Source organism: Meriones unguiculatus, chromosome 11 (assembly GCF_030254825.1).
Source record: "Meriones unguiculatus strain TT.TT164.6M chromosome 11, Bangor_MerUng_6.1, whole genome shotgun sequence".
Classification (NCBI taxonomy): domain Eukaryota; kingdom Metazoa; phylum Chordata; class Mammalia; order Rodentia; family Muridae; genus Meriones; species Meriones unguiculatus.
The window spans coordinates 74,718,076-74,861,717 of record NC_083359.1 but is presented as its reverse complement, the minus strand read 5'-3'; the positions used below and the strand labels follow the sequence as shown (position 1 = coordinate 74,861,717).

The 143,642-nt window shown below is 44.2% G+C and overlaps 1 protein-coding gene across 1 annotated transcript; it reads left to right on the top strand.

Moving 5' to 3' along the window:
• The first annotated feature begins 23,823 nt into the window (after positions 1–23,823).
• On the top strand, positions 23,824–141,256 carry Lamc1 (laminin subunit gamma 1). Its single transcript, XM_021632861.2, has 28 exons — positions 23,824–24,639; positions 98,118–98,422; positions 102,771–102,901; positions 105,580–105,746; positions 108,939–109,127; positions 109,883–110,000; positions 110,768–110,866; positions 110,955–111,091; positions 111,476–111,598; positions 111,687–111,876; positions 112,269–112,381; positions 114,070–114,291; positions 114,406–114,594; positions 117,885–118,130; positions 118,556–118,709; positions 119,171–119,313; positions 120,779–120,957; positions 121,750–121,906; positions 126,235–126,440; positions 127,135–127,214; positions 129,501–129,638; positions 130,450–130,594; positions 131,467–131,616; positions 131,793–131,907; positions 132,967–133,166; positions 134,057–134,215; positions 136,624–136,723; positions 138,463–141,256. The coding sequence occupies exons 1-28, from the start codon at positions 24,228–24,230 to the stop codon at positions 138,717–138,719; spliced, it is 4,824 nt and encodes a 1,607-aa protein (XP_021488536.1). The 5' UTR covers positions 23,824–24,227; the 3' UTR covers positions 138,720–141,256.
• Positions 141,257–143,642: the final 2,386 nt, after the last annotated feature.

Below are 143,642 nucleotides of genomic sequence, written 5' to 3'. Positions count from 1 at the left end.
ATGGCTCAGCAGTTAAGAGCCCCCACTGCACTTACAGAGGACTAGAGTTCAGTTCCCAGCACCCTCGATAAGAGGCTGACAGCCACCTGTAACTCCAGCTCTCATTTGAGCAAGACTAGAGTGTCATTACCGGTTGAGGCTTCCTTTTATGGTGGTCAGGAGAGGCTGGTTATTAGGGATGTTTCGGTGGTTGTCTATTCTGGTCATAGATTAGATTATGCATTCATTTTTCCTACTTCCCATGTTCCTTCTCATAATGCATCTGACTTTAACCATATGTATGCATAGGCAAAAGCTGGTAAATAGGGGAATTCTCCCTAAAAGATTACCAGAAAACACCGTTTTTGACTTGCACTCAAAACAAGTTCAGGCCAGTTTGGCCCTTCTATTCTTCATACTCAGGCATATCAGGAATACACTTGAATAGAAACTGTCCAAATTTAATTATTTTCAGGGGCAAGGAAATCTATGCTATTGTTTAAAGATGAGAGTACGTTTAGCCTGATGCTGGTTGGGAGGGAGATCAAGGGATTTGGGAGTTTTCTGGGTGCCCTGTTTGAAGGGAGGTGTGTGTGTACATAGGTGGAGAACTAGGCCACAAATGTGTTTATTAGAAGCGATGGAAGCAAATAACCAAGCAAAAACATCTCCTTGCCTGCCTCCATATAGGTTGAGACTTGGCTCTTGGAACTTCCTTTCCTCCATTCTCCAATAATCTTAAATAATAACCAATGGAAGCCTGGGGGTGTAGTTTGGTTGGCAGAGTGCTTGACTGGCATTCATCAGGCACCAGGTTTCATCTCAGTGTATAAACTGGGCATGTTTGTGGACACCTGAGTGATCGTTGGCACAGCGTGTTCAAACAGTGTAGGCTATATGAGTCTCTGTCTCAAAACATTTTAAAAAATGTATATAGTTCAGAGAAACCCTGTCTTGAAAAACAAAAAATGTATATATATATATATATATATATTAATGTTGATGTAAATATTTGTTTGTTGTTGATTCAGAAATCAATATGGACTGTGCAGTCTTTCTTAAATATTTTCCTGTGATTAATAATTGGATTGACACCTTTTTTCATTTGTTTGAGTTTTCACTGTATTTGTTCTTTTTCTCTTCAGGTGCTCCAGCAGATCACTAAACGTTTGGGCAATAATCTTTCCAAAGGCTGGCTCATAATCAATGTGTCTGTGGTTGGCTGATTTCCGGCATCCTCCTGACGGAGCAATGATTTCCACTTTTATCTTTCTGTAAATCTTTGTCCCCAAACCACGCTCTCTGCAGCAGCTTCAATACTGTAACAAAATGTCTTGAGGAGGGGTAATTTACAAACAACAGGAGCTTGTGGTTCACAGCCCTGAAGGCTGACACAAACTACCTGTAGATGGAATGTTGATGGAAGCTTGTTTTCTGTCTCATAGCCAATGTCTCCTGGCAACACCTCATGTTCTTTTAGAAGATGATCACATCATCTCTCAAAGACCAACTCCACCCTTAATATTATTGCACTGAGGTTTCAATGTGTGAACTTTAAGGGAAGATGAGTATTCAAACCATAGCACTCACTATCCTTCTACTGCAGTCTGGCTGATCGCTCTCTACAGCTGGTCACAGCTGTTATGACAGAACATTACTTCTTCGTTCATTGCGAAAGATCCTTGTTTTCTGCATCCCTTATGTATTGTGTGTGTATGTTTTCAACAGGATAGAGAACATAATCCAGAGAGTGCAAATCCAAAGGAAGTTTTAGGCCTACACACCATTGCAAGACTAAGCCTCCAGGACCTCTCCCAGAGGTTCAGGGTGGAATGTGTGTGTTTGTGTGTGTGTGTGGGTGTGTATACATACACACACCTACATATGCAGAGCTAGCACTAATTTCCATAACCTATCATGCTGATCATCTAGAATAACTAGCATTTGTTATCACCTACCCCATTTCACATACTGCGTTTCTATCACCTCATTTGTCCCACAGGCTCTAGGTTTTTTCCTAGAGATGAGCAGAAACCTCCCTTCACTTTTGAAGTGTCTGAATTTTTATGGTCTGGTCTGCATTGAGGCGGTTCCCATTAAGTTTTTAGCACCAAAGTGAGATGGTAGAAGACACAGCAGAGAATGTCTTGGGTTCTGGACACACTCTTTCCTGGCCCAGTGTATGCTACTCATAAGCAATCATCTCTATGAGAACACTACTCTCTTACTTGTACACAATGCTACGGCAAGAGAATGCCTAAGGTCCCAGTATAAGTCTCAGGATAACTCTCTCTCTTTAAACATATTAATGGGTTCATCAATGGAATTATTTTTCCTTTTGTCTACTGAGACTTCAAGCCCAGCAGAGGCCAGAACTGAAGAGGAAAAACAAACAATCGAACAAACACAAAAAAACAAAAACAAACAAAAAACAGACAAAGAATTTGTGAGTGAGTCACTGAGCATAGCGATAAGTGCCATTTTCACTCTTTTGGTTTCTAGATATTATGGCAATGGGAGAGATCACGTCAAGTCTCTCAGCTTGGTGATAACGTTACCTCACCATCTGCTCCACTATCCTATAAGGTCAGCCTGCGCTGAGGGGCAAAAATGGGAGGGGCGATAAGCATATCTTAACACCAGTTCATTGTTCTTTTGAATAAAATGAATTATCTGCACGGAGCATTGTGGGTGTGGATATCGGGGTGGGGAGCAGGACATCCAGTAAACGCAGAGATAGTACTGTTGACCGGAATGTGCTAAGTGGTCAAGAGAACTCTAGTTATTCTGACTATGACTTACCCTCATCCTCACCACAATGGAAAAATGTTCCTTGTCAGCGCCATGAGCAGGAGCCCTTTCAGAGTCTCAGGGCCAACCTGTACAGCACTGAGCACCGATGGCCTGAGCTATTTTCAATCTGTTCTTTTTGATTATATAATAGCAGAAAAAATTTTAGCTACTCACAAAATAAAAACAACATTTCTCCTCTGCCCTTCCTTGCAGTTTGACCTTACAACTAAATGGCTGTCTCCTTCTCAGAGCTATCTTATGTTTGCTACTGCTCAGTACTTGTCCCAATTAGTTCATATTTAGGCTGAAAATATGGTGGCTTGAGCAATAAGAAAGGAACAAATATAAAGTGTAGTTCTCTCCTATTGAAATAGCAGCAGGCAAGGGATATGGTACCTGTCTGTCATCCCAGCAAATGGGCTATGGGCAATAAGCATTTTTTAGTTTATACCTTTAAAGAAAAGTAACTGGATTTTTTCTTCCCCTTTCTGACTTCAGTTCACTAAAATGGGAACCTGGGTGTGAGAGCTGGAGCAACCACCTTGAACTACAAAATAGAATCTTAGCATTGTAAAAAATGGCAGAAAACAAGAAAAATCCCTGGCTCCTTGGTCCTCAAGAAATGCTCTATTATCCTCTGTTTCCTACTGGAATTCATTCATTCACTGATTGACTCATATTTTGAAAAAGGTCTTACATGCCCTAGGCGAGTCTCAATCTTGCTGTGTAACCGAAGCTGATGTTAAATTCCATCTGCCACGTCCTAATGCTGGGACGGCAGACGGTACCGTGTCCCTTGTCTGCTGACATTTTAATAGGAGAGAACTACACTTTATCCCTGTTCCTTTTGTAGTGCTCAAAGCCACCATATTCTCAGCCGAAACCATGACCTAGCTGGGACAGGTACTGAGCAGTAGCAAACACAAGGCAGCTCTGAGAAGGAGACAGCCATTTTGTTGTGCACACATACACTCTCCATCATGATTCTTGTAGCTGACTTCTACCTGACCTCAGGAAACAGCCATTAGCATACTGAGGAAGGACTGACTGACAGCTAAGATGTGTCAGTCTTTTACAAGCTCTCTGCTTGGGTGGGGTAGAGAGCTGAATGATCTGGTTTTTACCCACCCTCAAGCTTCATTCATTCATTCATTCATTCATTCATCTTGTGTGATACAGAGCATGTATGGAGGGCAGAGAACAAACACGTGGGGCCCTGTGATCAAACTCAGGCCATCAGACTCTGGGCAAGTGCTTTTGACCTGCTGAACTATCATGCCAGCATTCGATGGGCACACAAACACCCTCGTATTCTGAATCTAGCCTGAGAAGTCGCTATCACATTGGTAGCTTGCCCAAACCTGCTGGTTGCTAATGTCCACAGTGCACATTCCCCCGGGTTCCTGACCATACTTATGGTCATGCCCATACATCTCTGATGTTAGGCTTGGGGTGCCAGTGGATCCAGAGGGAGTGGGGACCTATATTGCTGAACAAAGTTCTCTCCAGCAGGAAGGGGACTGATTTCCAGAGCCGCTTCTGGTGCAGCTAATGCCGTGGCTGTGCAGAATCTATCCAAGACCGTAAGTCGGTTAGGGCTTTTCCTCCTCGATCTAGCTAGACTCTGGGTCTCATGAGGCTGTGTATGTGGGGTGAGGGAGGGGAACCAGCATGTGGCTAATGAGAGGGCGCTGGCCTTGTGTTTAAGGACCTACTAGAAACCAAACTCTGAGTTGCTGAGTCACTGAGTGATGGAATGCGGCTGGCTGCTCCCAATTCCAGGCCACTATCTTGGATTACGAAGCCGAAGGAGAAGGAAAAACCCCACCCAGTTTGTGCTGAGTGACTTGGCTAGCTAATCTTTGCATGTCTACAGTCAAACAGTCTTTATCAGGAGTCAATATCAAATTAAGAGCTATTTATCGAAAAGAGAATAGCTATTTGTTGGAGAGAGAATGTCTTTGCGATAAAATCGGGTCCTTGATAGGGTTTGCTGGCTTAGGCCTGCCACTAGCTGTAGAGAATTCTAAATTAGCCAGGCAGATAGCATCATTGTGTGTTCTGGGTCCCAAGGACTAGGGACTGTCACTGCAATGGAAGCCTCTGCCAGCCTCCTCCCATCATAGGTTTTAACACCAGTGGCTTTATACACATATTAGCTACCAAATATGTTCTGTCTTTTCAAAGCAGTTTCCTGGCACATAGAGACATCCCAAGGTAGGGAGTGTCTTGGTATGTCTCAGTCACTGGAAGCCTTCTGACACAGCAGAATTATACACAAAGATGAGTGTAGCTCTGGTGTTTTCAGCTTGTTACCATAAGAAACGAGCAACCATCAAACACAGGGGAGCTTGTGGAAGCCTCGTCTTACGATTTGACCCAGGAAAGGAACGGCAGCCTTGCTTATACCTGTAATCCCAGCTGACGCAGGAGAATCTTCAGTCTTGAGGCCAGAGTGGATAGCAAGAACCTGTCTCAAACAAAGGGGGAGGGAAGGGAACAGAGAGACAGAGACAAAGAGAGAGTTGGTAACATGATAGACTATCAAGAGCTGTTTATCTCCAGCCAAGTCAATCTCAAGTTCAATAAAGATATGACAAGAATTGCTCGTTTTTTTGGCGAGAGTTCCTTCCTTAGCTGCTTGTATCAATCACTTTCAAATATTTTTATTTTAAATTCTCTGTGTGTGCGAACGCAAGTACCCGCAGAGGCCAGGAGCGCTGGATTCCCCCCAAAGCTAGGGTTACTGGCAGCTGTAAGCTGCCTGAAGTGGACGCGGGGACTCCAACTGCAGTCTTCCGGAAGAACAGTACAGGCTCTCGACTACCGCATCCTCTCTCCAGCCCCCGGGTCACGTTTTCTCTTTTTACATGAAGCACCGTTGGAGTCTATTACGAAGAGATTTCTAACGCAGACTGCAGCCAGGAGGTTAAGACGCGAAGAGAAGTTGAGAGGAAGAGACACCTGTGTGTAGGTGGGCCCTTCTGGTCGCTGCAGTCGCAGCAGCAGCGAGCAGCTTTCAGCTCCTCCCTAGAGTGTGGCTGCCGCTCCCATTTTACAGACTGAACAAGTCACATCAAGTGCCTAAGGAGCCTGCCCAAGTCACACATCAGTACTGAAATGTAAGCGGTGAAGGTCCGGACCGACTCTCTTTATCACTTCTTTGTGATGGATAAAATATTAAGATGAGAACCACGCCTTCCCTTCCACAGCTTGCATGGAGGGAAAGCTGTAGAAATTGACAAAAAAGAGCCAGTCAAAGTCCTGGATGTCTTTGTGGAGAAGCTGGGCCCCATAACTTCCCCAGTATTTCGGATGGCTCCCCGCCCTCAGGGCGTGCGAGGCCAGCTGCATCCCCAGCCATCAGGCAAACTGATTTTCCCGCCCTCGTTTTATTTTTATTTTTCCTTCTGGTATTTCCCTTGGCCGTTTATGAAATTGCTCTTCTTTACGCTGCCCCTTTGACTTTGATTTCATTGTTTGTCTTCCTCTTAAAGCAGGGAATTCCTTGAAGGGAGCGATCATATTCCTTTTCCTTTTTTTTTATTTTAGCAATAACATTTAGCATTTTTTTAAAGCCATACTTTAATTTATTACATATACAGTATTCTGCCTGCATGTGTGCTTGAGAACTAGAAGAGGGCGCCAGTTCTCACTGTAGATGGTTATGAGCCACCATGTGGTTGCTGGGAATTGAACTCAGGACCTTTGGAAGAACAGCCGGTGTTCTTAACCTCTGAGCCATCTCTCCAGCCCAACATTTAGCATTTTTACAATAGGGGATTGCTAACCGCAAAGAGAGCAAATTAATTCTAGTCAAAAGAAATAGCACTAATTATTCAAACTCAGTATTTACCAATACCCTCCCCCCTAAGGGCACAACTTTGTTTTAGAGCTTTTAATTGAGTAGTCCAAATGATATTCTTCTAAGAGTTAAACATTATTTTTCTTGTTTCACAATCAAGGGCCTCGGTGTCAAAAGGTCAAGTGACTTAGCAAAAGCTATTAAGACAGTCACTGGTGGAAAAGGAAAAAAAAAACAATCTAGGAGTGTCTCCTCTTACAGAACAGTTCCCTACAAGTTGAATCAAATCACAGATATTTAAAAAATTTTAAGTTGTATTTGATGACGAGAGAGGCAGATGCGAATGCAAAACGGTGAACTTTTTTTGCGTTATTTTGAAAAATCCTGAAGATCTCCCAGAACCTTCTTTCTGGGCTATCTTTGTTTTCGGGTCGTTATTTCAGCAAATAAGGGCTGCATCCTCCCAGGAGAGTTGCAGGGCGGAGGCGAGATAAGCCGCACACCAATTAACTTGTTTTGGCCTCAGTAAGGAAACGTGGCCGCTCCAGATGTTTCCACGGCCTGAGCACATCGGATCCAGTGGGCAGGAGAAACTGGGCCGAGACTCAAAGAAGGGGGCTTTCTTTTAGCCGGCCACAAAGTCCTCGCTTCCGCTCAGGACGGCTTCCTTTTTTGAGAAGGAATATTATTACCAATCCGTTACAGATTAGTTCTTGCTAGCGAAGATCCAGGAACTTGGATTTCTAAGTGTGGAAACGGTTATTTTCTCCCTTGTGTCTGCCCCAGAGACAGTCCTTGTCCCTCTGACCTTGTTCATGACGTCACTGACAGAGCTGAAAACCTCAAGCTCGTTCTAGAAGCTCCCGCTCCCTCACCTTCCTGTGTCTGTTCATGTTCATTCTCGCTCCTCGGTGGAGACACTCAGGAATCCGGTCCTGGCCTGTGTAATGGACCTGCGTCAGCGTCAGCCCGCTGCCTCTCTGCTCTTTTCCGGAGGCGACAGATCCCTGGGTGTCTTTTCTGCCTCCGCTCTCTATTTCTGGCCATTTTCCTCACCGGTTTAACAGTTATTTTCCTAAAAACAACCTAAGGCTTATCTTTGCCTGTAGATCAGAATAGAAGCTCCTCTCCTGACTTGTTAAAGGCCCTCCCCACTTTGTTGTTGTCGTCTCGTTTGTTTTATTTTTTGAGACGGGTAGCCTTGGCTGGCCTGGAGCTCAGTATGCAGACCAGGCTGACCTTGAACTCACGATGTCTTCCTCACTCCGCTTCCTCGAGTGCTGAGACTACAGGCGTGTGCTGCCATTCCTGGGTGTTTTGTGTGTTTATTAGCAAAAAAAAAAAATAATTATCCTTAATAATGGATTTCATTAAGACATTTTATGTTCCGTAGTCACCCCCTCTAAATCCCGCTAATCTCTTTTTCTTTCTTCCTAGTCCTCCTCCTCTTTCATGTCTTTTTTCCCCCATGCTCCTGCTCACAGGAGTATGGGTCAGAGGTTATTTACAGGAGTATAGCTATTTTGCCTTTGGCGATACCGTTTGAAGACAGTCTCTCCCTTCCCTAGCCACCACTGGTTACCTACAGATCCTCAGGGAGGGGCAGGGTCTCACAAATCTTCCCTTGTTACCATTGAACATCTGTGTGTCCTCAGAGCAGGGAGGTTTCTGTTGCTGCTGTTTTCCACAGTCAAACTTAAGTATTTATTTCAAGGGCTTTTTCATGTAGTCTAGACTGGTCTTGCACTTGCTGTGTGGTCAGTGATGGCCTTGAACTCTTGATCCTCTTGTCTTCACCTTCTCAGTACTGGGATTCCCAGGGTGAATCGCCACACCTAGTTTGTGGGGTGCTGCTGACTGAGCCCAGGGCTTTGTGCATTCTTATTGCCTTCACAGCTTCAGCTCCACGGCTTTGGAGGCCTCAGACCCACAGAGATCCACTTGCCTCTGCTTTCTGAGTGCTGGAGCTAAAGGTCTAGGAATTGTTTTTGGAATGGGGCCTTGCTAGGAGCTCAGGCTGACCTGGAACTTACTATGTACCACAGGCTGGCTTCAAACTTGTGCCTCAGCCTCCCCAGTGCCCGGTTTGTAATCTTACTATTTTTATTCTACTTCCTTGAAAATTCTCTCCTGTAACTGCTGATTTCTGTTTGCTATTCCTCAGACGCTTGCAATCTCACTAGATTTTTATTTCCTGGTGTCTTTTCCTTTGATGTTCCTCTAGGGAGTTTTGCCTCTGTCTTCTCCAATGGATAACTTCTAAGGTGCCTCAAATCCCAGCACAGATATGGCTGCTTGCTGAAGGAAGCCCCCATGGAATTAACCACTCCAACGGTGTCAGCTAACTCTCTCTGGTGGTTTGAATGAAGAATATCCTCCTGTCTTGCCTAGTTTTATGTAAACTTGACACAGCTAGAGTAATCTGAAAGGAGGAAACCTCCAATGAGAAAAAGCCTCCATATGATCTGGTGATCTGGCTGTAAAGCATTTTTTCTTTCTTTTTTTAATTTTGAGACAGGGTTTCTCTAGGTAGCCTTGGCTATCCTGGACTCACTTTGTAGACCGCTGGACTTGAACTCACAGAGACCTGCCTGCCTCTGCCTCCCAGAGTGCTGGGATTACAAGTGTGCATCACCGTGCTGGCTAGGCATTTTCTTAATTAGTGATCAATGAGGGAGAGCCCAGCCCATGGTGGGTGTTGCCATCCCTGAAATGGTGATCCTGGGTTCCATAAAATCAAATTAAAAAAAAAAGCATCAAAAAGCAGGCTTGAGTTTTTGTTCTGACTTTCTTCGATGATGAACTGTGAAGTGCAAGCGTAAGATGAATAAAACCTGTCCTCCCCAAATTGCTTTGGACATGGTGTTAAGATAGCCCAGAGCTCTGGCACTTGAACACTCAGTTCCACATTGGTAGAGCTGTTTAGGGGTGGAGGTGGTTCAGCCTTGCTGGAGGAGATGCATCACTTGGGGTGAGCTTTGAGATTATACACCCTTTCCCACTTCCTGTTCGATTTCTCTGCTTGGTACTAGCCGTTGAGGGTAAGAGCTGCCGGCTTCCCGGTCACGAGGTCATGCTTTCCTCTTGCTGTTCTTCCCAACCGTGATGACTCTCATTCCTCTGGAACTGCAAGCCCAAGTAAATTAAACTGCCTTTGCCATGGTCGCAGTACCGGAGAAGAAATCAATTCTCTCTCTCTGCCTCTCTGCCTATCTCTCTGTAGGACTCCCTGTCTCTGTCTCTCTCTGTTTCTCTTTCTTTCTCTCTGTCTCTGTCTCTGTCTCAGTGTGTCTCTGTCTCTCTGTCTGTCTGTCTCTCTCTCACTCAGATTATCCTCAAACTCAAGGTTTTCTTGCCTCAGGCCCCTAAACACTTAGGTTTAGATGTTGAGTTGTTTCTTGGTGCCTCCTGTTTCTCAGTCAGATGGAGCCATGTGACTTCTGGTCAAAGAGCTAATCTCAACCCCCTTGAGTCAGTACATGGCCCAACTCTGTCTTCTGTTGGCAACCAGGAATGACTTGTGATGAAATGGCCTGGACATTCCACATTTCTGGAATGGCTTTGAAAAGTTCTCTGAACCTGCACTAGACAAACTTGTCTTGCTTACATCCTTTTGGGGTTTACTTGCTACTGTGGCATGACCTTAGTGAGACTAGCCCCACTTCTTACCTATCTTGACTTAGCCTCTTGTTAGGTTGAATTCTAATGTATTAATTGTCTCGAATATGGTGAAATTTCAAGTTCAGACACTGTGCTGTTTTGCATCTAACACAATGTTATGCTCAAACTGAACTTGTTAAACTTGGACTTAAACTTAACTGCCAGCTGTTCCTCTTCCAGCATTTCCTACTTCAATTACTGTCACCCATTAGCCCCTCCTAGAAATACTTACCTTATTGTTCTCTTCCTCAAGCCAAGAAGCACTTAAGAGGTACTTGGACCTCCTGGGTATATCTTGAGTTTCTCATGCTTCTTTCATTTGGATTCTCTCCCCTTAAAATTTTGTGGGTTTTTGTTTTGTTTTGTTTTTGAGGCTGGAAAGATGGCTCAATGGTAATGAGCACTGATTGCTCTTACAGAGGACCCAGGTTCCAATCTCAGTGTCCACATGGCAGCTCACAACTGTCTGTAACTTTAGCTTCATGGGATCTGACACCTTCTTATGGCCTCTTTGGAAACCAGGCATGCATATGGTGCACAAGAGAATACAGGAAGGCAAAACACCCATACACATACCAAAAAAAAACTTTTTAAAAAATCTGTGCAGTAATGGGTATTGAACCGGGGCCTTGCGCATGCTAGGCAGCCACTGAGCTCCATTCCATCCCTCTCTTTTTATAATAAAAAATTTTACACGTATTTATTTTGTATGTATGTACACATTTGTATGCATGTATGTGTGCACATGCATGTATGAGTGTGTGTTTTAAAGTATCATGGTGCTTGTGTGGATTCAGAAGACAGCATTGAGGGGTCAGGTCTCTGCTACAGAATATTTGATCTCATTGTGAACCCCAAGATTGTGAACTGTAAAAACCTGTTTGTTTATTGTTTGGTGTGGCTCAGCCTTAACACACATCTTTAATCCAAGAGCTTTCTGTATATAGACTTTTATTTTTTGTTTGTTTGTTTGTTTGCTTTGTATTGTTTTTTGAGACAGGGTTTCTCTGTGTGGCCCTGGCTGTCCTGGAACTCACTCTGTAGACCAGGCTGGCTCAAACTCACAAAGATCCGCCTGCCTCTGCCTCCTGAGTGCTGGGAGGCAGGTGTGCACCACCACCGTTCTGCTCCAGTGTATTTTATTGGAGTTACTTACAGGAATGTGGATGAGGGGTTACTTACAGGAGCATAAATGACTCAAAGACAGCCGTATCACCAGAGCCCACACCATCACGGTGACAGAAGCTGGACCCTGGAGCACACTGCACAGTCTGCAGGCAGCTCAACAGGTTGGATAATGACCTTTCTAGGTGACTCAGTTGGTCTACACTTCTTCCAGGCAGCTCAGCTGGTTTCTGCTTCTTCCAGGCAGCTGATCTGCTCCAAGAGTCTTCTTTGCAGCTCAGCACTCTCTTCTGTCTGAGAGGGACTCTCAGCTCTTACAGCTTACTCTGGCAGAGAGAGACGGCTAAGGAATCTGGTCCGTTTCAGGGACTTCTTAAAGGTATTTTGCTTTGTTTCACCATCCTGCTTACGGAGTTTCCAGCAGGATGCAATGCTTCAATCTCTGAGGAAACTGTTACATACCACCTCAACAGTAGTACAGGGCCTTAGCCACTGAGCCTCCTCCCTAGCCCAGCCATTTTCAGCCTTTCTGTTTTGAGATGGGACCTGATGTCTTCCTGCCTCAGTGTCTTGGGTAGGTGGTATTCAGGCATGTGCCACCATTTCCAGTTATTCAGTTTTCTTGACTGAACTGTAAATTCAATTGAATTGTATAGAATCGAAAGCATGAGTTTTGTTTTTGAAATATTGCATCTTCTAAAAATCTTAACTTCCAGGTGCCTAGCGTTTATTATATTCTACATACAGAGAGTACCAGCAATGGTGATCTCTCTCTCTCTCTCTCTCTTTCTCTCTCTCTTTCTATCTGTCTATCTATCTATCTATTGGCAAGGTCTCATTTTGTAGCTGGTCAGGAAATCACCATGTAGCCCAAGCTGGTTTGCAATGTGCAAGGCCTCTTACTTGAGCCTCCTGAGAGGCACCACACGAGATCAAGGGGGAGCGAGCCTCTTGAGAGTGAAAGATGGATGGTAGACAGGTTCTGTGCTGGTCTGAATGGCTCCTGGCTTTTTCTCTGGGTGGGGATGCAGTTAGTCAACAGTCTTCGTCTTTAATTTCAGATAGTCTGGATTCAGAGGCCTACCCTATGAGCAGATTTTGGGAAGCCCCTGACTTTACACTTTCCCTGTCATTGGCCTTTGACCTGCTGGGCACGGGCTAAGAGGAAGTCTTGCTTGGGCAGTCATCCCAGGACAGTGGGAAAAACATTGTGTCTTCGGAGCCTCAGAGTGGCAGTGTGAATCACCCCACAGGTGAGGCTGAACGTGGTGCCTTTATAACCGATGTCTTCAAGGGAATTTCCAAAATGAAAAACAACCCATCCAGTGCAACTGAAATCAATGGTCCTGTCCCAAGGACTTTATACTCAAAATGCATGAACTTTTCTTAGTTCATACCTCCATGAATATGTTCAAATGCTATTCATGCTGAGCAAAGAAAACCTGTTTGTTTGTTTGTTTGTTTGTTTTTTGAGACAGAGTTTCTCTGTGTAGCCTTTGCTGTCCTGGACTATAAAGCAGATTCGATTTATAGACCAGGCTGACCTTGAACTCAGCAAAATCCACCTGCTTCTGTCTCCCAGAATGCTGGGATTACAGATGTCTGCTACTACATCGGCTGAAAAGCTGTTTTTAAAATTACTAAAATTACTAGTTATCCAAGACCTTAGAGCCTTCAGAGTTGAGACATACCTCAAGCTATAGGTACACAAGGTTTTGGCATTTTGAGATTTACTGAGTTACTAAAGAGCTACTTTTATTAGTGTGTATTTGCTTATTTACTGAGTTATTAAAGAGCTACTTATAAATACACAGTACTTATATCTACACAGTAATAAAAGTACATGCACACACACACACACATTTTTGAGACAGGGTCTCCTTACGCATCCAGGGCTGACCTCATGATCCTTCCTCAGTTTCCCAAGTGAGCCTCCACACTGGTTTAATGGTGTATGTTGAAGACTGACTATTAGGCTGTGAGGCACTTCAGATACTGAGATGAATTACCCATCTTTTATGTTTCGCAGCTGATTAAGAAGAAAAAGCAAGTTAATCTTCAACACGTGTGCAGCGTCACAGTTTCTGAGATGTACTGGTTTACTTTGTGTCGCTGTAAAGGTGGACAATAGCGTGTGTGTGTGAGTGTGTGTGTGTGTGTTTTAAATTTAAATGGTCATGTTAATCTGTTTAGTCTGTTATAACAAAACCATAGACCCAGGTAACTTAAACTACAGAAATGTATCTTTTCTCAGCTCTAAGCCTCATCTACCCACTCAAAACAAACAACCAGAGCAACCCAACCAAAACCCAAACAAAAAAACCACAGCACTCCACAGTTCTACAGGTTAGAGGCTAAGACCTAGATGCTGGGCCATTTGACCCTGGTGAGGAACCTCCTGCTTCCTCACATGGTAGATGCAGAGGAAACCAGATCTCAGGTTCTCTTTTTATAGCAACATTAATCCCATCAGCCTAGAACCTGCTCCCAGGTGCTGGCTTAAAACTTTGTCTCCAAAAGTCACCTTGAGGGGTGGATACGCAAGAGGGTGGGCCACGAAAATCCAGCCAGTCATCAGCAATAATTTAAAGGGTTTGGTTTGATTGCTCGTTTTGTTTTACTGAAGCACTTCTGGCTTTTAAATTTATTACTATTATTATTATTACTAATTATGCACACACAGGCACACTTACCTGTGGAGCTCAGAGGACAACTTTGCGGAATGTTTTTTTTCTCTCCACCTTCACATGGGCTCCAGGGATGAACTCAGGTGATCAGGCTTGTGTTTCACCCGCTAAGCCATCTTGTCAGGCCTGACCTCTGGCTTAAACATTTTAAAACGTACGTTGATGATTTCATACATGTACATAATGCTTTTGGTCATCTTCACCCACCTCATTATCCCTTCACCTTATTCCCACTTGAATTCCCAGCAAGCCTGCTTCTACTCTTTATTGTGTCTTCACTTTTTGTTTGATTTTTGCTTTTGTGTGTGTGAGACCCACTGAGTTTAATTAGTATTACTTACACGAGTGTGGGGGGAGATAATTCACCGGAGCATGGGGCAATTTACCAGTGGCTGCACTCTGGAAAATATTACTTCCTCTCCTCCAGCAACCATTAACTGCCAATGGTGCCTCCGGGACGGTTGGACCCTCATAAGCCCCTTCCCCATCCATACACATGGCTTTTGGGAGTTGCCAGGGTGCCAATTCCCAGAGAGCAAGATGTGTAATGTTCCCTCTCCACGACATTGCACTGGCTTCATTTCCCAAACTTCAACCACTTGCTTTGACCTTGCTCCCCGTTCAGGAGCTTTTGACTTTGTGATTGGCCGATATGATCTTTTGGAGGTGGTCACTTCCTTTTCTACTTCAGGTTTCAAAGTCTGTAAAATTCCTTCTGCCCACTGGCCTCGCGGAGCAATTATGCATTCCTGCCCTACAGGCGGCGTCATTAACTGCGGTAAAGCTTTATAGATGTCTCGGAGGTCCTTTCTGTTTGTCTCTCTGACAGTGTGGTCCAGAATAAGAGGTCAGTGTCCACCTAAGCACACATGTTCAAGGAGAAATGGATCCTTTCCCCTTTGTGTGGAAGCGACACCACATATTTCTTGTCTGTGCAGCATATGAAGTGCTTGAATATACATCATTAAAGTCTAACATTTAAAAATCCAGGTTGTGGCCACAAGAGAAATAATATATGTACATAATTTAAGGCCAATTGAACTTTAACTTTTCCCTCCACTGATCTTATCTATATGGGCATTTCTTTTTTAGGATACAAACTAAGTCTATAGCTGTATTTTTAGGTAATGATATTTATGGATGTTACCATACACAGATTATTTCTATTGCGCCTAAAATTATGTTTTAGATTTTTTTTAAATTTAAAGTAGATTTGTGATCTTATCAATGTGCAAATCATCCATTCAGAGTAAATAATGTCATCATCTCTGACAGAACTGTCCAACCTATGTAAAGATTCTTCTGTGTCTATAGTGTGGCCAGCCTCATCTGGGAACTGGTATTTGACCTCAGTATAGGTTTATTTATTTATTTCTTGATTGATTGATTGTGCATTAGTGTGAGGGTGTCATATCCCTTAGAACTGGAGTTGCAGACTGTTGTGGGCTGCCTTGTGGGTGTTGGGGAATTGAACCCGGGTCCTTTGGAAGAGCAGACAGTGCTCCTAACCTCTGAGCCATCTCTCCAGCCCCCAGCCTTGGTATAGGTTGGAGGCAGCACTGCGTTATGATGGACACCATGGCCGTGTGGGCAAGCTGTCCATGTCAGCTTCAGCTCTGCCACTCACTGGCTTTGTGATCTCCTAGTGTCCCTCTCTTCTTATCTATACAATGAGATAATGGTGAAAAGGCACTCATCCTAGGGTTGTTAGGGTGATGAAATAGATCACATATTCTGAGCACTAAAAATGCCATTGCTAAGTAGAAAGCTTCAGCTAACCATTTGTTCATGTTGTGTTGTGAGTAGAAGCCTTAGAGGCCAGGGTCAGATATCCTGACTTTGAATCCAAGCTCAGTAACCTTGGATAGTTTCCTTCATATCATATGGCTCTAAGTTCTTCCCTTGAAAGATAGGACTAGTCCACAAGGTACAAACCCATTGAAACCGTAGGGCAAAATGCTTAGATGAGCCCCAGTCTGCAGTAAGAACGGAGAAAACACTAAGGCTGTGCGCATGCCTCCTGAGCACCAAATGAAATGTGAAATGACATACACAGTATCAAGTGAAAACCGCCATCTCGTGTTTCACAGCGAGGAGGATAACTTAGGGTCACGTATATTTAGCAGTAATGTGACTCCCAACATCTATCTTGCTTATTATGAAAACATCTTTCTTTTTGTGGGTCTCTATGTCAGTGTAATCCCAGAAAGCCTAGGGGTTATCATCTGTCTCAGGAGGTCAGCTCTGGTGACTGGCCGTTGCTGCTCCAGTGGTAGACACTGTGGTCCAGTGGCTCAGACCTGAGTCACCTGCCACCTCTCCATGACCTAAGTCAGAGGAGCAAGGCCTTACTTACCCACTTTTTTTTTTTTTTTTTGGTTTTTTGAGAAAAGGTTTCTCTGTGTGTAGCACTTGGCTGTCCTAGAACAGCAAGGTAGACCAGACTGGCCTTGATCTCAGAGAGATCTGCCTGTCTCTGACTCCCAATTTCTGGGATTAAAGGTGTGTGCCACCACTGCCCAGCTACAAATAGTGTTTTCAAAATAGGCCTGTGTAGGTGTCACTGATGAAGTCTTCAAACATTTAAAAATTAAATGGCACTTAAAGTAATTCTTCCAGAAAACTAATGGCAAGAACATCTCCAAGTAGTGCATAAAATAGAGAGGAAAGACTACACAACTCTTTTTACACAACCAGCATTATCCTGATAACCAGACAAAGATACAAGAGAGAAAATTATAAACCAATCTCCTGATGAACACAGATCCAAAGTTTCTCTGTAAATAGTAAATAATTGCATACCAAATTTAAGAACACATCAAAAAAATGTCATTCATGATGATTGAGTTGGCTTCATTCCAGAGATTCAGGGATTATTCAAAATAAGTCAATAAATGTTGATTTATCACACAGATGGATTCAGTGACAGAAACCATGTGCTTATCTCAATAGATACAGACAAGGCTTCTGACTAAATCCAAAGTCCTTTAATGATCAAAATCTTTAGAGGGAGGGTGTGGAAAGATGGCCCAGCTGCTGACAGTCTGTGATGCTCATGTGGAGTATCTGAGTTTGGCTTCTAGCACCCATATCAAATTGGGATCTGAGCCCTCTTCTGACCTCCCCAGGCCAGGCCCCTGCAGTGACATGCACATGCCTTACCTCCATGTACATAATTAAAAATATTTCAAAAAGCAAAACATGAGAGAGATGAGGATTGGGAGACCATGTCTCAAGATAACAAAGACCGTATAGGACCAATTTATAGCCAACATCATAGTAAATGGGAGAAAATCCAACTCATTTCTACTAAATCAGGATACGTTAAGAGTGTCTACTTCCTCCACTCTTATTCAGTATAGGGCTTGAAGTCTTAACTAGGGCTTGTCTTATTGACAAGAGAAGTAAATAAAAAGGAGACATATAATAAGCAAAGAAGATGTTAAGATGTCATCCTTATTGCGGATGATACAGTTTTATTCATAAAATACCCACCAGAAAATTCATATAAACATCTTCAGAAAAGTGGCGGGAACCAAAATTAACACAAAATCAATAACCTTCTTATATAGCAGTGACAAACATGTTAAGAAAGAAATCATGGAAGCAATCCATTCACAATTGCTTGAAAAATATTTGAGTAAACCTAACCAAGGAAGTGAAAGGCCTTTATAGTGAAATTTTAAAACACTGAAGAACACACTGGAAGATGATGAATCCCTCCATACTACAGAAGACTAGAATTATAATGTGATCTTGGTTATACTATCAAAAGCAATCTACAGATTTGATGCAATTTCTAAACAAACCTCTGTCTCTCTCTCCTCTGTCTCTCTGTCTCTGTCTGTCTGTCTGTCTGTCTGTCTCTCTCTCTCTCTCTCTCTCTTTTTTTCCTCTGAGACAGGGTTTCTGTGTGTAGCCCTGGCTGTCTGTCCTTTCTAGACCAGGCTGGCTTTCAACCTCACAGAGATCTGCTTGCCTCTGCCTCCCCGAGCGCTGGGATTACAAGCCACAGTGCCTGGTTTTCATTGAACTTTCAATGTTACTCTTCACAGAAATAGAAAAATAAAACCTTTAATACTCATATGGGAGCACAAAGGACCCCAGGAAGCAACCGTGAGTGTAAGAACTCAGTTGTGGGTATTGACATAGCCCATTTCAAGCTATTCTAAAGCCACAGCGAAAAAGCCAGCATGGCGCTGCCACAGAGCCAGACAGGTAGGACAACTGAACACGATGGAGGGCACAGATGCTGCCTGATTGTTTGACAGATGTGCCAAATACATGCATTGGAGAAAAGGGCTGTAGAGTGAGATCTGGTTAAAAACAAAACAAACAGGAAAAAAGCAGGGGCCTGCCGAGACGGCTCTGCAGTGGTTAAGAGCTCTGCTGTTCTTGTAGAGGAATTTGTTTCCCAGGACCCACACGGTGGCTCACAACTGTCTGTAACTCTAATTTTAGGTGGTCCAATGCCCTCTTTCTGGCCTCCATGGACACCAGGCACACAAATGTGAATGGACATATATGGAGACAAAATATCCACATGCATGAAATAAAAATAATATGTTCATATATTCTTGGGTATGTTTGTCTACAGGATGGTTTGGTTTGGCAGATGAAGGCACTTGTCGCTAAGACTGCCAACTTGAGTTTGACCCCTGGAACTCATATAAAGGTGGATGATGAGAACTGAGTCCACACAAAGCCCTCAAACTTGAACACGTACATGACCACACACACGTGCACATACTAACAATAAATAGTATAAAATTAAGCATTAATGTGCAAGTACATCTGTGATGTGTTCATTTGGAGCCCTTTGGCTACAAACACAGGGTTGGTCTAGCTGGGCCACATAGCTAATTTCACTGATTTCCAGAGTGACTGGATTGGTTTACCTTGCCACCATCAGTAATAAGGGTTCTCTTTGTGTACGTCTTGCCACACCAATTTTTAAAAATTTGTTTTATTGATTGATTGATTGATTATGTCTATGAGTGCTCCTCTGCATGCCAGAACAGGGCATCAGATCTCAGTATAGATGGTTGTGAGCCACCATGTAAGTTGCTGGGAATTGAACTCAGGACCTCTGGTAGAGCAGATAGTGCTCTTAACCACTGAGCCATCTCACCAGCCCCAATGTTTGCTAAGTATTGTTTGCAGTAGCTGAGTTATGGAACCAACCTAGGTGTCCATCGACAGAGAAATGGATGAGGAAAATTTTTTTCAGCCATAAGAAACAAATTTATAAATCTGTTTAAAGGAAAATACATGCAACTGGAGCTAATCATATTAGGCAAATGAAGCCAGCCTTAGGAACACAAATATGGAAGTTTCTCTCACTTGTGGTTCCTAGATTTCATTTTGACATGTAAAATCATGTATGTCCTTTTTCACATGGGTTCAAACTCAGGTTGCCGTGCTTTCTCAGCAAGTGCTTTTACCCAGCGATCAACCTTGCTGGCCCTCCTTTGGGGTTTGTTTGTTTGTTTGGTTTGTTTTGTTTTTCTTTGAAACAGGGTCTCATATATCCCAGGCTGGCCTTTGAACTCCTGAGGTAGCCAAAGATGATTCTGGATTTCTGATCCTTCTGATTCTCTCTTCCAAGTTTTGAGAGCATAGGTGCGCACCCTCGCATCTTATAGTTCTTTGGAAGCAGGGGTCAGGCTAGCTCACACAGGTCTGGAAAACACTCCATAGCCCAGGCTGGTTTCAACTCAAGAGTGGTCTTTCCTACAGGCATGCGCTGCCACACCTGGCTCATCTTGTTAGTAATAATAGACCCTCAAAGCTAACCGCATGTTTAAGGCCCAGGTTGTCACCATGAAACCTCGCTATCTGCATTTTTTTAATTATGGGATGCAATTCACATCAGGTTAGTAGACTAATAAATCTTCAGAGAGGTAAGGCTCTCTTTCTCCTTGGTGGTAGTTTTTGGGTTGAGGTGAAGATGGGGTTTGTTATAAGTTCTGTATTTGCTTTTTTTTTAAAATGTATATATTGCATTTATATATTGTAATAAAAGTTGTTTTGACTCTTGTGTTGTCATGTTCTTTTTTTCCTTCTTTGTGAAGCTATAATCACAATTTAAGATAGCCTGAATTTGGTTCATAGGGCAGGATGGGATTGACAAAACCCTCATGTAAGAGGACTCTTGTCCTTCTCGATCTGAGACACACAAGACCTCTTATTATGCTCAGATATGTACCTAGGACACGGGCAGAATATCTAAGCTTAAACCAAAACATCACGTGCAGTTACTGTAACTCTGAAGAGAGAAATTCTAATTCATTTTTAGTATCACTTTAATTCCCTCCTATTTTTTTTTTTTTTTTGAGACAGGGTTTCTCTGTGTAGCCTTGGCTGTTCTGGACTCGCTTGTAGACCAGGCTGGCCTCGAACTTACAGAGATCCACTTGCCTCTGCCTCCCTGAGTGCTGGGATTAAAGGCGTCCCACCACTGCCCGGCATTTCCTTCTAATTTTAAGCTCTTAACTGGTAACCTGAAAAACCTTAGCTGTGTTAGACAGCGCTTCATTTACCCCCACTCCTCTCAGAGCGTCTGCGCACAGAGCCAGAAGGCGACTTTTGTCCTTATTTTGCTTCCTACTTGGGATCAGAAGTTACTTAATCTTAGGGCCTAGTTTGTTCAACGTTACAGAGGCAATGACATCCTGTGTTTCAGAGAAAATTTGAAAAAGTAGAAATAGTATACACACACAGGCTAACATCACCACATTATTAATTAATAACAGTTGGTATTTTGGGTAACATTTCTAAACATAAAGGACAAAGCAGATAGTACAATGTACGTATGTCTGGTGACAAATACATTTGGAGATGAGATCAGAAGGACTGAAAAAACGGGAGAGTAAACATGTCGGAAATCATGAAGGATTAGCAACCTAACAAAGGCGCGATCTTGAAAGGCCAACAGGAACTTTAAACTTCTTTCTAATTGGATAACATGATCTCTAGACCCTTAGGTAGTGGACATCTGTTGATTTTTTTTTTCCTGCCTTGAAGCCGACTCACTACTGGCACCAGCAACCTTTCCTTTGGGTGGCTTCACCCTGCGGGTTGATGGCCAGGTACTGTTTGTTGTTCACTGGGTAGGGATGGACACGCTTACAGATTCACAGGTGACCAAGCCAGCGAGCATCCTAACTTGAAAGTCATTCCTATATATCCAGGCAGGACAAGTCTCTTCAGCTTTGGAGATTTAACTGGGAGATGCAGGCTCTTTGGGGGAGGGGTATCTTGCCTGTAGAGCCTCATACCTTGATCCCACCTGCCTTGCTGCATAGAGGCACTGGGGACTGCGCATTAAGAGAACCTTTTCAGGAACCTGAACTCAGCTTTTTCTTCATGTTTTTCTCATACATAACATGCCTGTTTAAGACAGAAGGAGGAGGAGGAGAAAAGAAAGAAATAAAGAAAGAACAGAACAATGTAATTTACAGTAAATCTTATATACTTTTTTTTTTTTGAGGGGGCAGGTCAGGATGTCATGTCCTGGAACCAAAGATTCTCTTGCCTTAGACTATAGTGGATGTTGGGGTAACATTCCAGTGAGGTGTCATAATATTTATTTATTTATTTAGTTAGTTAAATAGCAAGTACTTCAAATAGTTTTTTATCATCCACCATCCAGTGTTCAGATTTCCCAAACTGTCTCCCCTCCTGTCCTCCCGAGAATTCAAGGTTCCTTTACACATGACAGATGAGGTTCTTGTGCTGAAATAACAGGGTAAATAAGCATAAATTACACCTTAAAGTTGACTTTGTACCCTAGAAGCCGAAAGTGAGCAACGAGAAGGACACACAGTAGTTAGTTTGGCACTGAACGGAGGGATCATCCCCTCCAGGAAGCATGAAAAGACTGATTTTCCTTCAGCCATCTAAAACAGCAGCTCTCAACCTTCCTAATGCCGCCACCCTTTAAAACAGTTCCTCACGCTGTGGTGACCCCCAACCAGGAAATTATCGTCAGTGCTACTTCATAACCGTAATTTTAATACCATTTTGAAAGTATTGTATTAAATATCTGTGTTTTCCAACGGTCTTAGGCAACCCCTGTGAAAAAGGGTCATTTGACTCCCTAAGGAGTCACAAAGGGTTGAAAAACCTCTGATTTGAACTGTTACTATAGCTCCCAATCTTCTTTCCCCAAAGAGTTACAGGAGTAGAGAGGTGAAGACCTTTACCACACATAATCTCCACCATCTCATCAAGTAAGTCAGGCGGATGTATTCCCAAGTACGCTCGGTGTTACAGGCTCCCAGGACGGTAGCTCCTACTGAGGCCCTAACACTGACCCTAACTACCAATACCCATCGTTTACTTATTTCATTGTTTCATATGCCCACTACCCCATGTTTAAAATATTTTACTTTGTGTGTGTGTGTGTGTGTGTGTGTGTTTGTATGTGGGCACACAAGTGTCATGGTGCGGGTGTGGAAGTCAGTATGTGGTCCCTGGCGATTGAAGGCACGTCATCAGGCTTGGTGACAGGTACCTTTACTGGCTGAGTATCCCTATCTTAAAAAAAACTGCTGAGTTCAAAATCATGTTTATTGTTATCACTGTATCACTAAGGTCCGAAAAGTTTTTTAACATGAGCGCTGACTTTGTGGGTTTGCTTTGCATCTTGGGTTAGCATTTAGAGCAGTGTGCCATCATGCCTGGCTGTCACTGGTTCGTTTTTACAGCAACTTCCCTTCCCTTGCCTGCTTGTCCTATCAGCACTGTAGGTAGTTCTGATCTGGGACTAAAACTCATGATCTTTTGGCTCGGGCTCTGCAAACTGAGTCATTCTGGCACTGACAATATTCCGTGACTCAGCAGGTCCGAAGAGGAGGTTGTCAGAATCCAGATAGATAATTTCGAATCTTTTAAAGGCAAGCTAGGAAACACAAACAACACAGTGGAAGAATTTCAAAGCGGGTCTGCGTATCCAGGGGAAAAATGTCATTCCATTCCCAGGCTTCTCACTTCCTTCCTTGCCCCGGGAAACGAGTTACACTTTAATTTAGAGCAAGGAAATCACAAAGTTGACTCTGAAGCTGACATCGGGCCCTGTATTCCGCAGGGACCCAGCCCCCTGGTCACCCCCGGATCTCTGCTCTCAGCGTGGGTAAGCGTTTGGCCCGCGCTGCAGCAGGCATGCCCGGGACGGCTGGCGAAGGCGAGGTCACGCAGGCCGCCGCCTCACTGAGGGGTCGCTCAGGGCTCAGCGCCTGGGCTAGGCTACTGCTGGGCTGTACCGTAAGGACAGACACCTGGGTGGGCCACGGCCCAAGTCCTCGTGAAGTCAAAAGCCAGATACCCAGCCACCTCACCGTCCGGCGTTGCCCTTTGAGAACCCCCTCTTAGTCCCCGACACCCTCCAAGGCAACATCCTCTTAGGACGAAGAGCCGAACAACAGACCGCTACAGGGTGCGGGATCTCCACCGCGGCCCCTGCCCTCCCAGAATGCACCGCCCCGCGCCCCACACCCCACGCCCCGCCCTCCTCCCTTCGCTCACGCTCCCTCCCCACCCACCTTGGGCCCCTCCCTCTTATTCCCTCGCCCTGCCCACCTCTAGTCACGCCCAGCCAGAAGCATTGCCCCCTGGCCTCCTCCATCTCGCGCCCCCTCCCTTTGGCTCCCGGGCCCGCCCACCTCGCGCCCCGCCCTCCTGGCCAGCCCCGCCCACCTCGCCCCTCCTTCTCGCTCCCGCCCCGCCCACCTCTCTTCTCGGGCCCACCGCCCTCCCGGGCCGGAGAGCCAGTGGTTGCCCCAGCCGCCGCCGGGAGTCGTTGGGAAGTACACACAGGGCGGGGAGAGCCCCGGGCCCGCGTGAGCTGCCGAGGAGGCCGGTCTTGGGTTTTCTCCTCCGCCAGATCCCACCCCACGCGGCAGACCCCACCCCCTGCTCCTTCCTCCTGGGGCGCGCTCTCGGGCGCGCGCTCGGAAGTCGGGGGTCGGCGCCCAGTGCAGGCTGCGCACCGGGAGGCTGCGGAGGCAGCGCGCTCTCCGCCCGAGGACGCCCACCCGTCGGCTCTGCGCCCGGCCCTCGCCGCCAGCCCGGTCCCCGGCCCGGCCTCGGCCCGCAGCGGAGGCTCGGCCTCGAGGCACGCCGCCAGGCGAGTGCAGCGCGGCGCCCCAGCCTTGCGAGGGCCCGCGCGCGGCGGGATGACGGGCGGCGGGCGGGCCGCGCCGGCCCTACGGTCCAGGGGGCGGCTGTGGCCTCTGCTGGTCGTGCTGGCGGCCGCGGCGGGCTGTGTCCGGGCGGCCATGGACGAGTGCGCGGACGAGGGCGGCCGGCCGCAGCGCTGCATGCCGGAGTTCGTGAATGCCGCCTTCAACGTGACCGTGGTGGCCACCAACACGTGCGGGACGCCGCCCGAGGAGTACTGCGTGCAGACCGGGGTGACCGGGGTCACCAAGTCCTGTCACCTGTGCGACGCCGGCCAGCTCCACCTGCAGCACGGGGCTGCCTTCCTGACCGACTACAACAACCAGGCCGACACCACCTGGTGGCAAAGCCAGACCATGCTGGCCGGGGTGCAGTACCCCAACTCCATCAACCTCACGCTGCACCTGGGTAAGCGGTGACAGCCCTGTCCCCCACTGCTTCTCGCTCACGGCTCAGCTCCGGGGCCGCCTCCGTGGAGCCGCCGGTCCGGCCCGAGGGGCCTGCGCTGACGGTCTGTTCTCCAGCGTGGGCCACACACAGAAATTCCTTTCTCCAACTTCTAAAATCCATCTCCCTTTGAACATCCGGTGAGGGCCACCATGTCCCACGCTAGCATCTCTCTCTCTCTCTCTTTTTTTTTTTTTTTACTCTTTCTAACCCAACCGGATTCTTGTTCCGTTGATTATTTTCTATTTCGGCAGTTAGGATTTTGGCCCAACAACCCCACTCTTCTTCCCCCCTAATGAAATACCCATCCTGGCAGGACTATCACATCGCGTGCTTGCTTTAGATAGAATCTTCAAGGTCTACCTTTAGACACCTGTCTTTAAAATGTTTCGTTGTCTCTCTCCAGGGTGGAGAATGATTGCTCTTAGTTCTGATCAGGGAATTTGTCGGGAACAAATGCTTTCTGCTGCCGGTAATTAAAGCAGGAATTCACTTTTAAAGTTACTGTTCTTTAGAGCTGATCAGCCTTCATTAAGAGCTGTTTCGCTGCTAATCCTGGTGGAGAGGAAACAGAAAGGTAATGAAGACCCTCGCTGTAATTGCCGGCCAGTTTTGTTACGGTGTAAAAAGGCTCAAAGGCTCTCCTCGAAGTCTTCCCTGTTGCTTTGATCCAGAGCAAATGTGGAAGCGTGCATCGTTTTAGAATTCAGGAAAGGGCTGTATAGTAGGAAACTCTGTGGCAGAACCGTGGATGGGAAAGGCCGAGGTTATCTGAATGGATCAAAATTCCTGCTTGATTTAGGAAAGTTTCCCTTCACTTTTGAGACAGACGAGCGAGCAGAAAATTTCGTCGCTGTGATCAGTAGTGCAATATAAGTGTGAGAAACTGATTGTCAGTGTGTAGGGTTCCCTTCCCATTGTACCAGTAGCTGGTACTAAAGCAGACTGCCCCACGCTTCTACAGGGCTAAGAACATCTGGAAAGGGACGTTTTGTAGGCAAATAATCCTCAGGTCATGGTTTTGTACTTTTTCTTGTCATTGCTCTCCAGCACACCAAACATTATATTAAGTATCAGGGAATTTTTTTTTTTCAGAGAAAGAATGTGACTTACAGCAAGTGTCTTTGAAAAGTGTAAATTACTGTGTGTGTGTGTGTGTGTGTGTGTGTGTAAGAAGCTTTAGAAAAGCAGTGTTTAGTGCCTTTGCAGTAAACACCTTTGTATTTGTAGATGAGTCACCAGGCAAATGGAAACTTTTTGAAAACAAGTTCATAAAAAAAACTGGTGAGGCCTGTGCTTTTCAGTAATTAAACAAATGAATGAGTTCAGCATTGAAAAGGCGTTGGAACTATATAGAAGTGTGGAAGTAGTGTCTTGGGACAGGTGCCTTTCTCAAGGCAGAGGGAGACAGTGGGGCTCACTAAGATCTCATGGGAGTTCTCTTTTAAGTACCTTAAGAGTTTTTAGGTTGCCCAAAATTGTTTTATAGTTTATGACCAGTTATTTTTAACTTATTTTTTGGCATTCAATTCTGAATCCCCTTGAAGTCTTGCTTAATCCATTTTCAGATTAAAAAAAAGCCAAGGCCTTGATGTCTCCCAAGTGCCTGAGATGCAGTTGAAAAGTGCTGAACAATAGCCTGTCAATCTTGGCTTTCCTTTTTCTCCAGGCATAAGGGAGCTGAGGTTTTTTTGTTGTTTGTTTGTTTTTTCCAGGTGATTACAGAGGGAGATAGAGAGTAAGTATTCAATCCGAGTTAAGTTCTCTGTATCGGAGACATGTGCTAGGTTAAGAGAGGGCGGTGAGGTTGCTGCTGTTGGGAGGCAGATATGTTGACTCTGGGCCATGTTGTTACTAACAGGGTCAAAGAGCTCTTCCATCTCTTCAGGATAGCAATATGACATTTTCTGTGAGCTTCGACTTTCTGAAAAAAAAAAAAAAAAAAAAAAAAAAAAAGTGAAAAATTCTTCAGTTGGCTGCTAAATGACATTCATAGAACAGGGCCTCACTCTGGCTGTCCTGGAATTCACTATGTAGGCAGGCTGGCCTGGAACGCACAGAGACCCTCCTGCTTCTGCCAGGATTAAAATCACGAGCAGCCACGCCCAGCAGATTTACTCTTAAGAAAAAGATTTAAAATATTTTCTAAGCAGTGTAGTTATTGTAAAAATAGCAGTCTAGTTATTGTAAGGATGCGCTTTTTGTGTCATAGTTGGACAGTTTATGAAAGCGAGACTGGACTTAGTACACTTGTTTTGTGTTGGAAATGGTATGGAGGAAATTTGCAGTAGAGTTGGTGGGGAGAGGAGAGTTTGGTAGGGATCGATGCATCTGGTTTCTGCCCCACATCCTTTTTATTTTTTTCTTTTTCTCTTTAATGGCTGTGTATATATGCATGCATGGATGTGTGCTCAATGATTTCGGGCAAGTAGGCAGGGAATGACTTTTCAGAGTGTTTGGATATTCAGCGCATTCATTCAGCGCATTCACTCCTTGACTCCAGTTACTTACTCTGTGGGCTGTAGCTAACTAATTATTTCCCATGGAGTCAAGTACCATGACTGTTTTGTGCATCCATTAAATCTCCCGTCCAGTTCAGATTTCACATACCCTTCAACAAGCGATGCATACTGTGCCTTGCCCCTACGGAGCATGTGAAACTCAAGTGAGTGCTGTGAAAGAATAGGCCCGGCCACCACTTCGCTGGCCTGCCTTCTGATGTTGAACCTTACTGCAGACCTTAAAAATAAGTCAAGTCTAGGGTTGGGTGTGTTGGAGCACTCTGGGAGGCTGACATAGGCAGATCTCTGAGCGTTCAAGGACAACCTGGTTTACATAGCAAGTTCCAAACCAGCCAGCATAACATAGTGAGACCCTGTCTCAAAAGTTAGAGAAACAAAAAATCATCAAGTCAGGCCACACACTTAAGTAGTAACAGAAAATATACATGTTTTGGCAATGATCATGAGTCACTTTTTTTTATTATGAGAATGAAAAACACAAGGAGATATATTCAAATAATAAACATAGCAACAAGTCAGTTTGCCTTTAGTTGCTAAGCTCCTCACCCAGGAGACCACTGATGACAGGTGTTTTTTTTTATGTAATCCTTCAGAAATGTTCATATCCCAGATTGCATGATCAGTTTAACCAGGACCTTTTTGGGGAGCTGAATTTTAAATTTGACAGGTACAAATTAGGTCCTTGTAACCAGGACCCATCACTTGATGTGAAAACAATCCAGGAGAACAAGCATGGATTCTGACAGGTGCCATTTTCAACTTCCATGTGCAGTAACATAGTGGGGTTCAGGGCACAGCGCATCTCTGTATATGAAGAGCTAAAGTTGCTTTGGGAACCACGACTGTATTTTCTGCCCGTTGTGGAGAGAAGTCTCAGTCAGGCACAGGTTCCGTAAAAGTCCTGGTTTTTTGCTTTTAGCTTTCAAATCTACTTTCCTGAATAATCTGTCTAGGTTACTTAGTTGCTGTTTAAAAGTTTAGCTCTTACGTCTGATAATAATGTTAAATTTTAGCAGTATCTAGGGACTTGTTGAAAGTAATACTGTAGCTGAGGATTTGATTTTCTTAAGCAGCCCCTTTAATTAATTCAATAATTATTGTGAATGGAAACTTGGTAGAGAGGGCTTTGATCTTTCAAAAAGGTAGCCCTTTCTCATTCTTAAAACGATTAGGTTAAGAAACTATTTATATAAGCAACTCAGTCAAAGTTTATGGAACTTCCAAAGTAGCTTTGCAACTCAGTTCCCAAGCACTTCATCAGCTTCAGGGATGGATGGTGCTTATATGAAGCACTTTAATCTTTATGAAATATCTTGTGGTGGGTAAATCAGAATCAACGCACAAAGCGATTTGGTCCTTCTCTGACTGCATATTACAATTTAATGCGAAACAAACAGCAAATCTGCCTTTTCTCCTGGGGAAATCTTTGTAAATGTGGGCTCTGACTGTGTTGAGGAGTAGTTCAGGGCGGTGACTGCACTGTGGTGTTTGTGCGCCCTGAGGGGACACTATTTTAGTTTGTCTCACGAAGGCCTGATTTACATTTTGCAGGTTTCGACTTGAGAAGGTAAGGAGCTGCTCTTTAATGGCCAGTGGTTGCTGAGCGCTTTTTTTTTTTTTTTTTTTTTTATAAAAGTTGCTGTTGGCTACATCCCTGTTCTACAGTTCATTGCTTTTCTGCAAATTCCTTCTCCCTCTTTCGTAGAGCACCCAGGAGAAAACATACACATCAGAGGAAATGTTACAGCTCTGGGGCATCCCTCTCCATCAGTTTATCCTAAGTCACAGTGGTGTGGGAGGAGTAACATTGGGTTATTTCAATTCTGAATCCTTTTAGGAAGTTGGGTATGCTCTTTATCATGGAACCCCTCTCTGTGTGCATACATTCTCATATTAATGGCAGCTATTCTGCAAACATTTTTTAAATTCCTAAGAGATGCATACCACAGAGCAGCCTGATAGAAAGGTGTGGAAGATTGAAGGCCCATTCCTAAGAGTTTATATGCTTCTAAGTGGAATTTAAAGGTGTAGTGCTTTTACCATGTAATAGCAAAGCACTTTTTTTTGAGATTTATTTATTTATATACATTTATTTATTATATATACAGTGTTCTGTCTGCATGTACACCTGCACACCAGAAGAGGGCACCAGATCTCATTATAGATGGTTGAGTCACCATGTGGTTGCTGGGAGTTGAACTCAGGAACTCTGGAAGAAAAGCCAGTGCTCTTAACCTCTGAGCCATCTCTCCAGCCCAGCCAAGGGTTTTTTTATAATAGTATATTACAGTTTTTAAAGCCTCCAGCTTGTCAGTGGTTAGACTTCTCCATGGAGGCAACCATGATGACCCTGTAGGTGTGACCCTAGAAGTCCTGGCGCAGGTAAGTCTTGGACTCCTTAGTCCAGTAGATTGGTCTCGGCAGCTCATTCTTTCTTTGGCAAGTCTCTCAAGAGAGTGTCTGGTTTATCCCTTTAAAGTAAAAGCTCACATACAGATTGATTCAGAAATGCCAGACTCCTTTGGTTTTCTTCCCTGATTTTCCTTAGGCCATTGTTCCTTTTTTACTTACATTCCCAAATTCTTATCATTTCACGACACTTACTGTTCCCAAAGGGAAATCTCGTAACCTCAAGCCTTCATTTACCATTTGCAAAAACAAAGTTGTGTTTCAGGTTAGCTCTTTCTTTAGGAAAGACCTGGATATCGATTAATATGGGATGAATGGATGGAGCTATGTTTAAAACTAAATTTACTTCTGTTTTGCCCAACTCAAAGGAAGCCATTGAATTTCACCTGACTATTGCCACATCTTGACAAATTCATGGTCTTTCAGCCTTCCATTTTGCTCCTTACACAGACGTCTCTCAGTTTACAATGGGGTTATGCCCTTAACAAAACCACTGCAACTTGAAAGTATTATGACTTGAAATGCATGGAGCGCAAGCAGCGTAATGGGGATGGCACCTGGCAACAGCACCCTGTTGGAGTAGTTGTGGTTGATGAGCTAGTGCAGAGCTGTGGTTCTTTCTTCCCTCCCGGTATTGGTCAAGAGGACTGCAGTAGGTATAGCCCAGCAAGACGTCAAAATCCAAAGTCTGGTGTCCATCAGTGACCCTTCACTGTAAGCTCTGAAATCCAAGGTAGCCCATTAGAAGCTGGGAACTATCAGTATTTGCATTGCTGAATTTCAGAATGGCCAGTAAATATAATTTTTTTCTTTCTTTTTTTCTTTTTCTTTTCTTTTTGTTTTTTGTGATAGGGTTTTTTTTTACATAGCCCTGGCTGTCCTGGAACTCACTTTGTAGTTTCAGGCTGGCCTCAAACTCAAGAGATCCACCTGCCTCTGCCTCCCAAGTGCTGGGATTAAAGGCGCGTGCCACCATTGCCAGCCGACCAATAGATTGAATTATCTTATCTAGAATTTCTTTGTGAGAATTTTCTCAGTGGTTTCTCAAGTTCCTGGTAAGATGTCCAAAGCCTTTGTTCTGTCGGGGCAGGCACTGGAGCCTCTGACCATTTTCAGCAACTGGGTTTACTTTTCTAACACTTCTGTGCAGAAAGAGAGTGGAGTACTTCTCCCAGGTGTCAGCAACTCAAGCAGGCAGGAGTCTCCCTAGGTTTCTCTTTTTCTTCCCAATATCTGTTCCCACTTCTTGGCATGGGCTATGCCTTCTGTTAAATCACTCTGTCCCCATTTGTATCTATCATCATATACCAACCTCTTTGCTTACTTGCCAGTTTCGCCTCTAGGCCACATTGAAAGTCCTTGTGATTTTGTTTTGTTTTCCTTGGGTCTGGCTGTGTTGTTTAGGCTGTTCAGAAATGCCCGGCCTTAACCTGTCTTCCTGTCTCAGCCTCCGAGGTAGCTGAGCTCCCAAGTGTGTGCCGCTTCTCCCAGATAGTCATGGTCTTGAGGGCAGGTCTGGCACCCAGGCACCATTTAGTTAAGTAAAATTAGCCCTGGTTAATTGCCTGCTGTGCCTGAGCACCACGGAAACCTGATGATTCCTTAGGACCTTGTCCTGGCCTCCTGCTTATCTGAGGTCGAGATGACCAAATCTGTGTCCTTAGATATGTTGGTAAGGAAACTATAGGCCTCTTACTTAAATCTGTCTCAGCCCTGCCATCTAGTTTTGTATGAACAGTAAGCCCTGAGTAGCTTATACTCTTTAAATTGGTTACAAAAAAAAAAAAAAAAAAATCAAAGGAATAATAATATTTTGTGACTTGAAAATTACACTAAATTCAAATTGTAGTATACGTACGTTTTACTGGAACAAAATTAAGCTCATGTAATAACATTGTTTGTGGCTGTTTTTATGCTACAAAGGCAGAATTGAGTAATTGGGACAGACTAATGTTCCTGCTTGTAGAATCTGAAGTTTTCACTGTCTGGCCCTTACTCCAGTTTTGGTGACTTCTGTTTATGTTACAATGAGTCTTAATGGAGAAATGTGAGTACAGAGAGGGTCTGCTTAACTGTTTGGATGGAAACTGGAGCTTTTGTGTCTTCATGTTAGCGGTGTGTCCAGCAGACTCTTCAATAGGTGTTGGTGGTGGGAGCATCGATGGCTGAATCACACATATCGTAGAGGATTGCACATTAATTTACATACTTCAGAGCAGTACTGTTGAGCTCCTGTGTGTTTTATCACTGCCATCTCTATTTTTCCAAGATGAAATGTGGCACACAGTAATTTTCTTTCTTTCTCTCTTCGTTTCGTTTTTTTTTTTTTTTTTCCCTTTGAGACAGGGTTTCTCTGTATGACCTTGGCTATCCTGGACTCACTTTGTAGACCAGGCTGGTCTCAACTGAGAGATCCGCCTGCCTCTGCCTCCCTGAGTGCAGGGATCAAAGGCCTGCTCCACCACTGCCCAGCTCATAATTTTATTTCTATAACTTTAAAAATACTAAGGTGCGGAGCTGATGGAGGTGATACAGAATTGAAAGAACTGTGTTATTTTGTCTTGCTTTTTGAGGCAGGCTCTCATCTGTAGCCTAGGCTGATGCGAACGAACTGTGTAGTCTGGGCTGGCCTGGAACTACAGATGTGAACTGCTATACCCACCTCCATGTCTGTCTTTTTTTTTTTTTTTTAAGTAAAAATTAAGATTATAATGTGACTGGGAGTCAGCCTCCATAAGAATTCTTCAATATTTTGATTTTATGTTAAGAGTATTTTGCTTGCATGTGTGTATCTTGTTACATGTGTACAGGAACCTACGGAGGTCAGAAGGTGGCGCTGGATCCCCTGGACCCAGGGTTGCCGACAGTAATGGGCTGCACGTGGGTGCTGGGAACCATGCTTGTTTTCTCCGGAAGAACGGCGAGTGCTGTTGACTCCTGAGCCACCCCCCCAGATCCAGTCAATGTACATTTTAATGAAAAAACTGGTCACAAAATTTCACCCACAAAGGTCTGTTTTTGAAATTGTTAACTTTTTTCTTTTTTCTAGAAATGGTCACAAACAAGTTTTATCTAAAAGTATCTATGCACCTGTCTATTGTTGAAAAAGCTTCCTGTAGTGGGTGCTCAGTGTGTGGTTTCTGACATCCTCGGGCCCTACCTGCTGCAGGGTGTGGCTGACATATTCTGCCCTCTACCCTGAGTTCCCCAGCCCGTGGCTGGGCTTCCCCTCTCCCAGAGGCTCTTTGCTAGATAATTCAGACATTTTGGTCCCCTTCTCTCTCTCTCTCTGTCTCTCCTCCTCTCTGCACATGCTTTGCTGTCTCTCTCCTCTCCCCTGCATTTATATACTGTAACTTTGTCTTGCAATTAACTCATTCCAGTGTTCCAGTCAATCAGATCATCGAAGGGAAAGAGTATGCTGAACAGTGTCACTTGCTTTGCGCATATGGCATTGGTTTTAGTTTATTTAGTTGGTAACGGATGAGCATGATGGGACATGAAATGACACAGATGAAGATGCGCAGGCTGGGCCTTTGGTGTGAGAGCGAACAACTGCAGAGCAGCCTGTAGTCCTGTGTTGGGGCGGGCAGGCAGATGAAGAGTCATCTAGTATCTGCTTCGAGCGAACAGGAAGTGGAGCAAAACCTGGCTTTGCCTGTGTCTCATCTTTAGCTGGACTTGATAGGTGGCCCCACTACTGTTTTCTGGGGCTTAGAGGGAAGTGTCTTTAGAGCAGAGCCGTTTGTTTATTTTCAATGTTCAAAATTGCTGAGACTTGAACATAAGGGATGAGCCTGTCCATCTTAAACGGTCAGTTTCGGAGTCAGGTTTCAGGATGGCTGTGCCCCAGGGTCCTGTCTTGGTGGCTAGCCTTGAGATTTGTAAGCAGGCCCTTCTGGGACTTGCAGGCTCCTTTCTTGTAAGATGATAAAGTTAGATACTTGTTCATTTGGGCTTAAAACTGACAGCTTGCTTAATAGAGGCCTCCAGAAAGCTTATTGAAGTCCCATCGGCATCTCTTCTCGTGCAGTCTTCCAGGGGCCAGCCTAAAATAACTGGGCCCAGTCAGTCTGGTGCCCTCTGCAGCTACATATTCATGAAATAAAATAAAGCCACTATCTCTTTCTTGGACAATGCTCACTCAGATCTCCTGTGGGAGGAGCACGTCTGGCAAGGCCGGGAGGTGAACTAGGGATGTGTTTTGTTTTCTTGTAAAACTTCAGGGCTTACAGTCCCTCAGCTTCTTCTATTCTTTGTCTTCCAGCTGTGGAGTGCCTTCCTGTTGTACTGAAGGCAACACACTGAATTATTGTTTTATTTCTTGGATTTTTAATCTCATCTATTTTTTGTTTGTTTGTTTTGAAAAATAGGTGGAAAACTTGATTCAAAATAGGTCTTCTTCATGTTTCTCATGCCCTCCCTCCCTCTTTTCCTTCCTTCTTGAGACAGGATCTTGCTATGTAGTCCAGGCTAGCCTCGAACTCATTATGTAGTTCAGCCTGGCCTTGACCTTAAAGCAATCTTCTGCCCCAAGTTTCCAACTGCTGAACTTACAGATGTGCTTTTAACTAGTTATAGCACATAATGTATAGGTAATTTGTTTATGAAATTAGTTTTGGCTTAACAAAGGCAAGCATAGGATTTGGGAGAGCTAAGAGGTATTTTGTTTTCTTCGTCTGAAAGTTGCTGGCATTAATAGTTACTAACCCATATCTCTTGAGAGAACAAGTGAGCTAGGTGATTCAAGTTGACTTCCGGCCTCTATCAGCTGAAGTTCAGGGAGCTGTCTGAAGGCCAGTCTGAGTGTGCAGGGGAGGGCTCCTCTTGGTTCTCGTCACTCGAAGCAGGCCGTGGTTTGGGTTGATGCACCAGGTTGATAGAGAATTGTAAGCGTGTGGTTGTTAAGTCCCAGGTTTAGAGGCTTCAAGGACATGTGTCTGCTCTGGTCACTGTGTTAAGGATTTATTTAATTATTTTATTTTAAATAATGTGCTTTCTGATTCCCAGGGTGAAAACAAATCTTCTGTGAATGCTCTCTGCTGTGAAGACTTCTTCATTCCTCTAATCTGTACTAGGGAGGGACTTGTCTGGAGTCTTTATTAGATGTAATAAATTCAAGCTTGAATTGTGTGGCTTCCTGGGAGAAGTGTGGGAAGCTTTCTGACACATGTCTAGTTATGTGAAGAGTTTTTACCCCACTAAAAATAACTTGAGCTTGTTGCATTGGGATTCTATTTGTTGAACAAAGACCTTATTTAAATGGCAGCCAGGGAGAAAGATTTTCATTTAAGGATATTATAATATGTAATGGATATTGAAGACTCTTGCTGTACCCTGAGGGAATTTGTGATGTGTTTGAGGGGATAAGACAAAAACACCCATCAATAGGAAATCAGTTGGACCTTTTGAAAATGCTAGCGAGTGCCTGCAGAGTACCTCAAGAGGTGGGAGAGGAGTCAGCCAGGAAAAGCTGCTTGGGTTTTGAAAAAAGCTATTGGACATGAATGAAGGACCTTCCAGGAAGGCTGAGTTATTTGAACAAGTTCTAAAAATAACCAGGTGATTGTGAAGACATTGCTGGCCTTTCATGGAGTAATGGGGATGGCCTCAGCTTATAAACTGGGTAGCAGAAGAGAGGGCTGCGTCTTGGTTCTTCTTCTCAGTGCCTTTACTAGTTGTGTAGAATTTAGTCGGTCTACGTCTCTTGGAATGTCGAAGGAATTCGTTGGATTTCAGAATCAGGCCCTGGGTTTTGTCAGTGTCTACTGGTGGAAGGGAAAGCTTGTGCCCTCAGCTATGCTGAAGGGTGGTCAGTAAACCTTCTTTTTGCAGGGGAATGCCACCTTATCTACTTCCAACCATGGCCACAACTCCTGTCTGGTTGCTGAATTGCTGAGTTCAGTTCAACTGTTCCCTTTATCTGACATCACTAAAGATAAGGCCTAAAGGCGGCCTGGTTGATCTCCACTTCTATTCTGTTGCTTCCCTGCTCCCAGTAAATTCTGACCCTTGTATGGTGGCTTTGTGTGTGTGTGTATTGCTCAAGTTTGCTGAGTTGAACTAATGCACATTTTTATTGGCTGATTAGAGAGATAGCTGCTGTACCCCAAGGAACTTTCCTTTGTCAGTGATTCCATCTTTTGTGCTCGAAAGCATACCATTCACCTTGATTTCTGTATATGCAAATTTGCCAAGCAGTCAACCTCAGTCTTCCTAATCTTTTCAGAGCATCACTGAGCTAAGGTTCATTCGAAGGTCACTGTTGTTTTGGCTTTATTTCTGAGAAGAGGTCATAATTCCCCTTTAGGACTTGTGTTTGTAGTGTTTTGTTTTTTTGTTTTTGTGCTGCTCCCCATCAGCGATGACTTCTAGAAGTTAAGATTAAAACAAACAAACAAACAAACAAACAAATGCAACCCAGACCCAAACACTTTTAATCAGAGCTTTCCAGGCATGACCTGGCTGATGATTTTCCATGTTTCTGTCTACTGCTCTCTCTGCTTTCCTTACAGACCTAGTAATCCCCATCTTCTGTACTTGTGTGGTGAATGTGGTTATACCACCACATAAGAACTGTGACTTTTAAATGCTTTGATGCGTTTCCTTTCTTGTGGGGTAGGGTGGTACTCCTTGCTGCTGGGGGTGGGGGTGGGGTGGGGTGAGGTGGGGTAGGGTAGGGTAGGGTGAGGGAATGAGTGTTGGTTTTAAAAGCCCCCTACCCCTGATTTTTTTTCCCCCAGTTGGTAAAATATAGAAGCATAAATATGTTCTCAGGGATAGTTCGTGAATTGTTTTAAAAGAGAATGAAAATATACTACCTTTTCCAAGAGAAGAGCTTAGAAAAAGTATAGGGACAGCTCAAAATGAGTTGGCAGGGACAAGGAAGTAATTTCCCTCCTTCAGCTCACATTATAATTAAAGGCCTACATATTTCCAAAAATCTGTGACCATTTTAGGAATAAGTTATAGCACCTTGGCAATTTAAAATTTTTGATCATTTTGAAATTTAAGTTTTGTGGCCTTAACATACAAAATTTAGAACTTTAGCTTCTGGAATGTAAGCACATTTAGGGTATGTGGCTGTTGTGCTTTACATGTGTTTACTAAGATTGTGTGTTGGAAAACAACCCAGTCTACCAGTGTTGAAAAGGGAGGTGGGTAGTTTAGGAAGACCTACTGTAAGTGGCCTGTTGTCTTTGTCATGGTGGTAGGTTGTGAAAGTGAGTTTGGTTCTTCCTGTTTTATTTATGCTCTTGCTGTGTGATGCTTCCACTGTGTAGCAGTCCACAGAGAAGACCCTTACTAGGTAGGTACCAGTGGGCTTTGGGATGACTCAGAGTTCAGAACCATGAGCCAAATAAAGTTCTGTTGATTATAAGTTACCCAATCTGAGGTATCCTTATAGCAGCAGAAAATAGGTCAAGACAGTGGTACAGTTTGGCATCATAGTGAGCCATTTTAGATAAATGCATGCAACAGAAAATTCACAAGAGACCACAGATTCTTAGAATTTTACAGATTATGAAAGTTTGTGCAAACATCTGTAATGCAGCTGGGATAAAATTTGTTTACTTTATCAGGATTGCTTTAGAAGCTCAAGCCTGTTTATTACTGTTGTCAGAGTTGTTAGCCACACGCCAAGAAATAAGTTAGCATTGACCTGTGGTGGACTTGGGAGTCACTCGGTTTGGTAGTTATCCCGAGGAGGTTTGGTCTTAGATTGCATCCCTTGCAAAGCTGGGATGTCCTGGCCCAGACGGCAGTGCTGGGTGCAGACCATGACTAGAGGACTAACTCTGGAAACGGACAAACCTTCCAGATGTCTAGAGAATGTGGGTTTGCAGTCTGTGCTCTTGTTCTTGTATCTGTCTGTACTCCTGTTTCTACTTTCACAAGCTGCCTTAGGGAAGGGTATGAGGGCCTGCTTTTTAGATTGGGAAATAAAATGGATGTTAAAGTTTTTGGAAGCCTTTTAGTTGACTTTCCTGTGAGGGAGAGGAGGCAGAGAAGCAGTTTTGGTCCCTTGAGGCAGACTGTGGGTGGGGGTGGTGCTGAGGATGTGGCTGGAAGTAACTAAAAGCAGATTCATTCATGGCTCTAGTGATCCCCAGTTATGAAATGGGCCTCCAGTGCCCCAGTGAGCAGCCTGCTAACCATGCCTGACTAAATAGATCTTGTTTTTGAAATTCACAGATTGCCTGGATCCCCACTGTCTTTTTGGCCTCCTGCTCATACGCAGCTGTTTTTGTTCATACATCATTTTGTGTTTAACTGGCTGGTTACTTCCTTAGTCCCTTTTATGGTGAATAATGGACACAGGGAGCTTGAACACCCAAGCGTGTGGTTAATCAAACAGGAAGTCTGAAGGAAGCACAGGAACGTTGTCAGAGAAACAAAGGATGGGACAGGAAAGGCCATTCATGATTCTAGGCTGCAGCCATCTGCAGGGAAATATCTGACAGCTTCAGAGACAGGCACTCTGAAACTTAACAAGTGGAATGTTTTATGTGGGACTTGTTCCATTTTTCTTATGAATTGGGAACATTAAGCCGTAATAAATTAAATAGAAATGAAGGTTAAAAAAAAAAGAAAAAAGTGGCATTGTCTTCTTTCAATTGGGAAGGCAGCTCTGGCCATTGGGTGACTGTGGCTCTAAGAGGTTGTGAATGTCCTGACTAAAGCTGCATGCAGGATGAATGAGTGCCTGGGACTCTACTGGGAGCCTGGGGGTAATGGATGGGTTCAAAGATGGCTTGAAGCAGTGCCTTGAATATTGAGTACTGGAGGAATAGGAGGTTAAGAAAAGTTGGGCAGAAACTGAGAAGAATGTAATGGTGGGGCATGGCTGTAATCCTAGCAAGAGGCCTTAGACTTCAGGACAGCCTGGGATGCATAGCTATACTATATCTCTGAGAACCAAAAAGGAGAAGAAAGAAAAATGTGGTCTAGTGGGAGAACATACATATCAACAGATTCCTAACCCCAATCCTAATCCTGGGACACTCTGTGACAAAACCAGGCAATTTCATGGGAATGACAGAAACTCCAGTTACCTAGAGATGTCAGCAGTCCATAAAAATGCCTTCTCAGAAACAACTTTCTGGTGACCTTTATGATTCTTACCAGTTCTGAGATTCTTTCATCCTATGGTAGGAGACTTGTCAGATCCAGTCATTTAAGTGCTAGTTTTCTATGTAACAATGAAATTAAATGGGGAAGCTACAGAAAGGAGAATCTGCCCATAGCAATTCTCGTTTAGCACATGGAGGTGATGCAGTGTGAAGGAAAGAAGCCTTGGCCTCACTGGAGGAGGCCAGAGCAGCGCTGGTTGTGAGCATGACTCTGCATTTCCGTCATAGTGAGTGTGTGCATGCTACAAAAATACCCTCTTTCCTGACTCCTTTTCACTTTGTTTGGCTGCCCTCTAAATGGTCTCCGGAGTTTCCCTTTTCCAGGAAGACTGCTGCTTTCTGACTCCCCTGCACCGTATTAGTGTTTGTCATTATGTTGTACCATGTCCATAGTTCACCTGATCCTGAAGTTTAATAGAAATGCGGCAGGCCTGTGAGGCGAGGGCTGGGACACTGTTGCCTGTATTTCCCCCCACTGGATGAATTCGCCAAAGCTAACATAAACTCAGTGATTTCTCAGTCCCTCTAACAAATACTTAAGATGACTACATATACAAAAGGCACCATGCAGTGCTGGGAACAGGGAGAGAAGATCTGGTCCTAAATTCTGGGTGAAAAGATAGAGCACAGATTATAATCAGTCATAGTATCCTCCACCTGACAGTCTGCACCTAGAAAAGCTTGCTGAGTGAATGAATTCAGTGGCGTCTTCTGTAAGACAGTGCAAGAAGACTGTGCAAGAAGCAGCAGTCTGTTTAGCTTTTCCCAGGATGGAGGCTGAGGTTGGATGTCTGGGGTAGGATGCAGTATGTGGTGGAGCTTCCTCATTAGTATCACACTGTTAGATAGACACGAAAGCCCCTGTACCAAAGATCCACAACAATAAAGTTGTTTGCAAAACATTAATACTTGTTTTTTCTTTCATTTGGTAGGCCTATGCTAGGTGGTTCAGGGTCTTAGGGTAGCCCTGCTCTGCCCGGGCGTTGTGGGATGGGAGAGCTTTTTATGGTCAGAATTTGCCCTTCCTTAGGGGGCTTTCTTTATGTGTGGTTGATTTTTGAGGGCTGGGCACTTCTTTCTTCCTGGTGGGTCCATACGGTTGAGAAATGTGTATCTAAATGTTAGGACTAAGAGCTGGATGTGGCACATGTCATTTGCACTGTTATGACGAGGACAATGAGAACAGAGTTTGGCTCTGCATGCCGGCGTCCCTCCTAGACCTGTGCCTACCAACTCCTGTGCTGCAGCACCCCCTTTCCCCACGTTGTCGTCTTCTTGTGTGTCTTCCTCAGAGATCCCTTCCCGTTAGAGGACAGCAGGCAGCATGTCCTCAGGGCGCCCTAACAATCGTACATCTCCCAGTCTCCTCAAAGCAGCCTACATCCTTCTCTTGCTACCCTGGGCATCACCGCCACTCCTTGCCTTTGTAGAATTCACTTTATTTTTTTACATTTAAAACTTACTATTAGCTAGGAGGTGGTGGCACACGCCTTTAATCCTACCCCTTGGGAGGCGGAGGCCATTTCTCTATTAGTTCAAGGTCAGCCTGGTCTACATAGTTCCAGGACAACCAGGGTTACACAGAGAAACCCTGTTTCAAACAAACAAACAAAAAACCAAAAAAAACCTAGCCCCCCCCAAAAAAAACCCCAAAACAAAACACCTCAAAACAAAGGCCAACAACAACAAAAATGAAAGAAAAATGAAAACTCAAAAAAAATTACTACTTTTGAAAATTTCACATGTGAGTTTTTTATTCCAATTCTTCTTTTCACCCTTTCTCAAACTTACGATCGCTTATTCTTTAATTTATGTATGCATGCATAGATCTCTAATGCAAGCTGCTGAGTCCCTTTACTGCTACTCATGTGTACATTCAGGATTGACCACTTGGGCTTGGATAACCTGTTATGGGTCCTGGAGAAGGCTGATCCGTCTCAGCAGCCATGACTCTCAGCAGCCATGACTTGCCTGTAGTTCTTCCTCTGCGTGTGGGGCCTTGTGAGAGTTCCTTATCCATGTTAGCATGTTGGTTGGTGTTGATTTTTTTTTTTCCATGTCTGCTTTAGGGAGCCCTATCGTTGTGGTCTTTTTGAGTGTAGCTTTCCTGTCATTGGTAGGAGACACAATCTCACAGGAGGCCCTCTGTCTCTTACAGTCTTTTTACCTTTTTATGTGATGTTTCCACTCCTCATTCTCTCAGCCCCCGCTTGACCCTGAGATCTCACTGGGTTGGTGTGCACCTTAAATTGACAGGCTGCCCATGTCAGCTCCAACTTGGTGAAACACATCTGTCCACATCTTAACAGGCTTCATCAGGACAATTCTTGATTTAGCCAACAGTTCTGATCCTGTTTACCTTCAACAGTGACAGATGAATCACAGCTGTTTTAAAATCCAGATTTGTTTTAGAAACAAGATTCCTAACGTGACAAAACACTACCCATTATATCATCTACTGGTCACGTGAGCACACACAGTCTCCTTTCTGGAACATTAGAGTTACATATGAAATCATAGAAAATTCAGCAAAATGGGTGTATATTACAGTGTACATATTACATATGCAATAAGTAAGGTTTTGGCTGTGAAGTATGTTCACATGAAATAGGCCAATTGAAGACTGAGATAGCCTCCCACAAGGATGTGGTTTTCTATTAAAAAACCTGTGCTTAAAACTTTAAAATTTAGAGTCACGTATAAAGGATCATGGCTGCATCCCACATTAGGTTACACAACGCCAGTTGTGCCACTTCTACAATTAGTGATGCATAAAAGTTTAACAAAAAACCAGCATTTGATGAATTGGTTTTTATCAAGGCAAAAGGGTAAAGTTCTGTAATACACACTTCCGCGAGCCTGGAATATGCTCAGCAGTTAAGAGGACTTGTTGCTCTTGCAGAGGACTTGGGTTCAATTCTCAGCACCCACATGGTGGCTAGCAACCATCCAAACTGGTTTCAGGGGATCCAGTACCCTCTCCTGACCTCTAAGGCACTAGGTCCACACACAGGGCACATACACACACTCAGGAGAAACAATTATTTACATAAGTAAAAGCCAGACTTCTGTTACATGGAAAGGATACATTTTTTCTTTCTTTCTCTTTGCTTTTGAGACAGTATCAATATATATGGCTAGTCTAGGATTGGCTGTGCTATCTAGACTAGGATGGCTTTTAATTCAGAGAAATACCCACCTCTGCCTCCAGGGGCTGGGATTAAAGATGTGTGCTACCATGCCCAGTTGAAACGATGAATTTTAATAGGTTTATTCTTCATTTTGGTGGGTGAGTTACTAAATACAAATATTATATACTTTAAGGGAAACATATTTATTTCTATCAGTCTAGTTTTTTTGTTTGTTTGTTTGTTTTGTTTTTGTTTGTTTGTTTTTTTTTTGTTTTTTTCAAGACAGGGTTTCTTTGTGTAGCCCCCGCTGTCCTGGACTCATGTTGTAGACCCAGGCTGGCCTTGAACTCACAGAGATCCACCTGCCTCTGCTTTCCAAGTACTGGGATCAAAGGCATGTGCCACCATCACTGGGACTCACTGTGTTTCTGAGGACGACCTTGAACTCTTGACCCTCCTGCCTCCACCTCCCAGATGTGGGGTTAAAGGTTTTATGTACTGCTGGTAATCAAACTGTGGGCTTTATGGTTAGGGGTGAGCACTCTGACACCAGCAGGTATAGTCAGGTATTTACAGAGTCAGTTTCACCTCTAAAGTCCCATGTAGTTGTTCTGGAAGCCTGGCGCATGAAGGCTGCTTTATTGGAGATATTTTCTGAGTTGGAAGTCATTTCTGTTTATCCTCAGAAGCTGATATGGGTGCTGTCTGTGCCCTCTACTCCCTTTTTTCCTTATCACAGCTTCTTTCTTTTTTTTTTTAAATAAATTATTTATTACTTATACAGAGTTCTGCTTACATGTACACCTGCATGACACAAGAGGACACTAGATCTCATTACAGATGGTTGTGAGCCACTATGTGGTTGCTGGGAGTTGAACTTGGGACCTTTGGAAGAGCAGTCAGTCCTCTTAACCTCTGAGCCATCTTTCCAGCCCTCATCACAGCTACAGCTTCTTTCTTTTTCTCATTTAATTTTTTTTTTTTTTTTTTTTTTTAAGAAAATGATTATTTCTAGGAACTCTTAAGTTATCCTCACTCAAGGTCATAAATGCTCTGGCCAGTAGGTTTCTTTCAGCCTGGTTTCTCTTTTTAAAAGATTGTGATCCCTTTGAATTGGTGTTTTTTTTGTTTGTTTGTTTGTTTTTGTTTTTGTTTTTCAAGACAGGGCTTCTGTTTGTAGCCTTGGCTATCCCAGACTCACTTTGTAGACCAGGCTGGCATTGAACTCATAGCAATCGTCTGCCTCTGTCTCCCAGAGTGCTGGGACTACAGGCCTGCACTACCGCGCTCTGCTTGAATTGGCATCTTTTGGTTCTATTCCTTGGTCTGATTTTCTTCATTTGCTCAGAGACCTTTGTGGTCGCTCTTTGCTCAGGCACACTGTGTGATCTTCTGGGTGTTACTGTCCCAGCTTCTTTGGGAAGGAGTCCCCTTCTCCATAAACCCTTATCCACTTTACAAGTGTGATCGAATAGTGCCTATTTGCCACTCAACAGTTCCTTGGGCAGTTCTTCGGGAGTCTACTTTGTGAGTCTTGAATATATTTGATCTTGTTTTTCATGTGACTACGTTGCGCAGGAGCTGGCATTTGGTGGGTCAGTGGTTTAGAGCTAAGGTGCTTGACTTGTGAACCGGGAGGCGTCTGATGTTCTTCCATCGTCCTGATGCGCCAGAAGTCTTAGTCTAAACGTGACAGGGAAGCACAGGCTAAATTCAACAATTAACTGCGCGGAGACCCTGGCTTGGGAAGAATGAATGAGCTGCGTTCATTAAGCTTTGTTTCTCAAAGTTTAAGACTTCGCCTCTTGTGTTCAACAGGAGACCGCCTGTTTGTTCTGTTGTACTTTCTTCTCAGAACAAGGAAAGAGCTGAAACCAACAGGAGACTTGCTTCCTTTAAGAAACCTCTTCTTTTCCCAGGAAGCATAATGCCAAGTTTCTTTTTTTAGGAAGCAAAATTTCTCAGGCAAAGCCTTTCTGTTTCTGTTTTATTAACTGTAAAGTCCCAGGCACTGGGGAGTGTAACTCAGTGGTAGAATTTGTGCTCAGCTTATCAGGCCCTGGGATAGGTCCCCAGCACTGCCTGTTCCCCCGTGAGCACACATAGACTCACAAACACATACACACACTCATAAATTTTAAATTGCTGCCAGAGAGAGAGAGAGAGAGAGAGAGAGAGAGAGAGAGAGAGAGCACTCCTATGTGTTTTGGGACAGGGTCTGGCTAGCTTGGAACTTGCTGTGTAGATCAGATTGGCCTCTTTCTCCTTAACACTGAGATTAATGGCATGGTCACCCAGGCCACCATTTGGGTGGAGATACATACATCTGGCTGGCCTGGACAGGCTGGCCTGGAATTTACAGATCTATCTGTTTCTGCCTCCCAAGTGCTAGGACCAAAGGTGTGCGCCCCCATGAAGGGCTCCAGTATATTTTTGAAGTAAAGATCGCTAAAGCCTTTTCACATCCTTTAAGGGTTATTACACGATAGTGATTTCCTTGTTCATTCTTCACCCTGGTAACTAGTGGTCCTGGGGATTATTCTTCAGTGGAAATTCTAGATCCCCACAGTGCTTCTCTAGTACTTGCCAGCAACAAATCAAGTCATCTCCAGAGTTTCCTTGTCTTTAAACATAAAAATAGATATGCTTTACAGTTGACTAGTATGAGTTGTGTATTTGTACTTACAGATAAGTATAAGATAAGATAACTGTTCAGCAATACAGTTTCAGTGCACAGGAATGTTTAATAGACTGTCGAATAAAAACTTCCTTAGAAAGATGGAATGACTTCAGGAGCTCCCTCAACCTCTGCTGGGATTTTACATTTCCTTCTTCCCTTTGAAAGAGATTGCTTTGGTCACCTCTTCCTAAAGAGCAACATAGTGCTTGGCTTTGAGCTTAAAAGAAAATGCTACTGTGTATGTAGTCATGGGTACATTTAAGCCTTTCCAGTTTTCACTTTCTACAGCTTTTCTAAAGGCGGCCCATTCTTTCTCCTTCCTGTGCAGCGAAGGTTACACTAGCTCTACCACCCTGCTGACTGAGTTTCTCCTATGAGTAATGCTGCTGTGGACATCCTCTCCCATGCTGCTACGGATATCCTCCTGGTATTCACACATGAGAGTCTCTGCACACTAATGTGTCTTCAATTTTATGAGATAATACTATTTTTTTCTCCTGGTTGGTGCCAGTGTGGATGCCTGCCAGCACTGATGGCTACCTCTAACTTTGAATATTCCTAAAATTTACCCATTCATTGGTATAAGATGGTGTCACGCTGATGTGTAGCTAACGTTATCTTTCCATGTGTTTCTTTTCTTGTAGAATGTTGCTATTGATTTGTAGACTTCTTCAGATATTCTGGCTACTGACCCATTATTAGTTGTATATTATGTCTATCTTCAGGAGTGTGACTTGTCTTTCTTTTTGTCTGTTTTTTTTTTTTTTTTTTTTTTTTTTACTTTATGTATGAGTGTTCTGACATTTATACTTACGTCTGCGTACCACATGTGTACCTGGTGCTCTTGGACGTCAGATGAGGACATCAGTCCTTGGAATCAGAGTTAAGAATGAATATGAATTACCATGTGGGTGCTGGGAATTGAACCCAGATCTTCTATAGGAGCGGCAAGTGCTCTGCCATTGAGTTGTACTCCTAATCCCTTACATTTGTTTTATTTGAATTAAATTCATTCATTATTTTAATTTATGTGTACATGTGGGTGTGGGTGTGTGTGTGCGTGTGAGTGCAGGTGCTCCCTGAGGCCAGAGGTGTCAGGTCCCGTTGGAGTTGGAGTTGTTGGCAGTTGTGAGTCAACCTGATGTGGGTGCTGGGAACTGAACTCAGGTCCTCTGCAAGAGCAGCAAACACCCTTTTAACCACTGAGCCATTTTTCCAGCCCCAAAGTTAATTTATTTTTCAGATTGTGTCTTTCTGTGCTGTCAAAGTTAGCCTCGAGCTAAAGATAGGATCCTCGTAAGTGGCTGGGGTTCTGAGTGAGTGTCACTGCACTTGGCTTGAGGACATTTTTCTATTGTGTATTCTTTTTCTATGCTACCAAAATTTTAGGTTTTTTGTTTTTTTTTTGGTAAAAAGGTGTGATGTTAATGCAGAATTTCTTTCATCTTAGTTTTCAGTGTCTTTTTGCTATGAAGCCATTTTAGGAAATGCTTTTAAATCCAAGCTTCAGTGAATTAGCAGCTCTACAATATTAAATTAAGTGACATCCAGCTGTTACTCACCTTTGGTGACATATCTAAGTTTTTTGTACTATTTGACACAGTAGGTGGTTCTTTGGAAAAGTAAAACATTGCTTGTTGATAAAATTCACTGATTTGCCAAAAACCAGAGCAGTGTCTCCTAAGACAGGGTCTCCTATATCTCCGGCTGGCCCGGAACTCCCTTTAAGCCAAGGATGAACTTGTATTTCTGATTCTCCTGCCACCATCTCCTGAGTGTTGGGACTATGGGTATGTGTCACCACACCCAGGCTTTGGAGCACGGGGCTCAAACCCAGGGCTTCATACATGCTGAACAAGTATTGTACCAACCCGCTACATCTTCATCCCCGTGTCTTCACATTTCATCATTATTATGGTCTTAGACTGTAAGTTTTGAAATCTAATTTATAATCTGAGAAGCAATTGAATTTAAATGGGCTGGTTCAAAGAGTGATGAATCTAAGCTGGGTGTTGTGGCAAACTTGAATCACAACTGCTGGCAGATACAGGCAAGGACACCAAGAGTTCAAGGTCAGCCTTAGCTACATTTAAAGTTGGAGAACTGTGCAGACAGAAGCAACAGAAACAGAAAAAGTGACAAGATAGTTGGAGCTTTGCAGAGAGGCTTTCAGACAACACAGCATGTGGTATCTCTGAGTCAGATTTTAAGTTTCGGGGATAAGTAGGCCATGTGTCATTCATCTGTAAATCTTGAGAAGGGCCAGAGGAATATCCAGCTGTCCCCTTGGGAACTTAGAGGAGATAGGAGGGGCAAATGGAAGGAGAGAAAGCAGTCCCCTATAGCAAAGGATTGCCCAGATTCCATTCGGATTCAAGTTCTCACAGGATATCGTGCCATTTAAAAACCAGATTATAGCTATCTGAGTCTAGAACATGACTTTATTTGTATATATACACATTTTCCTCTGTAATACATAACTTTCCATGAATTCGACTAGCCTGTAGTGTGTATCTGCGAGTGTGTGTGTGTGTGTGTGAACTGAGGGCTTAGTCGCGAATGGGAACACGCTCTTCCTGCTGCGTTGCTGCTGTTGCTTCAGCTGCACTCAGCAGGTGGCACTCCACGAGGAGAGTGAATCTGTATCATTTGCATGTTCTTACTGTTTCTTTGTTTTTAATTTTGCTGGTGTTTTGAAAATGAGGCTGGTGTTTTGAAGACCCCAGGATGGTGTGGGGAACTCATTACATATCCCCAGGGTGGCCTCGAACTTGGGGCAGTCCTGGGCTATGATATCTGCTGCTCTGAAAATTCTCAATCTTTTTTTTTTTTAATGTGGGGTAGTCAAACGAATGTTTCTTCATCTGTGTTTATAAATGCAGGATTCAGTAGTTACCAGGTCACGTTCCCTAGGGCTGCACCTCTGACTTGCCTCTTAGGAAGCATTAATGGTGGCTGCCAAGGATTTGGCGCTCCTTTTTGTGCTTGGGTTGCCCACGGCTGCTTCAACAGATCAGAGGCGGCACATGCAAGGATGCGGTAGTCCTGCGCTGACCCACGGAGAGGATCCTCAGCCCGCATCTTGACGCCCTGGAGCCGGAGCTGCCGCCGAACCAGAGCGAGGCTACCGTGTGCCTGCAAGCCTGGGAGAACATGGGTGTGTGTGCTCGTGAGTGGCCCCAGCTGTGTCTAGCCTCCTTCTGTCCTCACTAAAGCTGCAGATACGCACAGCCCAGCTGCCAGCGGCCAGCTGCATGCTGCTAGGTGGTTTCAGTGAGTGCCACAGGAAGCAGAATCAGCCAGCTAATCGTTCCCCAAATGGCAGTCGCTGTTAAGTGTGTGAACTTTAACTTGTGGTACCCTGAGAGGTAGAAACAGTCAGCCTGTGGCGTCCCTGGGTTGGAGAATCTGCCTTCATTCCTTTCTGGAAGGTGTCTTTTTTGAACCTGTGGATTCCCGGAAGAAGCTGTACTTCTCTTTAGCTTCAGCTAGAGCACTCCGGGAGAGGAGCCAGAGATGTCCTGAGGCTATGCATTTTTTTGTGTGAGAACTGTAGCTTGGCAGACATTTTAACATGAGTTACTAGCCCAGGAATCCTGTGTCTGGAAGCTCAGGCTCTTTCCAGCTGGTGTCTTGTCTGCTGAGTGGTAGACAGGTGCAGGGCTGTCTGCCGGGTGAGTTTTAGAAGAGCTGTCACTGGTGACTGTAAGAGAGCAAGCCATCCTCCTGTTCCTGATATCCTGAAGGTTCTTGATCAAAACCCCCTGCTGTCAGAGAAAGCCCTGGCTTCCTGGTTGACACTCAGCTATTCTGCGCTGAGACCCCCCATCTTCCCGCCTGTGTTGATTTGCTGTATTTGTGTCATTGTCTTCTTCCTTGCCCTTTCTCCTTCAGAGGACACCCATGCCAACCTCTGCCATACGGCACTCTTCTTATGTTCATACAAAAAACGCTAATTTCAGTTACCTTAATTTTTATTTAATTTTATTTTTATTTTATGGAGTGCAGTCCATCTGGCTCTTTTGGTGGGTGTCTTGGATTAATCCCTTAGCCGATTGTAAGTATCCTGAGAGCAGAGAAGGCCTATCCATTTGTAATACACAATGGTGTTCATTAACGAATTTAGCTGAAGTGAGCTTTGCTATGTTTACATTTTCTCCTGCAGACAAAAAGCTGTGTGAGTGTTTGGAGGGCGATGCGCACGGAGGCTGGAACTCAAGGAATGATTGTCTTGATCTTGTGGGTTTGCTAATGCAAACACAGGTGAAGGCCCCAGGAGGCTCGCACAATGATCACACTGTTGTTCCAGAGGTTGGCTGGAGTTCTCAGTGATTCTGCTTCCTGTCCAGGGGGGTGAACACCATTCCCAAACTTGTGTGTTGAGTTTATTGGATGAGAAAGCTGAAGTCTAGTTTCTCATTAGGGCTTCACAGCACACTAAATGTAAAAACTTGAAAAACTTAGTTCCTGTGTTGTTTATTTCTTTTATGTAGCTCATGCAAGTCTGGAACTATTGGCTGGGGCTGGCTTTGAACTCACAGCCCTCCTGAGTGCTCCTGAGTGCTCTTGAGTGAGCATGAGCCTCTTGAGTGCTGAGATTACAGGCACCAGACTCCCTGTTCTCTTGGTCCATATTTTATTTTACTTTTGATTATGATTACATCATTTCTCCCTCCAGACCCTCACCTAAACATACCCTTCTTTGAAATTCATGGCCTGATTTTTTTTCATTAATTATTGTTGCATGCAAATTTTTTTTCTTTTTTAAAATTTTTATTTTTAATTTATATATTTACTTTACATCCCAATCATAGACCCCTCCCTCTTCTCCTCCCAGGACACCCTCTTCACCCTCTCTCCCTCCCCTTATCTTTAGAAAAGGGGAGCTCTCCCCTCTTCCACCCCAGCATATCAGTGTCTCAGGACTGAGCTTCCCCTCATTCTCTAAGGCCAAGCAGCGCAGCCTGGCTGGAGCAAAGTGATTGAAAGCAGGCAACAGAGTCTGTGTCATAGACAGCACCTGCTCAACTTACTAGGGAACTCACAGGAAAATAAAAATACCCATCGGTTACATATGTGTAGGGGGCCTAGGTTCAGTCCAAGCATCTTCTTTCGTTGGTGCTTCTGTCTCTGTGAACTTCCATGGGTCTAGTTGAGTTGACTCTGTGGTTTTCTTGCCTCGTTCTTGTCCCCTCCCTCCCACTCTTCCACAGGACTCCCTGAGCTCTGCCTGATGCTTGGCTGTGAGTCTCAGAGTCTGATTCAGTCAGCTGCATGGGGACGGGGTCCGCAGGTAGAGAAACATGATAGATCCTGTTCAAACAAACAGCCGAGTTTTCTATACATTTTGACTCTTAATCACTTTGGAAGCTGGCACTACTTAACTGTGCATTTATAAAATTTACGTCATTCTGAGCATCCCAGTGGCCACGGTTGTCAGGATGCCGATATTGTGGGATTTTATTAGGGACAAGCCTGGGTAGAAAACCAGAGGTAGATAAATGCTTGGAGTGTCTTAGGAGTCTTTGCTGGGTGGGGGTTCGAGGTTAGCTTACTTTATTGTTGCGAGTAAGCTCTGCCATGCTGCAGTGTCTCATAGCTCAGTGTTCACTGGATTGGAGGCATTGGATTTTTTTTTAAACCCAGTGTCTACTTATTTAAAGGAGATTAAATGTGGTTACATACCATATTTGTCTCAGACTGCAGAAATGAGCATATAAAACATTTGGCTCTGGGGAAAGAATAAGGCTTGCTATTTTTGGCCTCCAGGATCATAGAAACCTTAGGGATTCTTTGCTCTTTGGAAGGGGCTGCAGTCCAAGAGGAAGCACCTTTTCTGCTCCCTGGACCCCTGCGTGTGCTCTCCTCTGCTGCCTCCTCTTCTGTTCCATTCCTGTGCTTAGTGAGAACCAGTAGTTTGTGAAGTACTGTGGGAAATGCAGGTTTCCATGATTCAGCTGTGCTCTGACGCTTGCTGAGGGTGTCCCCTCAAGCTTCCTTTTCTCTTTGTTACACACAGTAACAATGGTGCAGGCTCCATAAGATCAGTGGGCGATGGAGTGAAATGAAAGCATCCCAAGGGTTTCTGTGGTAGTTGGCACAGAGCAGGTATCCAATCGGTGATGTAATATGACTGAGCGTCTCATTGAGGACATTAGGTATCTGGTCACTGTCAAATTAAAAAATCTCTTCCATGTGGAATGAGAGTGGAATAGTATTTTTCTGTTTTTGTATTCCGGCCTTTTCCTTAGCCAGGCCTCACTGGCATTGATGCTGGCTGCTGTGTGGTGTGCTGTGAAGGGCAGTGTGTGGTGCTGTGGCTGGACCTTGGCTGTATAGCAGCTCCCTCATGTGGGCCCTACTTCTGCTGCCTGTGTGACCTGTGCTGTCTTCCGGTTCTTTAACCTCCTTGAGTAGAGAAAGTGAGTGACAATATAGTACTTCCCTTATGGGGTGTGAAGATTGAATACTGAACACCAGCTAGCCAGCACCACACCTGTGCAGGGAAAGGCACAGCCCTCCTTCCCTTTCCTTTTCTTGAACATACACACATCAAGATACCCAGAAATAAAAGATTATATACACAGACTTACGCTTCATGGGTCAGGGAACCTCTTCTAGGTATGTATGCCAATTTTATTTCAGTCCATAGGTATTATAGCTGAGTAGTTCTGTGTGTGTGTGTGTGTGTGTGTGTGTGTGTGTGTGTAGCATGCATGTGTGTATGCATGTTTGTACATGCAGAAGCCAGATGCCTACATAATAGTACCTTCCTCCATTGTTGTCCACATTATTGTCTTGGGACAGGGTCTCTGACTGCATCTGAAGCTCACTGTTGGAGCTATGCTGACTAGTTACTGAGCTCCCATGCTCAGCCTGTCCCAGGTTTCCTGGGGCTACAGGCACACACAGCCACGCTTGGCTTATTACTTGTATGCTGGGGATTCTAACTCAGGCTCTTACATGTGCACAGCAAGCTCTGTTACCCACCGAGTCGTCTCCTCAGCCCAGTATTTGGTTAATTATGTTCATGATCATAGCACAGGATAAGTAATCATATGTTTATTCAATGCCTCCCTTATTTATCAGAGTCTGTGCCTTTACAGAGTTTATAGCCTCGTATCAAAAATCTTTGGGGATAAGGAAGGTGCTAGAGCAGGGATGCGTTCTGGAGAGAGATGCTTCTGTTTCTTTTTTCTTGAACATTTATTTATTTGAGAAAGGCTCTCTCTGTGTAGCACATGTGTACTACATGTGTAGATATGCATGCCATGGCGCACATCTGGCAGTCGGAGGATTATTTTCCAGGACTCAGTTCCCCCTTCTACTGTGTGAGTCTCAAAGAAACTCAGGACCTCAGGCTTGGTGGCAAGTGCCTATACCAACTGAGCCATCTCACTGGTCCCTACATCTCCCCTAGCCCCATGATACCCACTGCTTTCCTCTCCATTGAGGTTTTTCTTCTTGTTTTATGAATACGTGCTAAGCATGCCAAGCACATTTTCATTTGCAGCCCAATACCTAAGTAACTGAGTCATAAGCTAATGTCACCTCTAGAAATATTTGCTTTTGTTTGGAAATAATAACAGACTTCATTGCTGTCTAAAAATAACCCAGTTTCTGTCATTGGGTATATCTGACCCATCTAAAAAGAGGCTCTCCCTATTCTCTTTTAACATGGGAGGACATTTATTTTTTGTCTGTGATGCTGTTTTCCAGAAGTTGAGCTCTTGGCTGCTTCATTTCTCAGTGTAGAAAGTTCTTGGAAGTGGACTTAAAGAAGCAGTTTGAGAATGTGATCTCAAGCTTGCCGATTGTGTGATTTCAGTGGGTGAGAGTTTCGCTCACTTGTATCCATGCTAGCAGCATAGGAGTTTTGGGGGTGGATGACATAGTTTTACAGTGCTTTGTGATTTTGTGCATCTTTACATAGCTTGCTTCTTGCACACACTGCATGCAGTTTGTGATAAAGACTGCTTTGTAGTTATTTTTAGTTTTTCTTGGCAGATGTGTAATTAAGTCTTGTCTTTTATTGTCTTAATTTTTATTTTATGTATAAGGGTATTTTGCCTGTCTGAATGTCTGTGCACCATGTCTGGTACCCAAGGAGGCCAGATCCCCTGGACAGTTAGTTGTGAGCTACCATGTAGGTGGTAGGAATCAAGCCTCAGTCCTCTGGAAGAACAGCCGTTGCTTTCCACCACTGAGCTGTCCTTCTACCACACTTAAGTCTGCCCTTGATTCTTCTCTGCCACTGTTAAGAGATCTATATTGTCTTCTGTCTCAGAAACATTCACTGAAGTGAAGAACTTGGTGACTTGAGGGTCTAGAAAGGCTAGAGGATTCAGGTTGAGGTTTTCTGGTTATTATATATTTTCCCGTTTCTTACAGCCTTTTCTTATGTCTGGATATGCTTTTCTTCTTAAATCTTTATTCATTCCAAGCCATCTTGTTAACCAAATTATCTCTGAAGACTGTTTACGTAGACTTGAGATGTTTCTTGTGTCTGAGGGTGTGGGCGTGATAAGTACCTTCCAGAAGGCATCCAGGAATTTTGCCCACCTACTTGGTTTCCCTGGAGGGTGAGAGAAGGCGATTAATTGAGTAAGGGAAAAAAAAAAATAAAAGCCCACGAAAAGCCATCAACAAAAGGGATATCATCATGTTTACATTTATTTTTTAAAGGCGTAGTGTCTTAGCCAGAGAGCCAACTAAGCTGATGGTGATTTATCATTGTGTTGTGACATATCGAAGAAATTCTCTCAAGGTATCTCACAACAGGGCATGTTTGTGTGTGTCTCTCTGTGTTGGAACCTTAACATTGGGTTTTCACTGAACAGTGAAATTGCTATGAAATAATTGCTGTGCCCTTATGTGGTTTCCTTAGAACTTCTTGGAAGACAAATGTCGTATAGTGCATTCATGAGTGGGGCCTCCATGCTTGCAGGAGGCTGTGTCAGAATGAGAAACCTGCCAGAAGAGAGGGATGCTTCATGGCTGATGGTTTCATTAAATTTATTCTTGTTTTTCTGGTTTGAGACATGTTCTGGATAAATGTCTTTTGGATGGGCTTTGATCTTTTCTCCCCCAAGATAGGATTTCTCTGTATGTAGCCTTAGCTGCTAGACTCGCTTTGTAGACCAAGGTGGCCTCAAACTCACAGAGATCCATCTGCCTTTGTCTCCTGAGTGCTGGGATTAAAGACGTGAATACCAGGTTGGAACAGCTCATTTTTGCCTTTATGCTCCAGCATTTGTAATCTGTATGAATAACTCAACGAGAGTAATCCAAGAGACCACCTGATCTTTGGAAACTAGCCAGAGTTCAACTGACTTGGTCAGTAAAAATAGGCAACTAACCGATGACAGCCCTGGGGGTAGAAGGAGGTCCTGTGGCCAACTTATAATAAGATAGACGAAAAGAGAAAGGGCTCAGCAGTGGCACAGAGGGCAGGGCGGGCACAGGTCAAGCTAGGCTGGCGCGTGGTGCCTTCAAAGGAGACTGCAGAATCTGCAGTTAGCTTTGATGGCGGCCACCACTTTCAGATAGTGTGCACTGGGGCAAGACTGTAAGAGGCTTTATCGGAGGTGTGTAAGGATGAAATGGGATAGTGTGGCAGCTGTGTGATGTGGCTGACGCAGTGGCTGAGGGTCATCACAGGTAGGTCAGAGCAGTAGTTCTTCCTGTTTTGGGACTCAATGGGAAGGGAAGCAAGAAGGGACCCTGCTTTGTTGTTAGCAGGGCCCTACTGATGTTGCAAGGAGATGGTTGCTGAGCAAGCCTGTAAAGCTGTCTGTGTCACCCTTGGCTCCTGGTTGTGGATCTAGAAGTGTGAGTCCTTATGAATGTTCAGTTTTTACCCTGCTTCTACCTTCCAGTCATTTCCTGAAGTTCTTAGAATATGGGATGTGTTTTCATTTTAAACAGCAATTTCCCATTTGCCCTGTTCCTCCATCTCCTTGGTCATCCTTTAGGACTGAATTCAAGTCTCTCTCTCTCTCTCTCTCTCTCTCTCTCTCTCTTTTCTGTAAATTCTCTGAACTAGGGTTTCCCTGGCTCTTAATTCCATGATGGTAAATCACTGTTCCTGTTACGTTTTTATAGCACCCCGTATCTTGCATTACAGCAGTTACTAAGCTGTGTCCTAACAAATTGTTTACACGCCTGACTCACTTAATTATCATCACATTTCCTGGGGACAGTTCTAAGCTTACCAGAGGCTTGTCTGACTGGCTGAATGGGGGGGGGGGAAGCAGCAAGACAGAGGCTATTAGAAACTGTTCAGTGAAAACCCAAATACGGAGTGAGTGTTGTTTTGATGGACGTGAGACCAGAAAGCAGGATTTTTGTGGAGAGCTGAACTTAAAACAGAGTATCAGGAGGCTAGAGAGATGGCTCAGCAGTTGACAATAAGTATTGTTCTTGCTGAGAGCCTGAGTTTGGTTCCCAGCACCCTCATCTCATAGCTGCCTGGTTGTGGGGGCTCTGATGACCTCTTTTGGCCTCCAAAGGTATCCACACTCATGGAGCACAGACATTAAAAATAAAGACTAAACCTCAAAAAGCAACAGTAGACAATCCTTTTATGGAAGGTTTGGGTATGAAATGGAAATGGAATGTGTTAGGAAAGGAAGCGGTGTTGGTGTTTTGGTAAGAAAGTGCCATAGCTGGTAGAGCCACAGAAAGCATTACTGCAGTACCTGGGTAAGTTTGGATCCCAGAATGCTTGGCTGAGCTTTGTAATAGCAGATGTGAGTTCATGAGGGCTGGGACTTGGTGACGCCAATTAGAAAGGCAAGAGGAGACACATTCAGAACAGCCACCACAGAACTCGGGGAATCGTCTCACATTGGGTTTGCCAAGGCCCCTCCTCCCTTTCAAAAGTAAAGCCTGCTCGGCAGAGGCCTTTGATAGTAATGCCTAAGACTCCGCCCCAAGCCCAGACTCTGCAGAAGGTATTTCTATAATAACTTTTGTCTTGAGGATTTATGCTAGGGATGGTTTTTCTACCCCCAAACCCATACTCATTTCTACTGGACTGGAGCCCAGAAGGAAACTCAGAAAGAATTTGTCAGTTGCCTCTGGCACTTACAAGATGTTCCTATATAGTCTTGTTATAGCATGGCTTCCTGGCATTTGCTGTTGTTGACAGTACTTATTGGGAAATGGTATTTATATCTTTATTCTTTTTAAAATTTGTTTTTTAATGACTGTCTTTTTTCAGTTTTGTCTGAGATATTCCTGAAGGGTCCATTTCCTTGGTTTTTGAAAAATGTCAAGACATGCTCATCAGAAATTTTTTTTTCTCTGTGAGTTTCCACATTGAAAAGTAAATGATAGCAAATTCAATCTCCCATTTTCATCTACTATTGTGGTAAATACAGGCCATGCAAGAAGAGAAGGAGAAAGAATGTGTGGCTATTTTCACTGACATAGTTTATCCTGAATATCCATAGCACCTGGTAAATATTAATGATTATTAAGAAAATTGAGTTTTTTTGAAGTTAATTTCTTACTGTTCATTACTGGGAAGAGGCAAGAAAGGAAAGCTGGGTCTTTTTGATGACGTCTCAGTTGATCACACATTGGTGCATAGCAGTTCTCACACTTACTATTATTAGTGGGATTCTTTAGCCAATGCAGCAGGCCTCTAAGTAAGACATACGATAGGCAGATAGTGTTCATGGGTATACGTGTGCACTGAAATTCAGATTGAGAGCTCTAGTTCAATCTGTAGTTGGTTTCATCTTGAAATTTTGTGTGTTATTTGCAAAATAAAAAGTTGGATGTCACATGACTATAATACTATAATAGCTTTTTTTATTACATCAACATTTATTGCCAGAATAGGCTAAAATTTACACAATGGATTTTAAGTTAGGTATTTTTTTTATCTTACTAATGTATGCATGAAGTGCATGTATGTAGTTTATGCATTGGCCTGTGTGTGGTCAGTGCATGCGCCCTGAGGCCTGAGATTGGAGTTGGTCCTCCTGCATTGTCCTCTACATTATTCTCTGAGATCTGGTCTCTCACCTGAACCTAGAGCTCGCCAGGATGGCTAGTCTAGATGACCAGCTATTCCCAGGGTCCTCAGCCTCCTCCTTCCAAGTGCCACTACACCCACCGGGCATTGACCATGGGCTCTGGGAATCTGAATGCTGGTCCTCATGCTTACACATTTTAACCACTGAGCTATTTCCCCAGTCCCTTTGATTTTGAATATCTGTGCATGGTAACTTTAGAACAATATTTTATTCATTCTGACACAGAAAACTTGAAGGATACTAGTAGATTTTGTTTGTTGGCTTGTTTTTAAACATTTAAAAAGATTTATTTTATGTGTATGTGCACATTCCTGAGTATGTATGTATATCATATGTGTAGACATCAGAAGAGAGCTTTGGATCCCTTGGAACTGGAGTCACACGTGGTTGTGAGCTGCCATGTGGATGCTGGGAACCAAAACTGGGTCGTGGGTAAGAGCAATAAGCACTCTTAACCACTGAGCCTTCACTCTAGTCCCAGGAGTTTTTGTTTGAGAGTTAAATCACTGTAGGGTTTTGTGATACCACATTTCTTACCAGTTTTGGGGAGCAGGCAAAGAATTGGTGAATGCTTCCACATTTAGCTTCAGTATTCATTGTTCAGCAAATAGTAGTATTTTTAAATATTCTTGGTCTTTGAAAAAAGAAAATAACGTACCTGCTTTTCATTGAGTTTCAGAATAGTCAGGCTCAGTTTGTTTCACAGGTTGAGTCCAAATACTTTTTTTCCAGTCCTTAGCATGGTAAGAATTGAAGCTTGTTCAGCAAATAGGCAAGTTCATGCATATGTTTCATTTCAGAGACAGCTAATTAATAGAATTTAGCAACCAAAGCAATTTAAAAACCCAAGTTTCATCAGAACTATCTGAATCAGCACTTTTCCACACTACAAACGACAAACTGTTAAGTATAAAGAAAAGTAGAAAGTCTTTTGTGTGAGTCTAGATGCCCAGGAAGGTGAGCCTTTTGAAGATGGCTTTGTGAGGCTGACAGTCTATGTGGCATTGTCAGATTCTGCTCCAAAGATGCTAACATGTGCGTTTATTACTGCCCCCCAGAACACATGTCCTCAGTTGCTTTTAGTAGGGGCCACGTCACTCCACATCTTTCCTTGAATGGCTTTGGACAGTACATCTTGCTATCTTGTAAATCTTCCTTACATTGTTTCTGCAGAAACATGTTACAAAAACAAGCAAGGTGGAGACAGGCACATCTGTTTCATCAAGGCAACGGAAACATTATAAAGATTTTAGTCATTTTAGACATCAAATGAACTCATCAAAGCACACTTCTCTTGCTTGGGTGGTAATTTGAGATAATGGCATTAATTTTATTTCCATAATAGTTTTGCTTATTTTTTAAGCGTGATGCAGTCTTCTCCCTCCCTGCCCTACCTTGGGTTTGCCTCTCACACAGCTCCTTTCCACAATACAGAAATCTGCATTGAATGACGAGTACTTACAATTTTACTGTCAGGTTTCAAGAATGAAAGCATGGCCCAAAAATTGAAATCAGTGTTGAAAGTATCATAAAAACAATTGTGTACAAGCTTTGCTATTGTAGAGTTGAGTCTTTAACTGTGGCAGGTGCAGTTTTTAGGTGAGAGCAGGTATGTTTGGGCATTTGAATGTGTGTTGGCATTTGAGTGTGGCACACTGGTCCGTAATGGTCTCTGTGCTTATAAAATTTTACACAGCTGGGAAGATCTTAAAGTGAATTCTCCTGAAGACAAAGCAGAACCAAAGCCTCCCCAATTAAACATACGAGTTCAAATGCACCACAGAACTGAAGATAATTTTTCTCAAGGTCTGCAAAAAACAGGTGAACTTGTCTATGCAAGTTGGTGCATTTGATGCTCAGTTTTTATGTGTAACTCATTAAGTATAGGTATTAGGGTGACAGGAGCAGGGAAGGAAAGAAGGGAGGGTTGAAGTTTTTTGTTGTTGTTTTAAACTGAATTGGTAGCTTGCAAGCCTGTAGTTTGTAGGGCAGGCCATGCAGATAGAAAACTACAGTAAGAGTTTATACTTGTAATCTTCAGTCCAAAAACTAGAAACTCAGTCAGAATTTCTGGGTTGCAGTTCAGAGGTGTTAATCAACTTTACATCATCATAACATACCCGAGAGTAAAGGACTTAAAAAAGAGAGATTTTTTTATTTTGGCTCAGTTGGCCTGACCTCTTTGGCTGAAGCAGAGCATCATGGTAGGAGTACATGCTGACTATTTGTTAGGGAAGTAAGAGAGAGAGAGAAAAAAATCAGGGTCCCACAGTCTCCTCCCACAATGGCCTCTCCTCCTATGACACAAAAACCTCTACAGAAATTCCCATTAACTTCCTGTAGCACAAAGCTGGGGGCTAGGCATCCGACACATGAACCTGAAGGAACACTCAAAATCCAGACTACATCATGGCTGCATGCCTTCTGGAGCCTTGGTCTCTGATCCAAGGCATTTGACTATTTATGTGAGAACCACCTGTACCTGTTACAGATGCTAATCTGCCTTATTCGGTCAACTGATGCCAGTAATGTATCAGAAAATGCATTCGCATTCACATGGAGACTGGTGTTTTACTAAAGAGTTGGGTACCACAACCTGGCCAGGGTGACACGTGAGCAGCCACTCATCCCACGGGTATCCATAGGCTTCATTTAGAGCGTTGAGACATTGAAAGATTTTGAAAATTAAGTTTGGCTCAGTGTCTGCGGAAGCACAGGGTTCCACGGAGAGTCAGGGTGCTCTTTATTCTGAAGCATAGGATGGTCTTGGAAAGGCTGAAGATTTGGAGCTGGGTGATTTAGGTTCAAATGTCAGTTCTGCCACTTTGTAACATGATTTGAGTCTTTGTTTCCACATTTATGAGCTTTATCAGACTACTTTGGTAATTAATCGAGAGAATGCTTTTAAAGCCCTGGAGTACAGTAACAGTCACCATAGCAACCGTAATCTCAGCTTTATATCATGTTTCAGTTTTTTACTTCCTTTATGTCCTTTATATTGTATGGCCTTAATTCCAAGAGTGCTATTGAAGATGCTTGCTGTTGTTTATGGGAAAAATGGAATAAAAACCATTTTGTTTAAAGACTACTCGGAAAACTAAAGTCATGTAGAACATTATGACCTAGAGGTTGCGCAAAGGTTAGTGTAGACATCCCTAAAAACCGTCAGTCTCATAGCCTAGGAAAGAAAGGGTGGTTTGTTGTGTTTTAGTTGTTGGTATGTAAGTTTCTGAAGTTGGAAATCATGGTTACATATATTTTAAGAACATAAGCTTAATTTCTTGTTTTGATGTCAGTGTTTGTCAAAATGGCTAAGTTAGGTCAGATTACAAGTTTCATACCTACATTGTGTTATAATAGTGATTGGCTCTGATATTTTGCTTAGAAGTAGAATAAATAATATTTGATTTGTAAGAGTTTAATTTTGTTGGATTTTTTTGGGCAGTGTGTTTTATTTCTTATTTTGAAGACATCATGTTAAGGGGCAGGCTGCTGGGGAGATGTTTTAGCAGTTAGGAGTTAGGTTTTTCTTTCAGAGGGCCCTGGTTCCAGCCCCAGTGCCCACAACCATCTCTTACTCCAGCCCCAGGCAATCAGATACCATCTCTGGCCTTTTCGGACATGGCACACAGGTGGTGCACAAAACATGCAGACAAAATACTCATAAGCATTAATAATTTGAAAAATCTTTTTGAGATAGGGTCTCCTCAGATTGCTATGTAGTTGACCCTCTTGTTTTGTTTTTGTTTCAAGTCAGGGTTTCTTGTAACCTTGGCTGCCCTGGAACTCGCTCTGTAGATCAGGCTGGCCTCGAACTCACCAAGATCAATTGGTGTGACTATGTCTCCAGAGTGCTGGGACTAAAGGCCTGCACCACCACTGCTCGGCTGGCCTCTGCCTCCTAAGTGCACCACATGCTCCTGCACCATGCCTGGTTACTAGCATGTTTTAAAGCACTCATGGTAATTAAGAACACGCCTCCTAAAGTTGGCCCCAGGGCTGCAGGAATTGTTGCTGTAGTTCTCTGACTCTCTGCAGCTTGTCAATGTCAAGTGTTGGGAACATCATGATAAGAAGGGCCTTGGAAAGCCCATTATGGGAGTGTCACACGGGCATTTCGGGGACTGTTTATGACCATTGCCATAGTCAGACATAAATCTCCCTGCAGATGGGGTGATTGCATCTGTGTACCTGACCTTCCCCTGCGTGGTGAGAGATGGGCTTAGGGTTTGGTTTATTTAGGAACTTGCTGAGAGGTGAGAAAATACTCCATAATACTAGGTACCACACTGAAGATGGAATCTCCTTTAGAAAGGGCTTTGCCACGGTCTTTTTGCTGATGGTGATGCTACATTTAATTACAGCTTTCTTTGTAGTGTGTGTGTATGTGTATTTCTACAAGGACCAAAGTGACACTTAATACGATTGTTCCAGTGTCAGCTTTTTAAATGAATTTAAGTACAAGCTTATTATTTTCAGGTCAGTTGAAGCAGCACGTAGGATATTAAAGTCAAAACAAGAAATAATAGTCTGGTGTTCATGTATAACATACAGGCAAAGTGAAGTAGGTGGGCATGGAGAAATGGCCACAAAAGTGGCGAAGGATGCACTCCAGTTTGTCTGGGAGGGTTGAAGGCAGCGTTCTCTCCTAAGACCTAACTGTTCCTTGTCCTCACAGCCACTCTGAAGTAGAAATTATTAAGTTATGGCAGGTCTACAGTTCAGTAGCCCACATTCTTGGAACTGAATGTGCTGCAGAATCATGATTTTAGAGTTTTAGAAAGGCGATGCGTTCCCTTCTCCTCCCTCCTCCCTCAGCAGTGCTGAGACAAGCACCCCATAATTGAGCACATGACTAATTCTGCCGTGAGGTGCAGAAAATCCCATACTTTTGTGGGATGACTATAAATAGCCTCGTGTCAGTTCAGGTCAGGTTTTGCTGCAGATGAGCTTCCTGCCCAAGGCTGTTGCTGCAAACTTAAAACCACAAGACAAAAACTCACCTGACATACAAGGTTTTTAAATTTCAGATTTGAGGAACAGGGATTACAAACCAGCATTTCTATTTTTACAGTTAAGGTAGAAGCATTGTACAGTAGTTTTTCGAGTTTTCTGAGTCTTATAAACTTTTCTTTTTAAATTTTTTTCTGTGTAGCCTTGTCTGTCCTGGCTTTCTAGACCAGGCTGGCCTCGAACTCACAGAGATCCGCTTGCCTCTGCCTCCCCGAGTGCTGGTATTACAGGTGTTCACCCCCGTGCCTGGCTTTAGAAACTCTTTTTAATTTTATTTTTAATGACATGTTTGTGATAGGTCTATGCATTCAAGTGCTGGTGCATTGGCTGCTTGTGTCATTGTGGACCTGGAATCATAGGCAGCTCCGAGCCACCCTACACTGGTTCTGGGAGTTCAGCTCTTAGAAAAGGGTGGCACGTCTTCCTAACCACTAGGCTATCCCTCCACCCTCCAGGTTTCCTGTTTTACTTGTGCGCATTAACTGTGACTCATTTGTTGCCCTGCTGTGAGGTGGGCTCCGGTGTTTCTGGAATAAGAAGAGAATCCTACAGATGACATTTCATGTTCCCCATTACCTTCTGTCATTACATCAAGGTCTGATTTTTTTAAAATATACATTATTAAGTTTCAGAGACAGGAAGTAAATACAGCTTTCCTGCCTCCCCTCTCCATTCAAGTTGCTTTGACTTAAATGCATGGCCTCGTATATCCCCAGCCTTCACGTTTTATTTTTTCCTCCTAAATCCATTTACATTTTCAATTAGTGCTGTGAACTGGCACATTATGGATGAAATCAGATTTGTATCTATTGTTTTTTTTACAACATTTAGCCATGTATTGTTGCTATTCCCCACACTGTCAATTGATCACTGTCACGTACAGTTCTAGTTCACACGAGTATCTTATTAGCCCTTTTTCCCTGCTAATGATTTCTTAATTTTGTCTCTGTCACCAAATGTAAAAATAGTTTGACAGTAAACTGGAAACAGCTTTGCCGGTTTATAGTGTTTAAACAACACAGTCTATATTTTAACCCTGTTTTCTCAGGCTTCAGAACACAGCTGTTAGTGTTTTCCTTGGGTATTAACTGTAGTGTATTGAACTGTGAGTAGTGTCTGTCTGAAGGGGTCAAATCGAGAAAACTCAGGAGAGGCTCCTGGTGCCAGACTAAAGATGCTGAGAGCCTTAGAGCCCAGTTACTTGGGTTTAAGTTACAGTTTTCTGTTCACTGTGTTCTAAAGGGTGACCTTGAACTTTGGCTGCTAGCCTCTACCTGGGTTATAGGCATCATACCTGATTTATGGTGTGCTGGGGATCGAACCCAGGGTCTTGTGCCTGCTTGGCATGCACTCTACCCACTGAGCTACAGCCCTATCCTTTTTGTTTGGTTTTGTTTGTTTGTCTTAGAGTCTCATGAAGTCCTCTAATCACTGCATACTCGGGAATGACTTTAAAGCAGTGACCCTCTACTTCTAGTCTGCTTTATAGGCACGTGTCACCACTCTCGGCTTGAAATTATAGTTTAAGAGTTTGTCAGTTTATAGCATAAATTCTAAGTGGGGGATTCCATAACTAAAGAAATACAAGGCAGCTTCCATTTTGAAGTTGAGGTAAAAGAGTCCCCTACAGGATGTTGAACAAGGACTGAGATATCAGGTGTTTCACTCAAAGATTGTGTGATCTGGGTCTCATTTCCTTAATCCTCCAGGAGGAGGCTCCAGGAGCCTGGTGTGTGACCTTGCTGCCCTGGGTGTTTGAGACAACATCCAGGTGATGGGTTGTGCTTACAAATTTTGACATCACTCACAGCTGGAAGTTTAACCTTGAGCATGTATAGGAGAGTAGTAATTGCAGTCTTGAAAGATTTAATCTAGGGAAGGACCTGCTGGTTAATCTGGTGGTAGTGGTGGATGCCTTTAATCCCAGCGCTTGGAGCTCTAGGAGTTTGAGGCTAGCCTGGTCTACAAAGCAAGTTCCAGGGCAGCTTAGGCTACACAGAGAACCCTGTCTTGAAAAACCCAAACCAAAACAAAGTTCAGCTGGTCGTAGGTAGTCACTCATGTCCTTAATCACAGAGGCAGATCTCTGTGAGTTCAAGTTGAGCCTTGTTTATGTAGTGAATTCCAGAATAGTCAAGGCTATATAGAGAGACCCTGTTTTACACCCCCACCCCCAATTTAAGTCACAGTTGAACTTTGTCTGGTCTATATACTTTATTTTATTGGTTTATATAGTTTAAAATTTAATAATATTTCTTCACATTACTAGATTTCGTGTTGTGTCAACTTCTGAATAACTCTGGTTATAAGCTTACTGTCAGGACTCCTGTTTTATAAACTGACATATAGGCATTTTAATTTGTGTTTTTTTTTTTTTTTTTTTTTTTTTTGGTTTTTCTGTATTCACAAAATAGCCTGTTGAAAACTGGGTCATAGGGATGCAGCTCAGCTGGTAGCATGCTGTCTTCTCATACACCAAGCCCTGGAGTCAGTCCCTCGAACCACATAAACTGGTCTTTTCTATTGCTGTGATAAAACGCCATGACCAAGGCAGCTTAGGAAACAAAGCAAACTGTGTTTTGGGTTCCAGATGGCTGAAGTGTGTGATGGTGGAGCAAGGGCATGGCAGCTGGAGCAGGTGAGAGCTCCGGTCTCCATGGTAAGCAGGAGGCAGAAGCACACTGGGAACAGTCTTTCAAAACCTTTAGTCTACCCCTAGTTATATAACCCTTCTATAAAGCCACACCTCCCAGTCCTTCCCAAATAGTTCTCAGGCCTTTCCAAACCAATGAGCCCATGGGGGCCATTCTCATTGAGACCACCACAACTGGCTATGGTGGTGTATGCTTGTAAACTTTGCATTTATGGTGGAGGCAGAAAGGTCAGAAGTTCAAGGTCATCTGTGGGAGTTTGAGGTCCGCCTGGGCTAGATGGGACTCTTAAAAACAACAATAACAACAACCAAAGCACCAAGAATTTTATTATTTGTTATGCTAATTGGGAGTAAGACTGGGTTAAGGAAATATAACTTTACCTCCATAAATATAAAATATAACTTTACCTCCAATATAACTTTACACAAAACACTGCTCCAGACAGAAGCTCCTGTCTGGAGCAGTGTTTTGTGTAATGGGAGATTCAGGAAAGAATGAATTTTATTGTCCTCACTGTTACCCTGTAGAGGATATCTTCTGTTTCAAGGAGATTTGGGGGAGAGAGAGACTGTGTGTGTCTGTCTGTATGTGTTACCTAGAAAGCCAGGAGAGATAAATGGATGTCCAGTGTTGAACAGTGCTTCCTTTTAAGGGTGAACGTTTGTCGTCACACTGTACCGCCGTGACGGTTAGGAAAATGCAGGTCACCACCTAGTTTAGAACCCATGCAGCTATCGCACAGTTGCCTGTCAGTAGCGGCTGTTGTGAGTTTGAGGGAAGAGGAGAGTGCCTAGAAGCTCCTGTGCCCATGGAAGGTCTCTTTTGCCAATCTTGCTTGGAAGATACTGACTTTGTTTCAGAAGACTTTTCCAGGTGCTGCCATCAGTGGTCATAGAAGTAGAAGTAGAATGAGGCAGGGACAGCATGGACCAAGGTCCTGAGCCCAGAAGAGAATGGCCCAGTGTGTAAGCACCAGCAGTTTGGGCTGGTCCAGTGCCTGGCACATAGGAGAAGCTTAGCAAGTTCGTAAATAATCAAGAGTGACTGAGTGAGTGGACAGAGGAATGAGCATTCTGGGTTATAGAGTTAGGTAAGCGGTTAAGCAAGAGGTTCCTTTGTTCATGTCAAGTTAAGGAGTCCCTGTCATCCCTTCCCTGAATCCTTTGTAAAACTGAACGATTCTGAGTAAGGGAATGAAATGAGCAGATTTTTATTTCTAATTGCTACAGGTAGGTGTAATAGTAATTTGGAAGATCTTACTTACTGGAAGTGGTGAGCAGAAAAGAGCTAACTCGTCTCGTCTTTTTTTTTTTTTCTGCTTGAATTCTGTGGGGTCTGTCTCAAAATCTTCAGTGGGAGTTTTCGGTGTCCCCTGGAATGGCATCTGTGGCAGATTTCTTTCATTAGTATGTAAAGAATTGTAGGACAGGTGCAGAGCGGTGGGCGGGGTAAGCCGAAAGAAAAGAAACCCTACAAATGATGGTCTACTGGAAGGTAAAGATGTGGGATCCACTGACATATTGCCTGAGGTGGTCTATGAGTGTGTGGGAGACATTTGTTCCCACTTCCTGTTTCATCACAGCCTGCCACCTGCTGTGGCACTATACAAAGTAACAGCACTTTTAAAGACTCTGGTTAGGGTATTTTGTTTTGTGTGTCCGGAAGCAGGATGGGTGGTTGTTGTTGTTTGGTTGATTTTTGTTTTGTCACAAAAGAGTGATCTGGGAAAATTTTCCAAGCTTGTTTGAAAATGTGTGTGTGTGTGTGTGTGTGTGTGTGTGTGTGTGTGTGTCTGCATGTGCATGTGAATATGGGCACATGTGTAGAGGTCAAAGGGCAACCTCGAGTGTTGGTCTCCACCATCCACCATGTTGGAGACAGAAACTCCTGTCTGGAGCAGTGTATGCTGGGAGAGCTGGTCCATGTGCTCATGGGAATTCCTCTGTCACTATCCCCATCTTCCTGTAGGAGTTCTGCACTCACAGACATGACTTATCATGCCTTCTTTGCATGGGTCCTAGGAACCAAACTCAAGCCCCTCGCTTTACCACTGAGCTATCTCCTCAGGTTCCTAAGCATGGAGCTTTGAACATTCCTACCATCATACAAGTCTAATTAATGAGTGTCGCATATCAGCATTGACTTCAGAGGGTGCACTCATGGAGAATCGCCTTTCCCTTGTGAACAGTCACTGCAGTTTGCACTCTTCAGTGTTGAGTTTGGTGCCTAGGATGCCTCCCCTGTGTGCTAGGGGAAGTGTTAACTAGGCTCCCAAGTTCCCTGGGGGAGGGAATGAGCTTGCCAAGTAAGCTGTGTCACACATGAGTTTTGGTGTTAGTGAGGAGTTCATATATTCCGTATTCAGTATGGCACCCCTAGCCAGGAGTGCATATTAAACAAGGCCACAGGTTGACCAGGTGCCGACAGTGCTCCCACCAAGGGCTTCCAGGCACTTCCTTGTGTGTTTTCCCCAGTGGTTCTGAAGTCTTCAGCTCACTGTTGTGCTGTAGAAAGTAAACCACAGGAATGAGAGTCGAATGGATTAGAGTAGAAGCTTGTTGGTCTCCGTTGAGGTGGCCTAGTGAGTGTGGAATATTTTTTTCCTTTTTTTCTTTTTGTGAGCCTAGGTCTCACTGGAGCCTAGACTGGCTTTGCATTTATGGCAATTCTCCTACCTCATCCCTCAAGATTCCAGATGATAGGCACTAGTGCCTACATCAAATTAACGTTTTCTCAAAAAGATTTGTTTTTAATTCTGTGCAGTCTGTGTGTGGGTAAGTGTGTGTCCGTGCAGGTGTTCTCAGAGGCCAGAGGAGTCGGATCCGCCTGGAGCTGGAGTTACAGGGTGTTGCTAGATACCCAGCTGGGAGCTGGGAACAGAACTTGTGTTCTCGGCAAGAGCAGTATGCACTCTTAACCACTGAGCCCTCTCTCCAGCCCCCAGTGTGCAGTTTTTCCTGTAAATAAGAGCAAATCAGAATGCTTCAGTGGTTTAACTTCCTGAATTCTGTGTTTGTGTATGAGTTTGTGTATGGTGTGTGCACATATGTACAGGTATGGGTGCCTGGGCATATGTACGTGGAGGTTAGAGAATGATGCCAAGTATGCTGCTCTGTGACTCTTCCCTTCATTCCTTTGAGACAGGCTCTCCCAGTGACCTGGAGCTAGTAGGCTGGTGGCCAGCAAGCCCCACGAATCCTCCTGCCTCTTCATACAGACAGTGCTTGGGTCACAGGCACCAGTGTGGCCATACCTGGATTTTTACATGAGTGCTGGGGTCTGAACTCAGGTCCTTATGTTTGTGGAGCAGATACTCTCACTCAGTGACCTGTGCCCCAGAACTCCTGCAACTCTGCTGTTGATTGGTGATGTCTGTGATAGTGCACCCATGTGAGCTTCTGAGTATAGATGAAATCTTGTAGCACCTTGTTCCAAAGAGGTATTTAATCTAGACGGTCCTTGCAAAGTCTGCAAAGAGTTCTTTGAGGGTCCACTTTCTCAGAAGCCCCGAGTTAACAGCAAGGAGTCCCTCCTTGCAGTGGATTTCAACATTGCATTCCTTTTGCACAGGCATGATAGGGATGGGCATCTCCAGCGTGAAGCATCATGTGGAGCTAGGAAATGAGAAGGTTTCCATAGCACTTCTAAAACTGAGTGCTATGAAAGAATAAATTTGGGTAAATTTAAAAATCTGTTTCATTTTATTGGGGTTACTTATATCTCTACCTCCCTACTCACTCCAGTCCCTTCCAACACAACAACAGGTTAGTGTGGAGAGGGGGCATAGTTCTCTTTAGCTGCTTCTTGCTGGTTATGGTTGTTGGGTTCCTTGGGGCAAGTCCAATCTCTCAGGATATCTACAACATCTCATGAAACTGCATCAACAGGAACCAGCTTTAGTGTGGGGCCTGGGTTCCAGAAAGACTCAACCATGTGATTGGTAGCTTGATCTTTGAGGAGAGTAGCAGGAGGTGAGATTGAGTTCACATAAGTGGTCAACCATTGAGTCAAGGGTACTTAATGAAACCCCAATAAAAAACCAGCTATTGAGGTCAGATGACAGTTCCTAGTTCCTAGGAGACCTTGATATACTGGGAGGAAAATACAGCTGCTTCCATGAAGGGGTGGCACAGAGTTCTGTAACTTCAACTCTGCTGTTCCTTGCCTTGCATCTCTCTCTCTCTCTCTCTCTTTTTTTTTTTGGCTGTTGTGATCTGTGTATGCCCTTTATAACAAAACCATATCCATAAATTTGAGTCATCTGAGTTATTCTAGTAAATTTTTGAATCTTTGGGGATTGTGAGAGCCCCAAGTTTATAGCCAGTCAGAAGTATAGGTAGCCTGGGGACACCCAGAGAAAGGGCAGCACTGTGCAAGTCTGGGTAGGACTAAACGCACGGAGTCACGTGCTCAGTGCAAGATTCCCTGCGGGGGTGAAAACGGAGTGCTGTAACAGTGAAGACTCACTGTCAGCTCACATATTCTGTGGTATTTCATTCTGGTACATTTACTCCCTAACCATGGCTATAAACTAGCATTTCTTTTGTTTCATATTATATCCCACTAGTTAAAAAGCCTGAGTATTTTTTTGTTTGATGATGTAAATGTCTCTACTTCTTATCAGACTCCTTGGAGTTTTTGAGACATTCTCTTGTAGCGTAGGCTGGCCTTGAACTCTCAGCAGAGCTCATACCTGTAGTGCTGGGATTATGGGCACCAGCCACCACTCTTAGCTTAATTCCTGTATTGTTAATTTGTTTTTCTGCACTGGTTAGGTATTTAGTGTGACATCAAAAAGTTGGCACAGCAACACACTCCTTTAATCCCAGCATTCAGGAGGCTGGGGTAAGCAGTTCTTTTTGGAAGGCCCACCTGGGATCTTCATAGTAAGTTCTAGGATTGCCTGGACTGTGCAGAGAGACCTTATCTCAAAAAACAAAACAAAACAAGCACATTTCATGATTTCCTTGTTTTTAATTGCTGAGTAGTATTCCATTGTGTAAATGTATCACAATTTCTGTATCCATTCCTCAACTGAGGGACATCTGGGTTGTTTCTAGATTCTGGCTATTATGAAAAGCTGCTAGGAACATGGTTGAGCAAATGTCCTTGTTGTATACTTGAGCATCTTTTGGATTTATGCCTAGGAGTGGTATAGCTGGATCTTGAGGAAGCACTATTCCTAATTGTCTGAGAAAGCACCAGATTGATTTCCAAAGTGGTTGTACCAGTTTACATTCCCACCAGCAGTGGAGGAGAGTTCCCCTTTCTCCACAACCTCTCCAGCATGTGTTGTCACTTAAGTTTTTGATCTTGGCCATTCTGATTGGTGTGAGGTGAAATCTCAGGGTCATTTTGATTTGCATTTCCCTGATGACTTAAAGATGTTGAGCGTTTAAGTGTTTCTCTGCCATTTGATATTCCTCTATTGAGAATTCTCTGTTTAGCCCTGTACCCCATTTTAAATTGGATTATTTGATTTGTTGTTGTTTAACTTCTTGAGTTCTTTATATATTCTGGATATTAGCCCTCTGTCAGTTATAGGGTTGGCTTCCTAAGGGGAACAGGGGCTGTCTCTGACATGAACTCAGTGGCTGGCTCTTTGATTACTTCCCCCTGAGGGGTGGGCAGCCTTACCAGGCCACAAGGAAGATAGTGCAGCCAGTCCTGATGAGACCTGATAGGCTAGGGTCAGATGGAAGGGGAGGAGGACCTTCTCTATCAGTGGACTAGGAAGGGGCATAGGAGGAGATGAGGGAGGGAGAAAGGGAGGGCGGGATTGGGGGGGGATGAGGGTAGGGCTACAGCTGGGATACAAAGTGAATAAATTGTAATTTTAAAAAAATCAAAACAAGCAAATAAATAAATGTTAGATTTCTTAACATTTTCTTTTCAGCTTAAAGGGAGTTTCACTTTGCTATTATATATGATTTTATTAAATATTTGTTTTATTGTTAGTGTTTTTTGATAAATAGCTTTGCTAGATTTAGGAAGTTTTCTTTGAAACCTTTGCTTTAATAAAGTAGGTTTTTGTTTTTAAAGAATATTGAATTTGATAAAAAATTTCCTTTTTCTTTGCCTACTGAACTGATAATGTACTTTAATTTATAAAGACGACAACATGTTTTTGAAAGTGTAAACTCCATCCATTTCTGGAGTAAGCCCAACTTCTGAATGCATTGTCTTCTTACATGTATCAGAGAGAACTTGGTTCTGTTTCTGATTATATTCAACTAGATTCTTGAAAATAGTCTTTTGGGGGGTGGGGGGGGGGAAATACTCTCAAAGAACTAACAAACTAGATGGGAATTTCTGGATATTAAACTCCCAAAAGAGAAGAGCCACAAAAATAAGCCTTGGTACATTTTTCAATTTGGAAAAAAAAAAAAAATTAACTCTAAAAGAGAAGTTTTGACATCCCCATAGAGCAAAGGGTCTGAGTTCAAGGCAGGCAGTCCTGATAACTCTCAATCATCTTAGCTGTGTCTGAGAGTTGTTTTTCTTCTTTCTTTCTGTGTGAAGGGGAACAGAATCACACCAGCTGTGCCTCATCTGCACAGTCTGGGCCAGGCAAGCTTTCACCTTGGATTAAGGTTGAGCCCGTCTGATCTTACTCCCAATGCATGGTATAAGCAAGTTCACATTCCTTTGGAGGAATGTATTAGGTATCAGATAATATATGTGTGTGTGTGGGTGGGTGCATGAGCGCTAATACAGTGTCAAACACATAAGGAAAGTGGGTATGTAAGAGAAACTGGTACATTGAACTAAAACCAGCACAACAATAGGCAAAAAGAAGACTCAAATTTGAGCTATAAAAATTTATTAAACATTTTCTGTAAAAATAGCTTTGTTTTTGTTTAAAGAAAGAAAAATTAATGCACATAAAATCAAAATAAATAAAAGTGAAAATTTCATTGTGGAATTGAAAAATTACATAGATTAGAATAAACAACCATGCAGTTCCAGAACTAAAAATAAATGACTGCTGTGTTTAGTTTGCAGGGTTTTTATTTTTCTATTCACAAGCCATGTTGGGCTGTAATTTTCTTATACTTCTGTCCTTATCTGATTTGGGTCAAAGTTGTACTGGCGTAACTTATCATGTTGGAAAGGACTCTTTGTTTTTCTATCTTAATGAGAAATTTAATTAAAATTAATTGTGCAGTTATTAAAACCAGATACAGGTATTAGTCATATGTATTGCTGAGTGTTCTTGAGTGCACACACAGTTCTGTTCTTCATACGGCAGAGTTCTGAAAGCCGTGAGTCCAACACTTGTTAGGCTCTTCAGTTCCGTGAGCCTATAATGTAGGGAAGGCAAAAAGTATTCAGAGCCTGGGAATGACAGTTGTGTGTTGTCGACAGCACAGCACTGAAGTTTATCGTTCAGCCTGTGGTTCATGCAGGGCTAATTGGGAGATAACAGGAACGCCCAAGCTCCCACACTTAGTGGAGCTGTGAGGGCGAGGAAGAGTGTAGTCCGCAAGGCCTGGAGAGGAGGGACGAGCCAGGTATGGATGCAGCTGAACACAAATCCTGAGGCTGTCGTGGGTTAATGCCAGTGAGAGTACCGACTGTTCTACAGGACCCCTTTTGGACCACGTTTGATCTTCCAGAGGAGACCGTATGCCCAGTCCTTGTTTCATCAAATCCTGCATCAAAACAGCCGCTTTTTTTTTCCCCATTCTCTTCTGCCATATCTCACACTTTATCGTGTGAATGTATTTTCCAGTGTTGTGGGGTCAATCATTAGTGTTGAAGCTTTGTTAAATATTTGTAGAAAATCACTTGTGCAAATGCCAAAGAAAGAAAGAAGTTCCTTTCTCTCACGCCTGTTAGCCCATGTGTCATTACAGTGCTATTCCTAATAGAAGCAAGTTCAGGGACAAGCGACTTTCCCTGGCTAGTGGCTCGGAGGTCTTTGTGCAGTGCAGTGGGGAAGATAAGGCGGGTGGCGGCGAGTCTGTGGCAGTGGCTGCAGAAACGGGGCCCGGGGGCCAGAGGCTGGAGGTAAGCTTCAAAAGCTCACCTAGTGATCTACTTCTGCAAGTGGGCCCACCCCCTCACAGCAGCGCAGCTTCCTGAAATATCACCACCCACCGGCAACAAGTGTTCAGAGCATGGGCCTGGCGGGGACATCGCAGGTTCAAACCATGACGGTATCCCAGCATGCCCATCTTACCGTTTAATACCTCACCCTAAATATTTAAACAGAAAACCAGTGTTCTTCTGTATCCAACTAGTTAAGGAAGGGTAGGGTGATTTTAGTTGTTACCAAGTCTTTTCATGATGACCTTTAAAGTGAAGACAGTGCTTTGAGGGAAAGCCCTCTTGTAATTAAGAAGGTCTGTACCTGGTGTAATTAAGAACCCACCGGGAGAGGAGGGTGGCTCCGCTGTTGTCTACAACAGAAGAAAGGACCTTAGCAATGAAAACAATCTCAAATCAAATTAGCCCTGCCCGTCTCTCACTGCTGAAGTCTCAGGGAACTGGGATGCTTTTGAAGTATTTGGCAGAGTAATTACGCAGTGTTTTCCGGGTAATCTCAGTCCTTTTGGTCAGAGGAGGTTGAGTAGGTGGCAGCGCTGACTTTGCAGGAAGTCACTGTTGTTTGCTGTTTAAAGTGTCCATTTTCCTTCAGTGTTCCTGCACAGCTCGCTGCAGCTCTGTCCCTTTGGCACTGATTTGTTTAGAGCAGTCAGGTTCTCAGGTTTCTTCAATTCTAGCATTGTAGGGGTTTTTTTGTTTGTTTGTTTTGTTTTGTTTTGGTGTGTGTGTTTTAACTTTAAAAGTTATGTTGTGCTTTTTGTTTGCTTGTGTGAGTTTGCATCCTATTTTGATGGAATTGTAAATTATAAATATGATTACAAATTACAAGATGTTCAGCAAGGTTATCCATACATAACACGAAGTTTATTGTATTTCTTATTCCTGGTGATTTACAGACCCTGTGGTTTTCAATCTCTTAATTTGTTAATTAAATTTGTTAATTAGCAATCAGTTTGTTAATTAAACAGAGACGTACCATAGGACATTGCTGGCTCTTTTTAAGGTTTAAAGATTGACTTATTTATATTTTATGTGTATGAGTGCTTTGCCTGCATATATGTCTCGTGTACCATGTGCATGCCTGGTGCCGGAAGACAGTGTTGGATCTCCTGGAAGTGGAGTTATGGATCACTGTAAGCTGCCATTCTGGTGCAAGGGATCGAACCCCAGTCCTTTGAAAGAGCAGCAAGTACTCTTAACCCCTGAGGCTATTTCTCTAGTTCTGGAACATAGTTTCTTAAAATACACTTAAACTTGAAAGCTAAATTAATGGGACAGAGTCCTCAGATTTGCAAATCCAGAGCCAGGGTTAGAAACTTAAACCTTTAATGGATGAAGTAATTGTAACTTTTTTTTTCACCATGGTTTAAATGCAACCAGAGATGAAGGGGGTCAACAGAATGCATATATGTAAGAAACTGATGATAGGCTTTCACAGCATGGAAGGACTAGTGAACAGGGAGTAGTGAGGAGTAGAATGCTAGTCTCTGGCCCACTCTGGGAGAGAGGGTGCTCTAATTTTAGACCAGTATCCTGATTATTTTTAGAGGACTATTGCTGGGGAGGGCAGTTTGCCCTGTCTGGAAGCAGTGCTGCTTGAGAATGTCCACTTTCCCTCGCCTGTCCCTCTACTGATGAAGCCGGTCTCTGGTCCCTGATGTGCTTCTCTGTGGGGACTTGCCCTGCGCAGCTCCCTGCTGCCATCCTTTTGACAAAAATAAACTTCACCAAAAGTTACCCGGTTCACACCCCCCACAGATATATTGTGGCTTCCAATTTAGTGTTTGTGTGGGGTTCCTGGATGTTGGAAGGAGAGGGTCTCTGACTCTTGCACCTTTTCTTGGGCTCTTTTTCTTCTGTTTGTTTGTTTTAGCCAGTTCCCATGTGTTAGTTTTTGTTTTATCTTTTTATTTTCTTTTATTTTATCCCTTAGACACCTGTTTATTTTCTGATGATAGACAGAAAGGGAGTGGATCCGGATGGGAGGGGAGGAACTGGGAGGAGTAGAGGGAGGGGAAACTCTAATCAGGATATAGTATGTGAGAAAAAAATGTTTTTAATTGAAAAAGAGAATTATAGAGAAAGAAAAAAAAAGTCACCTGTCCCCGTTTCATGGCCTCCGAGCCAGTTTGGTTGACTTTGGTTTGCCCACCGGGTTCTCTAGAGTCTAATCAGCTCAGCTTCTGGTGGACTGATAACAAGTCAGTCTCTAAATTTGGAAAGGTGTGCATCAGGTGATTTCACTTAAAATAACTAACCAGCACTACTGGTCTTTGTAGTAGGTTCCACGGAGAGATGTTGTTTCTGTTCTACAACTTTCATGGCAGGGTATCTCACTGAGGAATGGAGTCCCACACCGCTGATATTTAAGACACCGAGGTATGCCTTGCAGGCTCTGCCCATCACCACTGTTGATCTGCTTCTAGGGGACTGAACAGTCATGATATATATACATGTAAAATGGAGGTACAACTTGCTTGCAGCTCCTTGAAGGGGTGAGGCAAGACGGTGGGGTGGAGTGGGTTAGGATGAGGTAGTTTACCTGGGGGTTATAGATACAGCTGGATGTCTGTCTTCCACGGCGTGGCCCTGCCTGTCCCTATGGAAACTAAGCTTCTTCTGTTCCTTCTCTTTTCCCATGACTGTGGCTTTGGGGTAGAGAACCCACCAAACTCATCAATTGGTGGGTTTCATCAAATCTTCCGAGATTAGAAATTTTTCATCATCCTAGACCCAAGAGCTGGTTTAAGCAGAACTATTACAGTTGGTTGCTGATGGTTTGGATTTTTGTTTTCGTTTTTGGAGCTAGAGATCGAACCTAGGTCTTGTGCGTGCTAAACCTCTGCCCCGTTCCACACCCTCATCTCAGTGCTAGTTCTCTTTGTTCTGTTTTAAATAGAGGAATTTCTGCTGTTAGACTGCATGGCAAGGTTTTGGGTTTTGGATGTTTCAATGTTTTTTTTGTTTTGTTTTGTTCTGTTGAGTTCACTATGTAGCCCTGGCTGACCTTGTTGAGTAGACCAGGCTGGCCTCTAACTTGGCAGAGAGCCACTTTCTTCTGCCTTCCAGAATTGTAGAATTAAAGGCATGTGCTACCATTCCCAGTTCAACACAATCTTTACCTTTGCTTAAAAGCTGGCCTTGGGATGTTTGGCAGGAATAATGTTCAAAATTTTTAATTAAAATTTTTTTAAATTAAAATAGAATTATATTATGCTCCCCCACCTTTCCCAGGCACCTTTACTTGAACTTATCCCATGCCCCACCAACGTAGGCAGATCCTTTTAAAAATTTTTTAGTGTGTGTGTACCCATGTATATGTATGAGCAAGTATATAAATGCAACTTGCTAGTCCGTTTTTGTTGGTGTATGTAGTATAAAGTATTTTTAGTTCAAAGTCCAACTTGAATTGGAAGTGGACATGCTCCCCCAGAGAGGTGTAGTCGTTACAAATTGCAGTGAAGAGAAACCAGTGCCTCACCATACCTCAAGTTTGAGGTGGGCACACAGTCTGGATTTGGACAAACTGTGGCACTGATCTGCTATTGTCATTCACAGCAGTTTTAATTTCCCGGAAAGCCCTTGGTCCTCTGTCTCTCCCTGGGCTTTTGCATTTCTCAGAGTCATGGCTGGAATCATGCAGTACATGCTCACTTCCCAGATGAGCTTCTTTTACTTAGCCATAATCATTTTGTTTCCTGGCCTGATGACTTTTTTAAATCATGGCATGGTATTATATTGTGTGGAGTGGTACTGGTTTATTCGTTCACTCACTGAAGGACAAGGTGGTTGGTTCTAAGTTTTGGCAGTTATGGATTGCTTTTGACATCTCCACACAGGCTTTTTTTTTTTTCTTTCTCTCTCATTTGGTCTATCATACAGACATGTTTTTTGCTGTTGTAGTTTTGTTTTGTATTTTTTTTTTTAAGGATCCTCTGAAGTCTTGTATAGTTTTACATTGCTGCCAGCAGTGAGAGTGGTCATGCTCTTGTGTTCTAAAGAAATTGGTATATTGCTTGTGTTTTTGATTGACTTATTTCTGGGAGTCTCATGGCAAGAGATCATGTGTTTGGAGGGGCAATGTGAAGCTGATGACTGGTGAGTTACAGAGTGTGTACACATGTATGCACGTAACATGGGGAGGGCACTTAATGAAGGGGATTTGAAGGGACAGGATCCCCCAACATTTGTTCTCCAATTGCTGTAGCGCATCCAGAAACTGCTCCATGTTGTACATGCGTTCATTGTTTTAGTCCTGCCATGACTGATCTGCCTTGAAATGTGGCTTTCCTCACAGAGTAGGAATAAAATGGGAAATAGACAGAAGCATTGTAGGCAAGGCGTCCTTTCCCTGGGTGGCTTGTTGTCTGGGAATAGTAGGTGGCATACCTAGGCAAATGGCTGGCCTGCCACACACTGTATCTGAGATTGGACCTCTGCTTGCTTAGAGATTGATTGGCAGTTCTTAGGGAATCTCACTTAGGCTACCATCTTGTTCTTTAAGTACAACATGAAAATTACCGTATATATCTTTTAAAAATCCCCAACATTAGGCTATTTCTTACTATTTATTTCTCTTTAGGAGGTTTTAAATAAAGATTTTGCTAACTTGAATAAATGAAATTTTAGGGATATAGATTTTATAGATTTTTATATAGATATACGATTTAAGTCATATATGCACCCTTAGGTTTTATGGAAACTTACATGTATTTCAGTTTTTATGTCTTGATAACCATGACTGTTGGTCACTTTTTATTATTAGTTACATTTTATTAACCGCTTTTTTAAATTTATTTTTTTATTCACTTTGTAATTAGTATAGTTACCTAGGTCATATTACAAAATTTCCATGGGTACACTGTGACATGGTACCTCTTAAATATTTGCATTAAAATTTCTATTACTAAAAATGCTGTCTTGTAAGCAACAGCTAATTCATATACTCGAACAGGCGGTTTTGTTGTTGTTTTGAGACAGAGTCTCATTATGTAGCCTTGGCTGGCCTGGAACTTGCTATGTAGACCAGGCTGGCTTGAACTCTCCTACTTTCATGCTGGGATCAAAGGTGTGTGTCACAACCGCAGCTAGCCCCAGAACAGTGTTTCATTTTTCCCCCTATGTGTTCATTTGGTTTGTGTCTTTTCCTCTTTTGTTCTTCCATTGGGCCCTGTTTCCTCTTCTCATGTACCTTCCATTCTGTATAATCCTATTTTCCTCTTTAGCTTCTCACTGAATGTTTAAGAACCTTGGGAGTCTTCGACTTCTACCACATTCTTAGAAAGGTTTGGAACAGCACTAAATACAAGGAGGCAAGGAAAACTTGGTATGACTGTATTTCTTACAGATATTGGCAGGCCTGTTTTATGCTAAATAACAGCAGTGTGTATTATGTGGTAAGGGTAAACTTCTGTTTCTGTGGACTGCAGGCCGGGAGGGAGCCGCTCTAGAGGAGGCTCTCTTGACTTGTCGGGGAATCATTGTGCAGTAATGCGCTGCACGGCAGTGCTGCAACTCTAATCCTCCTACATGCTTAAGTCAATAGGGCCTTTGTTCCTCACTTGTGGAAGAATGCATGAGCCAAGTAGTAGTGGGAGTCCAGTTTTGCTCCACTGTTTTGTAGATGGGTGAGTTTTCAAAATGAGCCAGACATTTACTTTTTCAAGCAAGAGACATGAGAGCAGAAAACACATTCTTTTGTGTTTCTGAACGACTTAACTTTTTTTCTTTTTTGGTGTGTGTGTGTATGCAGGCCACAGTGTCAACTTTGGATATTGTTCCTCAGGAGTTATATTTACCTTGTTTTGTTTTTCATTTGTGTGTATAGTATATACATGTTTTTATATACATATACATGGTGTGTGGGGGGGGGTGTGAGGGTGGGTGTGGGTGTGTGCAGGTACATGTGGAAACCAAAAGTGATATAGGGATGTCTTCCTTAGTTGTTTCACTGCTTTGTTTTTTGAGACAAGGACTCTTACCAAACAAACTTGTTGCACACTGTTTCTGCTAGTCCAGATGGCCGGCAAGCCCTTGGGATCTGTCTTCCTACTCTACCTTCCAGTGCTGGGGTTACAGGCACTGCATAATCCCACCCCAGTAATTTTCATGTGGGCTCTAGGGATCTGGGCTCAGGTCCTCATGCTTGCAAGCAAGCACGTTACTTCCTGAGCCATCTCTCTACCTTGTTTTTTGTGGTAGTATGACTTTGGGAAAAAAGAAGGTCATAAATGTACAGCTTTCATGAATAGGGTTGGAGACCTGAAAGAAAGACATGAGAGAGAGAGACAGAGAGAGAGACAGAGAGCCGGTCTCTGCTCTCTGCCATGGCAGAACCCAGCAAGCTGGCCATCTGCAGACAAGGAGGCAGGCCCACAGCCGACTGCCTGATGTCTGCCAGCACCTTTATTGTGTATCCCTCAATTTCTGGAAAGTGAGAAGCAAATTGGTGCTGCTTAAATTCCCTGTCTGTGATGTTCTGTTAGCCTAAACTGAGTGACAGTCTCTCTGGTCTTCCCGTCTCAAGCTCACTCCCATGCTATCCAGATAATCTACATAGAAAACTTCATCTAGAAAGCTCTCTCTAAAAAGAAACCTTACCCACTGGGACTTGAAGCTCACAGACTGCTCTAGACTGGCTAGTCAGCAAGCCCCAGAAATCCACCTGTCTCCACCTCCCCAGTGCTGGGATTACAGGCATACATCATCATGCCTATTTGAGTAGGAACTGGAGATCTAAGGCAGACCTTGATGCTGAGCTGCCTCTCCTTCCCTGAGGAAGAACTCATTCTAAAACAGGATGTGTCACCGGTCCTCCTGGCCTTGTGTAGATGAAGACAGTTGCTTATTTTGTGGGCATAGAAACCAAGGATTACATTATCTATCCAAAGACTTAGAAGCTTCTGTTTGAAGACATTGCGTTCAGTTATTGGGCAGATTTTAACCTTTAAAGTAGAATTTCTTTTGTTTTCTGCAAATTGATAATACAAGGCTACCTGCAGCTGGGCTCACAGAGCTTGCTTGAGCAGAAAATATAGGTGAAAGCATTGTAGAGGTTTAGTTAAGTCTACAGAACTGAGGTTCATTTAATTATTTTACTTGTTATTTTATGTTATAGATATCAGGCACTGTTATTTTTATATTTTATTTTATAATTTTGAGACAGGCCCCCACTGAACCTGGAACTCTGTAATTTGTCTAGACCGGCTAGCCAGTAAACCTGAAGAGTCTTCCTGTCTGTACCTCCCCATCACTGAGATTGCAGGCACACATCACCATGCCTGGCTTTTTACATGACCACTGGAGAGTGAACTCAGGTGCTGTGTGGCAAGCATTTTTACTGTATGATTGAACTACCTCCCCAGCCCCAAGCTTTTTGGAATTGATATATCTGTTAAAATTAATCTTATATGAAATTTCTCTCTCTCTCCCCTTCCTTCCTTCCTTCCTTCCTTCCTTCCTTCCTTCCTTCCTTCCTTCCTTCCTTCCTTTTCTTTTTTTTCCTCTGTGCTGGGTATCAGTCCTTTTATCTGCTGGTCAAGAACTCTGCTGTGGTGCAGCGTCTCCAGCCGTTACAAACCATTTTAGATCAGAAAGTGGGACAGACGTGCTTCCTGCTACTGAGGCAACCTAGGTGTGAAAGAAAGTGGACTTAAGGTTGCTCCTTATACCCTCTATGGTGATTTTGTGTTTTACCTACTTGTGTTTTCTCTCACCAGGTAGAAAGAAATTTCTTTAGTGCAGAGACTCATTTTTACTCCATCTTGGTCTTTGTCTTTATCTACTGTCTGTCCAATTGTCTGGCACATGTTAAGTTTCAAAATATGTTGTTTGTAAAAAAATGAACAAACTAGGCAACAGACCTCATTCATCTAAGTTCACTGTTTTCTTCCTATAAAAAAAACAGCAGAAACATGACTCAAAATAAGGGAGTGGCATGGGCGAGACAGTGTTCCTGATCCCCAAACTCACACTCTGTATCCTTCAGTGTGCATGTGTCATAGCTTTAAAAAGGCAAAATCTGAATACAGCTCTCAGAGTTTTAAAGATTCCCAGGGGAAAAGTTGTGCACTCATGATGTGTAGAAAGCTGCCTGTTGTAGTAAAATGTCCTCCAGTCTTTGCTGTAGTAGAAATCTGACCCCAAGTACTGGGATTTAGCCCTCCCTGACGGTGAGGAAATTCGTGCTGCCACCCTGAAGGCTGCACGTTCACTGCCGAGGAGATCTGGAACCAGAGTCACTAACAAGAGTGTAAGAGTGATTGATGCGGGCATGGAGCACAAGGTGCCACGCTCATGAAAAGTTTTTGCAGTTTAGCTTTGGGGAAAAAGAACATTTTCTTTGGCACTGTTGAAGACTGTCATATACAAAGGTTTTGAGGTTTTTTGTTTGATTTGTTTTTTAAATGTCTTGTTTTTAAAATCTCTTTAAAAGGAGTTTTGGAAAGATGCCGTCAAACTCTCTGTTTCTATACGGACAGTATTTCACCATGGAGTTCTACCCTGTCCGGTGCGGTAGATAAGTTAGCTTGCTAGGAACAGCTGGTTTGTGCCAAGGACAGTGCCCTAGGGGTTGACAGACAGCACTTTCAAGTGAAGGGATTCAGTTCATTAAGGTCACAAAATCAGTTTAATGATCTTTTTTTCTTTGTTTTTTAATTTTGTTTGTTTGTTTTCAAGACAGGGTTTCTCTGTGTAGCCTTGGCTCTCCTTGGCTTACTCTGTAGACCAGGCTGGCGTCAAACTCACAGAGGTCTTCCTGCCTCTGCCTCACCAAGGGCTGGGATTAAAGGCATGCACCACTGCACATGGTCCAGGCCAGCATTTTCTAACAAATGAAATGGAAATAGAATAGTAGATTGCAACATGAGGTAGAATTTTGTAAAGGTAAGCTTGAGTTTAGCTGTGTGTGTTAACGTTACAATCTGAAATGCCTTTTCTCATATGCATTACTGCCAGAAAAGCTTTAAAAAATGCTATGATAAAAGGTACCAAAAAGCTTCAAAGTCAAGGTTTTTAATAAGCTTTGCTGGAGCAAGGAAACTTCCACAGAAGGGTAAGTACTCAAGTAGTGATTTGTATGATTTGGGCAGTAAGGGAGAATACAGATTGAAAGCATCATGGAGACAGGCTTTATGCAAACCGGTAGGATTTGAAGAGAGTGGCTTAGAGAGGAGGTGTGGCTTACGGGTAGTAAAGGAAGCGAAAGTGTGATAGGATTCAGTGTACCTTGGAGAATTGTAGGATATGGTTTGGGGACAGAAAATGAAGCACAATTGGTCAGACTTTGGGATGTTTGCAGTAGCTTTGCTTGGGGAGTTTGCGTTAGATCGGGTGACCGGCAAGGATTGATACGGTGGGCTCTGGAGTACCTGCCATCTTCCCCCAACTCTTAGGAGCCGTGGAGCGCCTAAGAGAATTCTTCTTGGATACCAAGTCTCTGGCATCAGATCAAAGAGAGCTGGGAAGGACGTTGGCAGTTCTCCAGGATGTAAATAGAAAGGTAGAACAGGTCCCCTTGTGGGTGGGTGTGAATCACCCTGTGCAGGAGACCCAAGGTGCTGTCTGTTTGAAACATGTCAGAGGATGGATTTGAAGCATTTCTTGTTATCGTGCTGAATGTTTGTTCTAACCATAGAGAAAAAAGCAGATAAAAGGGCTCTTTTTTTTAAAGATACTGGCAACTACCTGAAATATGCTGTGTGGGTTATCAGTCAAGTGGCCTCTTTCCCCTTGATATCACCGAATTTGGTAGATATGTAATTTGTAAATTTGGGGATTTATTAGGGAATATTTCTTATCTCTGGAAGGAGAGATTTAATATTTAACTGCCCAAGTCTTTTCTACTTTCCAATCAAAGAGAACTTTAAAATCGTTAATGAAATGATAATGTTCATTAAGGAAAAGATGATTGCTTTAATTAGAAAAAAATCAATTTTAAACAACTGTTTATGGCATTGAACACACTGGTTATTTTGATAAACTACTTAGACGTGCTTTTTAATAATTCATTTATTTTTATTTTGTGGGCATTAGTGTTTTGCCTACATGTATGTCTGTGTGAGGATCCCCTGGAACTGTAGTTACAGACAATTGTGAGCTGCCATGTAAGTGCTGGGAATTGAACCCCTGTCCTACAGGAGAACAGCCAGTGCTTTTAACCAGTGAACCATCTCTCTAGCTCCCTTCTTAGAAGCCTTGATTCTTTGTTGTAGCAGATTCTCAAGGGTTATAAATTGAGGCTATGCTAGGAATAAATGCTTTTACCCTTAATCACTGGGAAACAAAATCAAACATGCTTTTGTTTAGGTGAACAGGTTACTTATCTCTGGTCTAGGGAGATTGTACACATCTTAGACATGTGATGGGCAAACACAGTTTAACCATAAATGGAATAGCCAGTCTAAGCACAGCCTGGGAGGGATGGAGGGATGTGAGAACCACAGAGACCTCTGAAGGAGTATGTGGAGTGTTACGCCTCTGCAGGGAGGGTGCATGAATGAAAGCGCAGGGTGTATGTTATGCTTATCTTCTGAAGGCATCTGCTCACAATCAGTCGCTTGTAGAGGGGGTGCCAGCTGGCTGGGTATGTTCATGATGTAAATTGTCCATCCGCTCAGAAGAGCAGCAGGACAAGGAGGCCTTGTGTGAAAGACTGAATTCCTACCCAAAGACAAGGGCGGGAGGTTCTCATGGAGATCTAAATGAGATCTGTGCACATTTTCCATTTTATTTGCAGCTTTCAACATGTCATTTTTCCCGCTCTCCCGCCTATGATTCCTGTTTGACGTAATTGATCAGTTTCTCTCCTTTCACTGCTTCTGCCTGGGGCAGGGAGGGGCAGCATTGGAAAAATGGTGCCTCTTTTTCCAGCAGTATTGTTTTCCCCTTCCTTCTGCTTGGCTGGTTCATTTTCACAAGCTGCATGAGTAAAGAATATCATTCAGAATGGAATTTTGAAACGATAAGTTCTGTTTACTGCTTTTGTGCATGCTCATTTGCAAGAAATTAAGTGGTTTTCTGTCTGTGAAATAGTACATACTGGTAGGTAGCAATGCATTTAAATGGTCATTAATCTTTGGTAGTAATACAAGAAAAAATTCAGACGTGCAGCAGATTTTTAAACAGTGTGCCCTGAACTTTTTCTTTTCTTTTCTTTTCTTTTCTTTTTTTTTTTTTTTTTGCCTTTCCCCAGCTTGACCCTGATCTCCCTACCCTCATAACTTCGTGTTCCTTCTCTTCAAACCAAAGCCAAAACAGTAACAATGCATGTACACACACACACACACACACACACACACACACACACACACACACACAGCTGTTTTGTGTTGGCTAACTAGTTCTGAGGTCTGTCCTGGATCATGTTTAATATACCTAGTGTTACTCCATTGAAGAAAACTGGCTTTACCTCTCCCAAATCCTATCAACTGGAAATAGCTTCTTGGTTGGGGATGCAGATGAGGGACTTTGTTTCCACTTCCCCTTCTCAGTCCTGGGACTTTGTCTGGTTGTAGTTTTTGCCTTTCCTGTCACAGTCTCTCTGAGTTCATATGTGTTATCAGCCTTGTGTCTGGAATATGTTTCCTTGGAGTCATCCACCTCCTCTGCCTCCTGTCAGTCTTTCTGCCTCTTTCACATAGATGCCTGAGCATTCAAAGCAGTGGGACTTCCCACTCAGGCCTCTCTCCAAAGCCTCTCACTCACTGGTCATTCTTATAGGGCTCCGTGTTAAGTACCATCTACTGCAATAAGAAGCTTCTCTGATGAGGATTAATTGACTATAGGTATAGTATAGGTATAGGTATAGTGAACTATAGGTATAGTAATAGGTCATTAGGAGTCACTTTATTGCTGTGTTCATTTAGTAGAATAATAGTGGTAGGTTTTCCCTAGGGCCCATCCTTGTTTTTATAGTCTTAGATTTCTTAGGTCACCTCTCAGTCACCTGGTAGATATTTTTTTGTTGGCCATGCCATGCTTTCCATATATCTCTGCTCTGGTAGCCAGTAAATAGCCAAAGATAGGCATGGCTTCATTCCAGTGAAACTTTACAGAAGTAGACATGCTCCGGATTATCTTCAGGCTATATAGTGTATCAGCTCTGACCTAGACTTCAAGCATCCCCATGCTGAGTTTGACAAGAAGCAGGGTCAGTGATGCTTCCGAAAGAAAAGAGGACATGAGTGCTGTGAAATAACTGAAAACTGGAGTGTCATGTCTAGACTTCCAGAATGCTGTACTTTCAGTCTCCTTTTTTTCCTTTTTCTCTTTTCCCTCCTGTCTTTCTTCCCCTCCTTGTTCCCTTTCTCTTACCCCTCCTCATTTTTCGCCATGGTTATCTACATGAGCATCAGGCACTTTGTTCTTAAACTTCCCAGACATACATTTTAAAAAAAGAAACCTGAAATTTCTTCTCTGTAAAGTCAATATTTCCACACTGGACTAACCCAGCAGAATGTAACAAACATCCTGCCTGCAAATACCAGCACTACCCAGCAGAGACTGGGCTCAAACAAGTCTAGGCTTCTAGACAAAGGAAAAACTCTTTTCTTACCTGTTGGCATGTACTGAAACAGAAGTTAACTCTTTGCTTCTGTATCTTCCTCTTGTTGAGAATTGCTGATGGTCTTACATTGTGTATTACTTATTAGCAGTTTGTGGGAGGAGGAGAAAAAGCTGGGGGGGGGAGGTGGGGAATTTGACCCATGTTCGCATGTAAAGAATACCATCAGAAAATTTTAGACATAAGTTAGTTTTCTAAACATCAAATGTATATTTTTATTGGCCTAAGAAGTACAGCCTTGAAAAAAAATGTGATGGAGGTGAGTGAATTCAGCTGGTCTAGTTAGCCCAAGCCTGTAGCTACTGAGTAACCAGCTCCTGTTACACTTACCCACTGTTTTTGTCTGCAGTGGATGCTTGCTGCACATTTGGCCTTGAAATGCAGGACAGTGAACTGCTTAGGTTTGCCTCATTCATTCTGCGGTGTCACACCACATGCAGACACCCTTTTCTGTTTAACTCATTTAAAGTGTGAGAACCAAGATGAAGTGTTAGTCTTGTTTCTGTTGCAGTGGAAACATGGCCAACAAGCAGCTTAGGGGAGAGAGGGTTTATGTTAGCTCACAGTTCCAGGCTGTAGTTCACCATTTCTGGGAAGTCTCGTGACAGGATTTGCAGCAGCTGCTTATGTCTGCAGTCAAGAGCAGAGAGAAAATGGTGAGTTAATTCATGCTTGCTCAGGCTCAGCTAGCTCTTTCCTTTCCCTTCAGTGTGGGACCTGGCTCATGAAGTGGCTGCACACATTCAGGATGTCCTCCTCACACTTCAGTTAACTAAGGAAGAGCCCTTATAGGCACACTCTTAGCCGGCGTAATAGGGACAGTTCCCAGGGCGACTTCCTTCAAAGGTGATTCTAGATTGTGCCTATTTGACAATTAAAACTAACCACCACAGCAGGCAAGTAGTTCTCAAACACGATTTCATGTAAAAGTCATGGTGCATTTAAAAAAAAAAAAAAAAAAAAAAGGACAGCTTTTGGGTGTAAAATGAAATTTTTAGAGATGACACTTAAGAATTTTTTTGCCTTTTTCAAAGTTTTCTAGGAGAGTCTTACTGGCAGTTTGGTGCCCCACTCAGGGCTAGGATATACAGAGTCCTAAAGCAGGAAAGCCGAGGCACAGGCTGACCGGAATGGCCAGAGCTCCTGTAGCTGTTGAACTGTTTGGCTCAGTATGAAGAGGATCTTCTGCTCTTGCAGAGGACCTGGATTTCCCAGCACCCAAATGTTGGCTCACAGCTGCTTTCTGATGCTGGAGGGCTTCTACACACACGCGGTGCTCATACATACACATAAATTTAAATGTTCTCTTGAAGTCACTTACTGTGACCCTGGAATGCCTGTTAATCCTTCTTTCTCTCTTGGGAGTCTTTGCTAATGCTGTCCCCAATGAGCTTCTCTAGAGAGAAGCCAAGGTGAGTCTACTGGACTCACTCTACCTAGTCCGTCTGTGCCACCAGGAAAACTTACTGTTCACGGAAACTCCAGCCACAGTGAGTCATCCCTTCAGCACAAGATGTGCTCTCCTCTAGCCTTATTAGAGGCAGTTTCTGGAGCAAGGAGATGGCTCAGAGGGTAAAAAGGTGCTTGCTCTTTGGAACACACATAATGGAAGGTGAAAACCAACTTCGTTGAGTTGTCTTCTGACAAACAGACAGACAGACACACAAACACAAGGAAGTTTGTTCTTAGTTCTCTCTTTTCCTATTTAGCTGGGTTTTTTGTTTGTTTGTTTTGTTTTTTAGAACAAAATTGCTTAGAAATTGTCTTTATTATCTGGCTCAAATCCCCAACCCACCCGTTCCACCCAACCCCACCCAACCTTCTTTCTTGTTTTGAAGTAGCATTCTACCAAACCAGTTGTCAAGACGGTAGAGACTTTCAGGTTGGGAAATACAGTGGCCAGTACTCAATTGCCATCTTTCCTGATCGTTCAGAAGTATTTGACTCAGCTGGTTTCCCTTATTGAAAAACATACCAATTGGTTACCCAAATGGGCAGTCCTGAACACATTTACAAACAAGTAACATTACAGAGACCGAGCAGTGTGTACTTAAGAATGTGTTTGTATTTAGGAACATAAATGCATATAATATAACAATGAAAAAAAGAGGCCATAAATTTGAAAGAGGGGGAGGGAGGGCTTGGAGGGAGGAAAGGGAGAGTGGGAAATGATGTAATTACAGTCTCAAAAAAAAAAAGTCTTTTCTCTTTAATAGTTATTTCTCATTATTCTTCCTTGCTGGGTCCTTATTTTCCCCATATCTGAATGTTGTTATATCCCAAGTCCTAGTCCATCTGTCCTTGTGTTTTTATTTATAGACATTTTAATCTAACTCCATGGCTTTGAACACTGATTGCTGATGACTTCCAGATTTCTCTCTCCTGCCTGAACCTCTCCCTCAACTTGTTCTCTCTGTTTCTGTGGTAGTGGAGTTTGAATCCAGGGCCTCATTCATGTCAGCAAAGTGTTCTAGCGTGGAGCTACATCCCTAGCTCCAGACGTTTTGTATTTTAACCGCCCACTTGACTTTTCCATGTTGGTGTCTCGTAGGCATTTTAATCGTGCACCCATACCAAGCTCCCAGTTTCCTCAGTCTGCCCCTGCAGTATCTTCAGTAAAGTCCAGAAGTGTCTTTCCAATTGCTTAAGCCAAAGCTTTTGCCTCATAACTAGTCAGTCAGTAAATTCATGTATTCACCCCTCAGAATATGTCTGTAATCTGACCACTGCTTATCACAGCCACCTTGGACCAAGCTATTGTCATGTCTTGCTTAGGTTATTGCAGCCCCTCCCCCACCAGCATTTTTATTTTTCTGTCTCAGCTAGGCAGTGTTTTGCCAGTACAGTAGCCCAAGTGACTCTTCACAAGTAGCAGTCAGGGGATGGTGAGGTGGCTCAGTGGCCAGGGGCACTTGCACACAAGCCTATCAACTTAGATTTGAGCCCAGACCCACAAAGTTGTCCTCTGACCTCCACATACGCTGTGGTGTGCGTATTCCCAAACTTACACACACACACACACACACACACACACACACACACACACACAAAGTATAGAGAAATAAAATTGAAAAGTGGCAGAGCCTGTACTTCGGTGTGCAGGATTCTCCAATGGATTTTCTCATTTGTGTTAAGAACCAGGTCTTCTCTATGTCTCACAAAGTCCTGTGTCCTTGGCTGCACCCCCTAATACTTTCCGCCTTACTCATGCTGACCTCCTGACCACTCCCTGATGCCTGCCGGCGGGCTCTGGGTGTTTGCATTTGTCCTGTGAGGGCTCCTCACTGCAGGTTGCAGTGTTCCACTTACAGTCTGCTCAGAGGTCACCATATCACCTCAGTGAGGTGCTGTTGTCACCTCTGATAATACCATGGGAGATAGCATTCCTCCCTCCATACTTTCTATCACCTGACCTATAAAACTGTGTGTGTGTGCGTGTGTGTGTGCATGCGTGTGCGCGCAAGTGTTCATGTTTGTGCATGTGTATACCATTCCTGAGGAGCCACACACTTTTGTTTCTTGAGACAGATCCCGCACTGGGATCTGGGATCTGGGATCTGGGATCTGGGACTGGCTGACTGGCCAGTAAGCCACAGGGATCAGCCTCTCTCTGCCTTCACAGCAAGGGGATTTTGGAGGCACGTGCCTGTGGGTGCTGGACATCAAACTCAGGCCCTTAAACGTCTCTGTGGCAAGCGCCAGCTGAGCCATCCCCTCAGTCCACCTCAGTATGATCTTTTTATCCCATCCTTGCTCCACCCTGCTACCTGCAGTAGCAGGTAAGCTCCATGTTGGCCCCGTGTGTGTCTCATTTTCCACTGCGGCCTCATGCTTAGAATGTTGACTAGCTGGCGCATATTACGGTTCAGTAAATACTGTTGAGTGAATGGAAGGACGTGGATCCATAGGATTCTCTGGACGAGTGAGAGCTGTTAACTTTGACCTGATAGTAGGTAGCTGTGGTAAGAAATTAACACAAAACCATGAAAACCAAGAAGGCCATTTTGTACTTAGCCATATATGGTTTTACAGGAGTGTATCCTACCGATGAGAGATACACATAGAACACGGTTATGGTGAGAGGGAAGGGGGCATGCTCATTAGGAGCTACAGAAACCAAACACCAAAAGGTATTCTTACAGAATGAAAGATTAGAATATTCTCTGTGAGCGCTGGGGTAATTCACTCAGTAAATAGTTGGAGAAATAAAGCCACGCTCTTTAGCTTTCTGTGGCTCTGTGTGTTGTGGGGAGGGGTTATTAATTAGAGTTGGTCTGGGTCGTACACAGTGCTATATCTTTAGATGCTGGAACCATTTTTACAATCAGATATTTTCTCATGATCCTTTTCCCAATATTCACTCTTCCATGCAAAGTAGATAATGGAAAGCAATGAAGACCTTCCTCCAAATGCTGATACCTTCTTTCCCACAACTTTACATGTTTAAATGGTTTTGCTTCTGCAGCATACTACAGATCACACTGCCTTTTTGCTTACTTTCTTTCCTTAATAGATGGAATTATTTGCCTTCTCTCTCTGCCTATCTCATGTCAGTCAGTTCCCACAGCTAGAACTTGGCTTAGCAGAGTGAGTAGATTTTTTTTTTTCCCTGAGTGTGGATGAGTGGGAGGAAAGGTCGGCCTCATTCCTTCAGCCCAGCTCAGGGATTTCAGGCATGTTGTGACCCACTAGCCTGAATCAGGACTTGTATTAAGCCTTGTAAGCCTGAGGCTGGCTTTAGTAAGCTATGTTCCCTGCTCTGGGTTTGGTAATCTTACCTCTTTTGATGAAGATATAACATGAAGCGGCAGCAGTGCCCAGATTAGGATAAATTTATCTCATGTTTTGTAATGGAACATGTCAGCCTCTAAAGGTAATTTACACCAATTTTAAACGACTTTCCAAGCATGCTTGATGTTCTACTCTTCCTTAAGAATTCTCTCTGTCCACACAATGACCAAGGGACATGGCCATGTTTAACAGCCAGGTTGAGTCACGTTGGCTTGGTCTTTCAGTTTGCTGAAGAATAAATTTCATTTGGGGATTTTAAGGGAAAGAAGTGAGTTATAGAAATATTTTGTTCTTTCAAAGTTTACTTGTTTAGGTTCGTGGCCTGTCTGTAAGTACCAGGTGGCATAAGCAGGGTAGGAAGAGGGTAGAATTGTGTCCTCTACCAAAATTGCAAGTTTTGATGCTTTATGGAAAAAAAATTCTAATTTTGTTAGAAATTGTGAGGTTTTCATCTCCAAAATTGTGTCATCTATTTCGAAATGTGTTCTTCTCTTTAGACCTATATTGTTTTTAAAATAGCTTTTGATGTGTAGAATCTTTCTAGCTTTTACAAAAGGCATCTAAACCATTTACCGTCCCATGTTCTGGCTCTGCAGTTATTGTGTCTGCCATAAAGTAGCACAGATGATTGCACACGCTGGGAAGACAGGAAGACAGGGCTGTTGAAGGCTTGGGCCATCCATTTGAGAGGAGACACTTTCTCAAATTGAAAGCTCCATTGTATTTAATAAGTTTAGCTGACAGCTGCTATTTGCTAGAAGACTGTAAAGGTGGTTGTAAATTGTAGTAATTTAAATGTGCTTTTTGTGGGTCTTTGCTCTTTTTCTGGTGGCATTTGGCTGATTGACAAAGGGCGAAGCCATTGGATAGTCAACTGAAATTTGAGGGAGAGAAGTGAGTTGCCCCCCTTCTTTTCCCTGTCCCCTCCCTTCTCTCTCTCAACATTCTGTTTGAAAGATGTAGAGCAGTAGAAAGAACCCAGCTCTTCCCTCAGGACCTAGTGTTCGGTAGGGATGACTCTACTGAACTCTCCAGTCACCTCAGCACTTCCTGGAAGTGCTTAACTGGTCTGGGTCGGCCTGCAGCTCCCAAACCAGCGCTGACTTGGCTGTGGGCTGCCCGGATAGCTGCGGCTGTGTTTGTGTAGTCCTCTCTGAGGTGGGACAGTGACAGCTGGTATGCAGCTGGACATGTTGTCCTGGGAACTCTATGCTAACAACCCCGAGAACGTTTTCAAACAGTTGCTTTCTGTGTCTACTGTTTGTGTTAACTGTTTGGAGAGTCCGAGTTAGTAGCCTAAACATACACCGTCTCTAATTGACTTTGTTCTACAATTTTCTTAGTGCTGTAGGAGTCTGACTTTAGGGAGAGTGTTCATTTTCTGATTTCTAGAGAGTCAGCCTGTAAGTACAACAGTGAACCAGTGGCACCTAATTTGGTGCTTTAGAGGGCACTTGTTTTGTTCTGATTCAAGCCATGGAAGGCATTTTGGAATCCTGGGACGTTCTGTATGGCCATTGTCATTCATCACTAAACTGTAAAGGCGGTTGTTTCACAAGGTCCTCATGGAATTCTTCTGAACTGCACATAACAGAGAGACGTTTATGCTCCCCAGCAGTCAGTGTTTGCATCCAACTCTGAGACAGGAAGAGCTTCTCCCTACTCAGAGAGATTAGAAATACTTCACCACGTAGGAGGCTGCAGCAGAATTCCTTGGCTTGGGCCCTGCTGGAAGTGTGGCTGCATTCTCATTGTTTGGGCAGCCCCCTCCTCTTCTCTCATTCCTTCACCAGCATGGACTGTGGGGTTCAGAGCAGAAAATATTAATTGTGAGTGTTCCATTCTAAACATCTGCACTTGAGGTTTTTTGTTTAAGGAAGGAATGTGGCAGGGGAAGGAGAGGGGCCAGAGAACACTCATAGCTAACTATTTTCTGCAGGGTGTGTGTATCCACGGTTTGTCCTCTTAGGCCTGAGCAGGAGGTGATGAATCCAGAATTGCACTTAGGATCCCCTCAGTCATTTGCCCTGGCTTCTGTTTCTAATAGCCATACTGTCAAGTTTTGCTTGATCCCATGATAGTATGGCAGAATCATTGGATTGGAAATCACAGAGAACCTGGACTTATTTTCTATCCACCTACCAATTAATTGGTTCTAATTTGCCACCGTGAAAGTATAGGATAGACCAGTATGAGGCAGGAAGTGTGGTGAATTAAAGGGAGAGCAGCAGGAGGAAGGAGGGACAGACAGACACAGAAGCTCTCAGTGGAACACACAAACTCTAGTTTTACAGCTCTCCATCAGTTATAGTCACCATAAATTCAGGTAACACAGATGAGCACACACCCTGGCTCATCCATTCCGTTTCATCTTTGTTTGTTTGTTTGTTTGTTTGTTTCTTTTCTTTTCTTTTTTTTAGACAGAGTTTCTCTGTGTAGCCATGGCTGTCTTGGAAATGGCTCTGTAAACCAGTCTGGCCTCCAACTAACAGAAATCCGCCTGCCTCTGCCTCCCCAGTGTTGGGATTAAAGGCGTGTGCCACCTCTGCTCATCTTCAGTTCCATTTCTTGATCTTGTCTGCTGCGTGGGGGTGTGGGTGGGGTGTGGGTGTGGGTGTAGGTGGGTGGGGGTGGGGGGGGTGTAGGTGTGTGTGTGTGTGTGTGTGTGTGTGTGCGCGCGCGCGTGTGTGGTGCTGGGCTTAGGCCCAGGGCCTTTGCACAGGTGTCCCACCACAGAGCAGGCTTGTACTGTGTAGCTCAGGCTGATCCAAACTCAGGATCCTCATGCCTCATCCAGAGCACCAAACTGGATCTGTTTCTTCAGTGTCCAGAGTAGATTCCAAATTCCTTGAAGCAGCCTCCAGGTTTTTGTTTGTTTGTTTGTTTGTTTTCTCTTTGTCCTTCAGGTGCATCATTACAAAGAGTGCTCTAGACTGCTGAAGGAAATAATACCTCTGCAGAAATATCTGTACACAGTTGTCATCTTCCACCTATTCCCAGTGGCCAGCTTTTGCCCAGTAGGGCTACTTTTGGGGGCTTGCCTGCAAGTGCCCATTAAAGCGTCCTGAGTGTGCCAGCAAGATGTCTCAGCGTGTTAAAGTACTTGCTTTACAAGCCTGATAACCTGAGTTCAGTCCCTGGAGCCCAGTGTGGGAGGAGAGAACTGACTCCTGAAAGGTGTCCTCTGACCCCTACAGGCATTCCCACTCCCACTGCCTGTGCACATAATAAATTAAATAAATTAAAAAAAATTAAAGTTTCTGAGTTCTTCAGCTGTTTCCCACTCAGCTTCCCCAGCCAGCTTTGCCTCCTACCCTGAGAACAGGTACCCTTGATTGTAAATGTAAATGGAAAGCATTATCAGAACTCTTTGAGTCTTATCCCCCACAGAGTCGCTTGAATTTTTAAGTAGACAGAGCTAAGAGGCAGGCCACTCCCCCGCCCCCATCCTAACCCCAGTAGAGCCAGCCCCCTGCTAGCACTGAATCCTGATTGTGTTTCCCATCCTGTGGAGTCCCTCTGTGGACTCCAGCTCTGTGGCATTAAATATGTATTGATTGTTCCTACCTACAAGCCAAAAAAAGGGAAAATCCTTGCTCCAGTGGCAGGGCCCCCGGTATACCGCCTTTCGTGCTGTGCTTGACAAAATGGTCACACTACCTGCTCCTCTCCAATATCATTGTGTCTGCCCCGGAACTCCTTAACACAGTGAATTTGTGGCTTGCTGCCAGTGGATAATTTTCAGACACTGTCTTTTTTTTCTCTTTTTTTAAATATTTATATATTCTCTTTACATTCCCATCATACCCTCCTCTGCCCTCTCCTCCTTGCCTTGCCCCCCTCTTTCTTTCCCCCTCCCCCTCCCCAACCCAGCTCATCAAGTCCTATCAAGACTGAGTGCATCCTCTTCCCCTGTGGCCTGGCAAGGTAGCCCTGCCAGGGGGGAGTGATCAGAAAGCAGGCAGCAGAACCCATGCCAGAGACAGTCCCCCCTCCCTTCACTAGGGGACCTCCATGAAGCCTGAGCTGCCTGTCTGCTACGTCTGTGTAGGGGGCCTAGGTCCAGTCTATGCATGGTCCTTGGTTGGTGTTTCAGTCTCCATAAGCCCCTCTGGGACCTGGTTAGTTGGCTCTGTTGGTCTTCTTGTGGAGCTCCTGTCACCTCCAGGTCCTTCTATCTTTCCTCAAACTTTTCCACAAGACTCCTTACCCTTTGCCCTATGTTTGGCTGTGAGTCTCAGCGTCTGTTTGGATCTGCTGCTGGGTGTAGCCTCTCAGAGGACAGCAATGCTAGGCTCCTGTCTGCATGCAGAGCAGAGTATTGCTCCTAGTGTCAGGGGTTAACTCTCCCATGGGGTGGGTGTCAGGTTGGGGCAGGCATTGGTTGGACATTCCCTCCATCTCTGTGTTATCTTTATCCCTGCACATCTTGTAGGCAGGATGCATTTTGAGTGGAAGTTTTTGTGGGTGGGTTGGTTTTCTCTTCCCTCCACTAGGAGTCGTGTCTAGTTAGAGAGTGTCCTCTTCAGTCTCCATGACTCCCTGCTACTAGGCATCTCAGCTAGAATCACCCCCATATCCTCCTAGAAGCCTACCCTGTACTGGGTCTCCTCCAGCTTGTCACAGAGATGCTTCAGCCCACTATTTCTCTTTTCTCTGCAGGTCCTCTGTTCTCCCGCCCCCAAATTGTCTTGAGTCTCAGCAGATTTATGTGTATGTATAGATACACATCCATGTTTGTGGTTGGGGGAACCTTTGCAGGTTAGCATGTACACATGAAAGTGTGCCCAGGGTTGGTAACAGGTGTTCGCAATCACTCTCCACTTTTTTTTTTTTTTTCATAAAATATTGTGTCTGTGTGAATGTATGCCACGTGTGGGGATGCCTGAGACAGCCAGAAGTGAGCTCAGATCACCTGGAACTGACAGTTGTTAACCACCCGATGCGGTTTCAAGACACCAAACTCAGGTCTGCCGGAAGAGCAGGAAGTGCTCTCTTTGGCTGGGCCGTCCTGCATCCTCTCCACCTTTGTGTTTGAGGCTGAGTCTCTCCCCGAACCTGGAGCTCACTGATAGGCTGGAGCGAGTGGCCACAGCCCCACGGATCCTCCTCTTCCCACTTTGGCTGGGACTACAGGTGCACACAGTCACGCCCAGGTTTTTGTGGGGCTTTGAACTTGGGTCCTCATGCTTGAGCAGACGGCACTTTTACTAACTTAGCCTTCTGCCGAGCCCAGCTCTTAGCAGATTTTATTACCATTGATATTTCCCCTCCGAATTCGTTTTCCTGGTTCCTACTCTCCCTGCATTGTGCATTTTGTCATCTCATCTGCCTGTGCTTTAAACTTTGTTGTTCCTCAGGGTGATCATGAAAATGGCAATGCACTTGCTCCTTTGTCTCTACCAGCTCCTTAAAGCTCGGCTATCTACATGCTAAGGGATCCGCGTCTAACTTAGCTATCCTCTGGTCCTTCATACCGCTCACATCCTGTTCCTTTATAGAGATCTCCTCTCGTCTGGGTGACTTGCAGGTTCTTCAAATCTAGTGTTATCTTCTGCTGTTTTCAGTGAGTGGCACTGTTTTTCGTTTGGTGGCTTTTAAACTAGAAATGAAAATGTTATTCCTAATCTACTTCATGGGATGAGAAATAGCTACTTTGGTGAGGAAGTAGAGAAGGGTCTTTAAAGCAAGATTTGGTCCACTCTGTCGGCTGCTATGCCTCTTGATGTTGGCTCCCTGCACTTCACTCTAGGCCCGTTCACTCTTCAGTGGTTTACTGTCTCTGCATAATGTTTAGCCTGTCATCTCTCCTGGAATATTAGGATGTCCTTCAGGCAGGGCATGGTGGTGTGCGCCTTCAATTCCCTAACTCTGGAAGGCAGAGGCAGGCAGATCTCTTGATTTAGATGCCAGCCTGGTCTACATTGTGAGTTTTAGGAAAGCCACAATGTCTCTTTCCACAATGGAAAGAGACCCTGTCTCAAAACAAAACAAGCAAAACGAAACAGAAAACAGAGGTTGTCCTTCATTAATATCCCTTCTAATCTGTAGTCTGGCCGTAAAGTCAAATCTGATCATGCATTTCCTGGGGTGAGCCTTTCACTGACAGCTGCTGGCCTTGTGTTGAAATTGCTTTCATGTTCTTTTCTTCATTCCAGCTGTCCTTTGTAGTTTCAGCTACTATGCAACTCCCATTCCCCTGGTGACCACCTCACTTTCATACATGCCATTTCCTTGGCTAGGCCACTGTTTGTTTCACTAATTCTGAGCATTGCTCAGTCTTGGAAGTAGATGCCACTTCACTCAGGAAACACCCCACAAACCTGGGTTAGGTGGCTTTCATCCATGCCACTCAAATGTGATGCTCCACACTTATGACAGGACCACCACAAAGGACTGCACTCCTGTGCCCACAGTGGTTCCACTGTGACTCTGGGAACCAGTGTATATGGCTGTCTGAGGAAGAGCCCTGTCCCCATCCTCTGTGGCCAGAGGCAAGAGAGAAAGGCTGCTCCAAAGTGAGGCCCAGAGGTCAGCTGGGAAGGCAGCAGCAAGTCTCAGAGCTTACTGAATGCAGTGTTGCTCTCTGGATGTTTTGCTGCTATAGACACATGAGTGGCCTAGTATGTAGTCTTATTTCAGAAGATATTGGCTATGGGCCAGGCTGCTAAGAAGCACTGAGATGTCAGGAAGGAGCAAGGTAATGTGTAAGCCTGGGAGCATCCCAAGCCATCTACATCTTGTTGGAGTGTCTTAGCAAGTTTCTGGAATGCCACGGATACTCTACAGCAATCCCATCCTCATTTGGAAGTGATGGTTTGCCATTTTTGACTCAGCGAGAGACAGTGGTTCTTTCAACAAAACTGTCTAAACTGTAGTGTATGACCTGTCAGGAAGAGTGTTATGCCATATATTAGGGGGATCTGTATTTGTGGTGTTTTCTTTGGTGAGTGTACTTTCTCAGTAGTCCCTGGGGCTGTTAGGTATGAATAGCTCCAAACACTTGGTTTAAGACTTTTCTTCATAACTTCTATTAGAATATTGATTTGCACTTTATAGAGCTTTACAATGGGTCAAGGATATGCAAGAGTGGGTGGGCGGGATTGTCCTCATCTTTACAAAAGAAAACTGCTACAGCAGCAATCAGACAGCTAGTAAGTAAAGGAACCAGGCCTAAGTTCAGCCCCCATGATGCCCAGTCCTCTGTTCTTGTATGTTTCAGCTTTTTGTTTAAATTTAGTTGTGTGTTATTAGAGTGTGTGTGTGTGTGTGTGTGTCAGTGTCAGGGGCAATTATTAAATCTCCTCTACGGTCTGGGCCAGTTGAGAAAGTCTCTTTTATAGTATAGATAAAGCTTGGTTGGAGGATATGGCCTGAACTCACAGAAAAGGCTCTGCCCCAGCATCAGAGGAGGCAAGAGTCCCTGTTCTACATAGGAGAAAGTCAGGATGTCTTTTGTTTCATTTTGTTTGTTTGTTTGTTTGTTTGTTTTTTCTAAGAGGTGATTCACTTGGGGAGAGTACATACAAGCTCCTTGAGAGCAAGGAGTTTGTACACATCCTGTTCCTAGTGTATCTCACAGGGCTAAATGTGGAGTTGAGCTTAACAAATACTCGCCGAGCCAGCGGTGGCCACCATGTGTCTCTGGGATAGTACGGAAGTAGCAAAGTGGAAGTGTTGGGATGGATGGCCCAGTGAGAGCACAGATGGGATTAAACAGTTTCCTATTGTCTGAGGGCCTGCCATCCGAAACTTGGGTCCTTCCTGATCAAGTGACATTTCCTCTAGAGGGCAGGCAGCCCACGGCGCCTCCTCTTTCTGCCCTTTGCTCCTGAGCTTACTTTTCATGTTCTCTTGGGAGCATCTTCAGATACAACTTTTCTCTTTTTTATGTTTCTTTATTCAGCTTTTGAATGAGGATTTTTCTCTCCTTTCCTGTTCATGTCCCAAACACTCTCCTCACTGGGGTAGATAAGAGAATAGTTCTGAGGACGGCCTTTGCGCACCAAGAGAAACACCCTAGTTGATAAAGAGTAAGGTAAAAAAATCAATAAATAAATAAAGAGTAAGGTTTTGAATGTATTGAAAGTACCCAGAAGACCCATTTCAAAAGCCCTCAGATTAAAAAAAACATCTTTTAATCAAGCTTTCACTGAAGCTCCAGGGTTAAGAATAGGTGAGCTTTTCATTTAGCTTGATTTTAAGTGTATTAGTACTGCACTTGTCCCACAAGTTTTCATGGCTTACGTTAACCCAACTGTACTTTGTATTTTGTGGGGAAATGTGCAGTTTTCCAGGTTTAGAATAGCCCACTGGGCCCAACCACAGTGTTGAATGTCCTGGCCTTGTCTTCATCAAGCCGCAAACCTAGTTAGGAATAGGGGCCCTTTTTTGCATCTTCATCCACACGACTTAAGAACTTCGATGTATTTGTCCCATAGGGAAGGCCTTTGACATCACCTATGTGCGTCTCAAGTTCCACACCAGCCGGCCAGAGAGTTTCGCCATTTATAAGCGCACCCGGGAAGACGGGCCCTGGATTCCTTACCAGTACTACAGTGGCTCCTGTGAGAACACGTACTCCAAGGCCAACCGAGGCTTCATCAGGACAGGAGGGGACGAGCAGCAGGCCTTGTGTACGGATGAATTCAGTGACATTTCTCCCCTCACTGGGGGCAACGTGGCCTTTTCAACCCTGGAAGGAAGGCCGAGTGCCTACAACTTTGACAACAGCCCTGTGCTGCAGGTAGGCGCTCCCGGCGTGGTGTGGGAGCCAGCTGTTCTACCTCGAGTACGAAAATTACCCGAGTGAGTCATGACACGGGTAGCTAGATTCGATGCCACTCTCCTGTGTGTTATCTATAATTGGAAAAAAAAAAAAGCAATTTTCTTCCCACTGCCTGGACAACATTTGCTTTTATGTTCCTACTTAAATGTTCCTACTTTTATGTTTCTACTTAAAATACATCCCACAGTGTAACCTTTACAAAACAAAACCAAAGAAGCACACACTTTAATTTAGGGTTGTTTTTTTTTTCTTTTTTGAGACAAGGTCTGAAGTGGCCACTTGCTCAGTTGAGGCTGATCTTGAACTACTGACCCTCCAGCCCCCACCTCCGCACACCACCACACTCAGCTAATTTGCAATTTTTGTTAGAGCTGAACAGTTCCAACTTTAGTCTCTGTACTTGAGGAGGGAACATTTTAGCTTCTGACTTTTTCATGAAGATATTTTGGTGTAGGGCTGGGAATACGATTCAGTGGTTAGATTGTTTCAGGAGAGGTGGAGGCAGGAAGATCAGAAGTTTATTTTCGGCTATGTAGCAGGTTCAAGGCCAACCTGGAATACATAAGACTTGTCTCAAAAAGATTTTACTTTTTTTACATTTTAAATTTTATTTTGTGTCTGTATGTGTGTGTAAGCACAATAGCTTATACATATAGGTCAGAGCTGGACAACGAGAGGAAGTTGGTTCTCACTTTCTACCTTGTGGGGCCCAGAGATTGAGCTGAGGTCATTAGACTTAGTGGCAGGTGCCTCTACTTGCTGAGCTTTCTCACTGTCCCCACACCACTCCAAGCAAGTAAAAGAATGTGTTTGAAATAATCTTCCTATCTTTCTTACATCCTTTCTTAACTGCTCCTCAATTTCACAAGCGAAAATGTGTATTTTTAAATTAGCAATGGGGAACAGCTGATACAAGATATTTAAGTATTTAAGATTGCCTCCCTCCCTTTCTCCTTCCTTCCTTCCTTCCTTCCTTCCTTCCTTCCTTCCTTCCTTCCTTCCTTCCTTCCTTCCTTCCTTCCTTCACAAGGACATTGTGTCTGTGCTGTTGATAGTTGATAATCAACTCTTTCTTCATTACCTGAGAAATTAAGTTCTAGAGATTGGATAATTACTAGGGTACCTTGGCACTGTGGTTAACCCATCTAACGGTAGATTTCTTTCATCTGTCCCACATGCACATCCCTTATACACTCTCATGTGGAGTCTCTGTAAGTTTGTTCAGGTTGCTTTAAGCTGTTCACATGTTCTGGCTATGTGATCATGGAAGAGTGGGGTGCCCGTGTCATTCTTAGTGTTGATAGACACTGATGTCACATCTGTGGGTGGTGTGAGTATCTAAATGGGGCCAGTCTGTACCCACTGCCTGAGGAGAGAGTGAAGGACTGGATGTGACTTTGCAAACGCTGTGTCCATTTCATGAAAATTACATTTTAAATTTTATTTTGTTCCTTTTTTATTTATTTATTTTTTGTTTATTGTTTATTTCTTAATGGAAACCTCCTGTTTTTCTGGGCTTTCCACCTCTGTGTCTTTCCACCTTTCTGAGTCTTTTTCTGTGGAATTTCTTATAATTACTATTATTTTACATTTATTTTGTGTATGTAAGAGCACATATGTACAATGTACCACCCACATGTAGGTCAGAGGACAACATGCAAGACCTTCTACCATGTTGGTCCTGGGGATTGAACTCAGCTCATCAGACTTGGCAGCAAGTCTTGAACCATCTTACCAGCCCTGTAATTTATTATCATATTGAAGGACACATTATGATTTGGTTGTGTAGGTGTTCAACAGAGCCAAAAGATGAGAATATCTTTTTCTGTGTGTCCAGGTCCCTTTATAATCTTTTAGGCTGTTGGGAGATGGTGAATATGAAAGTAAATCCAAGTCTTTGCCAAGGCCTTTCAGAAAGGGATTTCTTGTGATGCAGATAAAATAAAGAGCAAAGAGAATAGCTGATTTAGATAGACGGAAATAACTGAAGACTGAAAGAAAGCCAGAGAAGGCAATATAGCAGACGTCTGCCAGCCTTGTTTCTTCATCCAGTTGATTGTATTCCTGTCCTGGAGACTGAAGTGGGACCGGGAGGAAAGAATGGTGTTTGGGGTTGTAACTGGTTTTCTGGCTCCTTTGCTGCCTGCATGCCCACCAGCCTGTCCTGAGCAGCTCCCCTGTGGGGCTTCTGCTCTTTGCTGCTCTTCATGCCATAGAAACTAGTGAGACCACGTGGTAAGAATGCATGGGGCATCTGCATAAATTTGGTCAGTTGGTTTCATTGTGTAGTCGTTTTAATTATGTGTGTCTGGGTATAAGAGCCCTGGCTCTCATAACCAGGGGTCAAGTTGGGTGGGCAGGTTTGACTTCTCCCAGATGGAGGAGACTGCCTCAGGTCCCACTGGCTGCCTATCAGCAGGTATTGGCCTCCGTTCTCAGCCTTTGTTAGCTGTGCCGTAATGAAGTGGGTTCTGAGCTGTAGATAACTGAGCAGCTATCTGGATGTATTAGATATTGGATCTAGAGGTATTGATATCTAGATGTAGTAAGTCTTGAAAGTCACATTACTCTGTAAGTTGGATATTATTTATATCTTCATTTTTACAGAGAAGGAATCAGAGCTCAGGAAGGATATGAATTGCCCCAACTCAGTTATAAGCGGCAGAACTGAGACCCAGACTTTGTTCAGTGCACCCCCCAGACTCTCTTTTCCCGATGTTGTCTCCATGGCACTCTGTGAGCTTTCTGTCTCCTCTGTAAAGGGGAGCGTGGTGATGATGAAGCCTGGGAGCTATTGAAGCACTAAGCAGAGATGTGTTTAGCTATTTGCATTATGCTCAAGCAGCAGATCTCTGCTATTGTGGCCTCGAGTGGGAGTTGTTACTGAGTTCCGAGATGGATACAGAGAACTCATCTTCTCCTTTCTAATTATACTTGAAGCTTGATCACGATTAGTTTTTATGAGCTCTCCCTGTTGCCAGGTATTTGGGCTGGCTTAAGGCAGTGGTTCTTTATCAGGAATGCCCCTGCTGGGCTCAGAGAGCCCTCTGCAAGCATAGATGCCTGCACCCGTGCCCCGGCTTGTTACATCTGTGAGGGTGATTTTCACACACAGTGCCTGGACTGGAATAGAAGTGCTATCTTTGAGTCTGGCTCACTCACCAGGCCAGTCAACTGAGGGCTGAATCTTTCTCTTTTCCTGTAGCCTTCTGTGTGCAGGAGACCAGAGTAGGCTTTTCCACATGAGGGCAAGTCCCTAAGCATGAATAGTCCTTCTGGCCCCTCTGCTTGTGTCATATCTACCAGTGTCCCCTCTGAAAAAACCAGCTGTACATCAAAGCCAGGAGTCAGCATGGAAAGGGACTGCACAGGGTGTGGCCTTAGCAGACTGAGTCACTGGGATAATTTTTATAGCAGTGCGCCACGCATGTAAGCATCTGATAAAGTTAGCTCAGTGAAAGGGCATTTATTATAAGGCTTAGACATCTTAGACCCCAGGGTAATAGCACAGCCTTCCTTCTTGTCTGCTGTGTTTTCGTGCACCTTTCAACTTGATCAGACGTAGTCATTCATTCACTCTGAGCCTAGCATGAGGGACATTGCACTCAACAAAATGGACACACATTCCCTACCCTTCCGATATCTTTAATCGGGTTGTATAGGCAGGGTTGAAATGGATGATGAAAGCAAAGCAATGGAGTGTTGGTAATCTCAAGATAGAATGGCCAGGAAAGACCTAACGGAGGTGATATCATGGGAAAGATCACAACAAACATATTGCATTTGGTTGGCGTGGGTCAGTGTACTCACACCTGACCTTGTGCTTAGGTTTCTGTCTGCCTCTGCCTCAGGCCTGGGAGCCAGAACCAGATGGTACAAAGTATGCAGGGTGAAGCAGTATATAGAAGCAAGTGTGCTAGAAGAAGTGTCACATTCCTGTGATCTGAACTGATGGTCCTGGCTGCATTTCAGTTATAGGCTGGGGAGAGAGCAAAGAGTGCAGAGGCATCCTGCTGTTCGCTAGGCTGGGCTTTGGGGTTTCAGTCACCTTAGGAAGAAACCAGCAGTGTCCTTGCCTTTGGAAACTCCAAGTGGTAAAGTGATGGTGTTACACAGTCAGTGTTACACAGTGCAGAAGAGTCAAGGAGGAAAAATATCAGGGGATTAAAGGTAGTAGTTCAGTATTTCAGCAATGCAGCAAAAGAGGATCTAGATTAACATGAACTATTTAGAGTATTTTTATCAAACTTGTTTCTCGTCTTCAGTCCCTTCATGTGTCTGCGCTTGTGTTTTTTCATTCTGGCAGGATTGGGTAACTGCTACTGACATCAGAGTGACACTCAATCGCCTAAACACCTTTGGAGATGAAGTGTTTAACGACCCCAAAGTTCTCAAGTCCTATTATTATGCAATCTCAGATTTTGCTGTGGGCGGCAGGTGAGTGCACTCTGAAATCTGGCTTGAAGATGGGAACTGTGGTGTGGAACTTGTTTATGACTTTATTAGAATTTGGGGACCATGTGGATCTAGAAAGAAAGCCACAACCTAGGAGATTTTCCTCATCAGATCTTCTCATTCTCGAGGCTAAGCAGTTGGGTTTTCTGAAACCTTGTTAAATCGACTCTCATTGACCATTTAAGTGCAGAATTGAGTAATGGGTTCTGAGAGCTGTTGTGTGAGGGAGAAAGAAGTCTTGACCTCCAGGATCTTAGGTGTGAGTTAGGGACGATGCATAAATATGTAACAATTCAAATATAGGTTGAGCATCTGTAATCCACAAACTCAAGATGTTGTAGTTTGCTTTCTGTTGTTGTGATCAGCACCAAAGCAAGTTGGGGGAGGAAAAGATTTACTTCTTTTCCAACTCCCAGATCACAGTCCATCACTGAGGAAAGTCAGCTCAGGAGCCTGGAGGCAGGAACTGAACCATAGGCCATGGAGATTGCTGTTAACTAGGCTGTTCTCCATGGCTTGCTCAGCCTGCTTTCTTATATAGCCTAGGGATAGCACTGCCTACGGTGGCCGGGCCCTTCCCCATCAATCATTAGTCAAGAAAATGGCCACAGCCTTACCTACAGGTCGCTGTGATGAAGGCATTTTCTCAGTTGAGGGCCCTTCTTCCCAGATGTACCAGGCTTATGATAGCCTAGCTGATAGAAAAACTAACCAGCACACAAAGCTTGAAATGTTTCAAAATAAAATGTTGTCTAGCGTTCATGTGATGTCACAAGTGGACAGTCAAAATGCTGGTCCCTTGAGTATTGTGTAAAATTACCTTTAGGCCATAAAGTTCACGTTGTGACTTGTTCCCATTCCCGAGTTACAGCAGTCTGGTTTTGTAAAAGATCAAGAATCCAAAAACTTCTCTTCTCAAGTACAGGGTGGTGGTGGTGGTGGTGGCGTCATCTTAGGCTAGTGCTCCTGTGTGTTCTAAACAGAAATGTCATGAATCAAGACACAGAGCTGCACAACTAGAGGAGAGGTAGGGTCTGATGTGGGTAGAGAGGGCAGATGCTCGGATTGAGTGCACTAGGATGGGTATGTACCAGCAGAAGCTGAGAGTAAAATTCTGCTGGGTGGGAAGAAAATCTCCCTTCAGAACTGTAAAACAGAAAGATCACCTTAGGGCCAGAGATGACAGGCAAAGAATCATAAACTTTCTTTTCTTGTGTTTGCCCATGAGGTCTCAAGAGCAGAAAAATTGTTTTTGCATATGGTTTTTCTGGCATGCTCAGTGAAATTGTTTTGAAATGTGACCAGTGAGAAAGGGGCAGTGTTTAGAGTAAGGTTATAATATCAAAACTGGATTAGGAAGAGGAGTGCACACTTGGAACAGAGGAGAGGGGTGCGTGGTTATGAAGATGCCATGAAGCCCATTGCTTTATATCCTAACCTGCAGAGTCAATTACAGAGAATGTTTCAGATGAGTGTGAAAACACAGTGAGGATAGAGGCACAGTGCGGTTGATAGAATTTCTATTCTCGTTTAGATGCTGAATAATCTGGAGATTAAGCAGCGAACTCCTGACATTGGGCTGTTGACAGATCAAAAGGGACACACAGTGCATTTTACTGTGAAAGGAAGATTGCCAGGTCTTTAGTCAAAGGTGATCTTAAGGTCTAATGATCAGGAGAACAGTGCTATGATCTTAAGGTCTAACGATCAGGAGAACAGTGCTACTAGTAATAAATTAAGACAATAGGCTAACTTGGAGGAACTAAAGCATTTGGTCATAGATATGTACAGTTTTAGGTCATGGGAGATGCTAAGTGTGTACAGTCACCAGGGACAGGAGTCTTAGAGAAGGATGGGAACAGGGTTTGAAAATCAGGACTCACTTCTGCACAATAAGATGTTCCAGTGTGCACAGGCATTTTTTAGACAGTCGTTGAAGCTGCAGAATTGTGTTGTCTCTAAGGAACCAAGTGAGAGTAATGTCTCTACTCTAGCCACATTACCATCTCCAAGTTCGCTTATTACTATACTTGGATCTAGGGAATCCTTCAGCAATCCTTGCCCCCAACTAGACCAAGGGAAAGTCTAACTACCGGACATATAAAGAAAGGAGGCATCGAAGGAAGTGTCTCATCTCCTTCAGTTGGAAGCGTAATCATATGAATTATTGCCCTATGTATTGACTTGAATGCTGTGCAGTCCTGTATGCAGAAATACAGAATTTTCCAGTGAATATAAGAGAAGCTGTAACATTGTCTGTTTTACAGGTGAGGTTCAGGCACACTGTAAGTGACAGTGAAAGGGTTCCAAACCCAGGCAGCCTGGTGTCCGACTTGATGCAGTTCTTAGCCATTGTCTTCTGCTGCTTCCTGACAGTTTTGACTTCAGGAAATATCCTGCTAGTATCCTGAGAAACTGTTAGGGACTTTCTCCCTAATTATTGTTCCATCCTGGGTTTTTTTGGTGTGCACATGTATGTATGTGTGTGTGTGTGTGTTTCAACTTATCCTTGTGAAGTTCCTCAGTTTATCCTTTTGAATGGTAAAATTCAAAGAATCCTTAGGTTGCTTTTGATTTTCTGTGTACACATTTCTTCTGCATCATCTCTTGGACCTCACAGTGGTTCCATTCTTAGCCACACCTGTCTCTTTTCTCTCCAGGTGTAAATGTAATGGACATGCTAGTGAGTGTGTAAAGAATGAATTTGACAAGCTCGTGTGCAATTGCAAACATAACACATATGGAGTTGACTGTGAAAAGTGTCTGCCTTTCTTCAATGACCGGCCATGGAGGAGGGCCACTGCCGAAAGCGCCAACGAATGCCTACGTGAGTGCCACTGGTATAGTCTGTCTGTTTGTCCTAAGGACGATGGAAGAAGGGGTGGGTGACTTCCTCATTAGTGGAAACCTGTGGAAGGCACTGCTCCTGTGGAGCAGGGCACTGAACTACGTGCACGTCAGAGGAAAATGATAGGTAAGGAAGTTGGTCATGAAAAGGCCCAGCTGCTTTTGTTTCCTTCATGAATATCAGCTAGGAAGCCCAATATCCAAGGTTCAGGAGTTTGCTTAGATTCAAACACTGGGCCAGTGTAGCATCTCTAAAATGTGACTCTTATAGTCACTGTGGCTCTTTAAAGTCAACCATCCTTCAGTATCCATAGCCGATGGGGTCCAGAACCTTCCTCATATACCAAAGTCCATGGATATTCAAGTTCTCTATAAAATGGCTTTTACTTGCATGTGACTATGCATTCCTTTTTCCATGCTTGTCATCTGTAGGTAACTAACATGATGTACGGTGCCAATGCCATGTAAGTGGTTGCCCCACATTGTTTGGGGGATGAGGGCAATAAAGAAAAGTCTGCACATATGTTAAGTACAGACATTAGTTCCCCTCCCCAAGTACTTTCTATGGAATCTGTTGGGTGTGCAGTCCCCAGCTCTGTCTGTTTCACCAGCGCTCCTTCACTCAGGCAGGCAGCTTGCTTAACATGTACCAGGTACAAATTGTTGTTTCTCAAAATCGCTTTTTCTTTATCTGACTAAAGAGAACACTACAAGAAAGTTGCCCAGCTACTGCTCTGGAAATCTGGGTGGCTTTGGGAGAAGGGGTAACCCTAGTAAAGGTCAAAATGAAGACGTTAGCACTTGTTTATTGTTCATAATATCATGGCTTATTCTGAACAGACTGAGAGGGAAACTCGAAGGGAAGTGTAGGGTCATTTTTTTTTTTGCCAAAGACTTAATGGGAACAAACTAGAAAGCAACTGCAATGTTCTTGAGTACTTCATCAGTGTGAAGATTAAAAGGACTAAGAGAAAGAACACTTGGAACTTGCAGCAGTTATGCGGTTACTGAGAAGGAACCTCTTGACTTATGACTGTTTTTATTGAACTGCCTTGAGCATATTGTACTGTTCATCTTTCCTTTCTCACAACAAATCCTTGAGTTGTGCTAAATCCTGATAAACTTTCTAGCCTCCTCTAGCATTTCTAAGCATTCCAGTGAGCTCCTTTAATCCCATTACACACTAACGAAATTGGATATCATGAGGACTGGCGAAAGAAATGCAGCACTCCTAAAACATGGCTTCTAAATGCACATACATATGAATGTCATGTTTCTAGTCTATCCAGGGAATAAGAGCAAACAAAATACTGTTAGGAAATGAAGCAGCCATGCAGCTAATGGGTTTTGAGAAGGAGCTGACTGGGTTTGTCTTCCTCCATAGTCTCTTCAGGACTAACCCTTCAAAGTAAAGTTTCTGGATGATGTGACTACATCAGAACAGTTGGGTGGGATGGTGGGCCAGACAAGAACAAACACAGCTGTCCTCTCTCCTCCCAGCTGCTCATGAGAGAGGCACAGCATGTGCTTTATCTTTGGGTTGGAGCAGAGTGGGCATGGGAATTGTTCTGCTTCTTGATCTCGGCACCAGGCCACTACTGCAAAAAGCTGGATGGTCTATGGGACAGCAAGGGGTAAGAGAAACAGCTAAGGAAGGGGGTGGGCACCAGCATAACAAACGCAAAGCCTTGGTGCCAGCAGTTCAAGTTTCTAAAAATGTTTTCAGTTGTACTTCTATAGTAGAATATATTGTACAGAGAAAGAAAATACATATTCAAGTGTTAAAAATAATAATTGATTACTGCTCTTTCATAAACCAAGCAAAACTTGGTTTTTATGTGATGGCCAAGAGCTTATATATACTTTGGACAGGCTAAGTCTAAGAAAATCATCTCCTAAAAGCAGCAATAAAGACTCTTTGTGATTACAAATGTTTATTTGTTTACTTTTGGAGACAGGGTCTTGCTATGTAGCCCTCACCTGGATCTCACTGTGGAGACCAGACTTGTTTCAAACTCATAGAGAATTGCCTTCTGAGTCGTGGGATTAAAGCTGCACACCACCTCACCCAGCCAGTCACTTAATTTTTTTTAATTTCTTTTAAAATTTATTGCAATTTATTTACTTTATATCCCAGCTGTAGCCCCATCCCTTGTCCTCTCCCAATCCCACCCTTCCTCCCTCTTCTCCTCCCATGACCCTCCCCCAGGCCACTGATAAAGGAGGTCCTTCTCCCCTTCCATCTGACCCTCAGTTACTAATTTTAAAGTATGATTTCTTTACTAGATGCCCAGTTGGAACTGTGATTCCCTAGTAGATGGATCTGAAGGGTCTAGGTTTCCCTGCGATTCTGCCTCCATCATCAGACATGCTAATTTAAACCTATATGTCTCAAGTTCCCTGGTCCGCATAGAGTAATCTGGCCCTTTGAAAGCTGGTGCCTTAATGTGTTTGAACTGTTGAAGCAAAAATGTTCAAAGAAAAGCTGCATGGTAATTTAGACCTTGTTTTTTTTCTGTTAGTGCTAGAAGTAAAGGATAACGAGTTAGAAAACCAGGAGTTCTGGTTCTTGCTGGTTCCCGGCACTGGGGAAGCGGAGGCACACGCCTCTATGTCTTCAAGGCCAGGTCTGCATAGTGAGTTTCAGACCAGCCAACGCCGCGTAGTGAAATTCTATCTCACAAAACAGAAGGGTGGCCGTTTGACGTGGCTCTTACATGTGAACAGGTACTGGGAGGCAGATTCTTTTCTGAGTATAGACGTTCTTATGTTTACAATTATCTTTTTTCTAAAAGGACAGGTATTTCTTAGTAAAGTGATGATCAAGCTATCTAAACTTGTTGACATACCATGTCTTTTATAAGCAGTGTACCTGCTAGTCATTTTTATTTTGTATCACCTGTCACAGAGATATATGAAATTATGATGTGGTTTTTTTAACTCTTAAAATGTTTTCTTAAAGGTATACAGCTCTTGGGCCCTAGTGATGACTCCAGGGTTCATTTCCCAATAAAGCAGAACTGCCTCTAACTCTAGCTCCAGTGATATGACACTCGGGGGGTGGGGGGGCGCTCTGCAGGCATCCTCACACATGGCATTTACTCATTCAGACACACACATTTTCTTTTTAAGGTATACCGATCTGGCATAACTTGTGTATTTTGACTTATAGCCTGTGACTGCAATGGCCGATCCCAAGAGTGCTACTTTGACCCTGAACTTTACCGTTCCACTGGACATGGTGGCCACTGTACCAACTGCCGCGATAACACAGATGGTGCCAAGTGTGAGAGGTGCCGGGAGAACTTCTTCCGTCTTGGGAACACTGAAGCCTGCTCTCCATGCCACTGCAGTCCCGTTGGTAAGCGACAGCCATTTCCCTGGGTGGAGTAAGACGAGCCAGGAGTCTTCTGAACCCCCAGAAGATAAAGCTTTGTTTTCTGAGCACGTGCACAGCTAAGTGTGGCAGTGTGCAAGCTGTTCTCGCCCATAAATGTCTCATCCTGCCTCCGCCCTTCCCCTTCACTCTAACCAAGCTGAACTTTCAGATAACTTTCTGGTGTGTATAAAAGAAGTCGTGCTTCTGTAAATAATTGGCAGCTGGGTCACAGAGACATCTGAACTTTGACTGCGAAGGGCTCTTCCTTGTTAATGATTTTGTTTAGTCTGTTCTCCTCAGAGAGCTGAATGATGCACAAGTTAGTTAGTGTGCGTCTAGAGATACACAGCATTCGGTCTCTCGTATTTTTTCCCTTTTGAAGGATAATATTGTGTTTGTGCCTATGTATACTGAGGTTCTAGATGAGAGCCTTAAGGAGCGCCTGATTGCCAGAGAGGTGACTGGTCCTGTGTGTACTGTTCCACTGGGTACAGCTTTGCTCAAGCGTGATGAGTAGATTTCCCCTAGGGTATGCCTGGTGTGGCTTCTAAAGCTTATAAGGAGTTGTGGTTTGGAATCTGGGCGTTATTTTCACCAGTCCCCTAGGGATTACATACCGGTCGTCAGGCATTGGCTTTTAGCTTTTGCTTCTGTTTCTTTTGACACTGAATTTTTTTTTTTTTTTACTTACCCTTCTGTCCGGACTTGGAGTTGAACGTGAACTTGTTAAATTTTAGGTTCTCTCAGCACACAGTGTGACAGTTACGGCAGATGCAGCTGTAAGCCAGGAGTGATGGGTGACAAGTGTGACCGCTGCCAGCCCGGATTCCATTCCCTTACTGAGGCAGGGTGCAGGTAAGTGTTTTCTCTTCCTTCCTTTCTATATACAGATAGCCTATATGTCTAGTGGCACAGAGTCTGTCTGGGTGATCTCAACAGAGATGTGCTGCCAATTAAAACACACACTGACTTGGTGGCCCTTTACCCAGAAAACGTGTCATTGAACTAAATTGATCACTATCAAATGCCTATTTTATTATTACCCGTTCTGGTTTGGTTTGGACTGCCTGTCACCCTCAGGTTCAAAGAAATGTTTTCAGTATCAGAGACTGGTCCTGAATCTGCACAGAAAGGTGATAATAACAAGCAGTAATGGTCAACAGTGTTCAAGACTAGCCGTGCTGATGCCCCTGGGGTTCTGGAGAGGACGGAAAGTGGTTTTTAATAGTTTAAGCTAGTGTGCACAATATTGGGTTTCATCATGGGTGATGACTATTCTTGACTGAAACCAAATCCAAACATAAAAATAACATGAAGGGCTAGAGAGATGGCTCAGAGGTTAAGAACAGTTGGTTGTTCTTCTAAAGGTCCTGGGTTCAATTCCCAGCAACCACATGGTGGCTCATGACCATCTATAGTGAGACAGATCTATGCCTTCTTCTGGTATACAGGCACACAGGCAGAATGCTATACAAATAATAAATACATAAAAACAACATGAGTTCACTCTGTCTTTTAAGGGTGCCCTGTGTGTAAAATCTACTGATGTGTAAAGGTTGGCTTTAAGAGTGGGGTTTCTTTCCTGTCTGTTCTCTTCATTTTATTCTACTCCCATCCAACAGGCCATGCTCCTGTAATCCCTCTGGCAGCACAGATGAATGTAATGTTGAAACAGGAAGATGTGTTTGCAAAGACAACGTTGAAGGCTTCAGCTGTGAGAGGTAGCCCATCTTTCTGGAGCTTTGCTGTTTTGCTTGGTGTCAGATTACCAGGGAAAACCATGACCGATGCCCCCTTAATCTCTTTCAGATGCAAACCTGGCTTTTTTAATCTGGAGTCATCTAATCCCAAGGGTTGCACACCCTGCTTCTGCTTTGGGCATTCTTCTGTGTGCACAAATGCTGTTGGCTACAGTGTTTATGACATCTCCTCCACCTTCCACATTGGTAAATTTGGCCCTTACTCAACACCTCACAGGCTGCTAGAACTCCGAGAACACTTGCATATGGGTCCTTTTTGAATCAGTAACTTGGGAGGGTTTTTGATACTCAGAAAATTTGATGTCACTTAATATGTTTTTTTTTTCTTGTGTTGCCTCCTAATGAAAACATACGTATGGTTTAAGAGAATTTACTGTAGTAAGCAGTGACTGTAAATGTCCCATAAAAAAACACAGCAAAATGTGTCTTGGTATATACATGTTTTGTTGTAGGGTCAAATTTCTTAGTGGTGATTTTCTCTATTTAAGGTGCAGTTTCACACATTTTTGGGGTGTGGATATAGAGTGTTTGTCATCTAAATGTGCTTGTGTCGTCACTCTCTACCTGCAGATGAGGATGGGTGGCGTGTGGAGCAGAGAGATGGCTCGGAGGCATCTCTCGAGTGGTCCTCAGATAGGCAGGACATTGCCGTGATCTCGGATAGTTACTTCCCCAGGTACTTCATCGCCCCCGGTAAGTGAGGCTGTGGAGCAACACGGCTTCCCAGTGCTTCTTTTGTCACACTCACGCGTTCTGACCCAGCCTAATGTCTGCCTTTTAGCGAAGTTCCTGGGCAACCAGGTCCTAAGTTATGGCCAGAACCTCTCCTTCTCCTTCCGAGTGGACAGACGGGACACTCGCCTCTCCGCAGAAGATCTGGTGCTCGAGGGAGCTGGCTTGAGAGTGTCGGTGCCCTTGATCGCTCAGGGCAACTCCTACCCTAGTGAGACCACCGTGAAGTACATCTTCAGGTGAGACTGTCCTCTCATCAGCTCAGACCTCACCAGCTGAGAAAGAGAAAGTGGTTTTTTTATTGTGTTTTATCTGAGTTGATCTGGCCTCAAGGTGTGTGGTAGAGGAAAACTTCTGGGCTAGCTGTAGTGGCTCACGCTTATTGTCCTAGAGCATGGAGGTTGAGGTGGGAGGATGGCCAGGAGCTCAGGGCCAGCCTGGGTCAGTTACATAGTGAAATTCTCTGTTCAAAACCCTTCGGGTTATCGAGTGGCCTTCTTTTCTCTTTCCCTGGTTATACTGAGAAACTGGCAGTGTTCTCTTTTATTTGGTAACATGTCATTATTGCCCATGGTAGCATCAGTCCTCAGATTATCCTTATAGCGGTCATGTGCCCTTTCTTTGTCTCCAGGCTCCATGAAGCAACCGATTACCCTTGGAGGCCCGCTCTCTCGCCCTTTGAGTTTCAGAAGCTCCTTAACAACTTGACCTCAATCAAGATCCGTGGCACATACAGTGAGAGGAGTAAGTTGTGATGTAATTTAGGAATTGATTAAGAAGATGACTGGGTGGAAGAATTCATGGTAAAGAAAAGCTCCTGTTCCAGTATGTTCACACTGATCCAAAGACGTATTAAGATCTGACGAGCATTTACTAACATTAATGACAGTATTATTTTATAATTTTATAAGTGGCCCATTGAAATGCCACTTATATGTAGATTTTCTCAAAGTCTTATTGGAACTACTGGTTCAACTTGCTTAACCTTTATGTCTTTTTGTTTACTGCCATGTAATTGCCAAGTGATTTGAACTATCAGCTAAATTATGAGAAATTATATATTTTCCCATGATCGTTTGCTTTAATTGTAGATAAACAGGGGTTTAAAAACATGCCTTCAAAAACTTAGTAATGAGGGCTTTTCCCCCTCTGGGAAGGTAAAAGATGCAGCTGGGATGTGTGGAATGTTTGTTTGCTTGTTTTTGAGGTCTCTGCATGAGTGTCCAGATAAAAATGTTTTATAAGGGATAAATTACGAATATGGATCTGGGTCCTTGGAAGAGTTTAGAAGGTTGCCTACATTTTGGTAGTTTGCCTTCAAACTTGGAAATATGGCAGAAAACAGAGAAACAAGGTGGGATCCTAGAAACAAGAGTTGAGGTCTGTGCCCTGAGGCCCAAGGGAACAAAAAAATTTGGAGGAAAAAAAAATAATTGCAGGTTTAGGCCAAGAGGATCACTGAGTTTTAGATGGACATTGAGAAATCACTGCTGAGGAGTTCAGCTTTGGCTTAGTGTTGAAACTGAGTAAGCTCACAGGACTCTGAAAAGTAATTTTTTTTTTTTTTATGTGAGAAGGTAAAATAAAGAATATCCTCCTAAAGAAGTTTGTCTCAGAGAGAGGAGAAGAGATGAATTATCATTTGGGAATAGGAGCAAGATTGAAGTATCTTTAGGGGAGGGAGACGTAACAATGTTTAGAGATTGGAAGTGCATTGTTCTAACTCATGGTCTGATTGGGCAAAAGCCATACACATATTAAAAGTTAAGTTCAAGCCAGGAGGGAGACGTAACAATGTTTAGAGATTGGAAGTGCATTGTTCTAACTCATGGTCTGATTGGGCAAAAGCCATACACATATTAAAAGTTAAGTTCAAGCCAGTAATAGAAGTATTCTTCCAGCCAGGTGGTCAATTTCCACAAGAATTATATAAGCGGCAAGTAGTTCTCTATAACCGGAGGACTGCACTGTGAGCACAGGAGTCCGGAGAGCAGAAATTAAAGGGAAACGTGCCTGGTTCCCCCAGGCCCACTTTACAGCCTTAGAACAGAGCGGCTGCTTCTACTAGATTGGATGCCCCATTGGTCTAGCTCGGGCTGAGCTTTCTTTTTCCTTAGGGAAACGAAGAGCATTCTGACACATGGCAGAATGGATTTGGAATCATTGTACGCTTGTCAGAGCTATACAGCCCTCTGTGTGTGTGGGGGGGGGGGGTTTCTATACCTTTACTCCATATCATGTGCTTAGCCCCCTCTACCACATGATTGTCTTAAATGCTGTTTTCTGGTTGTCATTCCTGCTGAATGACTTAAGCTAATGCTCAGTTTTGTCTGGACTCTTGGATCTGTCTACTCTTATGTGTTAATGACTCTCGATGAGCTTTTGGAAACCAGAAGGCACCTCAGTGGTTCTCTTTTCCACACCACAAACAGATGCTGGCTATTTGGATGACGTCACCTTGCAGAGTGCTCGTCCCGGGCCCGGAGTCTCTGCAACTTGGGTAGAGTCCTGCACCTGTCCAGTGGGGTACGGAGGGCAATTCTGTGAGACGTGCCTCTCAGGCTACAGAAGAGAAACTCCAAGTCTTGGACCATACAGTCCGTGTGTGCTCTGTACCTGCAATGGACACAGTGAGACCTGTGACCCCGAGACAGGTGAGAAGGCCCGAGGCCGCTGCTGGCCCCGAGGGTCCTTTTGTCTTTAGTAGCGGCACTCTTTGTCTTTTTACCTGCTACTTATCTGATGGCACATCTCTGCTCTCAAAATAGGTGTCTGTAACTGCAGAGACAATACAGCTGGCCCCCACTGTGAGAAATGTAGTGACGGGTACTATGGAGACTCAACCCTGGGCACCGCCTCTGACTGCCAACCCTGTCCCTGTCCTGGCGGCTCAAGTTGTGCCATTGTCCCGAAGACAAAGGAGGTGGTGTGCACCCACTGTCCAACGGGCACTGCCGGTGAGTGTGTCTTGCTCTTTATCCTTTCACTGGTCTGTTTGGTTGTCAGCATGTACTCGGCCTTCCTCAGGCGTCCTCACAACCCGAGAGGGAACTTCTGCTGTTGTTTTGCTGTGACTAAGAAAGACACAGAAACAGTGACTGCCATGTTCAAGGCTCTGTATCGAGGTGCTGGTGAGCTATGGCTGCAACCCAGGCTTTGTGACTCCACATAGAACTGTCACTATAATGTAATCTCTTGTATAGTGAGAAACCAAACTGGGCTTTCAGTGCTGGCTTGTCTGGAGTTGTTAATGTGAAACAGCAATTTTAAAATTCTTTCTCTGAATCAGCCTTTCAGTATCTCAAAGCCAGTCACATTAAGTTGGGAAAGTATGCTTTTTCTTTTTTTCAGACCTTTGAGTAGACCACTGCTCCCATTCTACCCATTCCATTCTTTTACTGAAGAGTATAACATTATATCGGTTTCAGATTATCATAGCTGGCCGTGCTGACCATGAAGGGGTTGCGGCTTGTTGACAGACTGATCTTCGTTAGCTTGCCTTTGCTGTGAAGGGGGTGGGAAGGCAAAGCAGGGCTAAATCAGTGTGTTACTTATTCAGCGTGTGTGAGGAGTACAGGGTTTGAACCTTGAACCTAGACTTTTAAATGAAAGCAAATTGTATTTTGGAACAGTTTAATCCAGACTCCCTGGTGTGTCTGTTTCAGTTTGATTCGGAACATGCTTCAAGCCTTTGAAGTGTAGATTACATGTGGAATAGCACATTATCAGATGAGACATCGTAGCTGGAATGCCGCCCTTGCACTCATGTGGAGATGGCTCTGAGGGGGCTGCTGGCTGCAGCAGGGCCAGGAGGGTCCCTCATGCCCATTCTCCTGCATTCTCTTTTCTTCCCTCTGCCCCACCTCAGCCATATTTCCTGCTCAGCTTACTGGCCTGGGCTTTTGTTTGTCAGCTCTAAAAGTCAGTATCGTGGCCATGCTGGACAGTGCTGGCTGAACATCCCCCCACCCAAAAAAAAAAAACAAAAAAACTACCCTCTCTCTGTAGTCCGACCTGCAACTCTCCTTTGTTTTCTTCTCTTTCCTCTTGGGTACACCTTTTCATTCCAGCTGGGGATTTTCATCTGTGTTTGATGATCCAGTCCCTTCTCTGTACAAAATCTGTACCATCAGCCCTGGACACCCTCTCTTCTTTGTCCCTTTCCTTTTCCACCTGGTGAAGGGCTGGGAGCTTCCTGTCTGCCCTCTACGTCTGGTTTTCACCTTTTTCTACCCCATGGGATGTGTACACTGCACCCTATGCAGCCTCCTCTGGAGTTGGGGTAGAAGGACAGAATATTTATTCCAGGGACAGTTTGGAGGGGACCCTTGAACTTGGTGACTCCAGTTAAAGTTAAAGCTTCTGAGGTAACCTTCCCCAAACTGCCCTTACAACTGTGTGATGTGGTGACTGCCTCCTCCTTGCAGGCCCTAGGGCACACATTACAGAGTCCATCCCAGTCACCTTCGTCCTTTGATGCCTCATCTCGGTCCAGCCTTGTACCACAGCACTTTCTGTAAACTCTCCTCAGGCCACACTCACTGAATGTGCCAGTTACCTCTCCTGCATTCTAGACTCACAGAGCTAAAGTCTCAAACTTCAAAAAGATCTCACTTTGACTTCTTCCCTTTTTCTCCAACTCTAGCCCTTCCCCTGCCCAGTGGTCTATAGACTACCACAACCTGCCTCATTAAGCCCAAATCCTTGGATTTATACTTGATTCTTCTTTCTCTCGTTTCTTAGCAACAGCCCTTCCTTTGACCTCATTTTCTGTGGCCATCCAGTTTCTAGCCCCCTCGGCCTCTTAGCTGAAGGTGTCTCTCTCATTGTCTCCCTGCTTTACCTGCTTTCCTAAGATCTGTTCTTCACATGGGAGCCAGAATAATCCTTTTAAAATGTAACAGGATCATATCACTTTACTGGTATTTTTTTTCTTTTTCTGAGCTGCCTTACTGTGTAATCCAAGGTGGCCTACAGCTCACAGTGTATCCCAGGCTGACCTCAAATTTGTGATCTCCCTAGCTCAGCCTCCCAAGTGCTGAGATTGTATGTGTTAGCACACGCTGTGATTACGCCACTTAAAAGCTCTGCAGGGCTGAGGTGGTTCACAGTAAAGCACTTGCTGTCAGGCCTCAAGACCTGAGGTTAGTACCTGGATCACACGGAGCTGAAAGAACCAACTCCTGTAAGGTCCTCTGACCGCAACAGTCATACCATGGCATGTGTGCACACAGACAAACAAATGTAAAAGAAAGAAAGACCCTGTAGTAGCTTGTCACTGCACTTGAACTTCAGTCTTCCTGTCACCGCGGTCCAACCTGTCTTGTTGGCTCTGCCTCGGTGTGTGGCCTTGCTCTGAAGCGTTCCCACGGGCATTTTTCTGGCAGATTTCTCTGCATTCTCATCCTAAAGTCTCATTCTTAGGATGCTTAGTCTCACCCCAGTGTAAAGTGGCTTGGCCTTCACTGTCAGTCCCTGTGTCTGCCTTAGTGCTCTGTGCTTGCTCCCCTCTGAAGTCCTACCTACCTGCAGCAGCCCAGCCCAGAAGAGTGCCGGTGTGGATGGCCGCTGATCCCAAGCGGTTGTTTAGTGAGTTCGTCCTGTTGTCTACATGGATAGAAAGAGCTTGTCTCACGGTGACGATGGCAGGGGAGTGGAAAAGTATGCAGATGAGCAATGTGCTCAGTGGAGAGAGCCTGAGTCTGGCTCCCCCTTCTTCCCTGTGGTCATTAGAAGAGCTGCTCTGTTATTAAGTCCAGGCAGACAGTGGGTGATACCTAATTCTCTTCCAGAGTCCCCTGGTTCTACACTGGCCCACAGTGCGTGGCTAGGGATAGTGTATACTCTTTAAGTTAAGGGAGACCCTCCTCACCCTGTTGAGAAAACTTAAAGCACTGAAAGTTGTGCTTTGACTTTTTCAAGCGCACCCAAAGCCTGTGTGGATGTGCTTATTCCTTCGGAAGGCAGAGTCTGGTAAACCTTGGGCCTATCTCATTCATCGAGAACTTTAACAGGTGATCAGAGAATTTGAAATGAGGTAGGCAAACCAGGGACCACCGTACTGAAGGAGTATGTCCAGGCCACTGCACTGGTTTGGCCCGCTGCTGGGTCCACAGCCCGGGACTCTCTGCACGTCACCACATGACCTTGTATAGGATGGTGAGAATAGTCAGTGTGTTCCCGTTGCTAATCTACAGCAGGGTGCCTCAGGCCTTTCCCCTCTAACCTCGGATCCACTCATTCCCAGGCAAGAGATGTGAACTCTGTGATGACGGCTACTTTGGAGACCCTCTGGGCAGCAGTGGGCCCGTGAGACTGTGCCGCCCGTGTCAGTGCAACGACAACATAGACCCCAACGCGGTCGGTAACTGCAACCGCCTGACTGGAGAGTGCCTGAAGTGCATCTATAACACGGCTGGCTTCTACTGCGACCGGTGCAAAGAAGGCTTTTTTGGAAATCCCCTGGCTGCCAGTCCAGCAGACAAGTGCAAAGGTTAGCCGCTGGCCACAGTGCGTCACACGCACACCTTGATTTGCGTCTCTTCCAGCACTTACAGAAGTTTGTTCAAATGCAGCGCAGACCACTTGCACAACTTAAGATCGCTAGACACTGCATTAAAAAGTGAAACAGGAGAATTAATGTATCATGTTTAACGACGTAGCTTATGTTTCAGGGCTTCAACTAGTAGTCAGTTACAGACCGCTAATGGAATGGGCGTTCTTTTTCACCCTAGGTCCACAAAGTGAGGTGTGTTTTAATTGATAGCACATCTCTGTTCAGATTACCCACACAGAGTGTGTGACTAGACACAGAGACTCTGTGTATAGACCAGACTCTCTGCATAGACAGTGTGGGTCTTACGCTTTACCGCTCTCCCTGGTAATGTTCGTCTGTCGCTTTCTGTCCTCCCGCCCTAGCCTGCGCCTGCAATCCCTATGGGACAGTACAGCAGCAGAGCAGCTGTAACCCTGTGACGGGGCAGTGTGAGTGTCTGCCTCACGTGTCCGGCCGGGACTGTGGTGCCTGCGACCCTGGCTTCTACAACCTGCAGAGCGGGCAAGGCTGCGAGAGGTGAGAGTTCAGAGCTGCCTGAGACAGCCATCTTTGCTGTCTGTGTCATAAGAAGCCCATCTTTCCAAGTTACAGTTAGTGGATGGCTCGCTGTTGCTTACGAATCTAGTGTCTGATACAGGAAGGCGCCGTGTGATAGGATTTGAGTAAGGGACGGAAGGGATAGCACAATAGCAGTCCTGGTGTGTCAGACATTCCACAAAACGCAGATTGCCAGGTTTCTTCTGAGACACCTCCCCAGGGCTGCAGCCTCCCAGTTCTTGGTCAGTGCCCATAGGGTTTCAGTCTGGAGGTGAGGCGTGGCAAAGAGCCTGAACAGCACTCACAGAAAGGGCCTGGGCGCTAGGACTCAGTGGCAACCCTCAACTTTGCAACCAGCGGTCCTTACCATGTTGCCTTTGAGAGAGTGTTGCTCACGCTCTGCTCTGCTTTTGCTAGAAGTGTCTTGTGTTTCTTTTCAGGTGTGACTGCCATGCTTTGGGCTCCACCAATGGGCAGTGCGACATCCGTACTGGGCAGTGTGAGTGCCAGCCTGGCATCACCGGTCAGCACTGTGAGCGCTGTGAGACCAACCACTTTGGGTTTGGACCTGAAGGCTGCAAACGTAAGACATGCAGAGTGAACCAACCCTGTGGGGCATATTATGAAACTCTGGAAATCAAGGGCTTTTTTGGTTCCTTGGTAACCACCTTATTGATATCCCCTTTTATATTTTTTATACTTATTCCTCTATGTAATCTTGTTTCAAAAAAAGGGCTCTCTTTGAGTACTGAGCTCTCCCACTCTGCTTATTGAGACTTGTTTATTGATCACATTTTCATTGCAGATAAGGAAGCAGTAATGGGTTTTTTTGTTCAACGTTTGTTGGCTTAATGAGGTCACTTTCCACCCTTGAGGCCTTTTTGGTTCAGTTGCATATAAACATCTGCGTCTTCTTGGCATAAACACTTGCCTGGAAATCAGAACAGTTTTCTTTTTTTCCTTTCTGAATTTCTTCATTTCTCCTGTGGAATGTAGCTAACACAAGTCATTGACTCAGTTCAGCAAACAAAGTGAGGAAACAAACTGTAAAGTAATGCAAGAAAGTGTTAACGTTGGGTATTCTTATTTCTTAGAGAAATTTAGGCAGTGGAAAGATGAAAGTAGAGAGGAATTCCTGAGTCACATGAAAAAGAGCACTGCTTAGTTTGATAAGTGTGTGTGTGTGTGTGTGTGTGTGTGTGTGTGTGTTCTTCTCTGTGTAGCCCAGGCTGGCCTCACTTCCCCTTCGTCTACCTCCGAGAGGCATATTCTCCACCATGCCTGGCATTTCTGTGTAATTGCTGTGTCATATGAAATGTGCCCCAAGGGGCTGGGGAGATGACCACATTGATAAGGTGCTTGCCATTCAAGCAATAGAACCTGAATTCAGATCCCCAGTAACTCTGGTGCAGAGCCGGTAGATCCCTGGAGCTCATTGCCCAGCAAGGCTTTTACCTAATGTTGAGACACCGTGTCTGAAAACCTGGGCACAGTGGTACACACTTTTAATCCCAGCACTCAGGAAGCAAAGGTAGGGAGATCTCTTGTCAGTTTGAGGCCAGCCTGGTCTATATAGTGAGCTCCAGGCTAGCCAGGGCTACATAATGAGACCCTGTCTTGGAAGGAAGGAAGGGAGGAAGGAAGGAAGGAAGGAAGGAAGGAAGGAAGGAAGGAAGGAAGGAAGGAAGGAAGGAAGGAGGAAGGAAGGAAGGGAAAAGAAAAGAAAAGAAAAGGATAGGAAAGGAAAATAAAATAAAATACAGAAATAAGGTAGAAAGTGATAGAGGATAGATACCCAGTGTTGACCTCTATAGGGACATGTGCACACATGAGCACACACACACCACACACACACACACACACACACACACACACACACACAAATTGTGTTCCAAAGGATGCCCATTTTACTTCACAATTTGTCTTCTCTTTTAAAATGTCTGGCTGCTCGGGCTTAGCCATTGTAAGTCTCATGAATGAATTTTTTATAGGTACTCAGAATGATGGTACTCAGCCTGAGTTAAAATGAGAATTCTCTTCTCCTGCAGCTTGTGACTGTCATCATGAAGGCTCCCTTTCACTCCAGTGTAAAGATGATGGCCGTTGTGAATGCAGGGAGGGCTTTGTGGGAAATCGCTGTGACCAGTGTGAAGAGAACTATTTCTACAATCGGTCTTGGCCCGGCTGCCAGGAGTGTCCAGCTTGTTACCGCCTGGTAAAGGATAAGGTAAGCAGTAATGCAGTCACTCACTCACTCTTTCCTTCAGCAGACGTAAAGCAGAAACTCAGTGTACTCTAAGCTCGACTTGGTCTCTCTTCTCAAAGGCATATGTCCTAGTTAGGGAGAAAATGATCAGAACTTCGTACATAAGAGAACTCCTGAGATAAGCGACTGAGAGAACAGAGGTAGTGACTATCGCAAACTGTGTAAGGCCTCTGTAAGGAAAGCCCTGTGATGTGAGGTCTGAAGGGTGAGGAAGAGGAATTGGCAGGCAAAGACCTGGCCCCTGGAAGCTACCTGGATCCTCCCCGGGGAGGGACTTTGTCAGGGTACATGATATAGGACCAAGTTGACAGTAAGTGAAGAGTTTGGGAATCATTCCTAATCCAGTGGGAAAGTACAGAAGTCTGATTATATTTGAAGAGGAGTGTCCTGACGGCCAAATGAAGAATTGTTATTAGGGGCAGGATTAAGGGGAAGCCCTTGAGTAGACAAGATACATGCATGGTGTCAGGACAGGGAAAAAAAGACTCAGGAATGGGCTTAGCATTGCTGGAGGTGTTGTTTGCTAAGAGTCCTCATGGAGAACAGATTCTAGAGTTTTGTTGGAGATGCCTGGGTAGAAATGTGGAGAACTATCAGTAGACCATGTGTGCAGGAAGAATGGCACTAGGAGCCTGCCTTGGAGGCCAGAGAAACAGACAAGCCCTGTGCTGTCTGTGTGCGCGCACAGACTCCCACTGCCTAACGCTCCGGTCCAGCAGCAGGCATGCTGACCTCTCTACCGTCCCTCCTTAGGTTGCTGAGCACCGAGTGAAGCTCCAGGAGTTAGAGAGCCTCATAGCAAACCTTGGCACTGGGGATGAGACGGTGACAGACCAAGCCTTCGAGGACAGACTGAAGGAGGCAGAGAGGGAGGTTACAGACCTCCTCCGTGAGGCTCAGGGTGTCAAAGGTACACGGGACCAAACTGGGTGGATTGGTGATTTTGTTTCTAATTTACAATAATACTGTTTATAAAATTCTCAGTTTTGTTGTTTGTTTGTTGTTTTGTTTTGTGTTGTGTTTTTGAGACAGCATGGACTCACTTTGTAGACCTGGTTAGCCTCGAACTCATAGAGCCCGGCCTGCCTCTGCCCTCCAGAGTGCTGGGCTCAAAGGCCTGTGCCACCACTGCCCAATTCAGATACTTCCTTTTTAGATCACTTTAAAGTTTTGTTTTTATTCCTTCCTCTGACCTAAGCTTTTTTTCCCCTGAGCTTAGGCAAACTCTTTTCTACTAAGTGCCTGTAGTAAGCCTGATGCTGAGCTCAGCACCAGGGATGAGAAGGTGGATAGAGTCCACTTGGTGTGGGGCTTTCCATCAGGGGACAAGTGTGCTCCCGGGTGCACATAATAAATGCTCATTAAAGCTAGCGTGCATGGGACAGGGGCCATGGCCACTTTGGGTTTGTAAACATATATCCATTTGGAGTTACATGGAGAAGTTTGCCTGTCGAATAAATACATTATTTTTTTTCTTTATATAAATATCACTAATGTATAGAATTTTTTTAATGATTATTGAAATAGGGAAGGAAGTAATGATATAATCTGATTATGGTAAATTTGTTTGCTTTATTTTTTTCTTTATGAGAGTCCACAGTTTGTTCCACGTGAGACATTTTTATATATTGAAAAGTGTAAGATGTCAGTGACTTGTTTTAATGTTAGATGCCTTTGTGTATTTATTTGGGGTTGCTTGTTTATACCATTTTAAGTGGTAAACACTGCCCAGGAAGAATGGACACCCTTATTTAAGATGTCCATTTCGTCAACCACTTCGGCGTGTAATTTTCCATAATATGCTTTGTTAAAACAACAAATTCACAAGTCATTTTCTGTATACACTGAGTCATGAGGTTGGTTATATTCTGACGTGCCAGTCGGGCTAACCAGGATATGACAGAAAGCTCTGGGCCAGACCACCAGCATACAGGAGTAGTCCCAGGGCCAGAGAAGGGCAGCGAGTCTGGGCACCAACATTCCATGCAAGTTGGTATAGCCGAGCTACTGGCAGTGTCCTCTGACCACAGGAACCACATACTTCCTGTGCTGGCTGGACTCCACCTCAGTTCCTTTAATCACCTGGAGGCTGGCAGCACCGTGGGTTGTTGCTTCTCCTAGACCTGGGAGCTTCTCGGAGGCTGGGGTTAAATTAACTTTCCGGGGTTCCTCAGTAGTGGACTTCCCAGCTGACCTTTCCTGCTTAGGTTCAGACTAGCCAAGAATGAAAATGCTAATGATTTGGCTTTTGAGACTGTAAACACTCACTTTGTAGTTGAATGTGCTTATTCTGCAGACTTGAAAGATTACATGGTATGGTTTAAGGCTAACAGGTCGACACTGGGAATTGGGGGACGGTTGACATGAGCCTACCAGTGAGTGTCTCTGTTGCCTTTTCTGGTGCCACTCTAGTGAGCAATGAGGAGTGGCAGCTCTGGTCCCGAGAGTCTGAAGATAGCGACTGCGCTAACAGCATTGGCTGATCTTGTTTGTATTTTCACAGTTTCTTAAAAATCTCCAGATTATCAGAGAATTGTGCCAGGTGTCCTCTAAGCAGGGTGTGCTGTGCCGTTAGGCATGGACAGCAGTTTGCATGTGTGTCATGGCCTTACTGGCAAGTTGCTATTTTCCAAACTCGTGTTTATTTAATTTGATCTTAACTTGGAACACTCTCTCTCTCTCTCTCTCTCTCTCTCTCTCTCTCTCTCTCTTTGGTTTTTCAAGACAGGGTTTCTCTGTGTAGCCTTGGCTGTTCTAGACTGGCTTTGTGGACCAGGCTGGCCTTAACTCACAGAGATCTGCCTGCCTCTGACTCCCTGAGTGCTGGGAATACAGGCATGTGCCACCATGCCTGGCTGGAACTCTCATATTTTTACATTCATTAGAAAATTTAGATTCTAATATAGTATCACACTGAAATTAAAACTGCTCAGTTTTTAAAAATTAAGCTCATTTTAAGTAAAATTTTCAATATAAAAATTACACATACATTCATAGAATAATAATGTTTTGATATGTGTGCATATATGCATTGCACAGAGTTTAAATCAGGATAACCATATTTAGCTCCTCAAACATTGACTATTTCTGTATGCTGAGAACTTTCGAAACCCTGTCTTCTAACGTCTTTAAGTGAATAGTGCTGACTATCGAAGTCACCACTCACTGTTCAGTAGCACGTCAGAACTTCTCAGACTCGTCTGACTGGACACTGCCCATTCTTCCACATCTGCTGCCTTCTGCTGCCATGATCATCTGTTCCCTTGATACCTGCTTTTTAAAATTTCCACAGCTGGGGGAGGTCATGTGGCATTTTTTGCTGTATGTGGCTTATTTCACTTGCTCACCTATGTAGTTGCAGATAACAGGATTGTGTTTCTTTTTGTGGTTGAGCAGTATCTCCTTGTGTTTCTACACCGTCTTGTTACTCATTGACTGGTAGACTGGTTGGTTGTTTTTACTGCTTGTCCATTGAGAATGGTGTCTCCAAGATGGGATTTCGGGTGTCTCTTTCGCATGCGCTCCGACTTCTCCTTTGAATATGTCTGTAGGGTTAGGATTACTGGATCATGTTGTCCTAGTGTTACGTGTTTTTATGATGACTGCACTAACTCATACCTACCAGCAGTGTGCGGGATGTGCTTTTCTCCCTGTTCTCACCAGCACTCGCTCTGTTCAGCCTTTCTGACAGAAGCCATGCTGACTGAGGTCAGGTGGTCTCTCAGTGAGCTTTTGACTTGAATTTCCTGGTGATTGATGCTGTTGAGACATTTTTTATATGTCCGTTTGCCATTTGTGTGTCTTCCTTTGAGAAGTGTCTGTTTATGTGTGTTGCCCATTAGCTTTTTGTTGCCCTTTTGATAATGAGCTTTTAAGTTCTTAAGTATTGCCAGATGCATGGTTTGTTCTTACTTTCTCCCGGTCTGTGGTTGTCTGTGTAGACTCTCGATGGGTCCCTTTACTCTGTAGCTCTTCAGTTTGATGTAATTACAGTTGTCTAGTTTTGCTTTATTTCCTGTGTTTTTGGGGTCTTATCCAAAAAATCCCTTGCCAATTCCAGTCTCCTAAAGCATTTTTTGTTTTCTTTTAGTAATTTCATTATTCCAAGCTTTCTGTTCAAGAGCTTAGTTCATTTGAGTTGGTCTTTCATTGGTGGTAGGGTTAAAGGTACTGCTTCATCTCTGCTTCATCCCTTTGCTTTCACGGTCCTATCTAAGGAACTTACTACTCTTTTGTTGGTGTGTGTTTTTAGCAACTCCTTTGAAAGCTGGCTGGCTGAAGATGTGTGTGATTCTTTCTAGGCTCCTTTCTGTTCCAAGAACTGGTCAATTTTGAATAGAACTCGGAGTTTTGTATATTAAAACCTCATGACCTGTGAGAATTTAATACTGGCAGGCTTTGTGTTTGCACAGGTTTATATTTATCATTTGATTTATTAGGACCCATGTGTGAGGTTTAAGTTGAATGGAATAGTAAAGTTCAATTTGAGAAACTATGTGGAAGCAGGAATCCAACTGAAAATTACATACATTTGCTGGGACAGAGGTGGGGTGAGGGAGGAGCAAAATGTATACTTACTTAAAATTCAACTTCAACATCTAATGATGGGGTGTGTTTGGTTGGTTGGTTGTTGGTGTGGTTTGGTTTGGTTTGGTTTGGTGTGGTGTGGTGTGGTGTGGTTTGGTTTGGTCTCATATGGTTTGGTTTGATTCATGTCAGGGTTTTCCTTTGTGTGCTTACCTGGCCTGGAACTCGCACGGAGACCGGACTGGCCTGGAAGACACAGCGCCACCTGCCTCAGCCCCTCAGCCTCCTGAGTGCTAGGACTAAAGACATGCACCATACCTGGCATCTGCTTCAAATGTCCTTTTTAACAGCTATGTGTTGGGCTTTTAGGACGGACGGCACTTTAACAGTGTGTAGCTGTGGCTAAATCTGGCAGGTGTTGCAGTATAAAGATCAGTTTTACTTTTCTTCATCAAACATTTTCATGCTTGACCGCCTCTGCTCTGCCAACTGTTTTGTAAGGGTGTGGACCCAGTGATGAGTGGGAAAGGGAGTCGACTGGGACAGACAGTGCAGGGAGGCTTGCTGCAGCGAAAGCATGATGGGCACCACAGAGACCTCACCTCTGCTGCGTGTTAAGGGAAACGTGTCTGAAAGGTGCACCCCAGCTTCACACAGATGGTGCACCCCTCAGATAATAGACAGACTGTGTGTTTGCAATGCTTTTTTCAGACATAGATCAAAACTTGATGGATCGCCTTCAGAGAGTGAACAGCAGTCTGCATAGCCAAATCAACCGATTGCAGAATATCCGGAATTCCATCGAAGAGACTGGGGTCCTGGCTGAGCAAGCACGGACCCGAGTGGAGAGCACGGAGCAGCTGATTGAGATCGCCTCCAGGGAGCTCGAGAAAGCAAAAATGGCTGCTGCCAATGTGGTGAGTGATTCCGAGGGTCCGGTGGGCTGGGTGGGTCTCTGGGTAATCTAGCAGATCTGTCAGTGGAGTAAAAAGCATCCTACCTGGCCCTCCAGAGCAGGAGGGCCGTGCTGCTCAGAGCCATTAGAGCGGCTGCTTTTCTTCTCGCTGTGGCAGATTGAACAGAAACAGCTTAAGACAGGAGAGGTTTCTTTGGCTCACAGTTCCTCGGTTTGGGCAAAGCACTGGGGCAGCTTTTGGTAGTGGCAGAAGAATGTGGTGGCTTCTCATAAAGAAGCCAGATCTAAAAGCTAAGGATGGGACAGAAGCAGAGCAGGCTATTCCTAAAGGCCTGGCCCAGTGAACCACCTCCTAAGGGTCCATAGCCTCCCTAAATGCCAGCCAGGGACCAGGTGTTCAGATACAGGAGCCTGAGGAAGCCACCTCAAGTCCAGACTTCAACAATTGTCACAAACCAGAAGGAACTGGATGAAAACAGAGGGTTATCTAGGATCTTTCTCTGAGTTGCCTCTTCTGTAGTACTCAAAATAGATATAATTTCCAACCAAAGGTACCAGTCAGAAGAGCTCTCAAAATAAGAAATAAGAAGAAACATTATTTTGCAAGACTTTAACAAAAATTTAGTGTTAATACTTGCTTTATGGAATTTAAACAGTTCAGTCTTTTGAGAATAAGTGTTTTATTTCCTCTTCAGTCAATCACCCAGCCAGAGTCTACAGGTGAACCAAACAACATGACCCTCTTGGCAGAAGAAGCCCGAAGGCTTGCAGAGCGGTAAGCTGTGGTGTTCTCCATGCTTCATGCTTCATGCTTCGGGCTTCGGGCTTCGGGCTTCAGGCTTTAGACTTCAGGCTTCATGCTTTGGGCTTCAGGCTTTAGACTTCGGGCTTCGGGCTTCAGGCTTTAAACTTCAGGCTTCATGCTTTGGGCTTCGGGCTTTAGACTTCAGGCTTCATGCTTTGGGCTTCAGGCTTTAGACTTCAGGCTTCATGCTTTGGGCTTCGGGCTTTAGACTTCAGGCTTTATGGTTCAGGCATAGCACCCCAGCCAATACGTGCATGCTGCCCTGTCCCCTCCCATAGGAACTTTCCATTGTAAACTTTACCCTCTCTGAAATGGTACCAGCTACACATACTCTTTTTTTTTTTCCCACTTTGAAACTGGAATATTTACTTTAAGTATTAGAATATAATAGTTTAGAACAAAATGACATTTACATATTTCTCAGATCATAAGTTTTCTAGATTTTTTTTTAACTTTAAAGTCTTCAAAATTGTAGATTTCTAAGAAACTCAACAGAAGTTATTAATTTAAAATTTTACATTAGTTTTTCAACAAATATTTAATTTTCAGGTCTCAATAGAAAACACTAACTCATTACACATTTTAATTTAGCCAAAGAACATTGACCATTTCATTCCTGGTTTGTTTGCTTGTTTACACTTTTATTGTAAAATAACTTATTATCTTATAATTAAAGATAATAAGATAACTAATTATAAGATAACTTCTTTGCAAGGCTGTAATTTGCAGAAGGAATCAACCTTTTAACGCTTTTTTAAAATGGTAGAATGAGGCATCGGTGAGGCATCGTCTGTGTGTGAAGCCAAGGTAGAGAACCTCAGTAGTGTGGGACATACCAGGAAGCCTTGTGCAAATGTCAGACTGTAGACACTGTTCAGAGCAGTGGCACTGACCTCTGATGGGTCCTAGGCTACATTGACCTTAGCAGGCTTCTTTCTATTCTGGTAAGTGTGAACCTGGGAGCCATGTCATCAGCTTTGTGGAACAGGCATGGTTTCACAGCTGGATTCTCTTATTAAAGGAAGATAGCCGAAAACATGGAGCCTCCCAAGAAAGCTAGGTCTTGAATATTTACTGATCTGGTGGGCTTCATGCAAGGACTTAGGAAGAAAGTTTCTTATGACAAAGAGAATGGCCACATGCTGGGTGCCAGAGTTCAACGTGAGAAGTTAGAAGTAGAAAATCGTTCAGCATTGTTAGCCAGCTAGGATGCATTGTTACCTAGCTGAGAGCCAGGTGCTGGGGAGAAAGCCTCCTAGCTCAGAGAGGCAGAGAAAGCACCCAGCTGACCTTCCTCCTCAGCAGACATCCCAGAAGGAATGCCTGTCTCTCACCGTGTCTCAAACAACCTCCTTTAAACCGGATGTCCCTTTCTTCTCTGCCTCTTTGTCTCCGTGTTCATGTTCTTGCCTTCCTGTTCTTCTCTATGGTTTTTTTCTTAACCATATGTTCACTTCTTGTCAACTGGTTGCTTGCTCTGCCTCTTGCCTTACGGTTGACTTTATTTAATTCTGTTTACAATATTCAAGCAGAAAACTCTTGGACTGTAGGTGTGTACTAGGGCTGAGCCATGTCACAACTAGAAACAGTTGTCTTTTGTTTGTTTGTTTGTTTCCAGTAAGTGACACAATCTCTAGGTTCACAGTGTGATCAAAAATCCTGCAACAGTAACTGTAGAGATTGTGTGGTAACCATATAGACTATGCAGTGACCACATAGAAACTGCAGGGAGACTGTGCAGTGACCATGCATGCCAGCAGACTATATGATAAAGATTAGGCCTGGGGCTTGTGTTCCGGACTAGATACAAAGTTTCTGATTATCACAGTCTGATGGGTAAATTGCTAACATTCTAAATAAAGTTAGTTGCCTGCTTCCCTCTCTCTCCTCACTGCCCTCTGCATCTCACTTTGTAACTCATCCGGCCTGAAACTCCTGATCCTCCTGCCTCAGTGCTAGGGTTATGGGCAGGAGCTACCACAGCACACTCAACTAAAAATCAGTTTTCTAAGAAAACACAGATTTGTGCCACTGACTTTCTTAGAAAATACTCTTTTCTCAGTTTACAGGTGCTTTTTGTAAACTTAGCTGCCTGAAAAGATTGTGAAACTCCAAATGAGACTTTGCAGTATTCCTAGATCTCTGCCCATATTAGTATATTTAAAATAACAAAGTAAACATTACCTAAATCTTACTTCTTTCCCTGCTAAATGTCTCTTTCATGGTTTATTTTTAATTTTCCTCCTACACATACAGCCATAAGCAGGAAGCTGACGACATTGTTCGCGTGGCAAAGACAGCCAATGAGACTTCCACTGAGGCATATAATCTGCTTTTGAGGACCCTGGCCGGAGAAAATCAAACTGCACTGGAGATTGAAGAGCTTAATAGGAAGTGAGTGTAATCACAGTCCTGTTCTGTGAATAATCAAGTGCTGTGGATTTGGGTATACTTTTGCCCCGTGAGGTTCATCACGGATGGTGGGGTGACTGGAGAGGAGATGCACAGCCACTCCAAGCTCTGTAACTTACCATCTGCAGAAGATGGTAATTAAACTAGCCATATACTTAAGATCCTCATAGATGAAAACTGGAGAGAGGGAGAGAGCATGCTGACTGCCAACATTTACTTGGGTCTAAAGGAAGACGATGTAAATTTAATACCCCTAATCTGAAAGGTTAGGGACCACAAGTGTTTAGGACTTAAGATATGTATAGATATGTGTGTTCGTGTGTGTATGTATGTATAGGCATAGATATATGTATATGTATTTGCATATAAAATGAGATGTGGATGAGACTTAAGTCTAAACATAAAGTTCATTTTTGTTTGTGTGCATATACCCTGAAATGTTACATAGTGTTTGTAATGTGTCTGCAGTTTTATAATAGCCATTACATGGAATCATGTATGAAATTCTCCTCCAGTGGTATTACAAAGGATGCCCAAAAATGACAGAGTTGGAATTTGGGGTTAGGGGTGCTCAGTTTATATACTGTAAGCTAAATAGAAGTAAAAAAATGAAATTAACTTTTAGCTAAGTGTTGGCATCAAAATGAGAGCATTTGTACATTTTCTGTGAGGTTTTTGGAGGTGCTGTCCCAGTGATATTAACTAGATTTTTTTTTTTTGTTAATATTAAGATGTTAAAACAAAAAGCCCAGCTGTTTGTTTTTTTTAAATGATTACATCATTTGTTCCTTAGGTATGAACAAGCAAAGAACATCTCTCAGGATCTGGAGAAGCAGGCTGCCAGAGTCCACGAGGAAGCCAAGCGAGCAGGTGACAGAGCCGTAGAGATCTATGCCAGTGTGGCCCAGCTCAGCCCTGTGGACTCTGAGGCGCTGGAGGTATGTGTGCAAAGGCTGTGGTCACGGTGACCCCATCACATCCCTGTCCCTCTAGTCTGGGTAAGAGCCATTTTGACTGCCCTGCTTCTCCCCAGTCCTACATGTGCCTCACTGGAAAGGTGAGTTCTGTTCTAATTATGCAAATAGAAGTTAGTGAGTGAAAACACTGGAGACGTGAAGGAGCAAAGATTACTTTGGTGATATGAATACTTCCATGAAAACCGAAACTGTGACATAGTTGAGTTACTTGAAGCACAATATGGCTAGAGCCTTCCTCCTGGGCGTTGTGTAATGGGTATCTAGAGAACAAGAACTATACCAACATCCTTGGCAGGTAGGATATTTGGGAGGTGGTAGTGTTTCATTTCATTCGAACCCTAGTTCCTCAAAGCCTCCTTATAAATGTTTTTAATACTAAACTTGAAATTTACTGTCTTCCTATATCTGAGGTGTCAACTGGTATAGACATAAACGTTAGGTTTAGGTCTCTTCAGACACCTAATGCTGTCTGAGTCCATATGCAGGAAATATGGAAATGGCCACGGCTGATATGGTGGCAGTCAGGGGCGGAGCTGAGGGGGCTCGGGGGAAGGTAGGGGAGAGTTACTTGAAAGGGACCCGGAGGGGTTATTTCTGCATCTTGACCGAGGTGTGGATTGACTAAAGCTATGAAAAACTCACCCAAGTACAAAAAACACTGAGATCGTTCAAGTACACTTGTTTTTTCTTTAAAAAAAAAAAAAAAGCCCATAAACTTTTAACCTCTGCTGTCTTTTAAAGCTGTCAATCAAGCGTTAAGTGTTACGGCGTTCCTACACTGCCTGTCATTCACTGTCGTCATTTCACTTAAACGCCTTATGTGTTTGTCACAGAATGAAGCAAATAAAATCAAGAAAGAAGCTGCCGATCTGGACCGTCTGATTGACCAGAAGCTAAAGGACTACGAGGACCTTAGGGAAGACATGAGGGGGAAGGAACATGAAGTAAAGAACCTTCTCGAGAAGGGAAAAGCCGAACAGCAGGTTAGTGAGATTTGCTGCTGGCGCCGTTTCCTGAGGCAGCACCTGAACAGCTCAGGTGTGAGCTGTGGCGAGCCCACGGCTTGCTTCAGTCTCTGAGCTGTGGCTGTTGGGGGTTGTCTGCTTTTGGCAAGGCTGATCCGGGAAGGTTTGCCCTCTGACCTGCCATGCATTTGCAGACCGCCGACCAACTCCTAGCCCGGGCTGACGCTGCCAAGGCTCTTGCTGAAGAAGCTGCTAAAAGGGGACGGAACACCTTACAAGAAGCCAATGACATTCTCAGCAACCTGAAAGGTATGAGAGGGTCAGGAAGCAGCAGCTCTCCTGCCTGTCCTCTGCCAAGGTGCTCCCAAATTTACTTTTCCATTTTGCTTTTAGCATGATTCTCTGTGAACAAAACAGTGTGGCAAATCCCATATGCTGACTACTTAGATCCAGTGGTGAACCCTGATCTTTTACCACATTTACTTGATCCTCCATACTCTACTTGCGTGTGTGCGTGTGTATGTGGGTATGTGTATGTGTTTGTATGTGTGGGTAGGTGCATGTGTGTGTAGACCTGAAATTGCCTTCAGGTGTTCCCTTGATGGCTCTTCACCAAACCTGAAGCGCATGTATTTGAAAGGAAAATCAGCGTGCCTCTGTCTTTACTGTGCCTGTGCCTGTGCCTGTGCCTTTACCTTTACCTTTACTCCTGCGTTCTTCAGCCTGAAAACCAAAAGCCTCGAGCGGAAGGCTCACACCGACTACCTCAGGCCCCGCAGTCGGGCCTGCTGAGCCGACTGTCAGTGATACATGGAGGTTATCTTTGGTTTTTCTCTGCCTCTGGCTCTTTGTTTGGAAGAAACATGCCCAATTCACTGAGGGGCTGATTGGTGTCTGGTAAGAACAATCACAGGTTCTATAAATGAGGAGGCTCTGCAGGCGCAGTAGCTGCCAAGTGTGAGCTTTGACGTCAGCGGGTCTGTCTGAATCCCCGCTCCACAAATCAGGCTCCTCAGTTGCTGGTTTCCTCATGTGTGAGAAGTGTGCCGTGCTGCCCCTGACACAGCTGACACCAAAGACACTGGCCAAAGCAGAGGCGTCCTCTCGGCTCTGCTCAGAAGTGGCTTTTCAAGTTGAGTCTCCTCGGAAACAGATGTGCGTTCATGTGACACGAGTCCTGGAAAACCTGCACCCGGCTGTGTGTTTTCTTTCCTCTTCTGAGATTTCAACCCAACTTGTCATTTTTTAAACACCAATTTTTTTTTTAAATCAATTATAAAAAACAGAAATCCAATTGCAGTTTTGTGGAAGGTTCCCCTTTTTCTTCCTGGCAGCTTGATTCAGATGCATGTCTTGAACTCTTTTTAGATTTTGACAGACGCGTGAATGATAACAAGACAGCAGCAGAGGAAGCTCTGCGGAGAATTCCCGCCATCAACCGGACCATCGCTGAAGCCAATGAGAAGACGAGGGAGGCACAGCTTGCGCTGGGCAATGCGGCAGCGGACGCCACGGAGGCCAAGAACAAAGCGCACGAGGCGGAGAGGATCGCCAGTGCCGTGCAGAAGGTGAGCCCCCCTTTGCTCCAGACGCTGCTCCCTCGTCTCCGAACTGTCTTGAGCCATCCTTGTCCGTTTCTTTTCTCTCCATACACATGAGAATATGTAAGTACGCCGAAGAAAGTGAAGCAGTGGAAGGACTTTCTGCTGTCTCAGTGTGGGGTCTGAGTTGTGGGGAGGGCGATCTCAGAGAGCTTGAGTCCCCGCCCACGAAAGGTCAGACTTCTGCTGAGAAGCCCTACTCTAAACCCTTCCTAGACTAAGGCCACCTCTGCGGAGGCTCCCTTACTCTAAAGAGGGATTCCTTCGGGCTGGCTCTTCTTATTTAAAGATTCTCTTATTTATCGTAAGGAAAGATGAGAGCGTATTTTAAAATCAAGTGTCTGAGAAGCGCAGAAAATTTTAATTTCTCTAAAAGGGTTGGTTTTCGGATGGGTTCTGTCTCAAAAAGTGCTCATGTTTCAGGATGTAGTCTTTTGTACACAATGCTAAACTCACAAGAATAATCAGGCAGGCTTTGAATTTAACACATATCCAAGTGAAAAAGTATTAACCAATACAATGGTGGAAAGTTCACAAATTAATTTTTATTTGTTCTCTGTGTGTGACCTCAGCTAGACATGGTTATAATAGAGGAGGAAATTTCAAAGAGAGCACAAGTGAAAGTGCTGTATAAAATGCCATCGTGTTTGACAATGTTTTTGTTTGGTTGGTTTTTGTGATGAGAACCCAGCAAATGGTGAGAGGTGGGTCGTGGTAGGTCAGGTAATTGTGCAGGTAATTTCTGGACTGCACGTTCAGCCATGTTAACAGCTGTCAGGGAGGGGGACCGCACTCTGGGAAAGGTGCTCCGGCGTCTTTGCTTTGCTCCTGTCAGCACTTGCTTCTTCTGTGCCTAGAACGCCACCAGCACCAAGGCGGATGCCGAGAGAACCTTCTCGGAAGTTACAGATCTGGATAATGAGGTGAACGGTATGCTGAGGCAACTAGAGGAGGCTGAGAATGAGCTGAAGAGGAAACAAGATGATGCTGACCAGGACATGATGATGGCGGGGATGGTAAGAGCTCCCCACTGTTGTCCGGAGGCAGAGTAGAGGAGTGCTCACCAGAAGAGACCCCCCCCCACAAGTGCCCTTTTTCTGTAAATGTCAGTTTACATTGCGTCTTCTGGTCAAGTCAAGGACTGGGTCTGTAGCTTATTTACGTAGAAGATGAAGAATTTGGCTCATCTGCCAGGTACTGATGTTGCACAACTGCCCTGTCCCCAAAGCTTCTCCATTAGAAGCAAAACCTTTTTTCTGCAGCTGGGGTTTTAGAAAACTTATAAAAACAGAAAAGTGTGTGTGTGTGTGTGTATAGAGAGCAATTTCTTACACAAGACGTTTGTGACGCATTCTGCACTGAAGCATGCCAACCTTACACCTACTTTCATTTTGCACCTTCTGTGGTGACATGCATACATCACGCCACTTCTAAGAGCAGATTTGTGACTTTATGGTACTAGGGAGCATGGCGTTGGTTTTGTTTGATTGCTGTTTTAGTTTGCACTAGAAAGAACGTACTAGAGTGGTCATGTTGCACTCACAGGAACAGTGTATAGCAGTCTGTTCACTCACACACTTGCAGTGTTGGGAAGAAGCCTATTTTTCTCAAGCATCCCCCAAACAGGGCCTCTTGCTGTGGGTCACGTTTACTTTGGGAGAACTGTAAGGTCTGGGGAAGTGATACCAATTAAGTTTTAAGTCTCTGTGCAAACAGCTAAGGGGTTTTGTTGTTGATGATGACATTTTGTTTTCTGAGGCAGGGTGATCTTACTGTGTAGCTTTGACTTACCTGGAACTCTCTATGTAGACTAGGATGGCCTTGAACATACAAATCCTCCTGTCTCAGCTTTCCGAGTGCTGGGATTAAAGCGTCACTGTGCCTGGCTGAGGTTTTACGCTTTGAGTTGGATCGTTCTGTGATATTTTTTAAATGCAAAGTGAGGCTCAAGTGGAATTACCGTGAAGCAGAAGTCGGTATTTGTCTTATATGCAGAGAATCTCTGGACTTCATTTTTAAATTACATTTATTGTTTTCGTGTATGTGCATGCATATGTGCTCCTGTGGAGGCCTCAGGACAGCTTACGGGAGTTGTTTCTTTCCTTCCACCATATAGATTTGGGGACTGGAACTCAGGTTATCAAACTTAGTGGCTACAGAAGTACTCTTACCCATTCAGCATTTTGACAGCCCTGTGGATTTCATGCTGATAGGAGCACTGTATTTAGAGCATGTTGAAAAAAGTAAAGGATACAAACTTATGAGTCTCAAAAAGGGATGTGGGCTTAATTCAAAGAGTGAAAAGAAACCCCCTTTTGTTATTTTGGTCAGGAAGTTTTTGGGAGAGGTGAGCTATCCCTCATCTACTATCTCTTTTTAACTAACATCAGTTTTGAAAGTCCAACATTCAGCTAGTATTGCCCGAATCTAACATTTTCTTCAACCAGAAGGGTTGTGGTTCTTTCTGGAAGACGCCGAAGGCCACAGCAGAGTCCTGTTTCCCAGTCCCAGAAACTCATAGCAAGCCTGTGTGTGCTCTGAGAACAGCTGAGACTTGGCCTGAGTTGTTGTTGTTGTTGTAGTTTTTAAAATTTCACATTGTTTTGATATCCAAATGTTTGATTTGACTTGACCCCAAAACTAAGAAAAATAATTTTGGGTAGGGAGTTTGTGTCCTGGCTGGGCTTGTTGGTGAAGCATCTGCTTTCTGAGACGTAGATGTTTCCTTTTCCACCACTGCTTCCTGTGACTCACGCTCTGTGTGTTTGTTCAGGTTTCATGGAACTTTCCCAAATATGTTTACCTTTGATTGACTTTGAAAATATCCATCAGTGTGTGTGTGTATTTTAGGTTGGCAGGGAATTTTCAGAAAAGCCTCACTTTGCTTATGAAAACTAAGAATAGGACAGCTCTAATAATCAGGGCCCTGAGAGTTTCCATGTTCTAGAATAATAGTTCCTATACTCAACCCATACTTAAAAACTAACCTGTTCCTACTTACTGCATTTTATCATGTGTTTGCCCCCCAGGTATTCTTGCTCGGGGGAGGTGAGAAGATAAGATAGTTTTGATTTTTCTGACTGCATGAAGGGCGGCCAGGCTTGGAGTGCACTCCAATGTATAGTCCCGCACCCCGGAGGCTGACAGGAGGATCGTGTGTTTGAGACAGCTGAGGTTACATAGTAAGACTGTCTCAACAAAAACCAAGTGAGACAGAAGAGCATAGACTGTTCTATGCAGTAGAAATAACATCCTCTACCTGAAGATAACACCCCAAAACCCGCAGTGAGAGAGACCGAGTCATCACTTAGAACAGGGGAACACAACTGAAAATAGCTCTGCTGGCTCGCCAGGGGAAGATGTTTAGAGAAGATGAAAACATGGAGTCAGAAGCATTTCTGTTGTTTATCCTCTTCCTCTGCAGGCTTCACAGGCTGCTCAGGAAGCTGAACTCAATGCCAGAAAAGCCAAAAACTCTGTCAGCAGCCTCCTCAGCCAACTGACCGACCTTCTCGAGCAGCTGGGTAAGTAATAGAAGACTTGCTCCAGCCACTCTCCTCAGGGTCTGCCTCCACGGACACAGAGTCCGATTCATGCAAAGTTCTCCGAGAGCATTCGTTAACCCATTGGTGTTAATGTCTCATTTAGCTCTTATTTATTTAAAGATGCCTTGGACACTGTCTTGCTTGGCTGGATCTTCTAAGGGCACTTTGCATCATCACAACATGGATAGGCTGTCAACTCTAGAGTGAAAGGAATGGGGCCTTCACTAAGTTGAAGCACTTTAGGTGCCTTCACCGGACTCGGCCCTGAATAGGCCATCATGGTCTTCACACTTGAAGACGAGCTGCCAGCTAGGGGTGTCTCTTATGCTCAGAGTTCACCATGCAATCAAGCAGTCATCTCCCCTCGGTTCCTCCTGCTAGTGGGGTTTCTTCTGAGGGATTTGAAAAGAAAGGCTCAGTGCTAGAATAAAAGATTGGTTGAGACTGACCGTGTTCCATTGACCAGAGTTCTCTCCACTTGCCAACCAAAGAACAATTTGATAACGTGAAAACTCTTACACCAAAAGGAAGAACTTTGTTTCACTTTACTTTGTTTTCAAGAAAATATAAGCACACTGAACTCTCCTTTTAGTCCAGTTTGTTAGAGAAAAGATTTTTTTTTAGGACGCAGGCCCTTTGTCACCAGACTCTGTTACGAAGAAGTCATATAGCCGTTGAAGACTGGGATGTTTTTTAATGGGTTTGTTTTCCTTAAGGGGGAGATGAATAATATTTTATCTGTCCTGAAGACCAATAATAATAAGTTATGTGCCAACAGATGAGCCTAGAATGAAAGCAAGCTAAAGGGGGTGGGGAGCTTACGTCCTGCTTTATCACTAGGTTGTACAGCAGACAAATAATTGTTGACCATCTGAGAGTTGGTGGGGCAAACTAGTTTCAGGAAACTGCTTCTCTTTCTGTATGATTTTATTTGCAATGGAGCATCTTAAAAAAAAAACTAATTTTTTTTTCTTGCTACACTTAGCAAAGCTTTGCTGACCTTATCTCGGCATTTCAACCTTGGCCATGTTCCATCAGAAGGTTCCTAGTAGTGCCTAATGATTACAAGCAGGAAGTGACCCCCAACCAGCCCATCTTCCCTGAAACCTAGGAGTTGAGGGCTTATGCTTCTATCTCAGAGACTTGGTATTTTTTGATGGCACCGTTATGGCCCACAGATTACACAGAGACTACAGAGAGGGTTGAGTGTTAACCAAATGGCCTTCCGAAGCGTAAGCCCTAAGACATGCTTGCATTTAGAAAACATCCTACGAGGGCTGGAGAGATGGCCGGTGGGGAAAGGGCTTGTGGCCAAACCTGGCAACCCGAGTTCAATCCCTGGGACTCACATGGTGGGAAAAGAGAACCAACTCCTGCATGTTGTCCTCATGGCCTCCTCTGGCCATGGCATTCGTGCGACACACATGTGCGTGTACACACACAGTAATAAATAATAGATATTTAAAAATTAAAGAAAATATTCAATGAAAAATACTTTCTCAGTAAAAAAAAAAATCCATTCTAATATTAGTGACCACTGTGCCCCACCCTGTTGGTTAAGTCAGCACCACGGGCTCTTGTACACAGCAGCGCCAGCTGCCTTTGCCTTCGGGCAGCTGCTGGCCTTAGCCCATGACAAAGGAAGAGGCTCTTAGGAGCCCTGTCCCAGTTCTCACAGAATGAGCCTGTTTTCTTGTGTGCACTTCCTGACTCTACAGGACAGCTGGACACAGTGGACCTGAACAAGCTAAATGAGATCGAAGGCACCCTGAACAAAGCCAAAGATGAGATGAAGGCCAGTGATCTGGACAGGAAGGTGTCTGACCTGGAGAATGAAGCCCGGAAGCAGGAGGCAGCCATCCTGGACTATAACCGAGACATAGAAGAAATCATAAAGGACATTCACAACCTGGAGGACATCAAGAAGACCCTACCGACCGGCTGCTTCAACACCCCGTCCATTGAGAAGCCCTAGTGATGGGAGGGCTGCACGGCGGGGCCCCTAACAGGGGCCTGGGAGGCCACAGTGCCTTGACACAAAGATTACACTTTTCAGACCCCCACTTCTCTGCTGCTCTCCATCACTGTCCTTTTGAACCAAGAAAAGTCAGAGTTTAAAGAGAAGCAAGTTAAACATCCTTAACCAGGAACAAAGAGTTTTGCTTAATAAAGTCTCTCTTCCACTCACGTCACCACCTTACCCGAACTGTCCCTCCAGTGGCACACCCACATCACGTGAACCTCTTTTTTCACCAGGGCAAGCCTATCCCGCTTCCCTCTTTCAACACCAGCAGAACCTATTTCAGGTCTCATATTTCTATGAAGGAAACGTTTGGCTCCTCGCCATAGCATTGAGGTGCCTCTGCATCTTCTGCTTCCTCTTTGAAGCAAAAGGAAATAAACATCCTGTGCCAAAGGTATTGATCACCTAGAATGTTGGTAGCCAGCCATCAATCACACGTGCTAGTTTTTTGAGGATAGGACACTGAGCCATCATGGGTAAGAGTGCAGTCATGTGTGGGTCTCCAAGAGAATGCGGCTCAAAGACACGTAGGATTTCCTCCTATAGTAATCCACTAGGAAGATACACTTTTTTCAGATCCTAGGCAGCTGATGAGAAGTTTGGATGGGCGGCTTCCGCTCACCACTACACTAGGTAGCTTTTGAAACAGGGATATGATAACCACTAAAGTTTTTTTTTTCCAAGTCTAATTCTTGGAGCTCTGTTGGTGTGTTAGTCTGGGAACGAGTGTTAAGATATTTGTCAAACAGTTGCTCTCCACGGTCTTGAAAGAAAAGCAAATCTCCTTTTCCCTGTGTCTTCTGGAAAATGGATGAAATTGAGATCATTAAGATTCCTTGTATACATTTCTTTGCCTCTGTTGGAGAGAGATGTAACATTTGGCCCTTAGCTCCAATTCTTTTCTGATGTTTCCATTTTTCTAGAACTCTTCAAAATACATCATTTATTTGCCAGATCCTGTGGCAAATGCTACCGCTCAGCATTGCACACAGCTGCCAACGCCATCTCGTTCCTGCACGCTGTGGCTCCACCCACTCTGCGCCGTTTCCTCTGCGAATGGGAAGAGCCTTGCGTGGCATTTCCTAGTGGGCTTCTCAACCTCTGATCCTCAGCTCTGTGGTTTCCTTAAGACCACGCTGTGACAGTTCCCTGCCACACACTCCCTTCCTTCTACCTACCTGCCTCTGAGGTTCATATTTAGCCTTTAACACTATGCAATTTTGTACTTTGCGTAGCGGGGGAAAGAAACTATTATCTGACACACTGGTGCTATTAATTATTTGAAATTTATATTTTTTGTGTGAATGGTTTTTTGTTTATCATGATTATAGAGTAAGGAATTTATGTAAATATTCCCGGTCCTCCTAGAATGGCACTGTCCACGTCTTCACTCAGTTTCCCCTCTCTAGCACAGGGAACCTGTACATCTCCTCCCTCCCCATCCCTTCTCTGAGTCAGCCCGTTCCCAGTGCTTTGCTCTGACTCTGCCTCGTGTTTGCCGCACCTTCGATGTCTGACCATACTATCAGCCTGCTCACCTCCACAGCCAGACCAAAGCGGGAACCGGGCCCTCTTCCCTGCGGCCCTGACCATCCACGCTGCAGTGCCCTGCAGTTAGCTGTGCCTGCCCCGGAGCAGTCCCCAGGAAAAGCTTACTGGTGGGAGGGACTCTTCCCGCCCCTTTGTAGAAATGTGTTCTCTGGCCATCCTTTAAACAGGATGGGTCGGTTTTATAAGGGAGTGGGGGGGTGGCTGAGCACTTTAGGGCGTCAGGCACGGTGCTACTGCTGACATGGAGGAGGCTGTGTTCAGTCTTCTCCATCTCTGCTGGGCACACAGAGACTACCACTGAGGTTCCGCCTTTGCTCCTGGGGGTGGGGGGGGCCCTTTCTGCACGTCTCTTCCACACCAAGTTCAGTGCTGATCGGCTGGCCCCTCTGTTAAGGACTCCCTACCTTGTCATACGCATTTTGGTCACAGTTGCAAGAAGATGGCTGAGACAGACTACCAGCGTCCTTGGGGTCAGCCCCCTCCAGCAGGTCCTGTGCTCTGCTGGGTGGGGCATTTCATTTTGGTTTATTTGTCTTCTCCATCCTTGTGGTATATTTTTAAACAGAAATTTATTTTTAAAAATGAAAGTTATATTCGAGCTGATACCTAACTACACTCCTGCGACACAGCCATTGTTTTTATTGTATAGTTGCAGTAATCTGTATTTTATGTAATGAAATCGACAGGATGGCTGCTGTAGAATGCCAGGTGTCACACGGAATAGATTGTTTTATTTCCACACCCCCCCCCCCCATGGAATTTTCCTTTCAATTCCAACCTCGGCCCTTTTAAATGTGCCTTCACTGTAGCTATTTGCCTTAATCTCTACAGTTTTCCCCCCAGGGAGGTTAATAAAGCGCAACACTTGGCATTTTTTATTGTTTAAAAAGAAAACAGTATTTTATTTATAATAAAATCTGAATATTTGTAACCCTTTATATCTTGTGTGGCCTAAATGTGGTGCTAGGACATAAAATGTTTTAAAAGGTTTCATGAATGGACATCAGCTCACAGCGCCTTTGAATGGCTTGTTTTCCTGAGAACCATCCAGTGCTGTTTGTTTGGTGCCTGTGCTGGGGGTTGAATTTAGGTCCTCCAGCATGCCGGGCAAAGGCTCTACTAACTACATCTACCTGTCCTTTTTTTTAAACCTTTGTTTTGAAACAGGGTCTCACTTGTAGCCCAGGTATCTTGAACTTGAGATCTTCATGCCTCGACCTCCTGAGTAGCTGGGATTACAGAAATGCTCCACTAGCCTCCCGTTTTGTTGTTGGCATTTTGTTTGTTTGTTTGTTTTCAGTCTTCAGATTGTGATCTTCATTGTCATCTAGAAGTTAGCAGACTGTATCTTTATAGGACTAGATTGTGAGTATCGCTCGGCTCTTGTAGCACAGAAGTGGTCCAGGACCAGAGAGAAGCAAATGAGGAGCCTCAGTGCGTAAAACTGCTTAGAAGAATCTGCAGTCCTAACACTTGAGGCCGGCCCGGGCTACAGGGAGATCTTGGCTCATTCAGCGCTTGTAGTACAGGCATGGGAATCTGGATAAATACCAGAACCTTTATAAAGTGGGGCTTGATGGATTCATCTGTGATCTCTGTGCCCCTGTGGTGAGAGGAGAGACAGGAGAATTCCCTGGAAGTTTGGAGCTGGCTAGCCCGTCAGATTAGTGGTGAATAACAAGGGAGCCTGTATCAAACAAGGTGGAAGGCAGGGACTGACTCGCAGGATTGGCTGTTGATCTCCGAGTGTGCACACAGACCCTTAAGATCACACGCCAGAGCACACACACATCACGTACTGCACGCACTCCCGGTGTGGTCTCAATATCTCACCCATCACAGCGGAGCTGCTTTTACGTGATTGGGCTCCCGGAGGGGCAGTGCCTGTGAGAAGCTGCCTTTCGGTCCGTGAATGAGTTTAGCTGCCGATGAGGCATTCTCTTGGACTTCTTGGACCAAAAGGGAAGGAGTAAGAGGTTGCAGGGCAGGCGTGATACACCGTGCTCCCTCGTCTGGGGTGTGCTCCCTCGTCTGGTGCAGAGCGTGGGAGCCAGAACTAGAAATGGCAGGCAGGCTTGGTGCCTGCAAATGCCTCTCTAACTCCCTGGTTTCCTGCTTGCCTAAGTTTTTGTGAACCCCCTGCCTCCTCCCCTAAAATCATAGACCGCCATAACCACGGTACCAATAAAGAGCTTCTAATTGGCCTTCCTCAGAAAGCTTTGGAGGCACTGGCTAACCTTACCTGGATAGTCATGTACTGCCCTCACCCACTCCCTAGTCACTGGGTCTGACGGAGAGGCAGATGTTAACCCTTTAGTTACCACGTAGGAGGGTTGGGTGAAGTGCTTAAAAGTTGTTAGCATCATCTGATCCAAAGTTCCCCCGGGCTTACAGCTTAAATAAACACCCTAGCCGCCTGATAGCAGATCCACTTCCAGGAAGGCCAAAATGGGACACCTAGCAAGGGAATGGGGGCGTAGAAGGCAAGGGGCACCTGCCAGAGGCACAGAGGGACCCAGCCTCCCAGCAAGAGCAGCTCTTCCAGACCCCAGGCTTATGAAGATAGCAACTGGGCAACTTTAAATGGTAATGGAGTTGTCTGTTCACCCTAAGCCAGTTTAGATGAAGTGAGTGTTAGCAAGTGTGGGGTAGGGTTGGAGAAATGGCTCTGCAGTTAAGAGCTCCCCCTGCTCAATCCTGAGGTCCAGGCTGCAGGAGGAGCTGTGAACAGCATTATGATGCCCGTAACTCCAGCTCCGAAGGACCCGACACCCTCTTCTGACTCAACAAGCAATTGCACTCACAGGCACGCTTGCTTGCACACGTGCACTCATATGTAAATACAATTTTTAAAAACCTTGAAGGGTAGTAATACTAATAAACCTAACAAGCAGGGTGGTGGGTTTCTGCTTAAAATGTCAGAGGCAGCCCTGGTTTAGGAGAGCTGTGCCCTGCCCCCTGGGACGGGTACACTTGCTCCACGTTAATGAGTGACATCAGCAAAGCAGAATTGAAATCCGTGCTTCAAAAACGAAAGCTATATAGCAAAAGCCAGCGGGCCCATTGATTGGGAGTTCAGGCCTGAGAAACGCGGCACTTCTTTGTGTTATTTTAACTCCTCTGTCAAAAGTTCATTCTTCCGTTTCCCCAGGACTGTGCAGCCTGATGTCGAGGCATCGCCTACGCGTTGGAACTGTCCAGTCCACCCTGAGTCTAACATGGCAGGCCTGCCTGGCTGTTAACATGGTCCTCAGCATGTATGTGTCCATGATTCAAGCATCCCTTGATCATCCTTCCCCACAAGTCATTCCCACCTGCAGGGCA

Excerpts from the sequence above, each read along its gene's own strand:
- Lamc1 (XM_021632861.2), top strand. The coding sequence starts at position 24,228 with ATGACGGGCGGCGGGCGGGCCGCGCCGGCCCTACGGTCCAGGGGGCGG. Across the intron at positions 120,958-121,749 it reads ACCGCCTGGTAAAGGATAAG|GTTGCTGAGCACCGAGTGAA; the intron begins GTAAGCAGTAAT and ends GTCCCTCCTTAG. Across the intron at positions 121,907-126,234 it reads TGAGGCTCAGGGTGTCAAAG|ACATAGATCAAAACTTGATG; the intron begins GTACACGGGACC and ends TGCTTTTTTCAG.